The 119,126-nt window shown below is 33.9% G+C and overlaps 6 protein-coding genes and 2 pseudogenes across 8 annotated transcripts; 3 read left to right on the forward strand and 5 right to left on the reverse strand.

Moving 5' to 3' along the window:
* Window positions 1–1,961: 1,961 nt before the first annotated feature.
* On the reverse strand, window positions 1,962–7,708 carry PDE338 (Nucleic acid-binding proteins superfamily). Its single transcript, XM_086439925.1, has 8 exons — window positions 6,631–7,708; window positions 6,272–6,346; window positions 6,120–6,191; window positions 5,270–5,350; window positions 4,906–5,003; window positions 3,775–3,900; window positions 2,660–2,708; window positions 1,962–2,571 (listed from the first exon to the last, which is right to left on the reverse strand). Exons 1-8 carry the CDS (start codon window positions 7,546–7,548, stop codon window positions 2,395–2,397), a joined length of 1,596 nt encoding a protein of 531 aa, XP_086296051.1. The 5' UTR covers window positions 7,549–7,708; the 3' UTR covers window positions 1,962–2,394.
* A 9,399-nt stretch (window positions 7,709–17,107) lies between these two features.
* On the reverse strand, window positions 17,108–18,962 carry LOC147404084 (3-ketoacyl-CoA synthase 11 pseudogene; annotated as a pseudogene).
* An 18,313-nt stretch (window positions 18,963–37,275) lies between these two features.
* Window positions 37,276–39,232, reverse strand: LOC147404085 (3-ketoacyl-CoA synthase 11 pseudogene; annotated as a pseudogene).
* Window positions 39,233–51,334: 12,102 nt separating this feature from the next.
* On the reverse strand, window positions 51,335–65,261 carry LOC147404086 (UDP-Glycosyltransferase superfamily protein). Its single transcript, XM_086439927.1, is given in 16 exon segments — window positions 51,335–51,583; window positions 52,886–53,003; window positions 55,512–55,733; window positions 56,737–56,776; window positions 56,892–56,951; window positions 59,078–59,287; window positions 59,694–59,910; window positions 61,335–61,369; window positions 61,980–62,035; window positions 62,220–62,318; window positions 62,873–62,957; window positions 64,080–64,150; window positions 64,270–64,412; window positions 64,677–64,770; window positions 64,952–65,023; window positions 65,103–65,261. Coding segments are annotated over 15 exon segments (1,545 nt in total). The 5' UTR covers window positions 65,181–65,261; the 3' UTR covers window positions 51,335–51,583; window positions 52,886–52,940.
* A 4,367-nt stretch (window positions 65,262–69,628) lies between these two features.
* On the forward strand, window positions 69,629–74,853 carry LOC147404087 (tryptophan aminotransferase-related protein 3-like). 3 transcript variants are annotated; one of them, XR_015177697.1, is made up of 6 exons: window positions 69,629–70,019; window positions 71,183–71,474; window positions 72,543–72,835; window positions 73,697–73,977; window positions 74,132–74,266; window positions 74,372–74,512. XR_015177697.1 is itself a non-coding variant. In XM_086439929.1 (5 exons), the coding sequence occupies exons 1-5, from the start codon at window positions 69,914–69,916 to the stop codon at window positions 74,581–74,583; spliced, it is 1,191 nt and encodes a 396-aa protein (XP_086296055.1). In that variant the 5' UTR covers window positions 69,630–69,913; the 3' UTR covers window positions 74,584–74,853. The 3 variants fall into 3 exon arrangements, 2 of the variants coding, with proteins under 2 accessions (XP_086296055.1, XP_086296054.1); XM_086439929.1 differs by lacking the exon at window positions 74,132–74,266 and having other exon boundaries at window positions 69,630–70,026; window positions 74,372–74,853; XM_086439928.1 differs by lacking the exon at window positions 74,132–74,266 and having other exon boundaries at window positions 69,630–70,019; window positions 74,372–74,853.
* Window positions 74,854–83,892: 9,039 nt separating this feature from the next.
* Window positions 83,893–91,709, forward strand: LOC147404088 (tryptophan aminotransferase-related protein 3-like). Its single transcript, XM_086439930.1, has 5 exons — window positions 83,893–84,265; window positions 86,474–86,768; window positions 87,734–88,026; window positions 90,296–90,576; window positions 91,261–91,709. The coding sequence occupies exons 1-5, from the start codon at window positions 83,976–83,978 to the stop codon at window positions 91,470–91,472; spliced, it is 1,371 nt and encodes a 456-aa protein (XP_086296056.1). The 5' UTR covers window positions 83,893–83,975; the 3' UTR covers window positions 91,473–91,709.
* Window positions 91,710–103,458: 11,749 nt separating this feature from the next.
* Window positions 103,459–107,605, forward strand: LOC147404089 (tryptophan aminotransferase-related protein 4-like). The gene is made up of 6 exons (XM_086437663.1): window positions 103,459–103,757; window positions 104,375–104,672; window positions 105,542–105,834; window positions 106,318–106,598; window positions 106,927–107,105; window positions 107,333–107,605. The coding sequence occupies exons 1-6, from the start codon at window positions 103,459–103,461 to the stop codon at window positions 107,603–107,605; spliced, it is 1,623 nt and encodes a 540-aa protein (XP_086293789.1).
* Window positions 107,606–107,673: 68 nt separating this feature from the next.
* LOC147404090 (zinc finger A20 and AN1 domain-containing stress-associated protein 6-like) lies at window positions 107,674–110,279 on the reverse strand. The gene is made up of 2 exons (XM_086439931.1): window positions 109,375–110,279; window positions 107,674–108,128 (listed from the first exon to the last, which is right to left on the reverse strand). Exon 1 carries the CDS (start codon window positions 109,886–109,888, stop codon window positions 109,406–109,408), a length of 483 nt encoding a protein of 160 aa, XP_086296057.1. The 5' UTR covers window positions 109,889–110,279; the 3' UTR covers window positions 107,674–108,128; window positions 109,375–109,405.
* Window positions 110,280–119,126: the final 8,847 nt, after the last annotated feature.

Genomic DNA, 119,126 nt, shown 5'->3' on the forward strand with positions numbered 1-119,126 from the left:
GACATGGATGAAGTAGTGTAGAAAAGATGTGCAGTTACATGGGGTTGATGAAAGACGTGACTTTTGATAGAGTTGAATGAAGAGAGAGAATTTGTATTGCCGCTTCCAATAATTGGGATAAGGTTAGATGATGATGTACTTATCTCCTAGTTTGGCCATCATAGTTGTGTTCAATGAACCCTTCTTCTGCAAACCGGTTTTCCATGAATGCAAAGATCGATTATTCCATTATACCCTTTGTAATTTTTTTATTTTTGTTTTTTATAGATGAAGGATTAGTGGTTAACAAATTGAAGTTGGGCTTGGGGTCTGAACCTAGGATGTGGGAACAACACTCCAAACATCTTACCAGCTTAGCTAAGTTGGTGCTTTTTGTAAATTCTTGGCCCTTATGATGATTGATTCTCAAGTTGACCTTCATCGCCCAATGACTTGAACTCCTCCAAAGTAATGTTGTGAAGTCACCCACGACACTCCTTCTGCTTGGTAACTCACAAGATTTGTATCACTGCACTTGTTTTTTCATTGTCATGTCAGAGCTTTATCCTAATATTGTGGGATTGGCAAGAAACATGAATTCTGTTCCTCCATCCTTTCTATCTTTACCCATAACTTTTACTGAAATAATGGGTTTGGATAAATGCAAGGATATGGCAAATCGTACGCATCTTGGATAATCATTTAGTTTCTAATCATTGATGGCCATTTGTATATACCTGTTGCAAAATCAAGTTACATTTCCTCTTACAAATAAATATCCCACATCAAGTTCTATCAAACACTTAACGTTATTGCACCTATTCAAACACTTCACATCATCCAACATCATTCTTCTCTCTCTCTCTCTCTCTCTGTCTCAATCTCTCAACCTATTCAAATTAAATGTCATTGCTGATGACCACTGCACCTATAAACTAAACCTCGGAATTATGACACATTTGTATTTGGTTTTTGTAGAAATGGAATAATCTGTTCCTCCATTAAAATGAGATTCAAGAAGTTTTTCTACTTCAGCTCCAATGTTTGTCTTCAAAGTCGATTACTATCAACAATGGATATACTGTCTCAACATTTGCATCTTCTTGCGAGATAAACAAGATGTCTCAGATGATATTTTGAAAATCTCGGCCAAGTCAACTGGGATTTTGTAGATTTTGATTTAGATAATTAATTTATTTTAGAATTTAAATATTTATTATATAAATAAGATATAATTTTATGACTAAACATCTTTTAAATCTTACTTGTTTTATTAAAAAATTATAACTATTTTAATTTAAATATATGTAAATCAATCGTTATAATCTCAGTCAAATGTTTTGTCTCATCCATGGACGAGATTTCAACCAAGTTTTGAAACCATGATTACTAAATGAGGTTAATGTTTTTATTTTTATTGGAAATAGGGATGCATAAAGTCCGTGTATGATTTTGGTTGAAAAATATTATACAAATTTTACTACAAAACTAATCAATTTTTAATTATTCAGGATTTTCAATAATTTCTTTTATTTAAAATAAATTATAATAATTAAATAGAAATATTCATACTTGAAAGTGTTTACCCATTTCCACTCAACAAATTTTCCTGATATTTAAATTATTGAATATTCCAAGCTGGTATTCTTTTAAGTTCTGAATTCGGAACCCTTAGTGGCAAGAGACTGGTATTCTCAAATCTTGTTCTCTCTCAAATAATGCACTAAAAGGAGATTCTTTCTCCTAATGAGATATCTATGTGGCAAGATTTGAGTCTAAGGAGTGGGATTTGACGAAAGAGTCCAGATCCTGACTCGACGTAAAAAAAAAAACATAGAAATTAATGTCATGTGCCCCTATTGACTACTAGACTCGTTTCAAACATCATTTAGTGATACACTTGGTGCTAATGTGTACCTCGCCTCAATGGCATAGGAGCTGGTATTCATCTCAGTATCAGTTGAAATGTTTACAAATGGAAAGATTAATCTTCCGATAGTAAACAATAATTGATAATTATTCAAGTCAAAGAACAAATAGGGCTGAGGAGAAGGATACAATTATGGATAAATGTTAAAACATTCTTCGCATGCCAATTACATAAATAAATAAAATTAGAAATGGGAATATCAGATTGCTTAGGAGAACAACTGACCAACAGAGGAAACCATGTCAGGGCGTAATTACCCGAAAATTTTGTTTGCTTCCATCAGTTTTCACATAGCTTATCATCTGTACCAGCAATTCATGGTCACCCACGAAATCTGAGGAAGACTAAAAATACTCTTACACAATTATTCGTCATTTTAACAAATGAAGAACCAAGGATATTTTAGTAATTTACAAGTGCTCTTCGAGGGTTCTCCCTTTGGTCCAAGCTAAATACAGCCTCTCATGAAGAATCTACTTTATGGGTCAGTCGAGTTCGGTATCTCGTTCGAATTTGAACCACTCCCAGTTTGCATACATTTTTTCTTCATCATCGAATGGAAGAACATCAGTTGAAACAGGGTCTAACTTACGAGTTGCGGAAAAAGCTGGTAACTTTTGCTTGTACTTTTTTGCCATCTCCTCAGCCTCGGAAAATACTTTCTGCCCATGAAAAAAAAATGAAGATTAGCTTACCAAAGAAATCCTATAAATCAAATTTTCAAGACAACAAAAGGGAAGAATAACTTGCCTCTTTATTTGATATAAACAGGCCAGGCTCACTTTCAAGGTCTGCAATACTGCATGCCACAAAATCTTTTATGTCAAATTCTTTAACATAGTTGAGAGAACATAAAAGAAAATGAAAAAGATAAAGTGACCCATCCTTGCACTGCTGGAGAAGAAACAACACAAGTAAATGTAACTCAGGCACAACTTGAGAGAGAATTCTAATTGTAAACAACTGCCGAAGTTGTTTGAACGTGCTATAATTCTTTGTAATGTTAAGGCAATAACTTGAACCAAACTTTTGTAATGTTCAAATGGCATGTCTTAATCTTTAATTAGGGACTGGTAAGTAATTTAAGAAATTGGGGTGTAAAAAGTAAAAGTTGGGGTGCCAACATAAGCTCTCTTTCTAAATGGTTGGTATAACTCTAAATAAAGCTTCTTAGGCACTTCCTTTCCAAGCAACTCTCAAGAAGTATTAGTTCCAAATTTCAGCACCTGTCCTTGCTTCTTGCAAGTGAAACTCTTAAGATGAAGATTTACAACTTGATTAATTGTTATTTTCCAGTAAATTTGTGGCTGAATATAATTAGCCTTCCCAAGTGTTTCTACAAGCATTAATAGTTCACTAAACCTATGTTACCTGGTTTGTCGGTTCGCTCGGTTCAAATTCAGGTTCATGGTTCACCACTCTAGAATGAAGCTGGTTCGTAAGGGTAGGTAGAGATAATTCGTTTCTTGGTTCGCTCTGGTATCCTATACTGGTTTGCTTGTGCATATATATATATATATACAAGCTATAAGTACAATTATAATGTTAAAAATTTTCTACGTTAAATAGAAATAAAATAATTCAAATTTTAAATATGTTGGTTTGGTTCATCGAACCAATTAAAAAATTATTTGATTCGCCAAACCAAATGGTTGGGTTCGCCAAACCTAAAGTTTTGGTTCACCGAACCCAACCAAAATTTGGTGGATTCGTGCTTTGCTTGATTTTTCGAACCCAACATGAACAGTAACGAGAACTGGTTCGCTTTGTACCGGTTCGTGGTTCGGCTTAGTAGCAACGAATTGGGTAACATAGCATTAAACCATAGAGGCTGAAGTGTGGAAAGTCAGCAATGCCATCCTTACCTAAGTGAGATTTTATCAGGAAACATTGACTTCACCACCAGAACTTTTACTTTCTCATCCACTGTTAACAAGTCGCTAACTGATGAAATTCGAGCACGAGTAATGTTTGAGATATGTAGCAACCCACTGCAAAGCATAGATAATATTTTGAGCATGGAAGAAAGAAGTCTTCATAATGTGGTAGAAGAAAATTAGATATTCAATGATAAATTCATTTACAGGTAATCACACAACATTATTTGGCGCTCAAAGACACAAAAAGTTCTTGGCAACACAGCATTCAAGAACTTAGCAACTTCATTAGAAATTCAACTGATTGATTTCATTAATGGAGTTATAAAAGAAAACAATAATGACTAATTCCTAACATTTTTACACCCCCACCACAAAAAAAAAAAAAAAAAAACAGAAAAGAAGGAAAGAAAGAAAAGAAGGCTAACATGAAGACTAGGACATCAATGAATTTCAATATGGTTCTTTTTTTGTCTTTTCTCACTTTTTATCCCTTCAGTCTTACATAAAAAACATTTGCCGGGTTTATTTTTCAACAGTTCCTTCTCTTCTATTTATCTTTTTGTCCTCATTCTCAAACCCAAATGAAGGACCCAAGTCAAAATCAAGGATCTTTTCCATACTTATCTAGGAAAAATACAATAAAATAATTACTATGATGGACATAGGCATAGGGAGGCCCACTAGGGTGACAAATAAAAAAGCATTCCTTTCAACTATTTTCTTGGTTGGTGCCTTCGTTTTCTCCTTCCAAGAACCTCTTATTACCATTCCCTTCATTTGCTAATTTTTTTTAAAAATTTCAATTGATTGTTCATCAGTTTTTTCTTTGTCCCCATAATGATAATTTATTTATCTTGTTATTATGCTATCTTTTCCACATTGGGCAACTTTTAATATGAAACAAAGTCGAAAATATTGGAATCAAAGGAGCCACACGAAACAATTAGGAGCACTAGATATGCTTTCAAATACCAAAAATATGAGCTATAATCTTACCTTTTTGGGCATCTTTTAACATAAAACAAAGTAGACAATTATTGACATGGAATAAGTCAAACTAAGAAATTAAAAGCCCTGGATAGGTCTTCAAATATCAAATGTAAGCTATAATCTTACCTTCTATTAGTGTCACCTATCCTCACTTGTGCTCCATATGGGAAAATTTTCCGAACGGTTCCTTCAAGAAGTGTTCCTTCTTGAAGGTACATCATCTCCTGTATTATACACAGATGTTAACTTGCTATTTATAGAAAAAACATGGAATTAAAGATACAAGAAAGGGCATGAACCCCCGCACTGTTGATTGAAGGCATGGTTGAACTTTTCATGGTGAACGTTCATGCACTAGGAGAATGCTGACCAATATAAGATCAACCATGATACTGAAGTTCCATGCATGACATTGGAAATTATTCTCTTCTAGAAAATATACACATAATTGAAGCAAACAACCAGGATGAAGATGAAATTGTAAACTGACCCAAGCTTCTCTCTCGCTAAGTATTAAGTCATTAGTAGTTTCATCTATTCTATTTATCCGCACAAAGATCCGGCGTCCAACCTACACAACAGATAATGAAATCAATAAAAAAAAAAAACTTTGAAGTTGAGCAAAGATGGAGATAAATATATATAATAAAACACAACGGTGGGTCCCGCTCTAACTATACGTTTGTGGGGTATAAATGTCCCACTCCAACTACAATAGAGTGGGATCCATACTACCCCACTATTGCCTTTTCTCTTCACCTCCTTCAATTTTATTGTCTATCCTCTCCTCCTAGTCAACCTTCATCTTTTTCAATAATCTATATGATAAACACAACGGTGGACCCCACTCTTTCTGCAATTTTGTCGGTATAAAATTGAGACAAAAGAGTGGGGCCCATGCAACTCTAATTTATTGCATTTCCTCTTCTCTCCCCTTCAACTTTATCGTCTCTTCTCTCTTCCTTTTTCAATAATATCCCTCTAACTTTACTATCTTTCCTCTTTAACCCCAAAGAAGATGCCCATGCCTACTAGTGTAATAACCACAGTGGTTTTTAGTGCCTCAACCACACCTCTTTTAATGCATCACTTTTATCAATAGACCAACACTTGGACGATATCTCCTGCAAGTATCGGATTTAAGAATTTTGCATATCCATGAAGAGGCCATTAATTGATCAGACCCAATTGACGAATTAGCCAGTCACATGCATGGCATGAGGTGAAGGCACCACCACATATCTACCTCTACAAATAATACCTAATTGCATGATAAGACTACGACTAACATAATTCAGAGAACTGTGGATTTAATGATCCAACCATGGATTTCGACTTACATTTTCTTTCAAATCTGTGAAATTGTTGACTTTATTCATCAATTCGGCTTTAGGAATGAATGCTCGCAAACCCTGCAAAGTAAGATTGTCAATAATATATCCAATTGCAAGAAGATATTCTGAATTTGAGAGAGCATCAAATGAAGGCACACCTCAATTCTTGTTAGAAGACCGCCTGTATTCCACTCTGTAATTTTAACCTCAATAGGCTCATTAAGCTGTTTTATCTGCAATTTTTTTAAAAAGTTTTAATAAGAAATTCTAAACAAGTTAAACAGACACGTCTAAAGGGAGCTATAATATCTGTTCTCAATGCTTCGGTACCAACTACGAAGTTAAGAACTTAAGATAATCCCAAAAGGATCTGATTTGGGTGTAACGAATCCTAATTCACATGAGATATTATAATTTTTTGGTTAATTTTCTGGGTGGAGAACCTCTGAATGATAATATATGAAAAACGCAAAAGAATCGAACAAGATACCAATTGACATAAAAGCAAGAATAGAACCTGCCTCACTCGATGCCACGCAACTCGTCTAAAGAGCCGCCTCGTGGACAACAAAGGCCTTCCACTAAGAGTTCGTCCAAGAACCTCAGCAAAAAGCACTGTCCCCGTCTCAACAACAGGTCTTCCTGGCACTGGTTTCCCACTCACCGCATCCTCATCCCGAACAATTCCCATCTTCCCTCGAACCATAAATTCCTCGGCATCCTTTCCCAAATCACATAACAAGTAAGGAAACTCTTGGTCATAAAGAGGAAGCACTTCCTTGGTCAGCATTGAACCAAGAAATTCGGCACCAACATTCACATCAAGCTTGTTCTCATTACCCGAAACAACAACACCTACAACAAAGTCACCTGGTTTGGGCTCATAATACTCGACCCCAACCTTCTTTGATTCCTTTTCTTCCTCCTTAACCTCCACCCCAATGACCTCTGAACCATTCTCTTCTTTCACTTGTTCGAACGAATCCTTATCTTTAAAAAACTTCAAAAAAGGTGCCAATGCCTCATCTTTCTCAGGTTTTTGAGGTTCAGAAACTAATTCGGTAGTAGAACCATTGTTTATAGGCATTGGTGACGGCTTTTCGAGCAATTCAAGCCCTTCCATTTCTTGATATCTATCATTTTCGAGCTTTTCCGAAAGATGGGTACTCGAAAACTGTTCAAACCCATCATTCGAAGAGCAAAAGGAAACATGGGTACTTCTCCAAATTGGAGAATTCTGTAAGAAAACTAGGGTTCTAAGTTCCCCTGTAGTGGAAACAGAGGAAAAGTTTGGGTTTTTTGAAACAAGGCATTTGTGAGAGCTTGAAATTGTTCTGGTTTTAGTGCTTTTGTGAGGAAAAGCGATAATAAATGGTAGAGAGGTGTTTGATAAGCAGAGAGACTTACAGTTACAGAGGTAATGAAGGCTTGGCATCTTATCCTGCGCACCTCATGAGCTCTGCTTGGCTTGAGTTCTCTGTAACCAGTAGGTTTCCCGGTTATTTTATCCAGGATTTGGGATTTGTTGGCTTGGGTCTTGTCTAACATGCGCCAGGGAAACAGTGTGCGTCAGCTCAGCAAACCGGCAGGGGCAGAAAATGGGCTAGATTTTTACTCCAAATTAGGGGTTTTGATTTGAGAGATTCTATTGGCACACCAAGTTTCTACATGCAGTTTAGCTTGTTAAGTTTAAAAATTGGTGTGTTGATGATAGAAGCTATCTTTGATTTTTGACTCTCGAGAATAGTTCCTTAATTAGAAAGGGTGATTACTTCTGGACTATGGAACCTCCATGTTTTGGGATATCCACTTATGTTTTCAAGTAGAGGCCATGCACCTTTTGACCTCCGTCTTCTTTAATAGATTATTGTAAAATGACCTAAATGACCTCATGTTCAACCTTAAGCCCCCAAGACATCGTTTTTCTTTTTAAAATATCATTCAATCTCTTGGGTAAAATTTTTTTTTAGGGACAATGACCTTGAAGGGCTCTCTATTTTGAATATGTATCAAATAGTCCCCTAATAAATAATATGAATCATTTAAGTCTTACTTAATAAAATAATAATCTATTAAAGATCTTTTGAAGATTTTTTTTATAAAAAATACCTGAAATATCCTTTTAACAACTTTACAAAGTGTTTCGATATAGAAATATAACGAGCCAAATAAAATACTTGACCACTTTATTTGGTTATTAATATTTCTGTAAAAAAATAAAAAAATAAAAAATAATTATTTTTATTTATTAAAATTTATTCATAAATTCAATATAATTTTATTTAACTCATTTGAGTCGAATTGCTTATTTTTTAGATGAATAAATTCGATGAACATTCAAGTCGAGTTTTAAAATTATGTTTTAATTATTTATATATTTTAATAAATTTAATATACATGGATCAAATATGTTTCATGATGATGGTGACATCATCATCATCTATGTGAGTTAAAAGATTACTTGTTTTGGGAAGATAAAACAATGATTTTTTTTAGATGTTATTTTCATTAATCTATAGAGATTACTATAGTCAAGGGGAATATCATTAATTTTAAAACATAGGAGTACCTCAAATAAACATGTTTCTTTAAACCTCTAAAATCGTTGAAAGGGTAACTACGGCATTTTTACTTCAAAAATCTTTTTAGACACTATTTGGTAAAGTGAGTACATAGTTTCAAAAACTAGGTTTTTGCAGTCATCGTCCAAAAATTTACCCTTTTCATCAACCTCGTGATTTTATCTCCCTTAAACCTTAAAGCTTAAAGAGAAAGATAGGTTTTTTTTGGGAGAAATACAAAATTTTACCCTATCTGTAATCTTTAGATTCATCTACTTTAACCTTCAAGCCTTAGGACACAATAGTGCTTCTTTCTTTTTTTTTTTAAGAAAAAAATATATATATGATAGAATTTTGAGAAAAGAGATCAAGCATTTTCTACAAAGGGGTTAAGGCAGGGTTGAAAACAATGGATTAAATGAAGTTGAATATATAAAAAATAATTTATTTCAAAATTCCAATTTCAGTAGACTAATCCGGTATATAGTGATTAAAGAGTTTGACGATGGCTGAATTTGGGAAGAGAAATCCAAAGGGCTTTTGGCTGGAGGTTGGAGATGAGGGCATTTAGGTTAAAAAATATAGTCTTTAAAAAAAGACCAAAGTCAAGGGCCATCAGTTTCAAAACATATTGGATTATCTGAAATACTGCAGTGGCTCGAAGGTTTTGACGGGCTGGGGTTTGACCCAACCCATCATGAATCAGGTTTGCATTACTGTAGTAAGCCCATTTAGTTGTTGGACCGGATCGAGATTGGCCTGAATCATTTTTAGGACCGAGCTTGGACTAATTGGTTGGCTTGGGCTTAACAAAGCCTGCCCATTGATAGTCCTACCTAAAATTCCTGGATCAGTTTTTGTATGTAACCATTTCACACGTGCAAAAGACCTGGAGTTGGATAGTTGGAAGTAGGTGTGTCAATGGGTACCCATTTACCCGGAACTGAAACCGAAAATCCCGGTTCCAATTCCCTTTATATTGGAACCGATTAGAGTTAGGTCTAATATGGAACCGAACCGATAGGAACCAGAACCATTAGGTTCTATCCAATGGGTACCCACGGGTACCCAGAACCGATTTATTTTGTCATTTATTTTTATATTATACATAATTCAAGGTAATCTTATATTTTAAAATTAGCATATATGATATAAAAATCTTCAAATTTCATATAAACTAAATATTTGAGCTTAAGATGAGGCATTTCTTTTAAAATTTATTACTTGTAAAGGAAATACATTTTAATATTTGAAGATAAAAGTCATTAAATCATCATTACAGTGGAACAAATTTTTATTAAGTTGATACTTTACAAATAATATGTTATTTTTTAGAAGGAATTTTTTATTATAATGATTTTGAAATAATTTTTCTCATTCGATTCTTGAGAATCGGAACCGACAGGTACCTATGATTTTTAATGGTTCCGGTTCCAATTCCACTTATTTTAAAATTGGAACTGGAATCAACAGGGACCAGAACCGATAAAATATAAGGTTATGCTTCCAAATATCATAAGAACTAAACCCGAACCGACCCATTGACACCCCTAGTTGGAAAAGAATAGAAAACTTGATCAAATTGATTCAAAAGTCTCATCGAGGTGAAGTAGAAACTTGGTGAGTTGTGTCGTATTTAAGCTTTGTTTTCCCCAAAAACACAAAATAAAATGTAACTCGGGTTGGGTCTGTCAAATCAAGTCCCACTAGTGCTAAACTAAAACGATCTGGCCGGGGCTCAGTCATGCCTGCCCATTGACACTCCTACCAGATATTCGTGGTTTTGTGTGTTTGAAAATAATCCCATGTCGCACATACGAAAGAATGAGAGTTGGCTAATTGAAAGACAATAATTAAAAAAATAAAGTTTCTGAGAGAAATTTTTTAGCCCATTGAGCATAACAATGCCTAATCCAACCTGTTACTATACTCTCTTTATATATCATAAAATAATAAGTTTATTCCCTAATTGTTATTTGACTATACTAGATATTAGATGCTTATTTTAATGAAAAGTAACATTAAATGATTTTACTTTGAAAAGTATAAAGATTCAATATTTTTATAAAATTCAGACCAACTTCAACCAAACTAATCTATTAGGATTGGGAAATTTAATATTTTTATAAAATCCAAATCAAGTCAAACCCAACTAAGCCTAATAGGATCGGGTGTGGTCTTACTCAGCCTAAGCTTAATTTAAACTTTTAGTTGACAACCATTTAATCCCAAAAGACCAATTTGTTAGAGAAGAGGAGAAATATGAATAGAAGAGGGTCACAGGACTTAACTGGGGTATGACATACTCGAGAGTAGAGAAAAATATATATTCAATGCTCGCCCTCACTCATAAGGGTAGAAAGATTCGAACCCATGACCAATACGAACCTAGCACTTTAATACCATGTTGATAACCATTTACCTCAAAAGATCGATTTATTGGAGAAGGGGAGAAATATGAATATAAGAGGGTCACGGGACTTAATTGGATCACGACTCAATCGAGTGGAGGAAAATATACACTCAACATTTAGAGTTCATCCAAGTCTGCCCCAAACTTGCCCATTGACAACCTTACTCTATCAAATTGACTTGTAATTCATTGGGGCGAGCCAAAATCTTAGCTAAGTTTGGTCATATTTAATGTTCTTTTTATATTTAGGATAAGATATTTAATAAATTTAGAGTGATTCTATTGCCACACCATCTTTTGCTAACGTCACCTCAATTCTTATGTTGATCACCAAAGAATTAGCCTACTACAATTAGCACGCATCTTACGATCCTCGAATTTGAAATCTGGAGAAACAAGGTCAGAAAGAGAGATTTACCCGGCATACCTTATTGTTGCATTTTAATCACAAAAATTCCCTTGGCGAATTCTCACAACTCCAAGAGAATTTATTACTCACCAAAACTTACTTGATCAAGTTTGTTAATCAATATGGTTGATTGTTACTTAACATACCTTGTGGTAGATCCAAACCACATCAATTTGTGGCATGTCACAAAGTTATAAAGGTAAAACTTCTAAGAACTTTTGAAGAATATATTTTCGAGAAAATAGATTAATTTTCAGTGTTAAATTCTAGTTTTAAATTTGGTAATTCAGTAATCATCCATTTTCAATACCCTGGATCAAGTTCAAAAAATATATAATTTTTTTCTTTTGAATATGAATTTTTCCATAAAATATAGAAGAATGTCATGTTGGATTGCCAATTTGATCATCCATGTGGACTCGAAGACTTTTATTAAGATTTAAAATCTTACTAAGTTGGTCATGCTAGCCTAATTCATAAAGTAAGGTTAATTCAGTAACAAATGCCATAAAGTAAGCGGGTTTTATTAATAAAATTGCAACAGTTAGGTCCTTCCGGTAAATCTCTCCAAATAGATAAGGACGGTAAGGTAGACTTAACTTGAAAAGATATTGTACCTTTCTAAGACAAATCAAAAAATACTACATGCCCATCCATAGAGATACCACTAATAGGTCAAACATCCTGATCGTTCAGTCAAATATTTATAGGGAGATTTACTCGTACACCTAACTGTTGCATTTTTATTACAAAAAAAACTCCCCCGGAATTTTGACAACTCCAAGGGAACCTTACTTTATAAAGTATGTTACCCATAAACCCTCGTTTAATCAAAAGTTTGTTACGGTGCAAACTTAAAGTGAAGATCCACATAATAAAATTCAAATATATGTAGATAATTTGTTTCTTATCAGTTATCATACCTTGGAGGAGATTCTAGCCGAATCAATTTGTGGCATCCAAACACATATTCTGATGTGACAAGGTTATAAAAGAGAATTTTTAGCATTAGAAAACAAAAATTAATTTTCACCATTGAATATTATTTTTAGATTTTGGAGTTGGACAGGTATCAATTTTTAACACTTATGATCAAACCCAAAAAGATTGTTTATTTGAATTTTGTATTTTGAATATGAGTTTTTCCATGACAACTACAAGTTTGTATTGTTGGACTTTTTTATTTGATAATCCATGTGAGACCAATGCGCCTTAATAGGATTTGGATTCTTATTAAGTTAGTCAATGTAGTAATAAAGTTTGTTCAACCAATGAATTTCATAAAGTAAGAGAGTTTTTATAATAAAATTGCAATAAATAGATGTGCTAGAGAAATCTCTCATATTTATATTCTTTAAATGCCGATAAAGATACCCAATACCGTTAATAATTCATAAAATACTTTTAGAATAATGTTGAAGTACCTCATATCGCACTTTCACGTGGAAGTGTAAGGAATCATAAATGTTTTTGGTCGAGATATGAATGAAAATGTTTCTATGGTTCCTACCCACTTTCTATAAGAAAGTGCGATATGAGGTGCAATCTTGAGGTTACTCCAGCATGACTCATACTTGTGTTGTTGGATCTTCTAACTCCAATGTCCTTATACATAAATAGGATCAGGGTGTCAATTGATCGAGTTTGGATTGGATTTTCGGTCCACATGGGACCAATTAGATAAGGTTGGATCTGCCTTGAAACCAATTCGAGAATAATTTGCTCAAATCCTCATTGTATATATTTTCTGACAACCTTAAGTAAGTTTGTCAAATGATCTAATTAAAATATATATATATATATATATATATATATATATCAACACTAAGTAAGTTTGTCAAATGATCTAATTAATATATATGGGGGACGGTTCAGCCGTCCTAAAGTTTGTCAAGTTTGGTGTTAAACATTTTTCAAAATATGGGTTAGAAGCTTTGGAATGAGCTGATTTTTTGTGAGGATGATCTCTATGATGAGGAGATCATCCTCACAAAAAATTAGTATATTCCAAAATTTCTAATCCTATCAAAAGTGATTTACAAAAATTAGACGGTCCATGATTCTTCAACTTGTAAACTAGGGTTAGAAGTTTCAAAATGAGCTGATTTTATGTGAGGATGATCTCTTCACCGTAGAGATCATCCTCACAAAAAATCAGCCTATTTCAAAACTTCTAACCCCATCAAAAGTGATTTATAAAAAAATGTTTGGCACAAAACTTGACAAACTTTAGGGCTGCCGAACCGTTCCCATATATATATATATATATATATATATATATATATATAGGTTTGGAATTCACATTTGCTATAAACTATATTAGGAAATTGGATCCCTTTAGTCAACCCAAAACTTTAGGATAAGACTTTGACGATGACAATGAATAAGACATTTGAGATCTAATAAATATTTTGTCCAATTGTTATTAGATCAATAATGTCTCTAACATGATATTATCCTAACCCAATCCAAGGATAGTCCTAAAATTAATTTATAATTGATATCTAACTACCACCAACATTGTTAGAATTTTTAAATGTTTTTTAAAATTTCTATTAGCTAGATACTTGGGCCATCTTTGGGATAAGACTTTATAATTTTATTTTTTTCAAAGATTTTTATTGACAAATATTTTTTTATTGGAATTCTTGCCTACATTCACTCATCCCAATCACTTTCCACTCCATTTTCCTACTAGTGGACTTCACATCACCTTTTAGATATACTAGTGGCAAATCCAACTCTAGATTGATGCCATACAATTGGATGTCTTAAACACTGATTAGTGAGGTTGTAGTTGGGAAAATTAATTTTAGCATTGACTTATCCAAAATTGAAACTTAGGATATGTTTGATTGCACATGGAAATTTCTATGGAAAATGACATTTTTCATGTGTTTGATTGTACATGTCCATGAAAATTCATTTTCCACTCCAATTAAAAAATCCACCAAATCACGTATTTCACTTTTCCACCCATATAGGTGGGAAATACATCTAAATTTTTCATCTTCAAAATATCTTCTTCATTTTTCTTCCACCACCATCACACTCAATCTCACCGTCGTCATCGTCACCATCGCCATCATCATTGTCGATTACCTTCTCTCTCTCTCTCTATGTATATATATGGCCACCCTCATCCTTCCTCTATCATAACCCTACTCTCTCTTTGCCACCACTAGCACGTCCTCCCCTCTTCTTTCCCACCATCACCACACAATTACAATCGCCACCATCATCATTGTCATAGTCGTCGTCAATGCTATCTACGACCACCCTCATCCTCCCTCTATCCTAACCCTGCTCTCTTTCTTTCCTCTGTTTTTTTCTTAATATTTTTTAAATGCAGTCAAACAATGAAATTTAATGTTTCCACCCTACCTATTTTTTACTTCAATTTTTCCATGGATTTCAAATTCCATGGAAAATGACTTTCCATGCAATCAAACACACCTTTAATAATATATAAAGGGTCTTGTTATCCTGTGCCCTAAGGCACAAGTTAAAGTGCAATAAATACACTTTGAAAATCGGAGTCTGTATCGAAAATGCCCTTAAAAATTATTTTTTTCCAAAATACTCTTATGTTCTAATTTTCAAAGTGTATTTATTGCAATTTAATGTGTTCCCTAACAAAACTCATATATAAAATGGTTTTGTTAACATGTCACATGTTAAGCATCATTAAATACACTTTGGAAATAAGAATTTGAGAGTATATTTGGTTAAAAAAACCCATATACAAAATGACCATCATTTTAACATCTACACCACACAATTTAATTTGGTACCCACCATTGGTTAAAATATTAACGGAGAATGACTATAAAGACCATAATTTTAAAATTATATGGCCTTGGCTCAAGTCTCAAAGTTGTTTTGTAGCGCGCTAGCACGCCTTCCCTCCTTCTCTCACTTCGGAAAGATTTAACAATATTTTCTTATGATGACCTGGTCGAGAGAGTACGATACATCGGTGTAAAAGATTGAGTGGGATCTGTGAGGTTGGTTATAGTAAGGCCTGGCCTGAAGTGCGCGGCTTACGAAAAGGTAAGCGGTTAGGTTTACTTTGCCCCCATTTTTTGCTTTTTCTGAATCTGAATCTAATCCCATTTGGATTCTCCGCGGGATCTCTGTTTCCCAGCCACTAAGGTTCCGTTCGGTCCTCTTCCCCATGGGCATGGTAAGGTCAGGAATCCCGGTCTTTGAATGGACCAGCTAGCAGTAGTTGTAATAGCCACGCCAGTCAGTGAAAAGCATGAAAGCTGCGGTGATCGTACCTTATTAGATGTGGGGCTCCTAGCTCTTAAGAGTAGCAATAGCAAGCGGTAGCCGTCTCAGCCCAGCTTGTAATAGATAAAGGCAGCTGTAGCCCCGGTCAGGTAGTTAGGGAATGAGCAGTAGTCCAAGCGATAAGGTGAGGTAAGAAAGCAGGTCAGACAGTAAGCATATGCAAAGTTCAACCGAAGGATATCCTGCTTCCACCGAAGTTAGGTGATTATGTTACGAGCTTATTCTCTGAGGTGTAAAAAAATCTATTCTTAAAAAAGATGGACTTTTTAGTATCAACTTTGTTAAATGTTAGTCCAACAAGTATTTTTTAAATTAAAGTATTGGAAATAACATTTTAACGAGGTTTGAGGAAATGTGGCTTGAATGTCTATCGAATCAACTCCAAAAATATTGAATCAAATAAAATTAATTAATTATATGAATATTTTAAAATAATAAAATATTTATTTTTATCCTTCATAATGGTCATATATAACCTAATTACTTAACCAAGTTTGTGACCTAATTCTATGCATTTTTTATTAACTTGAGCAAGTTGATTGTATTGAGATTGAGGTCAAGTCACTAGGAAATCCAATCAAACTGATTGCAATATACAAAAATTTATTTATTTTTAGTTGAATCAATTGGATTTGAAGATGGCTTGGCCCAAACTTCTTAAGTTAAGTTGGTGGAACTAACTTCTTAAGTTAAGTTGGTCGAGTAAGATAAAAAAAACACTGAGTTAGGTCAAAATTTTCATCAAATTATTTGATCATTAATATTTCTATGAAAAATTAATATTTTATTTATTAAAAATTATTTTTAAAATATTCATAAAATTAATATAATTTTATTTGACTCATTTGAGTCAATTTGTGAGTTTATGAATCGATCTGATTCGATCATAAACATTGAAGTTGAGTTTTAAAACTCACCAGTACCTCAAATATTCACCAAAATATGAAGGGGTAAAAGTTCTCTAATAAAAATGTTTTTTAAGACATAATTGAAAAAGAGTAATTCTCATATTTTAACTTAAAAAAAAAAAAAATCCTTATTTGACTAATATTCAAGAAAGTTAGCATTAAAGAGTCCCTTCTTCTTCTGCAGAGATAACTTTTTGTTACATAATTTCAAACTTTTGGTTCATGAAGCCATTGTCCCGAATATTAAAGGCATCAAGCGCTTTAGCCTTTTTTTTTTTTTCCCCACTTTACATGGACAACAGCTCATGCAAGCATTCCTCCTACTTTGCCTTCAAAATAAACTTCAAATTATATCTATTAATATCAATAATAAAAATCAAAGTAAAATTACATAAAAACAGGGGGTAAAAATCCCACTTGCCTTCAACACAACTTTCAACTTATATCTACTAACATTAATAAAAATCAAAGTACAGTTCTATAAAAACATATAGAAGAATAAAATAAAGAAAATAAGAAAAATAAACACCAATTGTTGGTGAGATGGCCAAGACCACGCCTCTTGATGCGGAGGTCTTGATGAGTTCGAATCCCACTTAAGGGCTACCTTCCAGGATTTATATCAGACCCGAGGACTGGTATGGCGTGTGTTGTAAGAGCCCCGGATACCTTATTTTTATAAGATTATAATGTTTTTCAAATAAGTTACATTTTATGTGTAGAGAGAGAAAATTTCTCTATACATTATAAAAATTCTCTCTCCCTCTAACTCACCCAACCCTTTTTAGTAACTCACCAAGCTTTTAATGGGTATCTATGGATGCAATCGTTCCAAGGATTATCAGGTTCCTTACGCGAATCTCGAAGAGACTTAAACACAAGACTACATACCTTGAACCCAGTTCCAAACGCCAGCATCCACACCTTATCACCTTTCTTTATTCTCCCTTTAGCTTCAAAATAACTTAACTCGTAGAACACATGACTACTTGACGTGTTACCAAACCGATGCAAACTCATCCGAGCCGGCTCAGTTACCTCATCACCGAGTCGTAAAACCCTTCCCACCTGTTCAATCACAGCTTTTCCACCCGTGTGTATACACATGTGATCAAACGCGGTACCTAAGTCAGGCACAATTGGTTTTGTATCACCTCGAGATAACAAAGATACTAGGATCGAGTACCCGTAAACAACGAGTTGACTCAGTGGGAGAACTTGGGGAGCAAGCAAGGTGATGTGTTCTCTCAAGTAGAAACTCGCGACTCGTATCAAATCCTTAGTGAGTGCAACCCCAACATTACCAAACTCGTCTTCTTCTTGAAAAGCAGCTCGGTACGCCGAATCGTCTGCTCCGTGGTGAGTCCTGAGAGATTTAACGAGTTCCATCTTGGCACATCCGCGTTGACTCGGATCGTTAGTGATCAATGTAGCGGCACAACCGACACGAAAGATACAGTTAGTAACAAGCATGGAACGGTTATTACCGAAATACCAATTCAAGCTGATGCTCTCCGTTACAACAACCAGCGCGTACCGAGTTTTAGTACACCCGCGTAGTACATTAGCAGCTAAATCAATGGACATAACGCCAGAACTGCATCCCATACCACTTAGATTAAATGTTTTGATGTTTGGTTTTAGTTTGTAACGGTTGACTATGAGTGATGAGAGTGAAGGAACGGGTGTAAACATGCCACATGTCACGATCAGGACGTCTATCTGCTGTGGGTCCACTTGGGTTTTTGATAGTAGTGAATCGACGGCTGAAAACATTCCTTCTTCGGCTTCTTGCACGGCGTATTTTAGATTGGCTTCGTAATCATATTGAAAGATGAAGGGTGGTACGTAGGTTTCGTCACCTAAGCCAGATTTTAAGAAGATTCCACGCATGAACTCTCCACTTGTGATCGTGAAGCGTTGACTTCGTCGGACAAAGTATTCGCTCACTTCGTAACTACATTTACGGTCAACGTCAGGCTTGAAGCATGAATAGTCAAGAAGGTAGACTGGGTGTGAGCGGGTTGAGAAATAGAGGTAGAGTGAGATAAGTGCGCACCAGGCGCAGGTTAGCGAGAGGGGGAGGTTATGAGAGAGGAAGTTGAAGAGGATGTGAAAGAAGGGAGTGCCGGATAAGAGGGTGTGAAGGATAAGGGTGAAGGTTAAGAGGGCTGCAACGGAGGCTTGAAGGAGTTGGATACGTGTGAAAGGCTTCATGGTGTGTACTGTGTAGAGATAAATTTAAGTTTCGGGAGATGGGTTTGGTTTGAAAGTACGTGCAACTATGTGTGTATAAATAGACTGTGGAGAGAGAGAGAGTGAGTGGGTGTGTGTAATAAAGAAGGGTTATGGTACAGTTGGGAAGTGAGACATATATAAGTTCGAATTAAACAACACGCTTTAATTCCTCAGTGGACGAAGGAGACGACGAAGGAGACGTTTGTTGATTGGACATTCTTTTAAGGAAAATACTGGAATGACGCAAACCGACACACAAAATGAACAAATAATGTGGTGGCGCACACATAACCGTAGATGATATTTACACGTATGTCGCGAAAAATAATCTACAGTTATTGGCTCGCCACCGCATCATTTTTCTGTCACCTTTGTATCTCCATTTGTATCATCCCAGCACGACTCTTTATCTAACGGTATGGGCAAAAATGACGTACTAAGCTCGTATGATGCTTTGCTTTTAAAGGGTTTATATGGATTCACTTCTGAATAACCTAGTAAGATTTCAAATCATAATAAGGATCACGGTCTCACATTGTTGAATCCGAAAACCTGATTCACACACAACAATGATGAAGAAGATAAAATTTTAAGATGTTTAATTTTTCTTTTACAAAAGTATCTTGCATCGTTGGATTTTAGTTTTAAATTTGGGAGTTCTCGAGTTGTCCTTTTTCAACCGTTTGGATGAACCTTAATATATATATAATTAAGATCATATACACATAAAGTTATTTGTAAAGTTACAATGTGTTTATCTTATATGGGCAAAAATGTTTAGAATGGACTGATTTTTTATGAGGATGATCTCTATGGTGAGGAGATCATCCTTGCCAAAAATCAGCCTATTATGAAATTTCTAATCCCATGTTTATAAGTTAAAATATTTTAGACCGTCTAATTTTTGTAAATCACTTTTGATAGGGTTAGAAGTTTTGAAATGAAATGATTTTTTGCAATGATGATCCCCTCACCACAGAGATCATCCTCACAAAAAATCAACTCATTCTTAACCTTTTTAATCATATAAGACAAAAACGTTGTAACTTTATGAGTAATTTTATGTCTACGAAACCCGACCCATATATATTTATATAGGATCAGGATCTGTATACATATAAAGTTACTCATAAAGCTACAACGTGTTTTGTTTTATATAAGCAAAAAGATTCGGAATGGGCTGATTTTTTGTGAGGATGATCTCTATGTTGAGGAGATCATCATTGCCAAAAATCAGCCCATTCTGAAACTTCTAGCCTTATGTTAGCAAGTTGAAGAATTTTGAACCGTCCATTTTTTGTAATCACATTTGATGGGGTTAGAAGTTTTAGAATGAGCTGATTTTTTGCAAGGGTGATCCTCTTATCATAGAGATCATCCTCACGAAAAATCAGCCCATTCCAAACTTTTTTACCCATATAAGACAAAAACGTTGTAGTTTTATGAGTAGTTGTGATTGAAGTTAATCCAATGATTATTTGGTAACCATGCCCATAAAGTGCTTTATATTGGGTATATAAAAAGGTTGACTAATGATAATTAGACACTCTTTTTTCAGTTATAGAATCATAAATCCTTTTTTTGTGTATCCCAATGCAAAGGATCTATGATTTTGTGTTAGGAAAGGGCGTCTGAAAAAAGAGCGTCAGATTATCGTGACTCAAAAAGGTTTGACAGGGCAGAAGAAAAAGTTATTTTTTATATTAGATTGTGCAATGACATCAGTACCCTTAAAGAATGTGATCAATGAGGTTGTAGACTGACATTGGTGCTTTTGTCATACATGCACATGCACATACACAAATACCCACACGTAACAAAGTTGTTGCCACTGATAGAGAGGTGAGGTTAGTCGTCAAGGATGATGACGATAACGTGGACTTTCTATTAAAAATAAATAATAAAAAGAATCCTAATAATATGACTTGTCAAGTGGATACTCATTCGACTCCCTAATGTGGGAACCTTAGATTTGTATGCCTTGAGATACACAACTCCTTCGAGATACACTTTTTTATGGAGAAGTTCAATTATGTATCTTGTGATGTACAAATCTACAGTTCCGAACTTCTCATGTTAGGGAGTCGATTGAGTATACCACCAGACAAGTCATATTATCACGACTCTAATAAAAAAAAGGAAGATAAGGATTAAGAAAGGATAATTGAGGGACAAAATGGGAAGTTCAACACACTATTGACAAATAGAAGCACTACCGGTAAAAGCAAGAAGCCAGAAGAGGGCATAAGCCACACCTCAACACATGCCACGTAACACCTCCACTATTCTTCTTTTGCCAACTTTTAACATCTCATTCCTACACGAAAGCATGAATTAATAAGATTACAAATTTTATTTTTAGTCCCAAATATGCTTTTGGAAGAGGAGTAGGGTTAAGAAACGTGTTCTGAAACCTATCTTCATCTCTTGGCTTACTTTCGAACTTTCACTCTATAGGAATCCAGAAGAATCACACCACATGATAATTCAAGAAGCTATACCAAACGCTACCTTAGTATTTTAAATTAAGCTAAATTGAAGTATCAAAATACATCATTTTTCGAACTAATATTTGATTTTATATTTTGAAATTTAAATTTACATAATGTTAATAAGGGCAAATCAAGGTCATTGTTTGCAAAATAAGAATAAATAAATGTCATTATTTAAGATTCAAATCTGTTATACCTTTATATAATTCCAAAGGCCCAAGCATTAGGTAGGTCATATCTGCCCTTATCTTAAAAGATAATAACAGTTATAAGCAGTAAAATCCCCCAATGGGATCCCATAAACTGTCAGTAAAAAAGAGACATTGAAGTCTTTATTCTTTGTTCCACTTAGGTGGTGGTCGATGAAAAGTTTTTGCAATGCAAATATGTTACCAGATATAGATGTAAATCAATATTTTTATTTGCCATTTACAAATGTTTTGCAGAATACCAAACTGAGCCATTACCACATTTTAAAACATTTACAGACAGCTAATGCAAGTTGGCAAAACATTTATGCGTTGAGCATGTGCTTTGTATTATGTTGAGGGGTACAACATGGATGCTAAGTACGCTGATTTGTGGGGATGTAAGGGGCAGCACGTCCCTACGCAGAGGTGGAGTCCTTGGGAAAGTTCTTTTAAACTTAATATGTTTCTTAAATATGTAATATATATATAGGGAAAAGATTGCATGGACTGAGGCCCACATTTTGGCCATGGGGATAGCTCCATTGGTTCAAATGACAACTCAGTTCTCTTGTTTGTGGTCTAGATTGGGTTTGAAAAAAACAATCCCCAAAACAAATATTTTTTGAAGTCAAATCTTGAGTTTAAAAATGGATGGCCATGCAACTTCTAGATTTAAAATTTAAATCCAATGGTGATTTTTTTTTTTTTCAATTATACTTTTTTGAAAGTTCATAAAATGTAATGCTCTATATATGTGGTACCCATTGGTCTATTTGGGTGCAATGTTGAAATGTGGCCCATAGAGATAGATGACACCATCTAATTATATATATGTGGGTAGCGTTTGTTGCCAAAGTCCAAGTCAAAGTGTGTTAGGATGATATCTAAGGTGAGGACATCATCCTCGTAAAAAATCAGTCAATTTTGAAACTTCTAACCCTAGTTTATAAGTTGAAGAATCGTGGATCATCATTTTTTACCGTTAAGTTTATAAATCGCATTTGATGGGATTAGAAGTTTTGGAAGAGGCTGATTTTTTGTAAGGATGATCTCCTCACTGTAGAGATCATCTTCACAAAAAGTCGGCTAATTCTAAAGCTTTGAATCCATGTAAGACAAAACTTTGACAATGAGTTTGGTCGTTAAATCGACCTTATATATAGTGTTTTTGAAAATGAGTAAAAGAGAAAACACAATAAAATTTGAGTTATTCTTGAGAAGGGGGAGAAGAGAGAAGACAAAGGAGGATGAACAACCATCCTCGAGATATGTTGTTTGTGAGATATGACTTGATGTTCATTGATACACTTAATTTTTTTTTTTCCTTTTTTAATTCGATTTTCATGCTTTATGAACGCTTACAACACAACTTGGTTTTAATAGATTTGAATTTAACATAAGTACCTGTAGATTCTTGGTTGTATCATTTCTCCTATGAGAATCTTCCCTTGCACGTGTGGTCACCAATTTCCTTCTTTTCACCAACCTCGGACTCTGTCACAGTGTGCACATCGTTCTACCATGGATCCAATTGGTTACTTTTAAAAACATGATATGGGAGTCATCCCGCATCGAATAATGAAGCTTTTGCCCAACACCCAAAGCTTTTCCTCTTTGATTTATTTACCTTCCCTTCCCTTCCCTTCTTTTATACTTTTGTCAAGTGCCGTTGAATCACATTACTGCTATCATTAATGTAATACAATCTTCTTGCTTTAAAATCAAACCTAACTCATTATTATAATTTAATATTAATTGATCTTCCTTGCCACACTACCACACTACCACATCTCGATCACGATAGTGTACAATCCACATGTGCTTGCTACCACACGTTAAGTTCTTACAATTTCCAACCCTTGACCTGAATCAGAACAAGAACAATATGTGTTGGAGGCTATAAATCAATCCAATAACCTACGGTTATCAATGTTAGTTGAGACAAGAATTTCAATAGCTCACAACCTAGACGAAAATCCATGATGTGCCCTTCAGCTTGTACTTCCTCATGGAATAATCTACCATTACCCAATTCTTTTGAAGATACGTGCAATAGTTTTCATCAAGTCAAAACATATCTGAATCTTCCCATTAAAGATTTGCCACAAATTACTAAATCGATCTTGCCCATCTTTGTCTTGTCATCAAAGAATCTAGTTAACAATCCATGATCTATTTCTCGGTGAAGCAAGATCAGATTGAAGAAGGGTTGATCTTGGAACAATTCCCAAATTTTGATTTAGATCATGACCGTAAATCGTGGTTTAACATGATTTTCTCATTCAGATCCCGTAGATGGCGCTAATTGTAAATGTCAATTTTGTGATAAATCAACCTCGGTCTCAATTCCATTATTAAACTTACAAAATAACGAAAAAATATATATAGAAATAATTTTTTACGTGATTCGAGAAATGTGTCTACATCCATAGGCTTGGGGGAGCCATTCCAATATAAATATCCCAGTTACAAGACTTTCTCTCCTCGATCTCCCCCTTTCCTCATCTTCTTTTTTCCCTTTTTACAATGGCTTTTAACTTTTTAAATAGAAAAACATAAGAAAGAAATCATAGTGGTAGTTAAATTATAATTGACCTTTTTACCATTTATTCAAATTAATAATTATCTAAAAGGAAAAGAATCTTCTAAAATTGGTAGTTTTCCCTAATAAGATATAGTTATCTTTAAACGATACCAAGTGCTACCTTGAGATGTGTATTGATGGTGCAAATGAGTGGTCTAGATGAGAGAGAATTTTATCCCTCTATAACGATCTTCTTAATCAATGACCATATGTTACCGGTATTAGTTGGCCAGTCAATATATTGAGTCAAACCCAAATTCGATCTATTTCAATTGACTAAGTTCAAATCTAGATTGAGGATTTGGGTTCCAATAAGGATCATTATTTGACAACTTATTGGATTATTTCTTGACCAACCATGTATCAATCTTATAAAATGCGAGAAGGTATGTAAATTATGTTTTATATATGTGTGTATGTGTGTGTGTGTGATAATCTGAGGGTGTCAAAACGTTTGTTATATGTGGGTTAGAAATTTTGAATTGATCTGATTTTTTGTGAAGATGATCTACATGGTGAGGAGATCATCTTCACAAAAAATAGTCCAATATTAAACTTCTAACCCCATCAAAATTTTTTTAAGTTGTGAACTGTCGATTTTTATCAAAAATTTGTAAACCACTTTTGACGGGGTTAGAAGTTTCAAATTTGGCTGATTTTTTGTGAGGATGATCTTTTCACCATAGAGATCATCCTTGCAAAAAATCAGCTCAATCTGAAACTTTTAAACCACCTATGACAAAAATTTGTGAGCGTTTTGTCATCTTAAGATTGTCTGCCGAATGCCCATATATATATATATATATATATATATATATATATATATATATATAGAGAGAGAGAGAGAGAGAGAGAGAGAGAGAGAGAGAGAGAGAGAGAGAGAGAGAGAGAGAATCTGACTACCCCACGTGGCACACTCAATTGACACTCCTGATATGACAAGTTCTAGAGTTATAGATTTGTATGCCTCAAGATACACGATTCCCTCGGGATACGCTTTTTATGAGGAAGTGCACTTGTGTATCCTAAGGCATACAGATCTATGACAATGAAACTTGTCATGTCAAGAGAGTTGATTGAGTGTGCCATATGGGGCAGTTAGATTAACACAATTAATACATATAGAAAGTATTTAGAGGCCCTAAAGAGAGTTAGACATTTTTTTAAAGTTTCAGAATTAGATATTTTTTGTGAGGATAATCTCCTCATCATAGAGATAATCCTCACAAAAATCAGCCCATTCTGAAAGTTCTAACCCATACATTAAAAAAATGTTTAGTTCTCTTTAAGGCCTCCTAATACTACCCCTTATATATACAAAGCATTTAGAGGCCCTAAAAAGAGCAAGACATTTTTTTAAGTAGGGGTTAGAATTTTCAGAATTAGTTGATTTTTTGTGATGATGGTCTCTTCAACTCCGAAACTTCTTACTTTACAAGTTGAAGAATCGAGGACTATCTAATTTTTATAAATCACTTTTGACTGGGTTAAAAGTTTTGGAATTGGATTTTTTTTTTTTTTTTTTGTGAGGATAATCTCCTCATCATAGAAATAATCCTCACAAAAAATTAGCCCATTCTGAAATTTCTAACCCATACATTGAAAAAAATGTTGGGATCTCTTTTGGGCCTCCAAACGCTACCCCTTAAATAATATATATATATAGCGTTTGGAGGCCCAAAAGAGATCTAAACATCGTGCCAAACATATTTCAAAATAGAGATTCGAAGTTTTGAAATGAGCGGATTTTTTGTGAGGATCCATTATTTAAATATATGAAGTTTTTTTTATATAATTTTTATATAAAATGGCGTTTGACTCAATCCAGACCTGGTCCAATTTATAATGGAATGGAATTAGTTCTTAATATTCAGATCCAATAAAAACCCAATACGACAAGGGTTCAGTTTTGGTTTTGATCCAATCCTTACTGGTTTGGTCCTAGATTGACCCAATCCTATCCAGCCCTGATCCATTGAGAACCCTAACATCACCATTGTACCCCCTAGGAACATTGTTTAATTATTGATACCTTCATTGATCCCATCTTTTGCTATATATACAAAAAAATAACAGCTTAATTGGTATTTTAGCCACTTGTTTTGGACTATTTTTTCAAAGTTGGTCTTATATCAAGCCCATGGATTTCAAATACATGATGGATAATTAACTTAAATCCAACCACTGAAAATAATCAACCTGACAGATTCTTAGTAATCAATTTGAAACAGGCCGCAACTTATAATGATAGTGTATTGGGCTTGGTCAACAAAAGGTCCATGGGAAGCAGGTTTAAAGGCGGAACCAGGATTTTCTTACAAGGGGCAAACTATTGTTAACTAATAAGGTTGAAGAGCTTGAAGATTATTGATTTTGTGGAGTTTTCTTTAATCTATAACGCTGTGTTTGGGTTGAGAGAGATGGAGAGAAGAGAAGGGTAGAGAAGAGAAAATAAATGAGTTTCTCTCCATTTCTCCTATTTGAATTATTAAGTGGGGGAGAGAAGAGAAAAGAATTGGAGAAAAAAAAAATGTGAGTTTTCTTTTTTCCCAAAAGTGGAGAGAAACCCTTTTAAATTATTTTATAATGCCAACTCTGGCCCCTAGATCATTTTTAAGATATTTTAAAATTTCAAAGTAGTCCCAAATTCTCTCCCGTCAATCCAAACATGGTGGAGAGAAATTAAGGGCCTGTTCGTTTGGGCTTTTGGAGCTGGCTTTTCCAGCTTTTTTTTACTTTTAAGCCCAAGAAGCCCGGCGAAAGATGTTCGTTTGGGCTTCTTTCGCTCCGCAGATTTTAAATAAAGCCCGAAAATGACTCTTTATTGAAGTCGCCCTCAGCCCGCTTCTTCAAATGGCTTTTGCGCGAAGCCCATTATCGTAAAACGGTTCGAATGAAATTACCTAAATGCCCTCCATCTTTTGTTGAATTTTCAACGGTTCAGGCTGTTGCAGAAACTCATTTCATCCATAAAAATCAAATCCTCACTCTCTCTTCTTCAACCTCTTCTAATGGTGATGCTCCTCTTCTTCTCTCCTCTACCTTCAACAACATTTCTCTACAAAAATCCTAATTTCATACCATCTCTCCTCTCCAATTTCTCCCCAATTTCAATCTCCATCTCCATCTCCAACAACCCCAACCCTCGTAGGTCCACCTTTCATGTCTCCTCATCCTCCGTTGGATTCCCCATCACCACCGAAACAAATGGCCCATATTCTTCCACAAAAGGTAACCCTCTTGACGTCTCCAAACTCGGGATTTTGGAAGAGATTGTCTCTGCGCTCTCTCGACGAGGAATTACCCAACTCTTCCCCATTCAGGTCTAGACTTCTTCAATTTTTTTTCCACTTGAAGTTTTAATTATTGGTTGTGTGAAATTATAGTGTGTGTTTTGCTGGTTTGAATGATTTTGTTGGAATTTTGGTAGTTTATTAGAATGGATCTTAACCTATGAACTCATGAGTTTGTTGATCCAACTATCAAGTTGCTAAACACAGCTTTGCAATCATAGGATAGACTTCCATCTTATAGATCTACTTAAATATTTGTGTCTGTCATTTTTATGTAAGAAACAAAAAAATTTCTGAACATAACTAAAATATTATATCACTTGGGGTATAGATGTCGAGTATGTTTCCTAATCTGATTTTGTAACTGTAAATCAACTTCATAATGTTTATTGACACCCACAGTTTTATCTAATATTTGGAGTCTTACTTCAAAGCAATGTCACATACTTGCAACTGGATGGCTCTGTTGAATCCGAAAAAGCGTTTTGAAATTGTAAAATCTTTCAATTCAAACTCAAAACATGCATTCGTTATTTTTATAACCTACGAACAAAGTAAAAGTTGCGAAGCCAATAGATCATTTTTTTTATAGCTAGATTGCTATTTTTTGGGTTTAGGAATTTGTATGAGCCTAATCATAATTGTAAACAACTACTGAAATTATTTCAAAGAGTGTTATATGTTTTGTAATGTTGAGATTATAATTTTAGCTAAAGTCTTGTAATGTTGTAAGTGTGTGTTTTAATCTTTAATTGGGGTGTGATAAATAATTTAAGAAAATAATAAGCAAAATATTTGGGGTGCCGATAGCAATTCTCTAACGAAAGATTTTATCTTTTCTACGCTAACATTTTGTTAAGTAGATGAAGTTACCGTTTGTAAAGTTCTAATTTTTTTGTTGTGTGAAACTATAGACAATGTTCTTTGTTGCTTTTATGGTGTTATCTGAATTTTGATATTTTGTTAGTTTGGGTCTTAAAAGATTTTATCTTTTCTATGCTAATATTTCGTCCAATAAATGAAGTTACAATTTGTGAAGTTCTAATGGTTGGTTGTGGGAAGCTAAAGACATTATTCTTTATTGTTTTTGATGATTTTAAGAGAATTTTGATAGTATGTTAGTTTAGATCTTAAGATTGTTTGAAGAAATCTCTAATGTGCATTTGTTCATGACCACTTGAAGGGAAAAGTTATAGTTTTTCCCCGTATAGTATAACTTGTTCTATGACCACATATCGTCCAATCTGATGTAGTGGAAGTTTCTGTTGGGCTTGGTGATTTAAAATCACATCTTTTGTTTCAAAGGGATGATGGGTGTTTCCACAGAAATTAAAAGTAAGTTATAGGTAGTTGTTATAGTTTATAAAAAGGAATTTTTCTTGTAAAAGGGCTGTGTATGCAAGTATTTTCTTTATCAGGAAAATTTCATATGTCCATTTTTAAGAGGAGATGTTGTCGAAATTTCAATAAAATTATAAAATTTATAAATTTATTTAAATTAAAAATAATTATTTTTATAATTTTTAAGATAAATTTATATATATATATATATATATATATATATATATATATATATATATATATATATATATATATATATTTAGTATAACTATATATTTATTAAGGTATTCAGATCATTTTTTGTGCATTATCAACATTAAGGGTATTCTAGTCATTTTATCAGAATCCAGCAATAAAAAGCTGTCAAACGAACATCAATTTCTGGCTTATGTGCTTCTGTAACGAACAAGCTTCTGCTGGATGTGGCTTTTTAGGCTCTGGATTTCTTCTTCTTCCAGAAGCCAGCTTTTGGAGTTGGAGCTGGCTTTTGTAAAGAACAGACCCTCAGTCTCTCTTCTCTCCAAAGGTTGAGATTTATGAGTATTTTTTATAATGCAAATCTCAGAGATACTTATCTCAACCGTTGGATTTGCATTTAAATGGTTGGGATCATGTGTTTTTTTTCACGAGTCATTCTTAGGAGTCAAGGGATCTTGACCCTTTAAAATATAGGGTATATAAATTATTCACTAAAACTCCTACATTTGCTTTTGACCTCAATCTTTTATGATGGGGAAATACAAAATGACCTCAATAATACCTAGTTTTCAATCAGAACACCAAAAACCCCTTGCTTTCTCTTCCGAAAACAAAAAGGATACTCGAATATTCACCAAATAATGTAGAAGGTTTGTTTTAATCTTCCAAAATATTGAGGGGAGGGTGGCAATTAGGCCAAAGTGGGCATATCATCAATTCAATAAAATGTAGAGTGTCGTCTAAATCACCTAAAAAGTTGAAGGGGGGGGGGGGAGTTCTGCCCTGTTCCTCCCTTGTCTATGATACAACTAGCCTCTTTAGAGCTGTGTGGGCTCATCCAAGCCTGACTCGATCATCTTGTTCTTGAGGTTTGATGGTTGAAGGATATAAAATCTTAAAGTTGAAGATGATTGCAAGAAACTTTACCCTTAGATTGAAGATGATTGCTTTTGGAGAGAAACTCTACAAGAGGAAGTCAAGGGCATATAGGTCATTTAATTTGGTTTCACACAAAAGACCTAGGTCAAGGCTCAAGCGAGCATCCATGTCATCACTTGGAAAGTCAACACCAAAGAGTAGAGGGTCATATCTAACCACCAAAGAATAATTCATAAACGGGCATATCTAAACATGCCACGTAGACATCGTTTCTATTCTATAGGAATGGGACACCTGATTCTTTAAGATAGGAGTTGTGATAATCTGATTGAGGCACATGGCATACTCAATCGACTTACCTGACATTACAGACTCGAAAATCGTAGATCTGCTCTTCTTAGAATACAAAACTACTCATTTTTATTGGGAATCGTAGTTTTGTATCCCGAGAAGAGCAAATCTACGATTCACAAGCCTGTTACGTCAAATATGTCGATTGAGTATGCCACGTGCCTAAGTCAGAGAATCAGCACTCATAAGATAACACTCGTACCTACCTAAGTAAAACAAAACAATGAATTAGGTGCGTTTTACAATCAAATATTATTTATTTCTTTAAATGCTAATAAATAATACACCTTATAACCTTTATGATTCATAAAATAGTGTTCTCGTATATGTAGGTAACCATATTCTTACACTCCAATTTTCATAGAGGGCTGATAATCTGACTTAGGCACGAGGCATATTCAATCAACGTACCTGACGTGACAGGCTTGTGAACTGTAGATCTACTCTTCTCGGGATACAGAATTATGGTTCCCCATAAAAAGGTGAAGTTTTGTATTCTGAGCAGAGCAAATCTACGATTCTCGAGTCTGTAACGTTAGGTGAGTTGATTGAGTATGCGACTTGCCTAAGTCAGATTATCACGACTCATTTTCATAAGTAGGGATGGGTAAGGGCTGTCAATAGATTGGGTCTGATTGGATTCATTTAGGACAAATCCAACAAGGATAGATCGATGGACCCAAACTAGAAAGATAATAATTAGATCCGGTTCCTTATTTGATAAATTTTTTTTAGGGACAGTGGCCTTAAAGACCTATTTTTTAAAAATATGTACCAAAAAATCCTTTTTAAAAAAATATGGATTCTTTACTACCCAAATTATTAAATATTATTAGTCTAAAAAGAATTTTTGAAGTGAAAATACCATAATTACCCTTTCAATGATTTTTGAAGTTTAAAGGAATATGTCTATTTGAAAATATTTGAACTACTCCTATGTTTTATAATTAATGACATGCCCCTTAACTATGCTCATCTCTTATACATCAATTTAAAAGAAAAAAAAAAACTTGTTTCACCTACCAGAATTAGTAATCTTTAAATCACATAGATGATGATGATGATGACTACACCAATGAGGATGATGGAGATGAGTATGATCATCATCAAATTAATTTGGTCTATTTATATTAGATTTATTAAAATATATAAATAATTTTAAATAATTAAAACATAATTTTAAAACTCGACTTGAATGTTCATTGAATTGATTCAACTCAAAAATTAGCAAGTCAACACAAATGAGTCAAATATAATTATATTGAATTTAATTTTTAATAAATAAAATTTTTTATTTTTATTTTTAATAGACATATTAATAACTAAATAAATTGGTCAAATTTTTTATTTGACTCCCTATATTTTTAGATCAAATATTTTGTAAAATTGTTAAAAGGGTATTTCAAATATTTTTCTTTAACTTTTTTCAAAAGATCCTTAATAAACTAATATTTTATTAAGTGAGACTTAAATGGTTCGAATTCTTTACTAGTAGATTGTTTCATACATATTCTCAATAAAGAGTCCTTCAGAGTCATTCTCCCTTTTTTTTATTGATTCATAATATTAGGATCTAATCTGATCTAATAATATGATCAAATCGATCAGAATAGGATAAAATCTTATTGATATGGAAAATAAAAATATACTTCATTTATGTAAATCAAAATTGTATTATAATTTACATCCTAACATTATTTTGGATCTGGGACATATCAGATTGGAGCATAGTTTATTTAGAGCTGATCCAATTAATAGGTTATCAAATCAACCATCTGGGATCGAATCCTTATCAAAACCCAAATTTCACAATCAATATCCAATGTTTTTGGATGGGAACAAATCAAAGTTCAAGTCTAATTTGATCCATTAAAAAGCATCTATGGTTCCGTACACACATCCATATCAACAATGTGTGAAACGATGTCAATTTTAATGTCCCAGCATTTTCCATGAATTATTCATTAACTTAAAAAATAAGGACATTATCATCCAAAAAGAAATAGTTTATGGTCTATATGAAAAGACATAGAAGCGGATTCAAAGCAGTTTATCCCTTGTTTGGGGGTGGTGAGTGCCACACACTTCCCAGGAAATCGTGATTGCGCAGTTGGATGTTTGGTATCCATGCCCAGAAAGTGCTTCTAGGAATCTGCAAAGATTTGATTGCCTCCTAAAAAAATAGCTTTTGTATAGTAAATTGCGTATGTACGAAGAATGACATTAATGCTTCTTAGAAAATGCGTGTGGCTGCTAAAATATGAGAGAGAGAGGATGCTAATGCACATAAAATAATGAGTCATGATAATCTGACTACCTGGCATAGCATACTCAATCGACTCTCCTGACATGACAAGTTTGAGAATCGTAGATCTGTATACACTGGGATACGCATTTTTATGAGAAAATGCAGTTTTGTATCTTAGGGTGCATAGATCTACGATTCCCAAACTTGTCAGGTCAAGAGATTCTATTGAATGTGCCACCAGGGGTAATATGATTGTCACGATTCTAAAATAATAGAGGTGTGAGAATATCCATGCCTGAGAAATGATGATATTTTTAGTATTTTAATGGGTTCGAAAATTTTGATCCCAACCCTACCTTAGTTCAAAAAGATCAAGACCCTGACCCTCATTTTTTTTTTCAGATGAGTTAAGCTAGTTCAGCGAGTCAGTGGACCCAATTGACAGCCATAATTTTTTATAGAATATATTTTTCCCTTATTCTTTAGGTTGTAGTGGCATAGATTGGTTGTCCAATTGGAAAAAAAATGATCTTTTTCGTCTATCCAGAAAATAATTAATTGTGATTGAAAGGTATGTAAATTTATTTTTAATTGATGATAATCCATGGATTTATTTACATTAATTAAAAGCCTCTTATTTCTCTAATCTTGAAAATTTTAAAGTAAGCTTTTTATCTTTTAGTAGAATGGGACAAAGACTTCGCTAAATGATTATAAGAAGGATAATAGGAGTACATGTCGATTAAACTCTTCAACATCGGTGATGTACACAGCCATAGTTAAACCTCTAATTAAAGCGACATTTTCATGTATAAGCTCTATAATCTGGAAATTTTTTAAAATAATCTTTTAATAGAAGGTGCAATAAATGAATGATTTTTTGCTCACAACATTGTGAGCAAATTTTCTCTCAGTCCAAAAGTTGTTTGACATGTGGCACAAATGACATCAACAACGTAGAATGAAAAAAAAAAAGAAGAAAACTTTTTGATCTAAAAACATCCAAGCTCAGATTTGAAGACACGACTGGGGAGCATCCCCACATTTGGGTAGAGGTGTGGAGAGTCAGTTCATCATATCCTTATGCTTTGCAAAGTGACATGAGAAATTTCATCGTATTTTTTTAACATTTAAGGTGTTGGATTGCTTTCCTTCATCTATCCAAGTATTATTGAATTCGGTACTATCGAGTGGTTTTCCATCTAAACCTCAAGAAGGCTTCTTTGGAGTCTAAACCCTCTTGTGGTTTATTGGGTGATCTCGTCTTACTGTACTTTCATTTTAATAAATATTTTACCAACATTAATTTATCAAATAATGGTGTGCTGCAAATAAAAGTTGGCATGCCAATAAAATTTCTGATATTTATTTATTTAAAAAATGATATATATTTTTTTTCTTTTAAATATGAGTTTTTTCATGAAATATAGAAGAATGTAACGTTGGATTGCCAATTTGATAATTCATGCAGACTCAAAGACCTTTATTAAGATTTAAAATGTTACTAAGTTGGTCATGCTAGTCTGATTCATAAAGTAAGGGAATTTTATTATTAAAATTGCAACAGTCAGGTCCTTCCGGTAAATCACTCTATATAGAACAAACACATCTGACAAGGACAGTGAGGCAGACTTTACTTGATTAGATATTGTACCTTTCTGCGACAAACGAAAAAAACATCCATAAAGATACGACTAATAGATGAAACATTCTGATCTTACAGTCAAATATTTATACAGACATTTACCGGGTAGACTCAACTGTTATATTTTTATTACAAGAGAACCTTACTTTATGGAGTTTGTTACCTAAGAACCCTCGCTTTATCAAAAGTTTGCTACTTAGCAAATTTGAAGTGAGATCCACGTAATAAAATTCAAATTTATGCCGATAATTTGTTGCTTATCAATTATCATACCTTAAAGGGGATTCTACCCGAATCAATTTGTGGCATCCAAACACATAATCTGATGTGACAGGGTTATAAAAGATAAAATTTTAAGAATTAAAAAATAAAAGTTAATTTTCACTATTAAATTTTATTTTTAATTTTGAAATTTGAAAGCCATCAATTTTTAACACCTATGATCAAGTCAAAAAAAAAAAAAAAAAAAATTTATTTGAATCTTGTATTTTGAATATGAGTTTTTTCATGAAATCTACAAGTTTTTATCATTGGATTTCTGATTTGATAATCCATGTGAGAGCAACGTACCTTAATTAGATTTGGAATCTTATTAAATTAGTTAGGTAGTAATAAGGTTTGTTCTACCAATGAACTTCATAAAGTAAGGGAGTTTTTGTAATAAAATTACAACAAATAGGTGTGCCAGATAAATTTCTCGTATTTATATTCTTTAAATGCCAATAAAGACACCCAATACCCTTAACAATTCATAAAATACTTTTAGAATAATGTTGAAGTACCTCATATCGGACTTTCACGTGGAAGTGTAAGGAATCATAGATGCTTTTTGTCGAGATACGACTGAAAATACTTCTATGGTTCCTACCCACGTTCCACATCAGAAAAGTACTTTTGTTATTGAATCTTCTTACTCCATTGTCCATATAAGTAAGTAGGATCAGATTGTCAATTGATCGAGTTTGTATTGAATTTTCAAGTCCATATGGGACCAATTAGATAAGATCAGATCTGCCTTGGAACTAATTCGAGAATAATTTGCTCAAATCCTCATTGTATATATTTTTGACAACCCTAAGTAAGGTTGCCAAAAGTTCTCATTAAAAAAAAAAAATTCCACTTAGACAGGTTAAGATCCAAATCATAGTTTTGAATCTAACATATTTAGATTTGGAAAGAGGTAATTGAGATGCCAAAAGCAAATGTGAACACAATGCCAAAAACAAGGGGCTATATGAGGAAATTGGATCCCTTTAGTCAACCCAAAATTTTAGGACAAAGCTTTGATCAATAATGTATCCAATATGATATTATCCCAACCCAATCCATGGACAACCCTAAAATCAACTTATAATTGATATCTAACTACCATCCACCTTGTTAGATTTTTTTAATTTAAAAAAAAAAAAATCTATTGAATACTTGGTCATCTTTCGGATAAGATTTTGTTTTTTGTTTTTATTATTATTATTATTTTTTTTTATCAAACATTTTTTTAGTACTTTAGCCATCTTCCTCATAGGCGATTGACTTCACGTCACCTTCTAGATACACAATTGGCGAATCCAACTCTAGATTGATGCTATACAATTGGAGGGCCAATTTGGATGTCTTAAACCCTAATTAGTGAGACTGCAGTTGGGAAAATTAATTTTAGCATTGACTTATCCAAAATTAAAATTTAATATATATAAAGGGTCTAGTTAACGTATGCCTTATGGGCACAGGTTAAAGTGCAATAAAACTTTGAAAAATTGGAGTCTGTAACGAAAATATCCTTAAAAAAATATTTTTTTTATCAAAATACTCTCATATTTTAATTTTTCAAGTGTATTTATGGTACTTTAACGTGTTACCTAACAAAACCCATATACACTTTAGAAATAAGAATTTGAAAGGATATTTGGTTCATAAAAAATTCTTTTGAGGGCATTTTTGGTAAGAAATTCAATTCTCAACATGTATTTAATGTAGTATAATGTGTGCCATTAGGGCACATATATGTTAAAAAAATCATATACACTCTCATTTTAACAGCTACACCACACAATTTAATCTGATACCCACCGTTGGTAAAAATATTAAAGGAGAGAATGATGGTAAATACCATAATTTTAAAAATATATATATCCATTCTTAAAAAATATTTGCTTTTTAATACCAATTTTGTCAAATATTAGTCTATCAAGTATTTTTGCAATTAAAATATTAGAAGTAACATTTTAATGAGTTTGAAGAAATGTGACTTGAATGTCCATCAAATTTAATCCAAAAATCGTGAATCAAATGAAATTAATTAATTTTATGAATATTTTAAAATAATAAAATATTTTTTTTTATACACCATAATTATCATATATAACCTAATTACTCAATCAAGTTTTTGACCTAACTCTATACATTTTTGAGTTAGCTTGAGCAAGTTGAATGCATCGAGATTGAGGTCAAGTCACTACGAATTGCAATTAAATTGATTGCAATATAGAAAAAAAAAAAATTTAAGTTGAATCGATTGGATTTAAAGATGATTTGACCCAAACTTGGTGGAACTAACTTCTTAAGTCAAGTTGGTCGAGTAAGATAAAAAAGAACACTAAATTAGGTCAAAATTTTGACCAAATTATTTGGTCATTAATATTTTTATAAAAAATTAATGTTTTATTTATTAAAAATAATTTTTAAAATATTTATAAATTTAATATAATTTTATTTGACTCATTTGAATCAATTTGTGAAGTTATGAGTTGATCTGATTTCGATCATGAACATTGAAGTTGAGTTTTATAACCCACGACTACCTCAAATATTCACCAAAATGTGACGGGGTAAGTTCTCCACTAAAAATGTTTTTTAAAATATAATTGAAAAAGGGCAATTCTGATATTTTAACTTTTAAAAAAAAAAGTATTTATTTAACTAATATTAGTCAGCATTAAAGAGTCCCTTGTTTTTCTTTTTCAGAGATGACTTTTTGTAACAAAATTTCAAACTTTTGGTATATGCAGTCATTGTCCCAAATATTAAAGGCGTCAGCGCTTTAGCCACTTTTTTTCGTTTTGACACCTTTACATGGAAAACAGCTCAAGCATGCATTCCTCCCTCTTTGCCTTCAAAATAAGCTTCAAATTATATTTATTAATATCAATAATAAAAATCAAAATAAAATTACATAAAAACAAGGGGAAAAAAATCCCACTTGTCTTGAACACAACTTTCAACTTATATCTACTAATATTAATAAACATCAAAGTACATTTCTATAAAAACATAAAGAAAAATAAAATAAAAAAATAAGAAAAATAAACACCAATTGCTGGTGAGATGGCCAAGACCACGACTCTTGATGCTGAGGTCTTGAGTTGGAATCCCACTTAGGGGTTACTCTCAAGGATTAATCTCAGACCCGAGGACCGGTGGGTGTGTGTGTGTGTTGTAAGAGTCCTGGATACCTTATTTTTATATAATTATAATATTTTACAAATAACTTACATTTTATTTAGAGGGAGATAGAAAATTTCTCTATTCATTATAAAAATTCTCTCTCTCTCTCTCTCTCTCTCTCTCATTCACCCAAGCCTTTTTGTAACTCACCAAGCTTTTAATGGGTATCTATGGATGCAATCGTTCCAAGGATTATCAGGTTCCTTAAGCGAATCTCGAAGAGACTTAAACACAAGACTACATACCTTGAACCCAGTTCCAAACGCCAGCATCCATATCTTATCACCTCTCTTTATTCTCCCTTTAGCTTCAAAATAACTTAACTCATAGAACACAAGACTACTTGACGTGTTACCAAACCGATGCAAACTCATCCGAGCCGGCTCAGTTACCTCATCACCGAGTCGTAAAACCCTTCCCACCTGTTCAATCACAGCTTTTCCACCCGTGTGTATACACATGTGATCAAACGCGGTACCAAAGTCAGGCACAATTGGTTTTGTGTCACCTCGAGATAACAAAGATACTAGAATCGAGTACCCGTAAAAAACGAGTTGACTCAGTGGGAGAACTTGGGGAGCAAGCAAGGTGACGTGTTCTCTCAAGTAGACACTCGCGACTCGTATCAAATCCTTAGTGAGTGCAACCCCAACATTACCAAACTCGTCTTCTTCTTGAAAAGCAGCTCGGTACGCCGAATCGTCTGCTCCGTGGTGAGTCCTGAGAGAGTTAACGAGTTCCATCTTGGCACATCCGCGTTGACTCGGATCGTTAGTGATCAATGTAGCGGCACAACCGACACGAAAGATACAGTTAGTAACAAGCATGGAACGGTTATTACCAAAATACCAATTCAAGCTGATGCTTTCCGTTACAACAACCAGCGCGTAACGAGTTTTAGTACACCCGCGTAGTACATTAGCAGCTAAATCAATGGACATAACGCCAGAACTGCATCCCATACCACTTAGATTAAATGTTTTGATGTTTGGTTTTAGTTTGTAACGGTTGACTATGAGTGATGAGAGTGAAGGAACGGGTGTAAACATGCCACATGTCACGATCAGGACGTCTATCTGTTGTGGGTCCACTTGGGTTTTTGATAGTAGTGAATCGACGGCTGAAAACATTCCTTCTTCGGCTTCTTGCACGGCGTATTTTAGATTGGCTTCGTAATCATATTGAAAGATGAAGGGTGGTACGTAGGTTTCGTCACCTAAGCCAGATTTTAAGAAGATTCCACGCATGAACTCTCCACTTTCGACCGTGAAGCGTTGACTTCGTCGGACGAAGTATTCGCTCACCTCGTAACTACATTTACGGTCAAAGTCAGGCTTGAAACATGAATAGTCAAGAAGGTAGACTGGGTGTGAGCGGGCTGAGAAATAGAGGTAGAGTGAGATGAGTGCGCACCAGGCGCAGGTTAGCGAGAGGGGGAGGTTGTGAGAGAGGAAGTTGAAGAGGATGTGAAAGAAGGGAGTGCCGGATAAGAGGGTTTGAAGGATAAGAGTGAAGGTTAAGAGGGCTGCAAAGGAGGCTTGAAGGAGTTGGATACGTGTGAAAGGTTTCATGGTGTGTACTGTGTAGAGATAAATTTAAGTTTTGGGAGATGGGTTTGGTTTGAAAGTACGTGTAACTGTGTGTGTATAAATAGACTGCGGAGAGAGAGAGAGAGAGAGAGACTGAGTGGGTGTGTGTAATAAAGAAGGGTTAGGGTACAGTTGGGAAGTGAGACTTATATGGTTTGAATTAGATAACACGCTTTAATCTCTCATTGGACGAAGGAGACGTATGTTGTTTGGACCTTCTTTTATCTAAAGTCGTCTATCTTGAGAACTAATAATGGTGATGTAGTAGGCTTGTTTGATGCTTTCCTTTTTATATGGATTCACTGAATAACTTAGTTAGATTTCAAATCTTACTAAGGGTCACAATCTCACCTTGTGAATCCAAAAACATGATTCACACGCGACAGAATGATGTAGAAACAAAATTTTAAGATCTTTGATTTTTTCTTTTATAGAGGTATTTTGCGGTTTTAATATTAATTTTAAATTTAGAAGTTCTCTTGAAATCCATTTTTTACCCTTTCCATGAATTTTAAAATAGAATATTTTCTCTACTCAAATCAAATCCAAGACTGACAAGAATATATTCGTACAATATGGATTTTTTTTTTTTAATTTAAAAAAAGTGAGGACATTTTCATTTAAAAATATGTAATCTATCTTATGCCGGAATATATAGGAAAGGTAGGAGCAAAGCTAGTTTGGTTGAAGTTCCTTATTGTGATCCCAATCCGATGGTTATTTGGTAACCATGCCCATAAAGTGCTTCATAGTGGGTATATAAAAAAAGTTAACTAATGATAATCGGACACACTTTTGTCAGCTATAAAATCATAAATCCTTTTCTTGTGTATCCCAAAGAAAAGATCGACGATTCTATGTTGAGAGTGCATAAGGGGTGTCTGAAAAAGATCGATAGATTATTGTTACTCAAAAAGGTTTGATGGTGTAGGCAAAAAAGCACTTTTTGTATATTAGATCGTGCGATGACATCAGTACCCTTGAAGAATGTGATGAATGAGGTTGTGGAATGATATAGGTGCTTCTGTCATACATGCACATGCACAAATACCCACACGTAACAAAGTTGTTGAGGGGTGAGACTAGTCTCCATGGATGATGATGATAACCTTGACTTTTTATTATAAAATAAATAATAAAAAGACTCCTAATAATATTGCTTGTTAAGTGGCATACTCAATTGGCTCCCAAATATGTAAATCATAGATTTGTATGCCTCGAGATACACAACTCTTTCAAGACATATTTTTTTTTATGGAGAATTTAAATCATGTATCCTGTGATGTACAAATCTACGATTCCTGAACTTTTCACGTTAGGGAGTCGATTGAGAATGCCACCTGACAAATCATATTATTACGACTCTAATAAAAAAAAGGAAGGTAAGGATTAAGGAAGGATAATTGAGGGATAAAATGGGAAGTTCAACACACTTTTGACAAATAGAAGCATTACTGGTAAAAAGCAAGAAGCTAGAAGAGGGCATAAGCCACACCTCAACACATGCCACATAACACCTCCACTATTCTTCCTTTGCCCACTTTTGACGCCTCATTCCTACATGAAAGCATGAATTAATAAGATATATAGTGTTTGATAGAAATTTCCAACCCGTTCTTTTTTAGCTCTTGCGACTTTAAAATGCTTTTTGAAAGGTGATTGATGTTTGCGCATCACAAATGAGTTCTTAAATGCAAATATGAAAAGCGGCTAAAGGGTGCTTTTCCTAATTGCATTTGCGGGAGAAGTTAATACCTTAAAAATGGTTGACTTGAAATAACCCTCAATGTTTTCTACAATTACAACTTATATCCTAATTTCATTTAACCCTCTTCTTCGTCAAGAGAACCCCACAGAACCCTTACACTCACATAACCTTTACCTTTAAACAGCCTTAACCTTCAACCCAACAACCATTGTTGTCATTTTCATTGTTGTTAATTGGATGCTCCAATCGACGAAAAACACTAGTACGAACTCAGATCTGCGCCATACACTAACCTGAACTCAAATTTGCTTCATAAGTAAGTAAAATTCATTTTTTTGTTCAATTTCGATGTGAATCATCGTAATCTCCATTTCAATGTGAACTTTGATAAATTTATTGTTTTATGAGGAATTCAATATGAATAACTTGTTTAGATTTTGTACTCAATATATTTGGAAGATAGATTAGCAATTTTTTTCAAATGATTTGAGTAAACCATAATTGTTAGTAGTTTTTATTTTGGATTTTGTGAGTTTACAATTTATAAATGTATTATATATTTATTAGGGTGTTCTAATCATTTTTGATGCATTATTAACATTAAGGGTATTCAGATCATTTTACTAGAATACAGTAGAATCTAACAGTTGTATCAAACAATAATTACCAAATTCCGGTAAACAACACAATGTTTTTACAAGACTCTATCAAACAAACTTTTTAATGTTTCAGTTTTTTACAACCATGTCTAACAACTGTTTTAGTCACAGAATCTGACTACAAAAGTTGACAGCATTATCAAACAGGACCTAAGATTGCAAACTTTATTTTTAGTCACAAATATACTTTTGGGAGAAGCGTAGTGGGCTAAGAAACATGTTCTAAAACCTATCTTCATCTCTTGGCTTACTTTCGAATTTTCACTCTATAGGAATCCAGAAGAATCACACCACATGATAATTTGAGAATCACTTCTAAGGGTTAAGAAATGGGAATTGAACCCCAGAAGCTATAGCAAACGCTACCTTAGTTTTTTAAATTAAGCTAAATCGAATTATCAAAATACATCATTACAAACTAATTATCACAGATCATTAATTTTTGGTGATAATTTAATTTTGAACTAATATTTGATTTTAGATCTTGAAATTTAAATTTAAATAAGGTTAATAAGGGCAAATCAAGGTCATTGTTTTCAAAATAACAAGAAATACATGTCATTTTTTAAGATTCAAATCTGTTATATTTTTATATAATTCCAAAGGCCCGTGCATTAGGTATATCATATCTGCCCTTATCTTAAAAGATAATAACAGCTATAAGCAGTAAAAATCCCCCAATAGGATCCCATAAACTTTCAATAAAAAAGAGGCATTGAAGTTTTCATTCTTTGTTCACTTAGGTGATCCATGAAAAGGTTTTGCAATGCTAATATGTTACCAAATATAGATGTACATGAATATTTCCTTTTTGCCATTTACAAATGTTTTGCAGAATAGCAAACTGGGCCATTACCCCATTTAAAACATTTACAGAGACAGCTAATGCAAGTTGGCAAAATATAGGATATTATTATGTGTTGTGCATGTGCTTTGTATTATGATGGGGGGTACGACATGGATGCCAAGTACACTGAGTTGTGGGGATGTACGGGGCAGCACGTCCCAACCCAGAGGTGGAGTTGTCGGAAAAGTTCTTTTAAACTTTAGTAAAGGAAAAATATGTAATATATATGGGAAATGTTCAACACCATAAGCTTTACCCAACACTTTAACAAACGTGTTTTGTCCTAGATAGGTTAAAAGTTTTGGAATGGGCTGATTTTTGGTGAGGATGATCTCTACGGTTAGTTGATCATTCTCACCAAAAATCAGCCCATTCCAAAAAATTTAGCTCCACGTTTACAAGTTGAAAAATTGTAGACCGTCCATTTTTTGTAAATCATCTTTTATTGGGTTAGAACTTTTGGAATGGGCTGATTTTTTATGAGGATGATCTCCTCACCATAGAGATCATCCTCACCAAAAATCAGCCTATTCCAAAACTTCTAACCCATGTAGGACAAAACACGTTTGATAAAGCATAGGGTAAAGTGTAGGGTGTTGAACATTTCCCTATATATATATATATACCTACATGAGTTAGAAGTTTTGGAATGGGCTGATTTTTGGTGAGAGTGATGATCTCTATGGTTATAAGATCCTCCTCACAAAAAATCAGCCCATTTCGATATTTCTAGTCCCATGTTTACAAGTTGAAAAATCGTGGACCATCCATTTTTTATAAACCATTTTTATGGGGTTAGAAGTTTTGGATGGGCTGATTTTTGGTGAGGATGATCTCCTCATCATAGAAATCATCCTCACAAAAAATCTGCCTATTCCAAAACTTCTAACCTATGTAGGACAAAACACGTAGGGTAAAGTGGAGGGTAAAGCGTAGGGTGTTGAACGGGACCCATATATATATATGGGAAATGTTTAACACCTTACACTTTACCCTACGCTTTACCAAATATGTTTTGTCCTACATGGGTTAAAAGTTTTGGAATGGACTGATTTTTGGTGAGGATGATTTCTACGGTTAGAAGATCCTCCTCATTAAAAATCAGCTCATTCCAAAATTTCTAACCCCATATTTACAAGTTGAAAAATCATAGACCGTCCATTTTTGGTAAATCATTTTTTATGGGGTTAAGAGTTTTGGAATGGACTGATTTTAGAGATCATCCTGTGAGGAGATCATCCTCATCAAAAATCAGTTTATTCCAAAACTTTTAACCCATTTAGGACAAAACACATTTGGTAAAACGTAGGGTAGCGAACGAGGCCATATATATATGAAGGCGGTTCAAGGGCCTTATGTAAAAACATATGAAAAAACAATGGTTTTTCAAAACATGGGTTATAGGTTTTGGGTTGAGCTAATTTTTTTGCCAGGATGGTCACTATGATGAGAAGATCATCATCACAAAAAATCAGCTCAATCAGAAACTTCTAAATCCATCAAAAGTGATTTACAAATTATTGATAAAAATTGACAAAAAATCAATGGTCCACATTCTAAATCACTTTTAATAGGGTTATAAGTTTTAGATTGACTATTTTTTTTTTTTTTTTTGGATAATCTTCCCATCATAGAGATCATCCTCACAAAAAATCAACTCAATCCGAAATTTCTAACCCATATTTTGAAAATTTATAAATGTTATATTGTTTTTATATATGTTTTCTCATATAAACATATGTAAAAACAATGTAATATTTATAAATTTCAAAATATGGGTTAGAAATTTCGGATTGAGCTGATTTTTTGTGAGCATGATCTCTATGATGGGACGATTGTCCGAAAAAAAAAAGTCAGTCCAATCTGAAACTTCTAACCCCATTAAAAGTGATTTAGAATGTGGACTGTTGATTTTTTGTCAATTTTTATAAGTAATTTGCAAATCACTTTAGATGGATTTAGTAGTTTCTGATTGAGCTGATTTTTTGTGAGGATGACCTTCTCATCATAGTGACCATCCTTGCTAAAAATCAACTCAACCCAAAACCTCTAACCCATGTTTTGAAAAATCATATATATATATATATGGTCCTGTTCGCCACCCTTCGTTTTACCAAATGTGTTTTGTCCTACATGGGTTAAAAGTTTTTGAATAGGCTAATTTTTTACGAGGATGATCTCCTCACAAGATGATCTCTATGGTGAGGAGATCATCCTCACCAAAAATCAACCCATTCCAAAACTTCTAACCTCATAAAAAATGGACGATCCACGATTTTTCAACTTGTAAACATGGGGTTAGAAATTTCGGAATGGGCTGATTTTGGTGAGGATGATCTTTTAATAGTAGAGATCATCCTCATCAAAAATCAATCCATTCCAAAACTTCTAACTCATGTAGGATAAAACACGTTTGGTAAAGCGTAGGGTAAAGTGTAGGGTGTTGACCATTTAGCAACAAACATTTTGGCAAAACATTTTTCAAAACATGAGTTAGAGGTTTTGGAATGGGCTGATTTTTGGTGAGGATGATCTCTATGGTGAGGAGATCATCATCACCAAAAATCAGCCCATTCCAAAACTTCTAACTCCATCAAAAATGCTATACAAAAAATGGACGGTCCACAATTTTTCAACTTGTAAACTAGGGCTAGAAGTTTTGGAATGGGCTGATTTTTGGTGAGGATGATCTCCTCACCGTAGAGATCATCCTCACAAAAAATCAGCCCATTCTAAAACCTCTAACCCATGTTTTGAAAAATGTTTTGCTAAAATGTTTGTTGCTAAACGGGACCCTATATATATATGGAAAAGGCAAGGGCGGAGCTAAGATTTTCTTATAATGGGGGCAAATTATGATTAGTTGTATAGTTGAACAACTTGAATGGAGGAAAGTGAGGGTGTGGAGGCAAAAATTGGAGGGAGATAAGGGTGTGGGGGCAAATGCGGAGAGAAGTAAAGGAGTGGGGACAAATGGGGCATGTAATTAATTGAAAATATAACGGTGTCTCAAAGTTCTGTGGGGGCAATTCCCCCCACCAGCTCCTTACTAACTCCGCCCCTAGGAAAAGTTTTCATATTTTTCTTAAATATGTAACAAATAACAACTCAGTCCTCTTGTTTGTGGTCTAGATGGGGTTTGAAAAAAACAATCCCACAAATAAATATTTTTTGAAGTCAAATCATGAATTTAAAAATGGATTGCCATGAAACTCCTAGATTTAAAATTTAAATTCAATGATGAATTTTTTTTAGAATTCATAAAATATAATGCTCTATATATGTGATGATATTTTTGGGTGTAACGTTGACATGTGGTCCATAAGGATAGATAGCCCCATCTAATTATATATATGTGGGCAGCGTTCAGTTGCCAAAGTCCTAGTCAAAGTTCGTTTGTCCTATATGGATTAAAAGTTTCAAAATGGGCTAATTTTTTGTGAGGATGATCTCTATGGTGAGTATATCATCCTCATACAAAATCAATTAATTTTGAAACTTCTAACCTTAGTTTATAAGTTAAAGAATTGTAAATCGTCATTTTTTACAGTTAATTTATAAATCACATTTGACGGGGTTAGAAGTTTCAGAAGTGACTGATTTTTTGTGAGGATGATTTCCTCACCATAAAGATCATTCTCACAAAAAACAGTTCATTCTAAAACTTTGATCCCATATAAGACAAAACTTTCGTTATAAGTTTTGTTGTTAAATTAAACCCTATATATAGTGTTTTTTGAAATGAGTAAAAGATAAAACACAATAAAGTTTGGGTTATTCTTGGGAAGGGGGAGAAGAGAGAAGACAAAGGAAAATGGACAACCATCCTCGAGATATATTATTTATGGGATATAAATCTTGAGATAAAAGGAGTGGAATTTACCATTGTGTTTTATTATATTTATATACTTACCTTTTATCATGACCTCATTACCTAGATGAGATCTCAATGGAAAATAAAATTAGTATGCATCTAAGGCATCCAACAACCCCCAATTTATTTTGATAATTTATTTATTATTCTTTATCCAAAATTTTTTCAATCGCAGGGAAATGACCTTTTACATTAATGATGATCTATATACTAAGCACATAATTTTAATCCAATTCCCACTTATCACTTTTCGGATTCCTCATAGTTTTACTGCATGAGGTTCAATACCATCTAACTTGATGTTCATTGATACACCTAATTTTTTTTCCTTTTTTAATTCGATTTGCATGCTTTATGAACATGACTAGATTTTAATAGATTTGAATTTAACATAAATACCTTTAGATCCTCCTAAGAGAAATCTTCCCATGTACGTGTGGTCACCAATTCCTTCTTTTGCACAAACCTCCGTTCCACCATGGATCATGTTACTTACTTTTAAAAACATAATATGGGAGTTATCACGCATCGAATAATGAAGCTTTTGCCCAACACCCAAAGCTTTTCCTCTCTTATTTATTTACCTTCCCTTCCCTTCCCTTCTTTTATACTAGTGTCAAGTGCCGCTCAACCACATTGTTAGTCGCCTTTAATGTAATACCAATCTTACTCAAAAGCCACACCTAACCCATAGTAGTGGTTTCTTAAATTTTTTGGTAGTCCCATTATTGTAATTAAACATTAACTGTTCTTGCTTTCTACATTACTATAGTGGATTGTACACTATCGAGATAACCCAATCTGTCACTATTGCCCCTACAATTTCTTCGTTTTTTCACTCTTTACTTGTCCTCACACAAAAATTTCTAATCTTGGTAAATCCTGACTCTACCCCTGCTTCGGCTTGTAGTTTCTCATGGAATAATCAACTATTACCCAATTTGTTTGAAAATACGTGCAATAGTTTTCATCAAATCAAAATAGATATGAATCTTCCCAGTAAAGATTTGCCACAAATTACTAAATCGATCTTGCCCCATCTTTGTTTTGTCATCAAAGAATCTGGTCAACAATCCATGATCCATTTCTTGGTGAAGCAAGGTCGGATCAACGAGGGTAAATCTTGGAACAACCCCCAAATTTTTATTTAGACCATGACCATTAATCGTGGTTTAATGTGGTTTTCTCATTTAGGTTCCACGAACGACGCCAATTGTAAATGTTGATTTTGTGATAAATCGACCTCGGTCACAATTCCATTATTAAACTAATAAAATAACAAAAAAATATGTAGAAATTATTTTTTACGTGATTTGACAAATGTGCTTATGTCCACGGGTTCGAGGAGTCATTTGAATTTAAATCTCCCGATTACATGATTTTCTCTCCTCGATTTCTCTCCTTCCTCTTTTTTTTTTCCCTTTTACAATGGCATTTAATACTTTAAATAGAAAAACCTAGGAAAGAAAGCATAGTCATAGTTAAATTATAATTGACCTTTTTAGTCTTTGTCCAAATTAATAATTATCTAAGAAGGAAAAAAATCTTTTAAAATTAAGATTCTTTTCTAATAAGATTGAGTTATCTTTAGATGATACCACGTGCTACCTTGAGATATGTGTTGATGATGCGAATGTGCTGTCCAAATATAAGAGGATTTTATCCCTCTACAACGATCTTGTTAATCAATAACCATATGTTACTGTTATTGGTTGGCCGGTTAATATATTGAGTCAGACCCAAATTCGATCTATTTCAATTGATTAAGTTCAAATCTAGATTGAGGATTTGGGTTCCAATAAGGATCATCATTTGTGTGTGTCTGTGTAGCGTTAGGTTGACAATCTTAGGGTGACAAAACACTGTCAAAACGTTGGTCATATGTGGGTTAAACTTTTTTAATTGAGTACTTATAGTTTTTTTTTTTCTAAATATCATTAAAATAAATTTATTATTTTGAATTTTAGTGTAAATAAAATTAAGATATTTCATCATATGATATTTTATTAATATAAAAAATCTTTGATGACATTTTTGTAAAATTATTTACCGCATTTATTAGACTAGTGATTTAAAAATCAACCAAACCAGCAATTCAATTGGGTTTTAAGAAAATTGGTTCGATTGCGTTCGATCCAGTAGTTCACAAAGAACTATAAATGATCTTTTCTTGAAAGCCCATCAGTTAATTAAATTCCTCAACCACTATAATAATATGGGTTGATACATCATAGTTTTACTTATAAATCGATCTTTTCTTATAGTAGTGTGGGATGAACATTTTGCTAAATGACCCTAAGAAGAATAATAGGAGTATCTATTAAGATGTGGGTTGACACATCTTAGTTAAACCATTAAACAAACCATTCGTATTATAAAAAATCAATGTTTTAAAAACCAAACCAATAATTAGATCAAATATTTGTGATCAAATTGGTCCGACCATGGCCAGACCTTGATTTAAAAAACTTAAAAATATGTATTATTATTTTTTTCTAAAATACTTTTATTTATATTAACAAAAAATATAATACTCATAATGATTCATTTGCCAAATCAATTTTATTAAAAAATTTGATCAGATCATTTGGACCACAAGTTTAACTCGATCAATTCTTATACACTGTCAAAAACAACCTTCAAGCTCAAGTGTGAGCTGACTCAAAAAAGTTTACAGTACACAAATGTTTCTAAAAACCCAATCGATCAACCGAGTATTTGTCAAATTGGTCAGACCATGATTCAATTCGGTTCGACCAATGTATATTTATTAACAAAAACTTTAAATAAATAAATATATACATATATATATATATATATAAACATATATATATATATATATATATATATATATATATATATATATATATATATATATATATATATATTATTTGAAAATTTTACACTCAAGGTATGGGAGCCCACCAGCATATACTACAAGAAAGTTTGGGTCAAAAGTAAATGGGCTTCAATGACCCCAAAGAATGTGATACGTGGCATTTTTTGGGGGGGAACATTCTTTAGGTTTTGTGAGGTTTATTTGTGTAAAATGTGGGAGATGCATGATCGAGTTAGGATTAAGAATTGAAAGCTTTAGACCCCATTCTATTATATTCACACTTCACATGCAGCTTTTGGGAGTAAATGCCACGTAGCAGATTTATGAAGCCTCCTGAGCCCATGGATTTCCCGCCACGGCCTGGTCTACTAATACTCTTTCTTTATAATTTATACTACCACACCAACTATTCCTTAAAATATGTTAATTAATAAAATTATATATAACACACCAAATACTACAAATCTTCATCTTCTAATTTCTTAGAAGAAGATTAAGAAATAGAGAATGGGAAAGAGCATGGAGAATTTTTTTTAATAAGAAGGCTGTGTGTGTGTGTGTGTCTGAGAGAGTGAGAGAGAGAGAGAGAGAGAGGAGGGGGGGGGGGGGGGGGGGTGAGGAGTAATGGGGGGTGCAAATAATCACTCCCAAAAGAAATCCCCAATTGACAATTATTTCATTTTATGATTGATGTGTTCAAATAAAAGATTGGTGCGGCAAAATAAGTTTTTCTCTCCCTTTCATGCACCAACTTTATTTTTATTAAATATAAAAATTAATTTAATTTAATTTAGTATATTTAAAATGATATCAACCCTATTATTCAATTGAATCACTCTTCTTTTTTCTTTTTTCCGAGTATCCCCACTTTTAGTAAGGCTAAGCTACTTAGGCTGCAATCACCATCCAACACCTTGTCACATGTTACGGCATTTAAATAGTCACATTTCTGTGAAGGGACATGTAAAGATTCGAAGACACAACTAAGGGAATATCCCCACATTTGTGTACAAGAGTGGAGAGTCAGTTTATCATATCTTTATGCATATATTGCAAAATGAGATGGAAAATTTTGTCGTATTTTTTTGACATTCGGGGTGTTCAGATTGCTTTCCTTTATCTATCCAAGCATTATTGGATTCGTTACTATCGATAGGTTTTGCAGCTAAACCTCGAAAAGGCTTCTTAGGAGTCTAACCCCTCTTGTGGTTTATTGGGAGATCTTGTCTGACCTTGCTTTCATTTTAATAAATATTTTACCAACATTAATTTATGAGGTAACGGTGTGCTGCAAGTAAAGGTTGGCATGCCAATAGAATCTCTCATATTTATTTATTTGAAGAAGAAAAACGAAAGCGTTAAGTCATATTAAAGAATTGTATGTATTTATTGTATTTATAGAGTCAGGTTTTTAAGGGCACGTCGAAAAATTAAAATTTTATTTTGGGGCACTCCATGTCAAAGGGCACCTCTGGTGTAATCCTTTCACTCCGATCATCCTGTCATTTGAAACAATTCCGATGACTCCATCGAAGAAGATGAAGAAAGAGAATAGAAGCAAAACAACTACAATCCGACATTCATAGAGTTATGTCAGGAGATTCCATCCAACACAAATTATGCCTAAAAATAGCTTATTACCTTGAGAGTGGCCATCAGCCATGCAAGGAGCCATGTCGATACTGTATGTCCAACATGGCCTTTTTTAAGTCCATAATTTATTATTTTAAACGACATCCATCGGGGATGAGAAGTACTACATAACAATGCGTTCATTGCATCAACTAGGGATGAGACATATGTCCTAAACCAAATTTTTTTAAAAAAAATGATTTAAAATTAATTTATTGGATTTACCACTGAGGATTCATAAACATTTTTCATATTTTGAAAATATGGAATTTTCCAGTGAGATTCCGATTATTGGTGTTGTGACATAGATTTTTCTGACGTGTTGGCTCACCGAAGAAGACAATAGAGGAGTAGATGAAAGAAAATGACTGTAGAAAGGGAGTTAAGCTCATGGTGGTGCCCTTAGAAACAAGATTTTTAATTTTTTTCCACCCCACTTTGGCCCACCCTCAGTGGTGTGTCAATAAAACTCACCTTGATGTTATCCTTCATAAAGAAGATTCAAAATAAAAAAAACGCTTAATCTCTACTTGAATGATCAAAGGTTTGATTATTTTGCAAGTAAATTATTCACACATGTCTAGAACTCTGTAAATAAATCAAATTAGATTTATATCCAAATAAATTGGCAATCCTTCGGTGCTTCAGTTCTTAAGACATTGACTTAGGGATAGTTCAGATGATAACCCCTTTAATAAGTAATCAAATTAGATTTATATCCAACCTTACACCAATCAGATATGTTCTAGACTAACCTGGATCAGATCCAATCTATAAACAACCCAACTTCAACTCTCCGTCGTTTTAGCCGTCTGGTGATGATCGCAGTACAAGCTGCAAGAGAAAAACCATTATCATTTACCATTAAACAAAAGCATTTTGAAAAAAGTAGAAATAGCTCTGATAGACAATAAATTAACAAAAAGTCAGTTGAGATGGTTTGTGATGTTCAGCGAAGCCGATTATGACCCCAAATAGAAGAAATATTCAAGAATGTCCTGAAAGAGTGAGAGGAAAACCAAGAAGAACATAAATGAAGATGGTGAAAATCGATAAGGACTCAATCTAAATAACAAAATAATTAAGATTTGGAACGACTCAGGCTTTGTTTTCACTGTTGAGAGTTGAACTGATGCAGCATGGTTCTAAATCAAATTAATAAATAAATTCAAAAAGATAAAAAAACCACAATGATCATCAAACAAGTAAACTCATTATACTTCAAATCTAAAGTGTGAGATGGTGTGCACAAGAGGTTTAAAAAAAAAAACAGAGAAGAAGAATGATGAAAGTTAAGCAGTTTAGACAAATGAATTAAGATGCAACTCTATGTCACAAATCTATTCAATTGGTGACATTATATCAATGAATTGCATTGTTTCGGATGGTAAAATTACAAATGTTCTAGAAAAATGTTCAGATTCTAGAAATTCATAACTAGATCAGTTTTTAAGATTTTAGATGGGGTTATTATTTCACAGGTGCCAACGATGAAATGGCAGGTCCCACATTGTGCGTGTACGCCACATGTTGTACAGAGACAACTGTCTATACACCAAGTTGTTATTATTTTTTTTTCTTTGGTGGGTAAGACGAACTTCGACCCACAACTTCAAAGTTGCATTACAAGCATGGTTTTAAATCTCAGTCTCATTCAGCAACGATACGAATATAAAAAGTGTCTCAACATTCACATCATCTCGCGAGATAAACAAGATGTTTAGGACGATATTTTGAAAATCTCGGCCGAATCAACCATGATTTTTGTAGATTTTCCTTAAAATAATTAATTTTTATTATATAAACAAAACACGATTTTATGACTAAACATCTTCTAATCTACCTTATTTTATTAAAAAATCATAATTATTTTAATTTAACTATAAGTAAATCAATCAGTATTAACTGAGTTAAAAGGTTTGTCTCATCCAAAATGAGTTGACTTGTCCGAGACAACTCGGTCTCGTCCATGGACGAGATGTCAAACCAAGTTTTGAAACCATGATTACAGTATGCATTGCAACCAAGACTCTTGAGCTGAACCCCAACCCACTATTCTATTAGTCGGATTTTATCATGTATGAATATCTACAAAAAATCAAAATAGTATCATCAAAGTGGAGCCAGGGTTGAAACCTTCACTCGAGCCCAAAACTCGAAACTGAATTGTGATTCATAACGATCACAAAGTTCAATATTTGGCTTTACTTGTCATCTCTTCCTTGAGGACCTTCACAGCTTCTCCAACTCCATCCTGACATTTCCAAGAGTTTTAGTAAATAGCAGAATTTTAAAAAGTCGGAAAAAAAAAAGGACAATTCCCACACGAAAACATGCATTAAAAGAAAAATACATTCACTCATGTTATTCACAAAGGATAGGTTGTTATGTTTCCTGAAAAAATGAGAATAATATATTTCTGTCTTATATTGGCGAGACTCCACTGAAAACAAAAACTTCCAAATGAAAACATTTAAACTTTGAATGCTTGTTTGGAACAATAGGTTGGACTTCTACATCTATGGAAGGTACAACCTGTATCCCTCACCTGGCCGCCTATAAATACCCATCCACCATTCAGTTGGTCGCTTTACATCAATGAAAGGCACCACTTGTATCCTTCACCACATACATATAAATACTCATTCAGACCATTCCATTGGTCACTTTACATCTATAAAGGCAACACTTACATTCTTCACAACATAGAGAAGTATTCCAGGACCACCTATAAATACTCATCCAGAGCATTCAACTGGTTGCCCACCACAGCTCCAAACACACATATGTATAGGTTAGCAGTCGGCTGATAACGTTAGGGGTACAACGTTGGCAGACAAAATTTGTCCTATATGACTTAAAAGTTTTGGACTGGGCTGATTTTTTTGAGGAGATCATCCTCACAAAAATTCAGCCCAATCTGAAACTTCTAACCCCATCAAAAGTGATTTACAAATTAACGGAAAAAAATTGACGGTCCACAATTCTAAACCATTTTTTATGGGGTTAGAAGTTTCAGATTGGGCTGATTTTTTGTGAGGATGATATCCAAACCATAGAGATCACCCTCACAAAAAATCAGCTCATTCTGAAACTTCTAACCCATATAGGACAAACATTGTCTCCCAACGTTGTCTGCCAAACGGGACCTATATATATATAAGATGATCCAGCAGTATCAACTACGGCTAAACTTCGGTGGCTAATAAAAGACAGCAGACTGAAGAAAATTGTCCAAATGGTATATCCAAATATGATTCCCTGACGTAAAGGATTTTCGGGCTATTGTGCACCCAAAACCTAATTGAAGAATCCAGATGAATGATAAGTATGCCATGTGCAGAGGATGTGAGGTATGGTAAACATCCTGTGTTAAGCACAGGGACACTCTTAAACAGAACATATTACGGAAACAACATTTTAACTTGAAGCGAAGTATCACTACAGCGAATGTGAAATCATATTTCCCAGAAATGTCAGTCTGAAGTGCCAACTTAACCAAGTGATAAGATGTCTGGAGTGTTGTTCCCATGTCTTAGGTTCAAACCTCCTTGAACCCTACTTCATTTGCTAACCACTTATATAAAAAAATGTCACTGTCTAGAACTGCACCATTCCAAAGTCAGGGAAAAGTGGATCAGCTTTAGATTGCCAAAATAATTCCCCCTAATTTAGAGAACCTCTCCTGAAAACTACACACATAAGGATGAACCCGAAGACTTCTGTGCCCATCACAAACACAAAACGTTCATGTTCTTGATGTTTAATAGTATATGTAGCACAGTAATACACTAATCAGATTCTTCTATCAGTAGCACCACCATCTGCAGGATGGACAGACCATAGCCCAAAAATGTACCACTCAGTTATTTAAAGTATCAACTGATGCAGCAAAATCCTTGAAACAATGAAGTAATAAAACTGGACAGCTAAACAAATAGTGTATCATTAAGAGAGAAAAAAAAAAAGAGCCTATATGTTGAACAGTTAGGTTTGTCTGATTTGTTTCATAACTGGGCAATCACCAATCCAAGAGTTGCCTAACAGTTCAACAATCAGGCCGGACAACTAGGTGCACCACAATACAGAATAAGTGAAAAAATTTCAATATTATCAAATGTGACAGCAAGTTTGGGCATATAATCGCCTATGCCATAGCATACTTATGCATGTGATCGCATACTGCAACATGCAATCGCATATTTGCCCAATGGTCAAAATTTTGACCTATGGAAAAAACCCTTAATGTTTTTTATAAAGGCCTCATTATTATAACCTCCACATTCCTACAATATTCTAATATGTTTTTATTTTCATTTTAATTCAATTATACTCTAATTTTAGCTCCCTTCTAAGTTCTAATTTATTTATTACAATTTCATTGTATTATCTCTGTCTTTTACCCCTTAAATCATCTACATCAAGCTATTGTGAATCACATATGTGCACAGCATATGCTGATTGCATATCATCGCAAAAGCTATTTGAAAACACTGTAATCAATACGTGGATTACTTATCTAAGTTGGGTATTCAAATTTCTATTATAATTAGATGGGATAATTCTGAAGATACGTCTTTAGAATTAAAATCTCTAATTGAAAGAGATCTGAGATGTACCTTAGAAAGATTTAATATAGGATGGGACCCATCAACCTCAACGCTTAAACATCAAAAGTAAAAAAACACGGAAATCTTTATCCTTTATAAACACAGCACACATCACCACAAATGCTTCCAGAGATTTTGTAGAATATGAATACCTCTAGAGATATTTTCTCAGCAATTTCTACTGCACGTGCTTTAATTTGAGGAGATAAAGCTGAACTTATGGCATTTGATAGTGCATGCATAGCTTTCAAAATGCTAGAATCATCATCTTTATCTGGAAGCAAAACATTCTTCTGTAATGGTTCTGGTGCAACTCCAAGCCAGAACATCCTCTCTGCCCAATAGAACTGATCTAGCATAAATGGGCACAATACCTGCAACCCCAAGTTTACAAGTAGTTATCAAATTACTATGGATGCACCAATAAAATTCTCATAGTTCTATTTATAACTGAAATTTAATGTTCAAATACATGAATATGCAGTTCCACTAATTTTTAAATAGAAAATAACACTCACATAAAACATGTGCATCTTGCATATGCATTGGCATTGACCCAGAACAGTTACACATTATCACACATACATTCATGAACCCTGAGAGGATAAATGCCTTCAAATACTAGACCATCCACTTGACAACCATCCATCTTGCACAAGAGTAATAACACACATCCCTACTGAAACAAGCTTAGATGCATGCATCCAAGTGTATACATGCTAATGACCCATGATATCTATTGAGAGGTAAGGTATTTGTCCATCCTCTAATTATATGTACTTTATGCACATACATGCAAATGTATCTGCTTAAGTTTACATATAGGGTTACATCCACGCTTCAACACTAGCACAAAATGAATGTATGTATTAGTGGGAGCTAAGAGTTCCAAGAAGCGTCATTTTAATAGATTAACCGTAGCAGAGATGAGGATGTTGAGTGGATCAGTGAAAACGACTAGGAAATATAAAATTAGAAATGAGCGGATTTGAGAAAGTTAATCGAGACGATTTGGACACGTTCAACAAAGAGTTAAAAGTAATATACTAGTTGAAGGTGCTAACAGAGTGATAGGAAAACACCAACAAACATGAATTGAGATAGTGACATCAGATATTACATTTTCAATAACAAAAGACGTGGCTCTGGACAGAGTTGAATAGAGGAACAAGATTCATTTGGTTGGCCCCAATCTTTGGGATAAGGCTTTGATGATGATGGGAGCTAAGAGTAAAATGGACTCGGGTTGGGTATTGGGATGTCCATGATTCTGAACAGAGTAGCCATGCAAAAAAGTTTCTTAAGTCAAAACTCTCTCCTTTCAAACAAAAATGTGAGATAAATGAATTGAGAACTGGCATGTATCCTATAACCAACCTGGGGGACTCCAGAATGTAGTGCTGCTGCCGTGGATCCACTGATTGCACATCAATACCAAGTAATACAGAAAACTTCATTAGTTCAGTGGTGAGTTTAACATTTTTCTGATAAAAAGGCCAGAATGCTTAGAAGATCATAAGAGAAGAAGTCACCTGCCACCATGGTGAATCACAACCGCACATCTTGGAAAGAGCCAGTTGTATGGTATCGTACTAATTTATGAAGGGAAAGGAGGAAGAATTAGTCACTATAAACAGAAATTGGTGACAAATTGATGCAGAAAAAATTTCACCAACCACAGTGATGCAGTCTCTAATTAATAAAACTACCGATCTGATGCAGATTGGGAAGGCCGATGGTTGAAGAAAAGAGACGATTTGGTGTTCTTAGAATTCTTTTGTAGTTAGTTTTAAAACTAGAGAAGGGTCTTTGTAATCTTGGGTTTCTTTTAGTAGAATGGAAAGTTAGGACTTGATGGGGTGATCCAATCGTTAGGATCCACCAAAGGGTCAGGAATTTAGTATAAATCCTAATGTGTTGGAGATATAAGGAAACTTTTCATCGAGTATATGAGAAGGAGAAGAGAATGCTTGAGAGCTTCTTTTCCATGAAGAAACTGCGCATGAGGTTCCTTCCTAGTGTTGCTTAGTGGGATAAAAGTGCAGCTTCCCACCAACCTCACAAAAAGGTTTGGGTAGAAGAACCACCTCCCAATCTCAATCATGGAGTAGAAAGAGCTTAGAGTTCCAAAGGAGGAAATATAGGTCATGGATTCCTAATCCATCCATCTTGGTTGTCAAAGCCTAATTCCTCGCATTCACAGAGAGGGGTTTCGTGTCTGCACCATCAGATATTAGAGCCTCCATTTAGGTCAAGGCTTCGTAACCTATACATTTTGGCAATCGAAACTTGCTTCCGTCTTGTATTTGCTGATTGGGCCCACCTATTGCATCAAAATCCTTACTGAGCTCGACCTAAGCTAATAGTAGAAGAGAAGTAAATTATCTCGGAGGTAGATTTGAGAGTGATACTGATGTAGATAGGCTTGTTGAAACTTATCTCAATGTCTATGATCAAGTGAAGAAGCATCGAAGAAAGAAATCAACAACATTTATGGAGTCAAATCTGTTTGACCGAGTCAACTCAATCCGATCTTTGACCTGTCCTCAAGACCTAGTCCAACTTCTCTTAGGACCCTTTCTTTTATTGAGTTTTTATTTTTAAGTTGCTTAAGTAGTCCTACTTAGTTTCTATTTCAATTTTAGAAATTTTCTTTTTGTATTTAGTTTCTAATTTATTTTATGTTTCTATTCTTCTCTAAATTCGTTTTTATTATTTAAGTTATAATTAGAAGTGTTTTTAGGTGTCCAAATTGAGTTTTAATAGGATTAAAAGGTTAGTAATATGTTATAAATAGATCAGAAAGTTACTTTTTAGTATTTTAGAAGATTTCTAAGTTGTTATGAGGGAATTATCTATATACGGAGCTCCAATAAACAAATCCAGCAATTAATTTTTTTTTAGATTGATCAATGAAAGAAAAAAACAAAGACTTTTCTTCTCTTTCTTTGTTTTTTTTTTAGCATAAGAGCCCGATATTGGTTCTTAATTTTAGTGTTTGCAATTGATTTCCATCAATTTCAAACCTAGATTGAAATTCTTAGTTCTTGGGATTTCACGCTAAAACCTGTTTTTTAACATTAACTCTAGGTTTGTATGTTCTACCCTAGATTAGATACGGAGGGAAGGGAGTGTTTAAAATTATCTATCATTAGGAGTGTTTAAGTGTCTGTTTAGAGGTCAAATTTGGAACTGTAAAATATTGTGTTTGGCTTTTATGAAATAGAAGGGCTCACAACACTTACTGAATGCCAAAACCAGGTTTGAAGACAGTAGGGTTTTGAGTGGAGTCTCCCTAATTGGCATTTTGGGCCTTAAAACGAGAAAGAAGAGACAGATCACCTAAACTACTAACGTACATACATTAAAGCTATATATTTATTACCATATTAAATCGTTAACAAATCAACTTAATTAGTATACATACAAAATGTCTAAAATTGAGTTAACTTTTGGTTAATATCTAAACCTTTAATCTCACAGTCCAATCTCCAAACTTTTTATCTTCAAAGTCAATGAGTTATAAATGATGGAGAGTTGTTACATCCAATAAAAATGGATTAGACATACCATAAGGTCTGACAGATTTAGTATTTTTCTCTCATTTTTAGTGCTTATGTACTCTTGAGAAACTTGATTAAGATTCCCTAATAATTTCATTTTCTTCAAATTTCTTTACCTCACAAAACCTATCTACCATGAATCAAGAGTTAATTACCCTGAAAAGCAGAAAAGTCGATCACTGAAGAGGACTCCATCTTCTCCGCATTGTTTTTTATCTGAAGAAGATAGCAGACCAGCAAGCATACGGATGGCAGCATCAAAAGGTTCATAACCAGCTGAGAAAAGGATGAATCTGTAATTTGTGTTCTCCATAACTGCTTTGAGTACTTGAAGAAATGCTTGGGGATTCCTCAAAAAACCCATGCTGCATAAAGTAAAGGCCTCTTAGTTCAGGTAAGTAAATGCCATGACAGTTCATGTCCATTATTGATGGCACCAATCATATGGCATATCCAGACGCATGCAGAGTGGGTTTACGGCCCACAAACCCAAAAAAAATAGCAAAATGTCTTCTGGTCCAGGCATTCCAGATGCATAGTGGGCTTTTGGCCTACTTGTCAATCTCCCTACCATGGTTATAAATTTTTCATATGGAAACCTCTTAGTTTCTATAGATTTTTATTTAGTTGCAATTTTGGTCTTTCAGTTTTTATTTTTCTTTTCTTTATTTTTTCGAATAGTAATATCCACACTGTTACAATCTATTTATTTTACTGATAAGTAACACCAAACTGCACTAAAAAACTACTAGAAGAAATACTTAAACTTGCCTTCCAACCGAGCTTAATCCTATGAAGATGGGTATATCAGAAGTAGAAATATTCAGAAAACGATGTAAATCAGCATGAATGAAGCATAGTTCATTCTTTCCATTCAGATGTCCAGAAGAAAATAGAACTGAAATTTCTCTGCATTCAGGACATGAAAATTGCCATTCCATGGGAAGAGACCAAAATCCACACACCCGAACATTTGATGGCCAATAACCTGTTATTGCAACAACGTTAACAGAGAATGGATTTGAAGAAATAGTGATTGACTAAACTAGCAATTTCTTACAATCAAAATGATGAACTAAGTTCGACCATAGAAGGAAGTTACCCCCACATTTGGTTTAAATAAACCAAAAAATACATAAAGAAGGGAAAGAGAATATACAACGAGTTCCATATTTCTTACAAAAATTATAGTATGAAAAGGTAATGCTTTGGTCTTATTAGAAAATTTTGGCCACGGAGAGTAACAGTTATGTGCAGTACCCATTAACATGGTCCAGCATTAGTTGAAATATTATCAAATGAAATGTGCATTAACTTGGTCACAAGGTTTTAGGCACAACCACCATTGGAAATCCGACTTCCAAACAGTCCAATACTTCATCAAAAGATAAATTTAAGTGGTGAGTTGATGAATCACATTCTTATTCATTGTGAGGTGACCTATGGCATTTGGTCCTTCTTTCTCACCTTGTTTGATGTTTTGTGGTGTCTTTCGATTTCGATTCTCTCTTCTTTTTAGTTGGAAGATCCAATCTTTTTCTGGCAGACGGAAGATTCTTTGGAAGTTCACCCCCTTTGCGATTTGTTGGGGCTTGTGGAAAGAGAGGAACTTACACACTTTTGAGGGGAAAGTTAGTACTTTGCAAGAGCTTAATTTTAGTATTCTTGGTTTGTCGTTCTTTTGGTGTAAGCAATTCAGGGAGTTTAAAGGTTTCTTTTTTGAAGACTTTCTGTTTAGATGGGAAAATGTAAGCAAGGAGTGACAGCTTTGTTTTTTACTTCCCTTTGTTATCTCTGAGGACTTCTTGTCCTTCTTTTCAATAAAATTTAGCTTATAAAAAAAGAAGATAAATTTAATAAAAACACAGTTCATAGGGAACTTATAGGTAGATTACGTGAAACATCGCCTAGATAAGTAGTACATTAGAACTACATATATAAGACACAAAAACATGAATGATCAACTAAGTTTTATACTTGAAGCCCACACTCAATTGTGTCTAGTCACCCTTGAGGGAAATTGTTATCAAATATATATAAGATACTACCTATCAACTATACACACACATACCAATCAAAAAATATATATAGACACACAAATAACATACTCTGATCTGTAAAAATCGAGGTGGTTATAAAGCCTGTATTCTATATCCTCTTATGTTTTTTGACAAAAAACTTGAATTTTATGCTATCTCAGTATACAAAAAAGAATATGGGTTTAATCTATTCAAACCATATAGTATAGCTACCAAAAAAAAAATCTATTGAAAGCCCATGCTCATGTGTTCCTTAAGATCTTTGTTGACTTTCCCTTCTTTTAGTGAATCAATCTTTGCAGTAAAAGAAAACAACATTTACTAATACAAAGTTGATGAAGGTATTACATATAAATAAATAAAATCAGAATACCTGGGCATTCCACAACTTCCTTGCTAAATCCGTACCTATAAGATGACAACAGTGAAAACTTAGGAAACCATATTTAAGATTTCAAAAGAACCACAAGCACGGAGATAAAATTGCAGCAAAGATAGTATGCAATCAAAGTTCAATCCTAATTGAAGACATGCCTTGGACTGAACTGAATGGAGGACATAATTCATTTATCCGAACCCTGAATTTTGGATAAGGCCATGACGGTAATCTTTGTTGCAATTGATATATCAGAGATGAAGTTGATCACCATAAAAGGACATAGTGGATTGTTGTACAGGTTTTTTTTTATTATCTTACAGGACACCTTTTATCTCCTCAGGGTGAAATATACTTCCAAACAGATAGGGAAAATGTGAAGAACGTACTGAAACAACTCAATATGGCACTCAAATGATTTGGCATTAACAGATTATTTTATAATCTTCATTTAGAGTTATGGACTTTGTTGGTAGCTAGACCTATAACAAAGTTAGGCACTCTAGACAAGGCAGAGAACATGACTGAGAAGCAAACAATTGTAGCATGGTTCGAAAAGTGTCAAGTAATGAAAAAGCTTTAAGTTTTTCCATTAAAAAAAGTAATGATACAGCCTTATAGAGAGGAGTATTCAAATCTTACAACAGCAGAGGGGAGTGAGTCCAATAGTGCAACATGGGAAGATCTGTTACTGGATCCTGTGTTCAATAGATAAGTAACTTTTGTATTTGAACCAACAACAGCAGCTACGCACTTCTTGAAATTACTGAAGCAAAAATATAAATAATTGTAGTCTACAATCTAAGAACTGCATAAATAATTAAGTAATACCATTTGAATTAAATAAGTTTATTCAATTCCTTGTTGATCAGAGGTACCAACCGTGAAAGGGAAAGGGCTTAGATTCAAATCACTTCTCCATGATCCCCAATCTTCTGTGAAAAGTGGCCACATCCAATGAATCACATCTTTCCAGCAAACCTATTTTGTATAATAAAATGAGAAATTGATTGAATTGAATGTGAATCCTTCTTAGATATATCAAAATTTTGAAAGATGGGTTATAATATAATTAAACATATGACAGTAAAAAAATAAAATAAAAAAATTGAACAAATACATGAAAAATCATCTTCATCATCCATTTTCTATCCCAACTATTGAGGTTGGCAACATGAATCTTGTTTCACTATTCAACTCTCTCTTCACTGAGTTCAGATCCATGTTAAGGAGTCGAGACTAGTTTGTGGCGGTCGTCAACAAAACACAATCCTCTTCCTGGTTGGGACCAACGATGAAAGTCTAATGCTCACATAAGCAAACTTAACATACAGACTGAATTCAACACAACTATATACATACCACAAAAACATCAAAAGCAGAAAAAACTCACTCTAACAAGAATATATTTTCCTTAATTGTTGTGAGTTGTTCCCAATTTTACAACCTTGTTATATGATTCAACACATTTAACAGATGTACCAAATGAATTTGCAGCAGCATTTATCGAGTTTCTAGAAATTGAAAAACATTACTTACCATGTTAGTGGAGCTTCTTGAAGATATTTATACAAGAGGGGGAGCTCCTTCCTGAATTGCCGTTCGAATGATGAAGGTGCACTGTTAAATAAGTTAGACATGTCAAAATTGCATCAAGAAATACATCATCTTTGGGAAGTATCAATGGAATATAGTGCAAATGAAAGAATCATCAACCAATACCAACACTATTAAAAAGAGGTAATTTATCTAGAAAATTTCAACGACCAGTGAAAACCCATTTAGTTTAAATAGGTAAAAAGATGCTCAAAGGATCATTACAAAGAAATGACAACATATTGCAATGGTCCTGGAAGGTGCTACCTGTTATCTCTTCAGAGATATGACAACACTAACGAATGTCTTACCACCAAATGGCAGAGCCACATAATAACAACAATTTTGGGATTTTTTGCATTGTCAAAACATATCAACATGGATTGCCTGTCAAAATGTTCAAACATGTTTTGACCATTACTGCAGTTGTCACCCATTATTTTAATAATCTTCTCTTTTAGTTTCTAAATGGAGACGGTGTCTTCCATCTTCCACACACTACTTTGTTAAATTATGAATCACAACTATAGTTGTCGTATAGTTTTCCCTCTCAAAGCTCTACTCATATCTGTTAAGCATCAGATCGCTCTATGTCTATGGTGTGGTAATATTTTCTTTTAATTTTCATAAATTTCTTTCAATATTTATCGTTAAAAATATTCTCCTTCTGATTCTAAATCAAAATATAATATTACAAAAATATAATACAATTGTACATACATGTATGAGTTTTGAGCTACTTGAAGACACAATATCAATGACCTTGTATCTGTAATGGAAATTGACAAACGTGTTTGTGTCATTGCTGCATAGATAAAATAGTTTAATCTTGTAAACTAGCAGCATTGATGCTCAACTTAACTGTCATTTAGCAATTAAGAAAAGAGATTGGCTGTTCCCAATTTTGTTAATAAATAGAAGCTGCTGTTTCATAAAATAATAAGGACTACCAAATTTCCTGCTCCCTCTAGTCAACATTGGTCAAGATATGTTACATGGGAAAGCCGTATATATTACATGTTTGAGATCTACCACTCAAGCAATATTTAGAAGCTTGTAATTTTTCACTTCAACTATAAGAATCTTAACATGGATGCATGACATATGTTAAACCACTAACATAAAAAAGAAAACAAATTCCAATACCTATAAGGTACAACATATGGAGCAGCAACAACACAGCGGACATGAAACAGTTCTGCAAGGCTCCATCCTTCCTGTACACCATACAAGAGTAAACAATCAAATAATGAGGGTCATTGTTGCATCACTAGACGAAGTCTCTTACAGATTTCAAACAAAATAATTGTGTCTCGAGGTTCTAAGCAACAAATACCAATGCAAAGAAATTTATCACGACAAAATCGCCCTCAATGCTTTGGTCATCTCCAAATATCTTTTCCATTAAAATCAAACATTCCCGTCTGTGTTCTCTTGTAATAATATTCTTCTGTAAAGAAAATGAGAAATCTGCGGAGCCTAATCCGATAAAAGAACACTGTTAGTAATCTAATAAAACCATTTTTACACAATTAAACGACAATGGGTGTCTTCCGATATGAGTTTTTCAACAACATCGCATGGGTACCTAGACACAAACAAATTTAGCTTTAAATTTCCAAACCAGATACCCAAAGACCCAATTAACAACAATTTGATCTAGTCCACTCCAATTCCCCCATCTAAGAAATTCACAAAAATCTCAAAGAAATAAAGATTGATATTTAAATTAATTGTTCCAACCTGAGGTATCATGATCCTGATGAACAGAAAGAACAGGTGGCGTTGAAATCGGATAAAAGGTGACACTTTTTTCCGCCAAATTAGAACTTAAATCCTACAAGATGATCATAATTAAAAAATATCTTAAAATTTTATACAAATTGGGATTTTATTAAATTATAACAACAGAAATGAAAATTAACTACGGAATCGAATTTACGCCTAAATGGAGAATAATTCACAATTGACTAACCAAATTATTTTTAAAATTTAATCTGAAAATTGGGAATTCGAACCTCATGAGCAGAATGAGTGATTAGAACCACTTGGTACTGAGGTTGCTCACACGCAAAAGCTGCAGCAATGGCCTACAAAGAACAAAGATCAAGCTTTGTTTGTGTGTGTGTGTGTGTGTGTGAGAGAGAGAGAGAGAGAGAGAGAGATTACAGTGATGGGATGAACGTCGCCTTTGGTTCCGAAGGCCATGAACACAGCTCTAGGTCTCTTGCTCATCTCCTTCTCCATGGCGCGTTTGTCCCCTCCAAATTCCAAACTCACTTTCAAGTTTCAACTCTTCTTGTTACGGCCATGGCTTGCAACCCGGTTTATCGTCTACAGAGTTGACTCGTCTGAGTCATCTCGAAGTCGACGAATCAAACCATCTAAAATTCTAAATTCGTTTTCAAATCTAGTCGTGATAATCTGAGTATCCCACGTGGCATTCTCAATAGACTACCTGACGTGACAGTTCGGAGTCGTAGATCTGCTCTCCTCGGGATACACGGTTCCCTTTAGATTCACATTTTTATAGGGACATGCAGCCATCTCTCTCGAGGAATGCAGATCTACAGTTATCGAACTTGTGACACCAAGGTAGTTGATTGAGTTTGTTACGTGAGGTAGTCAGATTATCATGATTCTTTAAAATTTGAGTAGAACCCATCAGGTGGCACTCCATTTTATGCCACATGGAAATTTTTTAGTACGCACTCACCATGTGGATGAGTGATCTTGGTGAAGAAAAATAATTTGCTAACTTGAATCCGCTAGATCTATTATCTTGAAAAAGAATTTAAATCCAAAGATTTAGGAATTTTTTTAAGACAATTTTATAATTAATGGATCCACATCACCAAATCAAATTGATCTTTTGTGTGTAGATTCACTAAAGGATCGACCATATATCCATTAGGTCAATGAGTCACCAAAATGCCACGTCACATAAAATGTACATTCTTATTAAAAATAGAGATATTTTTCAAAAAATGTGCACAGCTTTCGCAAAATTTGATTTTGTTCATTTTAATTCCCAAATCATATATTTTTTAGGTAGCAAGTGAAGTGAGTTAGCAAAAACATAGTTTGGAAAATAAAATGAATAATGTACTAGACTCGAAATTTTATCATATTCAGCACCTGTAACAATAGTTTTCCTATTAAAAGACATTAATAAAAAAAATTAGAGAATTGCTATTGGCATCTCAACTTTTACTTATTACGTCACAATTTCTTAAATTACTTATCGTTGCCCAATTAAAGACTAAAGCACACTCTTCAAATAATACAAAGGTTTGGCCAAATTATAATCTCAACATTAGAGAACATTGTAACACTCATTCAAAGAATTTCACTAGTTATTTACAATTATGATTAGGTACATATAAAATCTTAAATCCTAAAGTTAGAAATCTAGCAAAAAAATAAATAATAAATAATAAATTGAGAGAGCTTGTATTGGCACCCCTACTTTTACTTACTATCGATCATTCACTTATTTTCTTTATTTTTAATTGGGATGTAATAAGTAAAAATTGGATTGCCAATAGAAATATTGTTCTCTCTCTTTGTTTAGATTTCTATTTGTTAGATTTAGGATCTTAGATAATCCTGATCCTAATAATAAACAACTAATGAAGTTGTTTGAGTGTTATAATGTTTTGTGATGTCAAGGTAATAACTTGAGCGAAGCTTTTGTATTGTTTGGACGGTGTATTTTAATCTTTAATTAGGGTATTATAAGTAGCTTAAGAAATTGGGTGTAATAAGTAAAAGTTGGGTGTCAATAGCAATCTTTTTCTTGTTAGAAATAAATAGATATTTTATTTAATTTGCTGTAAAAAAAATTGTTATTGCAAATTAGATAAGTATATGCTTAGCTCACAAAAAATCTTATTTTTCATTTATAATAAACATTAATTTGACATTACTTCATATTTAAAATGGGAAATATTAATGAATTGGCCAAATTTTCATTTTAGATTTTCGAAATATTAGAAAAGTCATATCGACTCTCAAACATGGTTTCAAAACTCATCTGAAACTGATTGGGACGTATGGCCCAAGTCGTCTCGATATCAGGCATGGACAAGACGGACGGACAAGTTAATATATCAAAAAAAGTTTTAAAATTTTACGTTTATTTTTTCTCATTTCTGAATGAGATGTCTCAAATGTATTGAAAAACTTGTCTGAGATAATTCGATATCTGACAAGGATAAGATAAGATGCGAAACTAAATTTAAAAATCATGATCTGAATCAACTGAGTGTAAGGGAAGATTCACATTGAAAATCCCACTTGTTTATGTACAACTCTAAGATGCGTGCGGGGGGGCAGAAACATGTTTATAAGGTTTAAATGACCAAAAACACGAGGATGAAGGCATAATAATACATGTCAGACAAGCTGCCTCTATGGTCTCCCACACAAATATATAAAATAAAATTTCTCTTGTGACGAAAATGATTTTACAATCATAGGTAATAGGACCTAATGCTACGTAAAGAATTGACCTCATTAAATATTGAGATATTTACAAAAAAATTATCAACTTTTTACGAATTTATGATTCGGGCTCACTGTTCATTTTAATTACCAAAACGTGAAAGATAACAAATTCAAAAGATTTTTAAGTTATTATTTTACAGGTTTGAAGTGACAATTTCACTTTAACCCTTTGAAATTGTCACTTTGTCATGAATTTTTTTTTTTTAACGAAAATATGATTGCTCATGATTTGGTAATTAAAATGAACATTGAATTAGAATCATTTTTAACTCACAAAATAGTAATTTACTCTTAAATGTTCATAAACACATAGTTTTAAAATTTGAAAACTCGAGTCAACATAAATATTTGAGTTGAGTTAACTTGATGACTAGCAAATGAACTCATGTGATCGAATCCAATGAATATATTGTACTTACTTATATTTAAAAGAAAATAACCGAATACCTTAACCGAGTTTATATGACAGTTTGATGCATTTTCGAGTTGGCTTGGCCACTGGTTCAAACGAGTTTTATGATCAAGCCACCTCAATTTTCTAATTTACAAGGTTTAAAACTAAAATCGCACAATAATCCAAATTATCAAGCCCATTAATCTCTTAGGCGACCCATCATCATCATAATGTCGTTATTTATGTTTTATTCCAAAATTTTGAGATACTTGATTCACAAGTATATTTCTAAACTCTTTTTTTATTCGATGTGTTTTATCAAAAGAGTCAGGATTCAAAGCAGTGTCGCATTCCTATAGAGTAAGAATGGTGTCTAATAGGCAAGATTTGGTTAATGTATAAAACACATCAGATTCATGAACAACCCTTGCATATAGTCCTATCTGTTTTGACTCCAAATAAAATGTGCGACATAGACATTGTTCTGGATCCCAACTCTTGTCAAAATTGCACACAACGTATGTTTTTTGAAATATTTATGAAAATGTCATATATTTGTTTTGGTATTTCATTATTTATACCAAAATGGTATTTGTTGTACTAAGAGCAAATTAAGTTGACCTTTATATATATATTTTATGAGTTAGCAAAGTTGGTAATATCTTTGAGCGAAAATATCATTAATTTAGGTTCGATTCCAATTAGCTTCGAGTTATCGATTTCATTAAAAATAGGCTTTCCAAAAAAAATAAAAAATAATAATATTTTTCAAAAATGTACATTTAGGGTATGTTTGATTGCACATGGAAAATAGGGTGGAAAATCAATTTTCATGGTAAATGACATTTTTCAAGTGTTTGATTGCACATGGAAATGGAAATTCATTTCCACCCATTCAAAAAGTCCACTAAATCATGGATTTCACTTTCCCACCCATATGGGTGGGAAAATGAAATCCACCATATTTTCCATTCTCAATTCTTCCCTACCACCACCACCACCACCATTACACTAACATCGTCGTCGTCGTCATTGCCGTCGTCGTCAATTCCGTCTCCGACCACCTTCTCTCTCTCTCTTCTTCTTCTTCTTCTTCTCCTTCTCCTTCTTCTTCATCCCTTACCTCTTCCGCCACCGCCACCACCACCACCACGTTCTCCCCCCATCTTCCTCGCATATCTACGTCATCGTTGCCACCGTCGCCGCCATCACCTTCGCCACATCCTCCCCCATCCCTCTTCATCGTCATCTTCTTCTTCCTCTCCCCCCTCCTCTCATCTTCTTCCTCTTTCTACTCTTCTTCTTTTTTCTCATAATTTTCCATGATTTTATCCAAGTGAAATCAAACAATGGAATTTGATTTTCCAACCCTACCTATTTTCCACAACTAATTTTCCATGGATTTCAAATTCCATGAAAAGTGACTTTCCATGCAATCAAACATACCCATTAGTTGAATTTTTTACTCAATACATGTATATTAAACTTGTAACTCTTTTTTATGATTTCTTTTCATAATTTTGTAACTCTTTTTTTATTTGAGGTTCACTAGAAGGTTAGACAAAAAAAATTCCCAAATGTGATCATAATAGAATATGAATACCCATTTTGGTTAAAATAAATTACCAAGATGTATATATTTATTTATAACTATTTCAATAAATGTTTTAAAGCCATAGATATATACCCAATACAATTTGTCCTCACACAGTCACACGTGCCTATTTTGGTATCTTATTCATATTAAAAAAAAAGAGTGGTAGGTAGGAATATTAGACCTTATATCATAATGGTTGAATCAGACGAAGAAACGAAAGTGATGTTCTAACTTTTTGAAGGCTCTTTTAATTTCTTATGAGAGAGAGAGAGAGAGAGAGACTAGAAGAGTGGTTGATGACCAAGATTCATGGATTGAAGTATGTTATATGTTTATGTGTCTCTATCTTGCTTAATCTCTTCTTTCTCTCTCATCGTTTTCTTCATCATGAGAGAGAGCTTAGTTGGAGCAAAGGAGCAGCAATTGAGGCTGAAGATGTAGCATCTATTTCCTGTTCAGGCCATGGTAGGGCCTACTTAGATGGCTTACACGTGGAAGGCAAACAACCCATCTGCGAGTGCAATTCTTGCTATCTTGGTCCTGATTGCTCTGATTTCTCTGCTGGATGTCTTGCTGATGCTGATAGGTACACTGTAACACCATCTCATCTCCTCTCTCACACACACACACACGTGTACAAATGACAAAGTCTAGTATCAAACGACGTCGGCTTAATTACTAGGGCTGGGATGGGAGGATTTTCCTAGGGATTTCCCAGTCGACGATCCCTAAGATATCAGTGTTTTTAGTGGATCCAAAATTCCAAATCGTAATTTGGGATTTCAAAAGTCCTTCTAAATTTATTTTTTTATTTTTTCTCTTCTCTTTAAATTAAGAGCGCTGCTATTGGGACCCCAACTTTTACTTATTACACTCCAATTAAAATAAAAAGTCAACGGGTAAGAATATGTAAAAGTTGGGGTGCCAATAGAAAATCTCTCTCTCTCTCTTAGATATCAATTTGTTACCTTTAAGATTTTATATGAGCCTAAACCTAATTGTGAACAACTGTTGAAGTAATTTCAATGTGTTATAATTAATGCTTTGTAATGTTGAGATAATAACTTGAATCTAGCTATTGTAGTGTTTTAATCTTTAAGTAAGGTGTTATAAATAATTTAAGAAATTAGAGTGTAATAAGTAATAAAGTTGGGTGTCAATAGCAGCTCTCTAAATTAATTTGTTTGATGTTCTTATCGAGGTTTAACTAAAGTGGGTCAGTTATGAATTCGGGTGATGCAGACATATGTACCTCCCACATTTGGGTGAATATTAGAGATTGCCCGTGTTTTAAAACTTAGGAGAAACCTCCCTTAATCCACTAATAGAAAAAAATTCCTCCAACATGTAAGCCAAAATCATTGATTTTTCTATTGGGATGCAAACCAATGGAAATACATATAATGTAGATTGTAAAATGCGGAAATTAGAATCAAAATTTTGTCACTATGATCCTGATAATCATTTTTTTAGTTAGAAAAATAATGCCATTACTTATGCAACACACATGATTTCATCATACTTAGAACATCAACCAATTGAGTTATATATCCATAGGCGAATAAATCAGCGAATCGAGGAATTAATCATTAATTTAGGGAATATGGTAAACAAATTTCATTGGTATATTTTCCGAATTAACCAAATTAAGCCCTCATCGATTAAATACCAAATCCAAATTTTGTTACTATTATATCGTCGAGACATTAATACTATTGTGTCGCTTTAAATTTTCTTTTTCCATTGTAGTGGGGATCCAATATTCTTGGAGCCATTTTGGTTGCAACATGCAGCAAGTAGTGCAGTTGTGGTGGCAGGTTGGCATCGCATGAGTTATCAATTTGATGACAATTTCATATCGAAGGAGTTGGAAAGGCACATTCGAGAACTGCATGTTGTTATTGGAAATGCAGTTACAACTGGAAGATTCATCGTCTTCGGTGCAGGATCCATACAACTCCTTAATGCAGCGGTCCATGCCCTTTCTCCTGAGGATTCATCCTCACCTGCAAGTGTTGTGGCATCAGCCCCTTTTTACCCGGTTTGTCTTAAAACTTCGAACTCTTTCTTAATTCTACAAGTGGTAATACATGACGACCATTCATGGTGTCATTCAATGGCTTGTATTCAGTTTGATTTATATTAACATATCATCGAGGCTATCCTCGTCACCTTATTGAATTTTAATAGAGTACTAGTATAATATAGGGTCAGGATCAGTTGACTCCTAAGAATGACTCATGAAAAAAATACATGATCCCAACCCTTTAAAAACAAAATCCAATGATTGAGATTTATGAGTATCTTGATAACACAAATCTCAGATACTTATCCCGAGGATAAATCTCAATCACCACTATGTAAAGCCAAAAATCCAACGGCTGACACTTACCTTGTGCAATATTTTTTAAGGGGTTTTCTATTTTTGGGAGATAGACACATTTTCCACTTCTCCTGGTTTCTTTAAATAGAGGATCTGGGGCTATAAAACTTGAGAGAAAATAGTAATTGTTCTTGATCTGATCTATAGACGTAAGCACACTTCTGAACCAAGTAAATCCTTGTGTTTTATGCAATATTTGTTTTCTACGCTGTTTCGATTTTTTCACAATCCTCGAGGTAAGTGTCAATAAGATATGAGTTATCGAGATACATAAAAAATGTTTGACACTATGATATTACATGTACACTGTCAGGACCATGAGTTATATGATACATAAAGGTGTTTGTGCATAGGGTCGGGATCAGCCAATCAGGTGAAAAAAAAGGAAAAAAAACACATGATCGCAATTGTTATGACACAAAATCCAATAGTTGGGTTTCATTAATGGGATACATATTTATCCCTAAAAGTATTCCTTTCTATTATTCTCCATCATCAACATCATTATAACTTACCTTTGCACATAGTGGAATGGAAGAACAATTAATACTCATTTAGCCGATCGACTCCAAATCTTGGGGGATAAGGCTTTGTTGTTTTATCAACATCTTCTTCGAAACCTTATCCCAAGGATTTGGGAGTATAAACTTTACTAGGGTTCATGTAATTCTATCCTCTCTTTGGCATTCTCTGTCTCAAATTGGTAGATTTATATCTTTGTTACAGGTTTATCAAACCCAAACAGATTTTTTCAAGTCTGTGGACTTCAAATGGCAGGGAGATACATCCCTATGGCATAATATATCAGATTCCTCCAAGAATTTCATTGAATTTGTAACTTCACCAAACAATCCTGATGGTGCATTGAAGAAGTCAGTTCTTCAAGGCCCAACGGTCAACGCAATCTACGATCATGCATACTATTGGCCTCATTTTACGGCTATCCCTGCTCCGGCTAACGAAGATCTTATGATCTTTACATTGTCCAAGATCACTGGTCATGCTGGTAGCAGATTTGGGTAATAATTTAGTTATCGTCCTATTGTTATGTTCTTTCTTAATAGAAGTTTGGATAGCCTACTCTTGGGTTATTGTTGAGTAACATTATCCAACTCCACAATTTTTTTTATTTTTTTTTTTATTAGATGAGAGATGGGTTTGGGCTAGAATTTTGAGGTTCGATTCTAATTGACCCAAATCCATCCTGGCCCATTGGCACCCCAAGCTTCAAGCCAATTAATGGTCAGAATTCATCAATCAGACTGATTTTTGGCATGTAAGTTTATCAAAGAGAGGGCCAAATTCTAGAGGCAAGAGTGATTATGATTTATGACAGAAAAATGTGGAGTTGCATTACCCAACTCCAGGAGTACTATATCCTCGTGTTGTTGTAATTTGTATTGTAGTAGTAATTGTGGTGCTATACTACTATTATTACATCAATCTACTTCTGCACACCAACCACTACTAGGATGGCATGCGACTTTGAAGTCTGAACAAAACTTAATTACAAAGAGGTGTTTGCTTTGGATTTTTAGATTCTGATTCAAGATTCTAGTTTTGGATCGTTAGAATCATATTATAGAAACTAATTTCACAATCCAAAATCTAAGTTTAGCTCACTTTGTCTCCTATTGTTAATCCTTTTTCTATATTTGTAATACGAAATACTGTAACACTAAGTGCAACACACAACACACACAAACACAAACACAAACACAAATCCAAAATCGCAAGAAATGGGTCCGACATCGTTTATGATTTTAGCTAATTTTTATTTAAGGGGAAACCTTTTTTTCATTCAATTGTGAGCACAAGAAATCTGTCTAGTGAAACCCAAATATATGTTCTTTCACATATGTTAATCCTTGTATATATAGGTGGGCATTAATAAAGGACGAGAGTGTGTACCAGAGAATTTTAATGTACATGAAATTGAACACCATAGGTGTTTCTCATGACACCCAATTGAGAGCTCTGAAGTTTTTGAAAGTCGTTTTGAAAAAAGAAGGGAGGGAGCTGTTTGGTTTCGGATACAAGACAATGAGGACACGATGGGACAAACTGAACAAAAGTTTATCCAACTCAAAACGCTTCTCCCTCCAGGAACTCGAACCTCGATATTGCACTTACTTTGAAGATGTGGTCGGACCTTCCCCAGGTGAACATCTTTCAATGCTCAAAGCATAATACACGTCGTAGGGTTTCTCTGAAGTCTGAATGAATCATTAAGTTCCCTCATTTTTATAATGTTTTCGGGAATTTAAACGTACCCTTCTAGGTTTTGGTGAATAATTGTGACAATAGGATTTTAGGCATTGCATATCATCAAAGTTTGCCCACGCCGAAAAGCACGGGCATCCTCTTTTTGGAGTTCAGAGGGTAGAAGAGGAAAGGCAATAAAATTGAAGGGATATTCTTGGAAATGGGAGAAGAGAAAAGATAATAAAGTAAGAGTTCTTCTCGAGATTCATGACTTGATTATATAAATATTATCCAAACATTAAGCTACTAATATGATCTTTGATTAATTTGCTAAATTATCCACATTGCAGCTTATGCATGGTTGAAGTGTGAGAGGGAGGAAGATCAAGATTGTTCCGCAGTATTCAAAACTGCTGGTATCATTGGCCGTGAGGGTAGCATCTTCGGTGCTGAAAGCCGCCATGTTCGTCTTAGCCTCATCAAGAGCCAAGACGACTTTGATTTGCTGCTACAGCGAATTGATGCCATGGTTTCTTTAGAAGGTGGCGTCGAGATTATTTGATAATTATAATCAATCATTGGTTGATTTATAAGACACAAATTAATGTTTAAATGATTGGACTGTTTGTAATGCTCAGGCCTTCTATTGGGAAGGTTGGGTCATGTCTATTGACCTAGTAATTTGTTTAGGTCTATGAATGAAGAGCTTGTGTCATTTCTATTGACCTGATGATTTGTTTAGGGTTGTCAATGGTGGATTTGCACTTAAAAGAAAATAATCTTTATAGAGACTTAATGGACAGACCTATCTGTTCCATTTTTATTACCAAAACTCCCTTACTTTGTTACTCCACAAACCTTGTGTGGCATCCAAGTCTTTTTTTTTTAATGATTAAATACATATAATACCTTTGGTATAATTTAGGCTCTAAAAAATGTGGGCCTATAAAGTTTGTTAAGAAAGAAGAACACTTTCCTAATTAGTAAGGAAATTTTCACGTATCAATTGTTGTCATCCAAAAACATAATCATCGAGGGTTGTACATGACAGAATTCTAAGAACTTTGAAAAAAAATATATTATGTTTTTTTTTTTTTTATCATTAAATTTTAATTTTAAATTTGAGAGTTCGGAGCTGTCCATTTTCAAGACCATGGATCAAGCTAAAAAAAGATTTTTCTTTTGAATCAGAGTGTTTTTTTTGTGAAATCTAGAAAGCTGTGAAGTTGGATTGCTGTTTGATAATCCTTGTGAGTCCAACGGCCCTTACTACGTAAGTCAGGCTGGTATGTTTTTAAAAGGAAAGGTTTTTGTTGAGTGACAAACTTCTTAAAGTAAGGGAATTTTTGTAATAGAATGCAATTGGCCGGCCTGATAAATCTCTCAAAGCATAATTTGTGATTTTTAAGCAATGAATCGGTCCAGTATATTTTCCCCCACTTTTTGAGATTATATTGCCACACAAAATTATTTGTATATCACATACTGATCATAAAATTCAATAATTGTAGGGAATGACATTTTTTTTGTTTACACCCATAATCACCAAATCTGAAGACAGGTTTGAAAAGACAAGGAAAAACTTCGGGAAAAAATGGAAAAGAACCATGAACAAAATGGGTAAAAAAACAATAAACATAAAAAATAAAAAATATATTAAAAAATGTAATACATGTAATACATTTGACATTTATATATTTTTTAGCAAAAAAATATTATTGAATATATATATAGATGATAACATGTTTTCACGCATACTTCTACATTCTATGATGGTAAAATAAGTTTAACCATCAACCGATCTTTTGAGTGGGATAAGACACAATTGAAAAAAAGAATTAAAAAATCATAATGCAAAGCGTCACCATCAAATCTTATATTAAACAAAATTTATGAATCAAATCACAACCTACCATAAGGTTATATAAATAAATTATAGGCATAAAAATGGGATTTTTTTATTTAAAAAGCATGTTTTTCTGAAAAAGATGAGTTTTTTTAATTGTTACAATAGTTGGAAGTTTTAAAAAGTGTTTTAAACGAGACTTTTTTCGACAAAAACAAAAAAAATTATAGAATTTTTTGTCACCATGTTTCCACCACATGCCCCATTGCTTCCCTCTTATCAATTATGATTCTTTGCAACTAGGAGATTGAACGAGGGAGGAGAGTCCAACAAAGATAGAGGGGGATCGCAGAGTGAGGTCATGAGTATTGTTTAAAATGTTGGAGTGCATTGATCGAGACTGATATGGAATACTGAATGTTTCGGGAATGCATTGAAATGTTAAAATATTATGTCGATATAATATCTACTTCTTCGTTAACCAAACATTCAATCGATAAGACATTTTAAACCTTGTTGTGAGAGAGAATGGGAGCAAAAGAGAGAGAGGGACAGGCAAAGAGATGTAAAAACTGTGTGCGTGTGAGAAGGAGAGGAGCAAGGAGAATACCTTGATTTGCGCGTTTGCAACGCTTTTGCTGCATTATAAGTAAATTCAATAACGGACTTTTCTAACTTCAAATCAGATTTTAGGATCTCCATAAAACATTTGGATGAAATGAAAAACGCATATTTTCAAGTAATTAGTGCTAACGTGGCATACTTCTCCATACACCTTTAACATGCCTATACTAGAACAGTAGACTTTTTCCTCAAGATACACAACTACAATCTTCATAAATATATGTAATTGTGTATCCCGATGAAAAAAATATGATTCTGGCACATGTCACATTAGGGGCGGGGCGGGGCGGGGCGGGGCGTATGTCACATGGGATATCTGATTATCATTATTTATACATGAGTCGTGATAATTTGACTATTACATGGCATACTCAATCAATTTTCTTGATGTGACAAATTTAAAACTCATAGACCTGTATGTCTTGTGATAAACAACTACACTACCTCATAAAAAGTGAATCTTGAGGGCACCGTCTATCCCAAGGCATATGAATCTTCGATCCTGAATTTGTCATAAGAGAGTGGATTGAATATGTCATGTGGGATAAATTAAATTATCACGACTCTTTATATATATATATATATATATATATATATATATATATAGGTCCCGTTCAGCACCCTAAGCATTACCACACACTTTAACAAACGTGTTTTGTCTTACATGGGTTAGAAGTTTTGGAATGAGCTGATTTTTGGTGAGGATGATCTCTATGGTGAGGAGATCATCCTCACCAAAAATCAGCTCATTCCAAAACTTCTAACCCCATCAAAAATGATTTACAAAAAATGGACGGTCCACAATTTTTCAACGTGTAAACATGGGGCTAAACATTTCGGAATGGGCTGATTTTTGGGGAGGATGATCTTCTAATCATAGAGATCATCCTCACAAAAAATCAGCCCATTCCAAAACTTCTAACCCATGTAGGACAAAAAACATTTGTTAAAGTGTGTGGTAAAACTTAGGGTGCTGAACATTTCCCATATATATATATATATATATATATATATAGGGTCCCGTTCGGCACCCTAAGTTTTACCACACACTTTAGCAAACGCGTTTTGTCCTACATGGGTTAGAAGTTTCGGAATGGGCTGATTTTTGGTGAGGATGATCTCTATGGTGAGGAGATCATCCTTACCAAAAATCAGCTCATTCCAAAACTTCTAACCCCATCAGAAATGATTTACAAAAAATGAACGGTCCACGATTTTTCAACTTGTAAACATGGGGCTAAACATTTCGGAATGGGCCGATTTTTGGGGAGGATGATCTTCTAATCATAGAGATCATCCTCACCAAAAATCAGCCCATTCCAAAACTTCTAACTCATGTAGGACAAAAAACGTTTGTTAAAGTGTGTGGTAAAACTTAGGGTGCTGAACATTTCCCATATATATATATATATATATATATATATATGGGTCCCTATCCGTGGCCAACAGTTTGGCAAACATTTTGGCAAACACTTTTTCAAAACATGGGTTAGAGGTCTTGGAATGGGCTGATTTTTGGTGAGGATGATCTCTACGGTGAGGAGATCATCCTCACCAAAAATCAGCTCATTCCAAAACTTCTAGCCCCATTTTACAAGTTGAAAAATCGTGAACCGTCCATTTTTTGTGAACCATTTTTGATGAGGTTAGAAGTTTTGGAATGGGCTGATTTTTGGTGATGATGATCTCCTCACCATAGAGATCATCCTCACCAAAAATCAGCCCATTCCAAGACCTCTAACCCATGTTTTGAAAAATGTGTTTGCCAAAATGTTTGCCAAACTGTTGGCCATTGAACGCTACTCTATATATATATATATATATATATAGGGTCCCTTTCAGCAACAAACATTTTGACAAACATTTTGGCAAAACATTTTTCAAAACATGGGTTATAGGTTTTGGAATGGGCTGATTTTTGGTGAGGATGATCTCTACGGTGAGGAGATCATCCTCATCAAAAATCAGCCCATTCCAAAACTTCTAGCCCCATGTTAACAGGTTGAAAAATTGTGAACCGTCCATTTTTTGTAAACCATTTTTGATGGGTTAGAAGTTTTGGAATGGGCTGATTTTTGGTGATGATGATCTATTCCCTGTAGAGATCATCCTCACCAAAAATCAGCCCATTCCAAAACCTGTAACCCATATTTTCAAAAATGTTTTGCCAAAATGTTTGTCAAAATGTTTGTTGCTGAACATTTCCCATATATATATATATAGACAGAGTTGGGCTAGGGTGATATAGGTGATTTTTACTCGTATAAGGAGGAAACTCGTATAAGGAGGAAACGCGTCTATGATTATGTGCCACATCAGACTTGTGAGAATTGGAGTAAATTCTTTTTGTCAGTTCAGCATTTACCATATATTAAGTTTTATCTTAAAAGTGATTTTTTTTTCCCACCAACTTTTTAATACATGACACGTCAGCAGAATAAGGGTAGTTTTGTGAATTAAGAATGCATTCAATACACACAAGTTCATGTGATTGGTGGATCTAGATGTCCGCGAGCGTTGGGAGAAAAAATGAAAAAAACACATGTTGAATTGACATTGTTGGAAACTGCGTTGATGTGACAGTGCAGAGTCATATATTCCATTTTTACCTGTACAACAAGGAAAAAGGTTTATAATATCTGTACACTACCACGTCAGCACAGTATTTAACAAAGTGAGTGTTGTACAACTTGAATTTTTTTTTTGATAAATACTCTTAGAAAGAGATATTTTCTCACAAACTTCGGTGTGTGCCACGTCAGGTATTATAAGACCAGTTTTGTAATTAATAAGGATAGTTTAGTAACTTAGGGATGCCATTCAATACACGCTAGTTGATGTGATTGGTGGATCCCAGATTTCTGTCAGATTTATGAGTAATAAAAGCAGCCCTCTATAGACTACCGCACAAATAATGAGTCGCCAGGTGACCTATTCAAATGACTCTATAAGTTCGAGTAACGTAGATCTAAACGCTTGGAGATACATGATCGTATTTCCCTATAAAATATTTTCTATATATATATATACACGTGGGGGACGTTCAATGGCCAATTTTTTGGCAAAACATTTTTCAAAACATGAGTTAGAGATTTTGGAATGGGCTGATTTTTGGTGAGGATGATCTCTACGGTGAGGAGATCATCCTCACCAAAAATCAGCCCATTCCAAAACTTCTAACCCTATCAAAAATAGTTTACAAAAAATGGACGGTCCACGATTTTTCAACTTGTAAATATGGGTTAGAAATTTTGGAATGAGCTGATTTTTGGTGAGGATGATCTCCTCACCATAGAGATCATCCTCACAAAAAATCAACCCATTCCAAAACCTCTAACCTATGTTTTGCTAAAAAATTTGCTAAAAAGTTTGTCCTTGAACGCTACCCTATATCTATATATATATATATATATGGGAAATGTTCAGCACCCTAAGTTTTACCACACACTTTAGCAAACGTTTTTTGTCCTATATGGGTTAGAAGTTTTAGAATGTGCTGATTTTTGGTGAGGATGACCTCTATGATTAGAAGATCATCCTCCCCAAAAATCAGCCCATTCCGAAATGTTTAGCCCCATGTTTACAAGTTGAAAAATCGTGGACCGTCCATTTTTTGTAAACCATTTTTTATGGGGTTAGAAGTTTTGGAATAAGCTGATTTTTGGTGAGGATGATCTCCTCACCATAGAGATCATCCTCACCAAAAATCAGCTCATTCCAAAACTTCTAACCCATGTAGGACAAAACACGTTTGTTAAAGTGTGTGGTAAAGCTTAGGGTGCTGAAAGGGACCCTATATATATATATATATATATATATATAGGGTCCCTTTCAGCAACAAACATTTTGGCAAAACATTTTTCAAAACATGGGTTAGAGGTTTTGGAATGGGCTGATTTTTTATGAGCATGATCTCTATGGTGAGGAGATCATCCTCATCAAAAATCAGCCCATTCCAAAACTTCTAACCCCATGTTTACAAGTTGGGAAATCGTGGACCGTCCATTTTTTGTAAGCCATTTTTGATGGGTAAGAGGTTTTGGAATGGGCAAATTTTTGGTGATGATGATCTCCTCACCGTAGAGATCATCCTCACCAAAAATCAGCCCATTCCAAAACCTCTAACCCATATTTTGAAAAATGTTTTGCCAAAATGTTTGTCAAAATGTTTGTTGCTGAACATTTCCCATATATATATATATATATATATATATATATATATAGGGTCCCGTTCGGCACCCTAAGTTTTACCACATACTTTAACAAACGCGTTTTGTCCTACATGGGTTAGAAGTTTCGGAATGGGCTGATTTTTGGTGAGGATGATCTCTATGGTGAGGAGATCATCCTCACCAAAAATCAACTCATTCCAAAACTTCTAACCTCATCAAAAATGATTTACAAAAAATGGACGGTCCATGATTTTTCAACTTGTAAACATGGGGCTAAACATTTCGGAATGGGCTGATTTTTGAGGAGGATGATCTTCTAATTATAGAGATCATCTTCACCAAAAATCAGCCCATTCCAAAACTTCTAACCCATGTAGGACAAAAAACGTTTGTTAAAGTGTGTGGTAAAACTTAGGGTGTTGAACATTTCCCATATATATATATATATATATATGGGTCCCGTTCGGCACCCTAAGTTTTACCACACACTTTAACAAACGCGTTTTGTCTTACATGGGTTAGAAGTTTCGGAATGAGCTGATTTTTGGTGAGGATGATCTCTATGGTGAGGAGATCATCCTCACAAAAAATCAGCTCATTCCAAAACTTCTAACCCCATCAAAATTGATTTACAAAAAATGGACGGTCCACAATTTTTCAACGTGTAAACATGGGGCTAAACATTATATATATATGGGAAATGTTCAACACCCTAAGTTTTACCACACACTTTAACAAACGTTTTTTGTCCTACATGGGTTAGAAGTTTTGGAATGGGCTGATTTTTGGTGAGGATGATCTCTATGATTAGAAGATCATCCTCCCCAAAAATCAGCCCATTCCGAAATGTTTAGCCCCATGTTTACACGTCGAAAAATCGTGGACCGTCCAATTTTTGGAAACCATTTTTGATAGGGTTAGAAGTTTTGGAATGAGCTTATTTTTGGTGAGGATGATCTCCTCACCATAGAGATCATCCTCACTAAAAATCAGCCCATTCCAAAATTTCTAACCCATGTAAGACAAAATACGTTTGTTAAAGTGTGTGGTAAAGCTTAGGGTGCTGAACGGGACCCTATATATATATATATATATCAGATATCGTTTTCATTGTGACGAAAATGATTAAGAGAGAGAGGTGATGGGACCTAACTTTTGCATAAAAATTTGACCTCGTCAAATGTTTATAATCAGATAGTTTTTAAACTTGAAAACTCGACTCAACTCATGAGTCGAGTTAACATGATGACTTGCTGATGAACTCGGGAGAGCGAAACCAATGAATATCTTGCATTTACTAATATTTAAAAGAAAATATGAATTATAATTGCATACCCCTTGTCGAGTTTCTATGACTTCGATCCACCTCGAAATCCCCTGATTTAACTCTACCGATTTTCTAATTGACCAATTTTAAAACTACTATCACAATAATCCAAATAATCAAGCACATTAGTTTCGTAAGTGAGCCATTCTCATTATGTCATCACTTACGTTTTATTCCTAAAATTTGAGATAATTGACTGACACCTCTTAATTTTTTATAGGATGTGTTTTGTCCAAATTAAACATCATGTATGCTTTTAAAATATTGATGAAAGAGTCCTATGTCATTTTGGAATTTAATTATTTATATTGTGTTGATATTATGATTTTCAATATTAAACTAAGTTTATTTTTATTTGATTCGTGATTTTCTGACTCAAAAATTTTCAATTAATCTGTACTCAAAGTGATGTGATAAGAGCACATAACCATGAATCTTTTTCTTCGGGATACACAAGGAAAAGATAAATAGTTTTGTGCCCTTATCACATTGATCGAGTGAAAATTTTTGAGGCAGAAAATCATTAGTATTTTTATGTATTTTATTTTATTTAAAAAATAAATTTTACAAATGAACTAATTTTTCATAGGTGTCAATTAGTTAAGAGCATGTCCAATGGCAACGCTATATTTACCTTTTTCAATTGTATTTTTGAAATAATAAAATAAAATAAAAAATATCATATTTGACACATGTTTTTTCAATATTTCATCTCAAAAAATTATTATTGGTATATGCTTTGGATGACAATTTGATAATTCAAAATAATTTTTTTTTATGCTTCGAGAAGTAATTTATTAAAAAAGAATAATCCAAAATACTGTTTTTTCGACATAAATGTCACTTTAATAAAATTTGCAATATTATAAAAGTAATATCAAAATTTGCATTATGGTAAATTAACCTTTGGGTGAAGGTAACATTGATCTAGTTTGATACTTACCTTACGGAGTCTTTGATTTCATTAAAAATATGAAAATATTAATATTTTCAAAACACTATTGATCTTTTGATTGGAAAATTTTCACTAGTTTGTACTCAACTGGCACAGCAAGGGCACAAAATTGTTGATTTTTTTTTTTTTTTTTCTGTATCCTAAAGAAAAATATCTATGATTGCATGCCCTTGCCATGTCAACCGAGTACACATCGAGTGAAAATTTTTGAGTTAGAAAATCAAGATTCTTGTAAAAAAGGTAGCATTTAGTTGAATTAACTCCTATATTTGAAATAATCTTTTATTAGAATTATGAATTTTTTTCATAATGTTATAAGAATAAAATATGCTCTTTCTTATTTGAGGTTCACAAGAAAGATAGAAACAATCACAAATATGATTGTACTTACGTCATAAGAGAGAAATTTCTCTCTCCTACCCGCATATCCATTGTTCAAAAATCTTTATTTTTAGATTTTAAATCTTAAAAAAATATTGTGGGATTTACATGAATTATCATATTGACAATCGAACACTACATCCTTCTAAATTTCATGAAAAAACTCATGATAAAAAAATAAAATAAAAAATAGTAATATTTTTCGAGCTTGATTAATGGTGTTGAAAATGGTCGACTATCGAACATCTAAATTTAAAAATAAAATTCATTGATGAAAGATAATTATTTTTAATATTAAAAAAATTAAAGTTGTTATAATTTTTGCCTCTACAATCCTATTGCATCCTATCGGATCATGATTTTAATGTCGAAAGGTGACCAGATCCGAAAATTTTATTTTTTTCACTATGGTCATCACTGATGTCATTCGCCCCACATGTCAAAACGGATGTTGGAAAAGTTAGAAAAAAATTCACTCAATACTTTGGTCCTCATTCCTGCCATTTTGGTACTATCCCCACTTTATGTTTTTAAAATGAGTGGTGGATAGGAATATTGGACTTTGGCTGAACCAAATTAAAGAAACAAAAAGTGAAAAGCTCCTTTAATTTTTCATGAGAGAGAGAGAGAGAGTCTGGAAGAGTAATCGATGGCTAAGATTCATGGATTGAAGTATTTTATATGTTTATGTTTCTCTATCCTTCTTAATCTCTTCTTTCTCTCTCATCGTTTTCTTCATCAAGAGAGAGAGCTTAGTTGGAGCAAAATAGCAGCAATTGAGGCTGAAGATGTAGCATCTATTTCCTGTTCAGGTCATGGTAGGGCCTACTTAGATGGCTTACACGTGGAAGGCAAACAACCCATCTGCGAGTGCAATTCTTGCTATGGTGGCCCTGATTGCTCTGATTTCTCAGCTGGATGTCTTGCAGACGCTGATAGGTAACACTGTAACACCATCCCTCTGTGTATGTGTGTGTGTGTGCCGGCTTAATACAAGTTGAGGCGTAAGGCAAAACTTCAAAATGGGGTCTTTTTCGATGTTTAATATATCAATATGAATAATAATAATTATTTAAAATTTATTTAGATGTAAAATTGTTAATTAAGTTTTTATATTCAAGTTTTCCTCTTTTTTCTCGATTTTTTTAAAATTGTTTTATATTTTTATTTTTTAATAATTTTTCTTACTTTTATTTTTTTTAATCTTAACGAGTTAGTTCCATCGTTTTGGGAGGGGATGAGCTTTAAGAAATTGTTTATTTATTTTTAATTTTTTGAAATTAACACTTTTGAGGTCTTGAGAGATATTGTCAATTACCTTTTATTATTTTTAAACCTCCTAATTCCACTCTGCTCTTCGGGATACACGACTCCCTCTAGATACACTTTTTATGGGGATGTGCAGGGAGCGCAGATCTTCAGTTCCAAACTTGCCACGTCGGGATAGTCGATTTAATTTGGCACATGGGGTAGTCAGAGTATCAAGATTCTTATTATTATTACTGGAAGAATCTCCATCTTGTACTATGGTCCATGGGTATCATTTATTGAATTCTTTTTCTTGTGGGTTCCACAAGTTGGAAGGATTTTTGTTTCAGAAGTTTTAGTGGATTTGAGATGTTTTCTTTATTTTTTATATTTCTTAGGTAGTTTCAACCACTAGGAGGGGATAATTTTAAAAAGTTTCTTTTTTTTTAAGAGTTAACAATTTCCAAAGTATTGGGATATCTTATTATTTTTGTTTTCTTTCAAAAAACCTCCTAATTTCAACTTCTGAGGGGGATTTAATAAATTATTTGAAAGAAATTCCCATCTTATAAGTTTTATAAGTCTTATTTTATTTTTATTTTCATGAGGATTTATTATTATTATTTGGTTTTCACACATTGAAAGGGTTTTGTAAAATGACTCTCCCACGTGGCACCTCCACCCATTGACATGAACCGTAGATGTATAATCATTGAGATACACAATTTCACATCACCATAAAAATGCAATTGTGTATCCCAAGGAGTACTGATCTACAATTCTATCACATGTCACGTCAGGGGGAGTCAATTGAGTATGCTACATGGGGGAATCATTTTATCACGATTCGTATGGAATGGATGGGAGGATATTCCAAAGAAAAAAAAAAAAAAAACAGTGTTTTTCCTAGAATCCAAATTGTTCATGAAATCGAGAATAGAAAAGTCCTAAATTTGTCGTTTTTCACTTTCCTCCCAACCCAACTTTTACTTATTACACCCAAACTTCTTTAATTATTAATCATATCCTAATTAAAGATTAAAACAAACAATAAAAACATTACAAAGTTTGGTTTAAGTTATTAACTCAACATAACAAAGAATTATGACACATTCAAACAACTTAGCAGATGTTTAAGATTAGGCTCATATAAAATCATAAATCTAAACAAACAAATAGAACTCTAGAGAGAGTGTGCGTGTGAGTTTCTATTGGCACCCAACTTTTAATTATTCTTAGTCATTAAATTTTTTTTTTTTTTCCACTATGGAATTTAATTTTAAATTTGTGAATTAGGTGGAAGTTCGGTAGCCGTCCAATTTCAAAACCTTGGATCATGCCCAAAAGGAACTATTTTTTTAAATCTGAGTTATTCCATGAAATCAATTTTGAAGCAGCAGCCATTTTAGGGGTGTCCAAATATTTGACACAAATTACTGAATCAGTAATTTTTCAATATTTACAAAAGAATAATGCTGAAGTAACCTCAGGCTGGAACCTCACATCACACCTCTTGACGTGAAAATGTATGGGAACCATAGATGCTTTTCATTAAGATACGAGTGAAAAAGCATCTATGGTTCCTATCCACTTTCACGCCAAGAAGTGCAATATGAGGTTCCAGCCTGAGGTCACTCCAGCACGACTCTTTACAAAAACACTTAACTACCCCTTGTGCAAACCAACTACATTCAACTCAATGGCTTTAAAGTAAATTCATCAAATTGGCTGTAAAATTGCAGTCATCCAAATAACCATTTTTTCTTAATTAGTATATAATGTCATTACTTAAGCAACACATTTGATATCTATCATACTTGAAACATCAACCAATTATGAGTTATATCTTCAAGACCTTAATAATATTAATTGTTACATTAATTTTTTCTATTATTGTAGTGGTAATCCATTATTCTTGGAGCCATTTTGGTTGCAACATGCAGCAAGTAGTGCAGTTGTGGTGGCGGGTTGGCATCGAATGAGTTATGGATTTTATAACAACTCTGCCTTATCAAAGGAGCTAGAAAGGCACATCCGAGAACTGCATGCAATCATTGGAAATGCAGTTACAACTGGAAGATTCATCGTCTTCGGTGCTGGATCCACACAACTCCTTAATGCAGCGGTTCATGCCCTTTCTCCCGAGGATTCATCTTCACCTGCAAGCGTTGTAGCGTCGATTCCTTTTTACCCGGTTTGTTTTAGAGCTCTTTCTTAATTCTATGGGTGGTAAATGCATGATGTCATTCAGTGGCTTTCGTTCAGTTTGATTTATTGGCACTAATCGTCGATGCTATCACCAACTTATTGGATTTTAATAGAGTATTATATATATAATTTATCATAATAAAGTGTGTATACGTATTGATAGAACAAATCATCATCAATGCACGAGATTATTCCATTGACCCAAGTAATATGACTCAAGAAATAACACACAATCACCACTGTGTAAGCACAAAATCCAATGATACCCATTATCCAGATATGTATAAAATCTTGACAGTTGGATGTTGAGTCTACATGGTTGGGATCATGTGTTATATAATATACTAGAGTTGTCTAGTGCCTATCGGCACAGGAGGCAAGGGCGCATCCTCTTTTGGGTTAAGGTTGTAGATGAAGGAAAACAATAAAATTGAAATGGTATTATTGAAAAAAAAAAATATATATATATATAGGGAGAAAAAAGATAAGGCCGTATTATTTGATAGGGTAGAAGAGGAAAGATGATAAAGTTGAAGGAGTTATTTGGGAAATGGGAGGCAAAAAAATTATGTTATCAAGAGATACATGTGAAATTGACTTTGAACCCTTCCTTACGTGGATATAAACATTGGGAAGATAATCGTTATGTTTTATTATATAGATATAAAATTTTGTGTGCATATGGTCGGGATCAGCCGATCAAGTCACACAAGGAAAAACATTTGATCCCGGCTGTTATATCACAGAATCCAATGGTTGGGTTTCATTAATGGGACACAGCCAAACTCTAAATCTTTGGGATAAGGCTTGTCGTTGTATTGTCATCGAATTTTTTGAAATCTTATCCCAAGGATTTGGGGATATAAATTTACCATAATAGGGTTCATGTAATTCAATTCTTCTCTTTAGCATTCTCTGTCTCAAATTGGTAGATTTATATCTTTGTTACAGGTTTATCAAACCCAAACAGATTTTTTCGAGTCTGTGGACTTCAAATGGCAGGGAGATACATCCCTATGGAATAATATGTCAGATTCCTCCAAGAATTTCATTGAATTTGTTACTTCACCAAACAATCCTGATGGTGCATTGAAGGAGTCAGTTCTTCGAGGCCCAAAGGTCAATGTAATCTACGACCATGCCTACTATTGGCCTCATTTTACGGCTATCCCTGCTCCAGCTAACAAAGAGCTTATGATCTTTACATTGTCCAAGATCACTGGTCATGCTGGTAGCAGATTTGGGTAATAATCTAGCTATCACCGTATTGTTATGTTCTTTCTTAATAGAAGCTTGGATAACCTACTCTTGGATTATTTTTGAGTAACATTATCCAACTCTATATATATATAGGGAAGCGTTCGGAAGCCCTAAAGAGAGCCAAACATTGTTCCAAACATTTTTCAAAATAGGGGTTACAAGTTTTTCTAACCCTAGTTTATAAGTTGAAGAATCGTGAACCGTTCGATTTTTGTAAACCACTTTTGATAGGGTTAGAAGTTTCAGAATGGCTTGAATTTTGGTGAGGGTGATCTTCTCTTCATAGAGATCATCCTCACCAAAAATCAGCCCATTCTGAAACTCCTAACCCATACATTGAAAAAATGTTTGGCACAAAGTTTGATTCTCTTTAGGGCCACCAAATACCACCCATATATATATATATATATATATGGGTCCCGTTCGATGGCTAACTTTTTGGCAAACATTTTGGCAAAACATTTTTCAAAACATGAGTTAGAAGTTTTGGAATGGGCTGATTTTTGGTGAGGATGATCTCTACGGTGAGGAGATCATCATCACCAAAAATCAGCCCATTCCAAAACTTCTAACCCCATCAAAAATAGTTTACAAAAAATGGACGGTCCACGATTTTTCAACTTGTTGAGGAGATCATCCTCACCAAAAATCAGCCCATTCCAAAACTTCTAACTCATTTTTTGAAAAATGTTTTGCCAAAAAGTTAGCCATTGAACGTTACCCTATATATATATATATGGGTTACGTTCAATGGCAAACTTTTTGGCAAAACATTTTTCAAAACATGAGTTAGAAGTTTTGGAATAGGCTGATTTTTGGTGAGGATGATCTCTACGGTGAGGAGATCATCATCACCAAAAATCAGCCCATTCCAAAACTTCTAACCCCATCAAAAACAGTTTACAAAAAATGTACGGTCCACGATTTTTCAACTTGTAAACATGGGTTAGAAGTTTTGGAATGGGCTGATTTTTGGTGAGGATGATCTCCTCATCGTAGAGATCATCCTCACCAAAAATCAGCCCATTCCAAAACTTCTAACTCATGTTTTGAAAAATGTTTTGCCAAAAAGTTGGCCATTGAACGCTACCCTATATATATATATATATATATATATATATATATATATATATATATATATATATATATATATATATATATATATATATGGGAAATGTTCGGTACCAAACATTTTTCAAAACATGGGTTAGAAGTTTTGGAATGGGTTGATTTTTGGTGATGATGATCTCCAGAACTTCCAATCCCATAAAAAATGGTTTACAAAAAATGGACGGTCCACGATTTTTCAACTTGTAAACATGGGGCTAGAAGTTTTGGAAGGGGCTGATTTTTGGTGAGAATGATCTCCTCACCGTAGAGATCATCCTCACCAAAAATCAGCCCATTCCAAAACTTCTAACCCATGTAGGACAAAAATGGTTGGCTAAAATGTTGGCCCAAATGTTTGGTGCTGAACGGGACCCTATATATATATATGGGTCCCGTTCACCACCCTACGCTTTACCAAACGTGTTTTGTCCTACATGGGTTAGAAGTTTTGAAATTGGCTGATTTTTGGTGAGGATGATCTCTATGGTGATGAGATCATCCTTACCAAAAATCAGCCCATTCCAAAACTTCTAACCCCATAAAAAATGGTTTACAAAAAATGGACGGTCCATGATTTTTCAACTTGTAAACATGGGGCTAGAAGTTTCGGAATGGGCTGATTTTTTGTGAGGAGGATCTTATAATTGTAGAGATCATCCTCACCAAAAATCAGCCCATTCCAAAACTTCTAACCCATGTAGGACAAAATACGTTTGGTAAAGCGTAGGGTAAAGTGTAGGGTGTTGAACATTTCCCTATATATATATATATGACTTACAAGGGGCAGTTTGATTTGGATTGTTAGATTATGATTCTAGATTCTAGTTTTGGATCCTAAGAATCATATTATAGATACTAATTTCACAATCCATAATTGAATTTTAGCACACATTATCTCCTATTGTTAATCCTGTTTCTATATTTGTAATACGAAATACTATATGACTAAGTGCAAAAAAAAAAAACAGACACACACACACACGAATCCAAAATCACAAGAAATGGGTCTGACATCGTTTATGATTTTAGCTAATCTTTATTTATTGGAGAATCACTTTTATTTCAATTGTGAGCATAAGAAATCTGTCCAGTCCAACCCAAATATATATATTCTTTCTCTCAAATATGTTAGTTCTTGTATAGGTGGGCATTAATAAAGGACGAGAGTGTGTACCAGAGAATGTCAACCTATATGAGCTTGAACACCATGGGTGTTTCTCATGACACCCAACTGAGAGCTCTGAAGCTTTTGAAAGTTGCCTTGAAAGAAGAAGGGAGGGAGTTCTTTGGATTTGGATACAACACGATGAGGAACCGATGGAAAAAACTGAACAAAAGTTTATCCAAGTCGAAACGCTTCTCTCTTCAGAAACTTGAACCTCGATACTGCACTTACTTTAAAGACGACGTTGGACCTTCTCCAGGTGAACATCTTTAAATGCTCAAAGCACAATACATGTATTGGGCTTAAGTTCCCTCATTTTTATTTTATACTGTTTTTGATAATATAGACATATCCCTCTAGATTTTGCTGAATAATCAAGACAGTAGGATTTTAGGCATTGTGTATGACTAGAGTTGTCCCATGCTGGTAGGCACAGGCATCCTGTTTCATTATATAAATTAGAATTCACCAGTTCTCGAGATATGTGATCTGATTAAATCTCAATTAGTCTTTAGGGGGGGGTGGGGGGGGGGGATAAGTATTGTGAAGACAATCTTTAAGTAGGTAAAAGAGAAAGAATGATAAAGTTGGAAAGGTATTATTAAGGAAGGGAGATGAAGAAAGAAATACGGTGGGTTAAAAGAGTTAAGAGGAAAGATAGTAAAGTTAGCGGAGTATTGTTAAAAAAGGGGTAAAAGAGGAAAGATAGTAAAATTGGAGGGATATTATATAATAAAAAAATGAAAGGGAGGAGGAGAGGAAAGACAAGGAAGTTGAGGGGGTAAACATAAAAGGCAATAAAGTGGTTAATGTGGATCTCACATAAATGAGGGATGGGAGCAAAGGTGGGACCTACAATTGTATTTGATTATATAGATATTATCCAGATATTAAGTTAGTAGTATGATCTTGATTAATTTACTAAGTTATATCCACATTGCAGCTTATGCATGGTTGAAGTGTGAGAGGGAGGAAGACCAAGATTGTACTGCGGTACTCAAAACTGCTGGTATCATTGGTCGCAAGGGTAGTATCTTCGGTGCTGAAAGCCGCTATGTTCGCCTTAGCCTCATCAAGAGCCAAGATGACTTCGATTTGCTTCAACAACGAATTGATACTATGGTTTCTTTAGAAGGTGGCGTCAAGATTATTTGATAATTATAATCGATCATTGTTTGTTTATAAGACACAAATTAATATGTTTAATTAATGGAACTGTTTGTAATGCTAAGAACTTTTATTAGGAAGGCTGGGTCTTGTCTATAGACCTAGTGATTTGTATAGCTTTATGAAATAAAGTTGTGGGTCATGTCTATTGACCTGATGGGTTGTTTAGGGTTGTCAATGGTGATTTTTAAGCAATTAATGGAGTGGTTGAGTGTTTTTCCCCCATTTTTTTAGATTATATTGCCACGCAAAATTATTTGTATCACACACTGATGATAAAGTTGAATAATGGTTGGAAATGACATTTTTTTTTCCACCACAAGCCCCATTGTTTCCCTCTTAGGATTCTTTGCAACTAGAAATCGAACGAGGGAGGAGAGTGCAACTAAGATAAAGGAGGATCACAGAGTTAGGGCATGAGCATTGTTTAAAATGTTGGAATACTGTATGGGCTGAGATTGATATGAAAGAATATTGAATGTTTTGAGAATGTATTGGGATATCGGAATATGAGTCTGATGCAATATCTATTTTTTCATGGACCGAAATATTCATTCAATATGACATTTTGAATCTTGGTTGAGAGAAAGAGAACTGGCCCAAAGAGAAAGAGAAGAATAAGGAAAATACATTGATGATTTGTGTGCATGTAAAATCTTTTGATGCATTATACATAAATTCGGTAATGAACTTTTCTAACCTCAAATGAGGGTTGAGGTTCTCCATAAAACATTTAGTTAAGATGAGATGGAAAACAAAAAAAAGGATTTTCTAGACATTATTACTAATTTCTTACGAATCTATGCATTTATCTTATTAGGATCCAAGAGCCTCAAGCTTCTTTTTTAGCTTATGTTTCCTTTCAATAATTAGTGTCTTATGATAGAAAGTTGTGGACGGATCTCATCATTGGATTTGTAATTCATGAGTCGACATATCTTGTATATAAAATTTATTAATATATCTTGATTGAGAGTGAAATAGAAAAAAATAATAATTTTAAGACTCTTATGGGACTACTCCAGTATTTAAGCACTGTAATTTGATGATCCATTTAATAATTTTGTTTTCTTCCTTTTAAATCCTTTTCAATTAGTGAGATCTATCATTCAAATTATCAAGATTGACAATTAAAATCATTGAGATAAACCTTTGGTTCAATTGTCGAGATCGATCTTTTACAACCATTGTGATTAATGATTGTAAATCCTCAATCTTGTTGTTTGAACAAGAATCATTGAAGTCAACAATTCGAATGGTTGATATCAATGATTTGAAAAATCAATCTCGATGATTTGAGTTTGACGTTTTTTGTGTTAAGGGGTGTTAAGAAAGAAAGATTTTACTAATGGGTTGTTTAGATACCCCCCTTGAAGTCAATGTGCATTTAGAAAGATGTCCCTAATTCAAGTAAGAGTTGTCCGGTCAGGTTGAGGAAAAGGTATTATGAAAATTTACCCATGTAGACATGAGATATTTATCATAGAATCTCAATGCTATGTTGTTTGGAGTCGTCACCATTCTTTTTTGAAAATGGGTGTAAATGGGTATCCAAATTAATTGTTTAGGAAAACTATTTTTATGGCATTATAGCGACTCTCGATCATGAAAAAATGTATGGTCTACCGAAGATTTAGGTAGGGAGGTTCGGCTAGAGGATGGGGAAGATATTAAGCATCTCATTCTCTCTATCAAAAGTTATTACCTTAAAACTTGACCAATCTTTTGAAAACTTAATAATATAAAAAATACATGTTTAGGGGTGGTGTGTGCAATATTTGAAAATGTTCCCTTAGAAAAGGGTTTTAATATCAATGTAATATTGGGAACATCTTATAAAAAAGGATGACTCATCTTAATCTTTATTATTTTTCATGAGTACTAATGTTAGTTTAGGCTTTTTAGAGAGATTCCATGATGGAGTTCCCTTAATACCATAACTTTAATGTATGTATGCAATGGTAGAAACTTCGTGTTTCAACCTCAACAAGAGGGTAACACATTTCTTCATCATTACCAAGTATATGTGAGTGAGTGTATGGTATACAATATGATGCATGAGATATATTATAAGAAAAAGAACGTTCCAACCCTCATATTTTCGGTTAAATAAAAATCCAACCTATTGGAGATGAGAGAGGGTATGCATTACATCATAAATTTTTTCTAAAACATAAAATAAATTAAAGGTTAGAAGTAGAAAATGCAATTGCTTGAAAATAAAAACTTAATCTACACCCACCTTGTCCCTTAATGTTCTTAAATGAACTTAAGTCTGAAGAAAAGTAACTTGAGGGTTGAGAGCTTTAGTTAAAAGTAGATGGTTAGAGAGGATGAGGGTTGTTGGTTAAAGGTTGAGAAATGGATAAAAGTTTTTGAGTTGATAATAAGATTGAGGGAGGATTAAAGAGGTAGAATAAAGATTTTTGTAGAGTTTTATATTGAGAAATGGGGGTTTGAGAGCATGAATTGCTCATAAAAATGAGACTATTTATAAAGTTTTTGTAGAACTTTTGAGAATAAAGTGGTTCAACCCTAAAAATATGACATGAGGCTTTGACTATTTCTTTTTGGATTTTTCATTTTTATAAGGGTGAAGGTGAAATTTGTGAGAAGAAACCCTAAAAACATTTTTTGATTTTTAATTTTATAATAAATATAGGTGAGAGAACAAAAGTATTTTTGGAAAGGTAAGTAGATGAGTGACTTGTGTAAAGGTGGGGTGATAAGTAAAAAGTAGACATTGGTCCATTTGTAAATAACTCAAAAAGAAATGGTGGATGTATATTTTTGAAATTGACTAATAGGAGAGTCATATGTATGTACTTAAAGATTTTTACCTTTTAAGGATAGGATTGCAACTTCTCACAACTTTACTGATTTTTATCAAATACCAAAGTACCTTTTTAGTTTGACCTTACTTTTTAAGGACATTCTTGGGTTTTCTCAAAGGAGTTGGCTCTCCAATTAGGTTGGAGTATTGGGTGTTGGGACTTATGAGAGATCACTATGTCTCCTTTTTTGGGGAAGGTGTAAAGACCATGATCTTAGAATGGATTTGGATTAGATTTTGGTTTAGGACTTGATTAATAGGCTTAGGATGGTTTAGGTTTAAATATTTGGACTAGACTTGAAAATAGGCTTGGTATTGGGTTTGGGTATGGATAATGTATTAGTTAATAGAGAATGAGTTTGAATCAGGGAGCGGGTGTGAAATTGGATTAGATTAGGGACAAGGTTTGGGCATGTAAAATAATATGAGATGATGTATGTGTGCATGTATGCATGGAGAAATGTGTCCAATGGCAATTATTATGCAATGTGAGCCCATTGATAAACTTTAAACTCTTAATTGAAATCAACTCGAAATTTTGAAAATCGAACTTTTCTAATGGGTTTGTGCAAGTTGGGGTCTCTACATATCCAACACAAACCCGACCCATGTAATAATTGTGTGAAAAACATAAAACCGAACCTAACATATTTATGAAATAGGTAACCTAGCCCGACTCGGGTAATCGGTTCAATAAAATAAATCTTAAATGGAAAAAATAAGTTCCATTTTCACCACCCAAAAAATTTGACATTGTTAAAAAAAATTCCTCTACATCCATGTGGCATCCGATCATATTTTTGGATGCTACAAGATAATTCAATTAAGAAACTTTCCTTAGTAAGAAAAGTATTTTTCTTTCCCAAACTAAAAAATTTAACCCTTAATTATTTGAAAATATCTTAAAACACCCCTATATATTATAAAATTTATAATTTGAATAAAAAATCTATGAAATTCTAATATAAAAAATGGATAATTTAAAGGCCTTTAAATAATTATATATTTATATTTGAGATACCTCCTTTGTTTCATGATTTAAAAAGACACGTGAACAATGTAATAATTAAATGTGTCAAAACGGGTTAATGTTCCTAACCTAGAAATGACCCGTTTAATAATCATGTTAGACGGATTGACACTATTATGACACAAACCCAATTAGACTTGACCCAAACCCATAAATTATGTGTCCTTTTTGAGTAGTGGTCACAGGTCATGCTAAGATTGCCAACCTTAAGTTCAAGGTTTATTAAGTAATTTTTCCCAAATGAATATGACGTGGAATGTGGGAAGAGAGTACAAGCTAATCGAGAAATCAGTTTCACTTATTACAAAGAAAAAAACTGATTCTTCCAACCCGAGTAAGACTACTGACAACTGGTTGAACTACTTGTAATTATTTTATAAAAATTATTTTTAAGATATGATGTAGATATACGCCATATCTTACCTGATTATCTATTTATCCAAGTTTAAAATAGTAATTCACAATAAAATTTTATATATTTTAAGAAAAATGAAAAACTGCATTTTTATACTATTGGATTTAAATTTTAAATTTGGGAGTTCAGTGGCTATCTATTTTTAAAGTCAAGTTCTGATCCAGAAGAAAGATTGGAATTTTTTTCAAACTCAATCTCGACCATGACATCTAGAGAACTGAGGTGTCATTGAACAAATGCAACGGTCCACATTACCCAAATAAGGATCTCAAGCCATGCAACATTTCTATATACAGAGCATGTAGGGTGTCAATGGGTCGGTTTTGGTTCTATTTCTAAAATAAATGACATCGGAACAAGAACCACCAAGAAACACAAGTACCCATTAGTACCGACTCTCAAGAATTGAATGAGAATTTTTTTTTCAAATAATTAAAAAAACTTTTTTTCCCCTTCAAAATTATCAAACCATGACTACCACTCGCTCCCGTACTTTTAGCCTTGGTAGGCTTTGGGGTCTGTTCCTTCGGTTGTGGGTGGCCCTTTTTCTTTTCCCCATCCGTCAGGGTAAAGTCGATCAATCGCTTAGTTGTGGTGGTCCTAACAGAACGAGACATATAGAAAACTCAACAAACAAGAAAGAGAGAATTTTTTAAGCAAAGCCCTTCTTAGGCCAGCTCATGGTCATGTGTTGCCTTTCATGTTCAAAATCGCAACGAACAAAACAAAGGCGTACTGACGGCTGGTCATGAACTACAAGCCCCTGAATGATGCTCGTTGGTGTATCCATACCCAATTCCAAGAAACTGACAGGAACTCGTCACAAAGGTAGGCTAAAGCAGAATTTTTAGCAAATTCGACATGAAATCTTGTTTTTGGCAAATCCAAGTAGCTAAAAAGGATTGCTTTCAGGCAGCTTGGACGGCTCTTATGGGACAATATGAATGGAACATCATGCCATTTGGACTAAAAAATTGTCCATTTAAATTGAAAAAAGTAATTGACAAAATCATGGGACCACTCGCAAACTTGGCAGGTCTCTACATTGATGATGTCCTCATCTTCAGCCCGACCAATAAGTAATTATTTGTTCTACTAAAATTATAGGTTAAACATTTATTTTCAAAAATTAAAATTTATCTTCTTGACAAGTAATAAATTTTTAGAAGAGATGATCAATTTTAAGCTCCAATGCATAGTTTATATGAAAAATTGATGAGCTTTATTTAACACAAATTAATTTTAAAATAAAAGAGAACCTTAAATCATCTATAATATAAAAACAAATGACAAAATAATTCGGTTTTGGTACCTGTGGGCACCCATCGAATAGAACTTTACGATTTTGGTTCTTATCATTCCATTTTAGATCCGATTCTAATCAATTCCAATAAAAAGGAAATCGGAACTGGGGTTTTCGATCCCAATTCCGATTAAATGGATATCCATTGACACCCCAAACAGAGTTGGATGCGGATGGATGCTTCACCCGACCTGTTGCCAGCCCCAATTCCTTCATTCTCTGGTTTTTCAATACACATGGCAAACTACTGGTGATCATGGATGCTTTTGTGTTCACCTTTGTGGCATAATATAGTTATTTCCTAAGTCAAGAAGAGTCTACGTGTCGGTTACTTAAATATGACCTACTTCTGAGTCAAACAGATTCAACATGTGGGTCTTATAAAAATAACTGACACGTGGACATTTCTGTCTTAGTAATTGGTAAACGTAGACCTGGGTTCTTGGAATCCCTAATACAACTGAATCTATATAAAAGCAATGTAGAAGAAAAGACCATCTTCATCACCTTCAAATCATCAGCTTATATATATATATATATATATAGCTAAGATCCATAGGTTTATCAAATATGCTGTATGTTTGTGTATCTCAATCTTTCTAAATCTCTACTTCCTCTCTCAATTTTTACTTCATCAAGAGGGTAAGCTCAGTTGGAGCAAAAAAGCAGCAGTAGAGGCTATGTAGTATCTATTTCATGTTCTGTACATAGTAAGGCCTACTTAGTTGGGTTACACGTGGAAGGCAAACAACCCATCTGGGAGTGCAACTCTTGCTATAGCTAACACCGTAACATCTCTTTACGATGTATTATAATAAAGTTAGAGGTGTCAATGGGTACTTATTTACCCATAATCGGAATCAAAAACCCCGGTTCCAACTCCCTTTTTATTGGAACCGATTAGAGTCGAGTCTAATATGAAATCAAACCAATAAGAACCGGAACCATTAGGTACTATCTGATTGGTACTCGTGGGTACCCATGACCGATTTATTTTATCATTTATTTTTACATTATACGATTCAAGGTAATTCTATATTTTAAAATTAGCATATACGATATAAAGTTCTTCAAATTTCTTATAAACTAAATATTTGAACTTAAGATGAGTCATTTCTTTTTAAATTTATTACTTGTAAAGGAAATACATTTTAATATTTGAAGATAAAAGTCATAAAATCATCAACATCATTGTGGAACAAATTTTTATTAAGTTGATACTTTACAAATAATATATTATTATTTAAAAGGAATTTTTTATTATAATGATTTTGAAATAAGTTTTCTCATTCGATTCTTGAGAATCAGAACCGATGAGTACTGTGATTTTTAATTCTTCTGGTTCCGATTCCACTTATTTTAAAATCGGAATCGGAACTGTCAAGAATCGGAATCAATAAAATATAAAGGTTATGATTTCAAATATCATAAGAACCGAACCAGAACCGACCCATTAAGACCCCTAAATAAAGTGTACTGTGAGTGATAACAATATCATTTCTAGTGTCATACATTTGTAATTACAAAAGATTTGGAGTGATTGTTTGCTCACAGCCGAACACCAATTTGACATATGGCACTGATGACATAGATAATAAAAGAGAAATTTTTCTCTCCTGCCCGCACATCCACTACCTAAAAATCTTAATTTTCAGATTTCCAATTTTAAAAAGAATTATGGGATCCACATGGATTATCATATTGCTAATCAAACACCACAGCTTTCTAGATCTTATGGAAAAAAGTCATGGTAAAAAAGATAAAGAAAAAAAACTTTTTTTGAACATGATCAATGGTGTTGAAAATGGAAGGCTACAGAACACCCAAATTTAAAATTAAAATAAGACAGTAAAAAATAATGTTTAACCGTTTTTTGTTTTGAAATTCATAGAATTTCATCCACTACAACACTGTTGAATTGGGAAATTTCATTTTTTTAATGACTAATGATTTTGTAGCTCAACTTAACAGTTTGACTCAAAAACTAATTGATGTGTCATATGCAAAGAATCGTAGATTCTTTCGGATACACAATTGCAGATGGCAAGTCAGTCAGGTTGGTTACGTATCCCAAGGGGAAGAATCTACAATTTTTTTGCTCATGCCACGTCATGGGTTTTTGAGTCACCCTGTCAGGTTGAGTTAAAAAATCAGAAAGAGAGAAAAATTCTTCTATTGTAGTTTATGTCAACAGTGCCACATGTCAAAATGGTGTTGGGCTGTGAGCAAACAATCACTTGGATGATTTGTATCATTTTTTACTATTTAACGTGAAGTTGCTTCGGTTCTTGTACGAGGATTGTTATATTAGACCTCCAATATACTATAACTAAATGCCACTGTAAAGAAAAACTTCGATTTTAGGAGAAAATAAATAAATAAAACACACTTGGGGTCTACGATCAAGGGATGTCAGTGAATAGGATCTGGATCGGATCAGTCCATCTGGACCAATCATATAAGTAGGGGTGGATTTACAGTGGTGGTAGATTTCAACAAATAACCACGACAGATAAAAAAAATGAATAATTTACCAAAACGGTAGAGTTTTTGAAATTATTTACCAAAACAGTACACTATTCAAAATATTTCCGAAAACGGTAATTTTACAGTTTTCGGAATTAATTTTTTTTACCAAAACGGTAAAAACAGTAAAATATATATTTTTTTTACCGAAAATACCCTTTTTTTGTTTTACATATGTATTTATAATTTTAACATTAAAAAAATGAAAATCCAACTAAAAAGATTCACTCTCTTTCGGAAATCCAATAATCATATGTATTTACAATTTTTTTTTACCGAAATCAATTTTATTTTCGTAATTTTAGTCAAAAAATAAAAAGGGTATTTTCGGTATAAAAAAATACATTTTACTGTTTTTACTGTTTTGGTAAAAAAAATTAATTCCAAAAACGGTAAAATTACCATTTTAGGAAATATTTTGAATAGTGTACCGTTTTGGTAAATAAACGAAAAGTTGTGCATGTTTTGGTAAATCTGCCTTAAAAAATCCACTGCTATTGCCCCCAACAATTTTTTTTATTATTTTTTTTTCACTCTTAATTGCCCCATAAAAAAAATCATCACTTTCAGAATAATACATCTGATCTTGCTACTAAATATCAAACGATATTTACCTTGAAAAGTCATGATATAAATATCAATGAGATCGTCACTTTTCATAATTAGCGAGATCGTCACAATAAATACCATTGATCTCGCTACCTTATGTTTTAATTTTTATTAGTGAGATTGTCACTTTAAAATTACAATAATGGTAAATTCCCATTTTGTGCACAGAATATGAAAAACTTTCAATTCCGGTTGACTAGTCATTTTAATTCCCAAAACATCAAGAGCGAGATCACAATTTCAAAGCAACAATTTTGCTTGTTTATAAAAGTGACAATCTCGCTAAAAAGTAGCAAACCTGCAAAATTGCAACTTTTCAAATAAATTTTAGCGATACCGTTAATGTATATCAGTGAGATCGGCACTCTGAAATACTTGGGCTCTTCATGTTTTGCAAATAAAAATAAACAGTGAACCGGAATGGAAATTTCATCAAAAGTTAATTACATATTATGAAATTTCTCTTAAAATTAATACCTGTGATCTTGCTAACTCATTTCATGCATGTTTTGGGAATTAAAATTAACAGTGTATTAAAATGGGACTTTTAACTTTGGGAATTTGGTCTTAAAATAACTTGGTGGAAAGTCGAATCTTATATTTTTTCATATATTCCTTAATGTCTACCCTCAAAGCTGATACCAATTTTGGACCCGCCAAAAACTTGCTCATAACGCCAAAAACTTGCTCATAACCTGAGTCATAGGATCCGGGGCCCACCTTGTCTCCCCTACCCCTCTGATGGTTGTGCCATTACCAATCGCGGGTAACCCCCGGGCCGGCCGCCCCTGACCTAATAAGAACGATTATCCTTATGACCAAACAAGGACCAGCCAACGGACCACGGTCCCGACCAGAAGGATTGCTCGAGGACGGATAATTTGCCCCATGTGTTGAGGGCATCCCTAGTTTAGAGCTGCACGTGTCTCACAGTGGAACCTGTGAATGCTGTGGAAAAAGTTTGAGCAAAAAATTTCTCCTTAAATATTAATAGAATAATGATTTTCTAATTAGAAAGTCTTCGCTACTCGGTCAATACTCGACTGACGTATTATGGACTTGAAACCATATATCTTGTAGATGCACGAAATGGCTCTACACTTTCCTTCTCTTTAAGCTCGGGGGACCTGCAAAACAGCCCACTCCGATGATCAAGTTAGCCAAATTGATCAATGTAGTGTGTTTAGAGAAGGAGCATTCAAACCTCTTTTACTCATAGTGTTCTTCCTTATATAGGCGTTCATCTTGATCGTTTTCTGTGCCACCCTTTGAGGTGACCTAGGGCAGTTAGCTTACTCCCTGACATGTCAGTTGCAAGAGTTGTTGCAACTGCCCTATCACTTCTGAGAAAGTCAGAGTTGGCCTGACACGACGTGGGTTGTTAGGACTGGCTGTCTATCGCTGGCACATCTGTCAGATCTGCTCTACCGACCTATCAGCTGATGGCTCGGTTCCGAGCTTTGAGTACATGCATTCGTCGGGGTAAATAAACCGAACAAGAGTCGTGGTTCGTCCGACCTCAAATTCGTTGACCTTGGCCCTTAATTCGAGCCACGTGTCCGTGCTCAAGAATTTTCCCCCACATATATGTTTCCTCAGGATACACAAATGTAAATCCCCATAAAAATGTGCATTTATGTATCTCACGGAAACAGATCTATGGTTCCATGTCCGTAACAAGTCAGCCAAGTGAAGACTTTCTAATTGGAATATGAGCATTCATATTAATAAGATATAACCTTTTACTAATCTAAATTTGACCTAATCTTCATGGGAAATTATTTCAATGATTTGTGTTCACACTAGAGTGGTGATCCGGTGACAGTTGGGATTTGTTGAGATTCTCACATTTCTGACTTGAGGTGCGTACATAATCATAGATGTGTTTTCCCAAGATATGAGTAAAAAGCATTTATAGTTATGTGTGCACCTCCACGTCCGAAATGTGAGAATAACAGTAAAGCCCAATGTCACCCCAGCTTTAGTGTTCTATTAATATTAGGAAAATGCTGGAAGGACACAAACAGAGACACAAAGGTGACACAGATGATGTGGTGACGCGCACATAACCGTAGATGCTTTTTACTCGTATCTCGTAGAAAAGCATCTTCAATTATGTGCATGCTACCGCATCATTGTGTCTCCGTTCGTGTCACCCCAGCACGACTCTTAAAACTATACACTTGTTCCATGCAGTATTAATAAATTTTGGAAAATGCTCAAGTGATTAAAATTCACTATAGATCCACACATTGCTGACGTGTATGTGTGTGGAACCATAAATACTTTCCATTAAGGTAGGAGTGAAAAGCATCTATGGATCTGTGCGCACCTCCTCGTTAGCAATGTGTGAAACAATGTCAATTTTAATGTCACTCCAGCACAATTCATAAATATTTGTTTCTTTTTTGTAGTGGGGATCCATTGTGGATGCAACATGCTGCGAGTAGTGCCATTATGGTGTCAGCATGGCATCAAATGAGTTATCAGATACGATGATTATGCCAAGTCAAAGGAGTTAGAGAGGCACATCCGAGAATTACAAGGAGTCATCTGACATGCAATTAGGACTGTCTTTAGTTTTTGGATGCCACACAACTCCTTAATGCAGCAATCCATGCACTTTCACCAGAGGATTCACCCTCACCTGCAAGAGTACATAGGATCGTCAACCCTTTATTACTCAAGTTCTTTCTTGATTCTATGGGTGATGTTGCATGACCATTTCTTTGAATCATAGTTTTAAAACTTGTGAATCAATTTGACTCAATTGGATTTTGAGTTGACTTGGCTCCAAAACTCAATGCAACCAACTTGTCGAGTCAATTTGGTAAACCTTGGGGTCAACTAAAAAATGCACCGAGTCAGGTAGGAAAGTCGATCTAGTTATTTGGCTGAAATATTCTTTTGTAAAGAAGATTATTTAAGACATCCTAAGAAACATATGCCATATTACAAGTAATTGTTAAAAAATATGACCCATTTGGTCTAAGTCAACAAAATTCTACGCGTCAGGTAATTAAAAAACATTTACTTCTAACTTCTAAACTTAACATGTGGCGGGTCACATAAAAAATGATCAATACGTAATTACGTAGATTTTTCTGCTTTTGTTTTTTTAATATGTAGTTAGAGATGCATTTACACTTGGAATCCCTACAGTTTAATCTATATATAAAGCAAAATGATCTTCATCACCACCTTCAACTTCAAATCACTTTATATATTTAGAGAAGAGAGAGAGAGAGAGAGAGATTGATGGCTATCCATTGGTTCTTCAAATATGCTATTTGTTTGTGTGTATCTATCCTTGTTAATCTCTTCTTCATCGTCAATCATTTTCTTCATAATAAGGAGGGTCATCATGAGCTCAGTTGGAGCAAAGAAGCAGCAATAGAGGCTGAGATTGTAGCATCCATTTCATGTTCTGGACATGGTAGGGCCTACTTAGATGGGTTAGACATGGAAGGTGGCAAACCCATTTGCGAGTGCAACTCTTGCTATCATGGTCCCGATTGCTCCAAATTCTCGTCCGACTGTCTCGCGGATGCTGAGAGGTAACTCTCCCCCAAACTCAAATAATGGACGTCATAGATATAAGTTATGGATGATAGAGATAAGATATATGCATTATGGAAAATGCTGGAATGACACGAATGGACACACAAAGGTGACAAAAATGATGTGGTGGTGTGCACATACCCGTAGATGCTTTTTACTCGTATCTCGTAGAAAAGCATCTACGGTAATGTGCGCGACACCATGTCATTTTGTCACCTTTGTGTCTCCATTTGTGTCACCCCAACATGACTCATGCATTATAATAAGGGAGAATTTTCAAAAAGGTAAATTATTGTTTTCAGAATTAAAATATTTTCGGTAAAGGGAAAAATGAATTCCTATTAATTCTATAAAACAGTTAAAAAGAAGTTCAGTTTTATAAAACAATGAATTTTTCCCACTTAATGGAAATATTTTGATTTCGAAATTGAAATCAAAATGAATAGTGCGCCATTTTGATAATTTTTCAATTTTCAGCATATGCTTTGATAAATCAGCCTTCTCCTAATGTTATTAGGACAAGCAAAAATAAAATACTATGGTTCTCAACATTTGGATTATTTGTATATCTTAATCTAAAACTAAAATGCACATTTTTTTTTTCTTTTTCTAGTGGGGATCCATTATTCTTGGAGCCATTTTGGATGCAACATGCGGCGAGTAGTGCTGTTGTGGTGTCAGGGTGGCATCGGATGAGTTATCAAATTGAAGATGACTATGCCATGTCAAAAGAGCTGGAGAGGCACATTCGAGAACTACATAGAGTCGTCGGAAATGCAGTTACAAGTGAAAGATTCATCGTTTTTGGTGCTGGATCCACACATCTCCTGAATGCAGTAATCCATGCCCTCTCACAAGATGATCCTTCACCCTGGCCTGCAAGGGTTGTAGCGTCAGCCCCTTATTACCCGGTTAGTCTTTAAATCCTGAGCTCTTTCTAGATTCTATAGGGGTGTTGTATGGCCCTTTTTCTAATAGCCTTCAAAGACATACGTACACTCTGAATTATACTTTTAAAATTTGTCAAGTTAACTCGTAACTTGGCCAAGCCAATTTAACTTAATATAATTTTTTAGGGTGACCTGGCTTCAAAACTCGTTAGAACTAACTCATTGAGTCAATTCAATAAATCATGGAGTCAACTAAAAAAAGGAAAGGAGTCGAGTTAAAAACTCGGCCGTGTTATCCCATCATGTATAGCATCCTCTTTGGGGTTAGAGTTAAATGGGTAAACGAGAAAAGATGGTAAAGTTAAAAGGGTATTATTGAAAAGAATAATGACAATATGACTCACTTTTTGGTATGCTCTCTGACCTGGCAGTTCACAGAATCATAAATTTTTTTCCTTGTTTATTTCAAAGCAAATGATTTACGATTCTATGAAGGAAACGTGCAAAGAACATCTAAAAAAAAAGAGTCGGATTATCACAATTCTATTGAAAAGAGAGTAAGAAAGAAAAGAAAGTAAAATTGAAAGCATATTATTAAAAAATAGAGGGAAAAGAGGAAAGACAATAAAGTTGGAAGGGATTAAAAGGAAAGACAATAAAATGGCGTAGAATGGACTCACTTCAATGCAGTTGGCGTGGGACTTTTATTATATAAATTTAACAAAACAAATTGGAAGGTTTATTATAAAACTTTTGTAAAGAACAAAAATAAACATTTACTTTAATGTATCTTAAAAATTAATAAATTTAATAAATCTTTACTTAATGCCTTAATTAATGGATTTAACATTTCTTTATCTGAAATTAGCTGATATCTCTCTTTATTACAGGTTTATAAAACCCAAACAGAGTTTTTCAAGTCTGAGGACTACAAATGGCAGGGAGAAGCATCCCTTGGGAAGAACATATCAGATTCCACCATGAATTTAATTGAAATTGTAACTTCACCAAACAATCCTGATGGTAGATTAAAGAAGTCAGTTCTTCAAGGCCCATCGGGCAACACGATCTACGATCATGCCTACTACTGGCCTCATTTTTCAGCGATCCCAACTCCATCAAACGAAGACATCATGATCTTCACATTGTCCAAGTTTACTGGTCATGCTGGGAGCAGATTTGGGTAAAAACTTGATCAATCTTTTTTTTGATCGATAAAACTTGATCAATCTTATTGTCACTCTCTTTCTTTTTATTGTCTTTTTTTTTTTTTTTTTCTTAGTACAAAGCATCCATTTTTAAAGAGAAAATTAATAGAAGGGTCACATATTATGATCCCAAAATTACATGTCTAGACCTTTTTTATAAAATATTAATCAAAAAGGGCAGTTATATTAGTTATTTTTGTTAAAATGGAACCTTGTATGATCAACTGAATTTACCAAAATGGCTATGAATATCTTTTTGATAAATATTTAAAAACCAATATTTTTTTCCAAAAGGGGTGTTAATTGAGATTGCAACCGCCCGCCCCCCAAAAATAATAATAATAATAATAATAATAAAAATAATAATAAATAAATAAAACATAATAATCCATGACTTCATTAGAAGAAGAAGAAAAATTAAAGCATATTTTTAAATAATCTAAGCATGTCATGTACAGGTGGGCATTGATAAAGGACGAGAGAGTGTATCAGAGAATTTTGGAGTATATGGACTTGACCACGATTGGTGTTTCTCGCGACACCCAGTTGAGAGTTCTCAAGCTTCTGAAAGTAGTCCTGAAAGAAGAAGGAAGAAAGCTATTCGAATTCGCTCACAACACGATGGCAACCAGATGGGAAAAACTTAACAAAATTATATCAAAATCGAAACGTTTATCCCTCCAGAAACTCCAACCACAGTACTGCACTTATTTTCTAGGCTTCACTAGACCTTCGCCAGGTAGAGACATATTTTATGGCTCATAATTCATAACATGCTTTCTTGAAGTTACTATAATTTCTTGGTTGATTTAGAGATACCCTCCGTGTTTTGGGGAATATTTGAGATACCCCTATGTTTTCAAACTGATGACATACACTTCACACAAGACTAAAGACTTGGGTGTTTCCGTCATTTTGTTTCTCCCATAAAAGAATGAGGTCAAGGGTATCTCACATATTCAGTTAAATCTGTGGGGGTATGACTAAATTACACCTTAACTTTTTTTATATATGGTATGATTTGATGCCAACATTTATCAAGTAATACCTTGTTATCCACATTACAGCTTATGCATGGTTGAAGTGTGAGAGAGAGGAAGACAGAGATTGTACAGAGGTTCTCAAAACTGCTGGTATCATCGGGCGTCAAGGTAGTGCCTTTGGCGCTGAAAGCCGCTATGTTCGTCTAAGCCTCATAAAGAGTCAAGATGACTTTGATCTGCTGTTACAACGAATTGGTGCCATGGTTTTCACCGAGGGAGAATCAACATTATTTGACAATTTAAATCAATCATCTGTTGATTATAAGACACAAATAAATGTCTAAACCAAGGAATTGTTTGTATTGTTAACTGGGAAGGGTGGGTCATGTCTATTGGCATGAATGACTTATAAAGAAAGAAAAGAAATTATAGAATGAAAGTAGTTCTCAATGTTAATCTTTATTTTCTCAACTTATGAGATAAGGATTAGCTACAATCCAATCTGAATGGTGGAAGACGTGGCATGTTCAGCACTTTCGATTTTACGGTGGTGGTTTTGAAGATTCAGCAGCCCAAGAGGCAGTTCAGAAAGATTCAGCTCTTCTTAATGGATAGTGCCATGGGTGACACTGCTGCCGAGTGCCAAGGCTGCCCAACTATGTTCTATTCTAATGTAATTAAGCATTGTTGGGGTGCTTGTGGAAAGAAGAGGGAAAAAAATTACACTGAAGATGACTTTAATACTCAAGAGATCAGTGCCTGATAATAATCGTAAAGATGCAAGTTAACAAAATAGTTACGTATTATATCACGTGTTCACTGCTACGGAAATACATGCAATCAAAGACATGTTAACAATGAACCTATGTAATACTTTGAGACATTGTCACAAGCAGATTGAGAGGCCTAAGTCTGTCACTAGTCCTTAAATCACTCAAATTTCAAAACAACACAACTACTTGTCACCCAGAAACTCATAGGGCTGCCCTAAAATCTCCCCTTTACACAACCATCTATATCATAACACACAGCGTGGACAACATTCGCAAGCAGCAACTTTTTATCCCTACTTTCTCACTCTCTTAACTCCATAAGTCACCCTCAATCCCAAGGAGTTGATTATAAAAACTCATAGCATTGACACTGCATCATGTAGTCCTACATGACTGAACACACAAAGGACCATACTACAAACTTCAGTATGTTATCCACATCAGATCGTCCAGTTTTGGTTTGTCTGTTGTAGTTGCCATTAAAGCACATCATAGTCTGAATTTTCATTCCATCTGCAAATATTGTAAAAGAAATTAATAATACTCAACAAGGAAGTAAACCTATTGAGTTTAGCAAGGTATATTAACGGTGACTATACTATGCCATCATGTCTTATGATAATTCCGAGGAAGTTCCTGCTCAATGTAGACTTGAACCCGATCAATTCTTTATATCAATGGGAATCCCATGGCCATGTTCATCACTTTCAACTGTGATGAGTTGGTGAGAAGACCATAGCTGATCATACTTTTTTCAACCCGTGACTACCCTATCCAAAAAAAGTGTGGGTGGGCTGAACAAATCTTGTATTGTTCACTACTTCTCAAAATGACAAGAGTTGAGGCAACCATCAAAGGAATAGGGGTAAAGAGAAGGTCGACGCGAAGAAATGGCATCTTAACATAGCAAGGATGGAGGCGCTCAGTTGAAGACAGAAATAAAGAGTCTAAAGGCTAAAGTGAATAAAAACAAAAATTCCCTCAGAAGGCAAACGATAACATCTCTAGGCTCAAAAACATCATAGTTCAAACTCAGGAAGAGGAGAAAATCCAGTAAGTCCATCGATCTATTTGAAGCTACATATGAAATCACATCAATTGTGTCCAATGTGAGAAATTGGAATGACCATGCATAGAAGAAGAGATCATAACGGTTAGATAAAGCCCCGGACTGATTCATTTTGGCTTTCTATAAGACGGGAGATCATCTAAGAAGATTATACGAGTGTGATGGTGGAATTCCAGGAACAAACATAATCAACACATGTTTTAGACCCATTAACTTAATAAGGGAGGAAGATGAAAGGCGTTGGAAACGAAAGCAAAAACTCAAGTGCTTTCTGTGTCTAAACAACAGGAAATCGATTATTCAATTCTTCTTTCACTTCTCGATTTGCAAGGTTCTTTTTTAAGTACGTATTTTGGGAGGAAAGGGTACACAACCCAATTGTAGCAGAAAATGCAAATCCATGGTATCATAATTGAAATATAACCTCAAAAGTTATAGACAGAATTTAAAACCATAAACTACAAACGCAAAGTTAAAAAACAAAACATAAACAAAAATTTAGAACTTAATAAGACATTGAAAGGAGAAGCATAATAATTGAAATATAACCGTAAAGTTTCACTTCAAGTAGCATTTAAATCACAAACTCACAGCACATAAGAGAACCATACTGTACAAAGCAGACACAAATAGACAATCATAATAAGAACAATTTATTTTCCAAAAGAAACAGAGCAGTTCTTAGGGTACCATCCTTCACATAGCAAAAGCTCCCTCTTTTTCAGATCTTCTCAATCTTCTCCGCCTTCACAACAGGATTCTCTTTCGCAATCGCTTCTTGGCCACTCGTCTTGTAATCAAACAAGCAATTATGCTTGTCTGAGTAGCGATGAACAGAGCAAAATGTCTGATCACATCTGCACTTGAAGCCCGTCAATCCAACACGCTTCTTACAGAAGCTGCAACGGTTCGCAGATCGCTTCGTTGGATCTTCAGAAGTTGTTCCATCCTCCTTAAGAGGAGAAACAGCTTCTAGACCAGTAATCTCCGTAACAGCATCGTCAACCTTCTTCTCTGCAACAATAGTAACAGAAGACGCCTTGGATTGCTTCAAAAACTGATCCTTATAGCATTTTGAGCAGAAATTGTTGGTTGCAACAGATCCAAAGAAGCCACAGTTGTTCACACAGTAGATCGGAGCATGAGAGATTTGGTTTTGCGAACCAGTATCTTCGATTTCCCTCTTTTGAATCTCTTTCTCCATATCGAAGAAAAATTCCTTTCAAATCACAGAAAAGTCAAGATTTTTTTTCAGAAATTTAAACTTAAGTTCCACACCTAGAAATCTCCAGGAAGCGAGATCCAAACATATTTCAATTCAGATCTAATCACACATCCTAGCAGAAGATCAGAACCGATTGAAGATGAACCCTAAGTATCCAAATCGAGGTTCAAAATCGAATAAATTCTGATCACGAGAACCAACAATTAGACAGGATCATCACTTGAATTTACCCTAATCAATACTGAGAAACAAAAACCCTAACCGATTCAACATCAAACCCTCTCGTTAAAAAATTAAAAAAAAAACCCTAATTGATGCAAAACCCTAGCATCCAGAGATGACGATAGGGATTTGCTCTCACAAATGTGGAGATAGAGCAAATCTTCATTTTTATTTCAGGAACCTAAGAGAATTGATTGTATACTCTCGGATTTATCGTATTAACTTACTACCAGAGTCTCTCAGAGAGGCAAATGAGGTGTGCAGTACAACTGTGATACTTTTACTGGTTGTCAGGTCATGCGCACGTGGGACCACGTGTCCATGAGAGGAAAAAAAGCGGCTTTGAAGTACTTACGTGGCACAAAAAGTTTGATGTCACCTCATTGAAAATGCCTTCTAGAGTGGATGATTTGGACATTTGCTCCCTTGATGTTTTGGTGAATATTTAAGAGACCCCTGTATTTCTAAACTGATGAGAGATGCTCCTTGACCCTAGTCTTCTTTTACAGACTCAATAAAAGGACCTAATGCCCTCGTCTTCAACCTCATACCAAAAATCCATCATTGTTTACTCTAAAATTTTAATGGTAAATTATTGTTGATCTACTCAACTTTATCTTCAATTAAAATTCACCTTAACCCTTGATTCTTCTATCATCTCATACTAGGCGGAGTTACTAAGGAGTTAGTGAGGGCAATTACCCCCACAAAACTTTGAGATATCCCTGTATTTTTCACTGATTAGATGTCCTATTTACCCCAACTCCCCCGCCTCCTTCTAATATTTACCCCCCACATAATTGTTGAGATATCCCTGTTTTTTTAACTAATTACATGTCCCATTTGTCCTTATCTCCTCAACTCCCTTAGAAGATGACATTGCATCTTGACAGGGACTCCTCTCTCATATTAATTGGAAAAAATCTAAATATCATTTTCAACTTCTAACAAAAAAAATCTAAGTAGTTTGCCCTCATTACAAGAAATTTTTGATTCCAACCCCAATCTCATACCATCTAAATATCTTATTTCATCATGAGGTTTGAATTTTGAAATCACTTGTATCTTAGATTGATGATGGTAATTGAAAAATTACTTAAAGAATCCTAGTGAATGAGTATTTTTGTAAATAGTCCTTAAATTTTAGGTGGCGTCTTAATACTTCATTTAACGAACTTTTATTTTCTTAACAATCCCTAAGCCTAAGCCTTATCTCATGTATAGTGTTTTCGAACTATCTAAACTATCATTTTTCTCATCTTTTTCACATACTTGAGATTTCCAAAGGAGATGGATATCAATTTTGATATATATATATATAAAAAATTGCAAATGATGAATGGGGAATGAGTACTTCTAATTTAGAATATTTAAATGTACTTTTTCAATTTATTTCAATGATTTATAACTTAAAAAATATATATATGAATAATGAAGTTGAGATTCTAAATTTTTTAAAGATTTCATGGTAACTTTTGATCCAAGTGTTCACTTCAATACTATAATATATGCATTTTAAGTATTTCAAGAAGATCTATCTAATATCACAGTCGAAAAAATGAAAAAAAAATTAAATAAAAAAAATCGAATCATATTTACAATGCTGAGCTCATCACTTGCATTATCAAATTTAACATTTTTTATTATCGAGCTCTCCACTTTGTGTCAAGTTCGTCGCTTAGTGTCGAGTTCACCACTTTATATTATTGAGTTTAATGTTTTACTTTATTGTTGAGTTCACTATTTGTTTTTTTTGTTGAATTCAACATTTTAATTTATTGTCGAGTTCACCACTAGTGACGAGTTCAACTCTTTTTTCATAATTTAAAATGTTGAACTCAACACTAAGTAGTGAGTTCGACACTGTAAATGTGATCCGATTTTTTTGTTTTCGTTTTTACTACATAGATCTTCTAGAAATACTTAAAATGGATATATCATAGTTGTGAACTGAATACTCATATCAAAAGTTATAATGAAATCTTTAAAAAAAATTAGAATCTCAACTTCGTTTTTCATTTTTCTTTTTCTTTTTTGTTATAAATCGGTGAAATAAAAAAATGTACATTTAAATATTTAAAATTAAAAGTATTATTTCTCCATTCATCATTCAAAGAGAGAACAAAAAAAAAATTTGTCAAAATTGATCTCAATCCCCATTGGAGAATTCAAATATGTGAAGAAGATGAGAAAATGATGGTTCAGGTATTTCAAAAATATTATAACAAGAGATGAGACTCAAGACTACTAAGAAAAGATAAGTTTACTAAATGGACTGTTAAGACACCGTCCAAAATTTAGGGAATATTTAGAAAGAAGACCCTCCAGCAGGGTTCCCTAAAATTTTTAATTAAGAAACTAAACATTTTAGATATTTTACTCATTTTAGGTAAAAAAATCAAAGGCTTTTAAAGAGAGGTTGAACATAAAAATATTTTATTACTATTTGAGATGAACCCTGTGTACCTCTTGACCGCAGTATACATTGAGAGACTTATGAAAAATGATTTAAAATACCCCCATCTTCAACTAATCAGATACCCTTGATTTTTTTACCTCAAATCAAGTCTACAAGAGTAATTTTGGGAAGACCTTTTGCACTACACTACATATTAAATATTATCCTTTTTTTTTTCAAAATAAAAAAATAGAAAAATATAATATAATTTTTCAAGGGTCAAGTTTGATCCAGATTGGATAAAAGGTCAAGTTTGCTAACTTGCTTAAAGTCAATGAATGTTGATATTACGATTTGGATTCATAACCCGCATTTACCTACTAATTATTGACCTACAAAAAAGAAAAATCTTCTACTTCGATAAAATGTGAGAAATAATGTAAAATATGTTATATTTTGCTTAAATATACGAAATTTAAGTATATTTTGTACATGAATTCAGATTTAATACAATCTGGACCCAATCTAATTCTTATCCATGTTGGATCCGATCCAATCCTTATCAAATTGGTCCAAGATAGATCCCAATTCGGACCCGATCCATCTACAACCCTAGTGTACACCCAGAATCAACTTCATTAGCTATATTTAGTTGATAGATACAAGCATTTTTCACGGGTATTTATAAATCACACATGTCTTACTTTTGGTGTGTAATTCCATCAAAGAGTGTGCAAGACTTTCATAGGATAAATAGGCCCAAATTGTAATAATTCGGGCCCACTTCCTTCCATCTGTTGGGCCATCTGGAATATATCACTAAATGGTATTTAAAGGGCTTGGGTTAGGACAGAAGCTTTTCAATCAAACACCAGCCCAAGCCCAAGCCAATAGTAGGAAAGTGAATATCGAACAGACTTACTGGATTTTGGATTTTTGCGGCTTATACCACATGACACACCTTATAATTGAGTGCCACACCAACTTTTACTATAATACACCAATTTGTATATTTCCACACCAACTTTTTCCATGTATCACACCAACTCTCTCTCCCCTTAATTCCTTGAGAGGAAATATATACAAATTGGAGTATTATAGTAAAAGTTGGTGTGGCACTCAATTATGTGGGCTTCTTGGGATCCACCTTTGATGAGATGTGAAACTCTCATTATATGCAAGATCTCCTTATGTCCCACTAGTCCTCAATTTGTGTCCTAAGGGGCGTCTCGGGAACATGTCACATCTCGATTCAATAACTGTTAGGTGGTGGTGGTCGATCAGCCGTACCAACTCCTTAAGTGAAGGAGACGATTATAACTTTAGGAGAACGACCCATGAGTTTGTATGGATTTATTGTTAAGAAATTTATGTGCTAAGCTGATAAATCAATGGCATGACATCACACGTATTGAAAAAACAAACATGATTGGTCGGTGGAGAGAAAATTTACGAGCGATTGAGATTTCAGATTTCAGATTTTAAGTGCTTTTTAAATACACTTGGCAACATCTTATTGGTTTATTAGCTTAGCCCATAAATTTCTTAACAGCAATTTCATACTCTTGAGTCTAGACCCATATGTTATGTTGATTTTCTCTGTTGTATTTATAGTTATTGGTCTACTAATGCATCCTCGATTGCAAGTTTCTTGTGCAAAATAATAATAATTATGGGAATTGAGTATAGACAAATACGTCGTAGTCGTAGAGATGCCAATTTATGTTTTTATTTCTATGAACCAAGGTAATTTATGGGGTGTGGTCTTGGCCATTTCACCAAACCTCAAAGATGATTAAGATGCCAATTTAATTTGTGGTCCCATCAACATAAAATATTCCTTAAAAATGTTTAGTGAAACATTAAAGTGGGCTGATATCCATGCCTATTTCGTTAGACTTGTAAAAAATTTCCAATTTGATTAATGAACTATGGATATTAGAATTTGGAACCCCAAAAATACCAAATCAATAACTAGGAATCAATCGTACCATACATAACTATAAGGAACCAATCAAGTTAATATTTATAGATGATGCAAATTAAATGGGTCCACATGTGTGTCATGTAGTGGGCTGATCATAAGTGAGGTGGAAAAACAAAGTCAATGGGAGAAGGACAATTAAATCATTTCACCTCCTCTTTTTTTTCTATAAATAAGACATAAGTGGAATAAATAAGGGACTTCACTTTTCTATCTCTTGCTTTACGTAATTCAAATTTCGAACGTACCTCATAAACAAATCTGGTATATCTCTTCTTTTTTATTATATTAATATAATTCATACCAATGTAATACCAATATTAAATGACCATGAAACATGATTTAGACGGTGGTGGGAGTGCTTTGAGTATCACTTAGCATATGACTAATGTAAAGACTTTATCCTCCGTGTACTTGATTTCGATAGATAACAATCATTAACTTTAAACATGTATTGTACAAGCACAATCTGAAAAAAGCCCAAATTTGATGGTTCTGGGCCATCGAATTTCATAAAATTCGACAGACCAAGAGGTCGAATTGGCGTCGAATTTTTCATTGTCAATTTTTTTTTTTTTCATGGGTTGAAATTGTCAAATTAATGAAGGATGGGAGAAATTCAACAGCTCTAAATTGTCAAATCTGAGAACATCAAGAATTTCGACGGTCCTAGACCATCAAAATTCAGTTTCTAAAATTCTTTGACCTTGGCCCATCAATTTTTTCTGTTGAATTTTCTAGTTTTCACGTAGTGAAGTGGGGGCGTGTAAGGGCACATGTTAAGATGCATTAAATACACCTTCAAAACAATTATTTGAAGGTATTTTTTTTATAGGAAAAAAAAAATTGAGAGCATTTTTTATAGGAAAATCAAGTTTCAAGGTGTATTTAATGCATCTTAGTATATGCCCTTAGAGCACATGTTTAACAAAACCCTCTTTTTATTATTATTATTAGATTTATACATGCAAGTGGGAAGTAGAGCTATCAATGGATCAGTTTGGATCAGATTGATACCCATTTCATAAGAAATTTAAGTAGATCTGGATCCTATCTATCTGTCATTTAAATCTGCCGTCTATTTGAAATAATATATATTGGGAGCATAATCCAGCTAGCTCAATTCGATTTAATGAAAGAATATATAGAATATAATATATATGTTAAAAGATCAAAATAAAATATAATTGTACAATATTTATATAATGGAAGCACATTATCATATAAGGAGATAGTTGATCCAAAATCGATCTGATTAATGAACAAACTTGATTTTTATCTGATCCTATCTCAAGCTCTGGTAGACAAGTCTTGGACTAATCCAAACAAGTCCTAACAGTTTTTAGTCTGAGATGGAAGTGTTGCACCCTAGCAAACTTGGTTCTATTCGAGCCCAAGACAAAAGAAATCAAACCCTATTAAATTTTGGTTGTATGGATAATATATGATATCGATCTCTTCAAGGAACATCAAGTTAATGATCAGACCTTTTCTCAAAGATTTAGGATTGGTCCGATGAATTTGATACATTCAATTCTGACTAAAGTCATGTCTTCTGCATCTTAACATGAAAATTAATGATCTAGATTCATGTTAAGAGATGGTAAATTTTTGAGAAATATTACTTAAGGACCTTGGCGGAGAGATTTCTTTATAATTGGCTCATAAGTTTTATAACTTCTCTTATGAGTCCATTTAGTGAAACTTTCATTTTAAACAGGCTTGAACCCCAATCCACACATCTCTCACGATTGAAGTGACGACATTGCCGAGCTCATCATTTTCATTCAAATAAATTTGATTCTCTGCATCGTAGTCAAGTTTCGGAGATTCCATTCTGCTGGGAAGAATTTAAAAAGGAAGAAGAAACCATTTTCAAGTATTTTGAAGATGTATGTAAAAAATGTATGATTTTTTCAAATTTTTCGTTTTGCTTTTGGATGAAAATCGATCAAGGATGGTTCTTTCGGTTTGAAATCATCTACACATGCAAGTCACTATGTCCAGTTTTAAATCGATCTTTCCATGTATTTGAAAGGCTCGAAAAATGAAAACAGTGGGTTTTACCAACGTCGAGCTCACCACTTTTTATTGTCAAATTCAATATTTTATCGTCGAGTTCGATATTTTTTTAAAAATTGTCGAACTCAACATTAAAAATTGGTAAACTCAACAATAAAAATGTTGAACTGAACAATTAATAATAATAATAAATTACATCTAAATGTTGAAAATTAGATATTTCCATTCATCATTCACAATATAAAAATAAAAAAAAAATTCATCGAAAATTATTAGAATCGCTATTAGGAAACCCAAGTATGTGAAGAAGATGAAAAAAATGATAGTTTGTGTATTTCAAAAATATTATAACTTGAGATGAGGTTGAGGGACCATTCAGAATTAAAAACTTTACTAGATGGACTATCTAGCAACCGTGCAAAACTCAGGGACTAATTACAAAAAAATCCCTCTGCCATGATCCTTTAAGTAATTTTTCCTATAAAAATTTTGCACTGGTTGTCAATATGATGTAGCCCCCCACCTTCTTCGAGCTAGAGTCATCAATGGAGGAAGCGGATCCTCTGTAGCACAAGGTTCCAGTAGCATACTTTTAATAGTTGAAAGAGCGCCACATCAACGTTGCAATTAAATCCCAAACTTTAAATATTAAGAGTTTAGTAGCCATTCAGTTGTCCTAGTATACTAGAATAGGCTTGTCAATGGATAGCCAAAATTCGAATTCGAAAAATCAGATATTATCCGAAATTTTCGAATACTGAATTTGGATTCAGATAGTTTTAAGTATTCGATAGCGTTTCGGATACGAATTCGGATATCGATGAATTCGATTTGATAATAACTGATTCGAAAATGATAATATATGAATATTATTATAATTTAATTTTAAAATAAATGAATTTGTGTTTTTCCTTTAGGGTTAGAACTTAGAAGTTCTATTGAACCGATTACAGACCTCAGCCCGACAGCCCCTCATCGTCTTCAACAATCTCAACGGCTCAGATCCTCATCGCGACATTGCAGATTCACTGTTCGGTACTCATCTTTTTAGCTAGTTAGGGGCAAAGCTGAAACTTTGGTTTGAGAAGAACTCAACAAACCCTCATTTTTCTTCTTCTCCGATCTCTCTCCTGTCAACAACTTTTTCGGCGTCTCCACCAACAGCTAGAGTTTCTCCATCTCGTTATCGTTTCATTGGCAATTTGGCCGGAAAATCTCACTGGAAGTTGCAGAGCTCTAGAACTTAGGGTTTTGGGAGATTTTGATTAATTTTTTTTTCAATGTTCGAGGTGTTTTTAGTGGAAATCTGTTATGAGGTTTTTTGAATCTAAGTGAACTGAGTTGAGGAGATTCAAGTTTTGAGCATTTAAGTATGTGATTGAGATTCAAGTAGAAAAAAGCTTCTTTGAGCTTCAAAAGAACAAAATCTGGTTGAGATCCAATCATTTTTGTTTTTTTTTTCGTAAAATGATCCGATAGAAGCTTCTCTAAATCCTTTTTCGGTGAGTCTGACGGAAAATTTACCGGAAACTTGCACCATGAAGACACTCTCAAACGGATCAATGCCAACGGTGACAACAAAAAATTCAGATAATTTTCGAATAGTAAATAAGTTTCAGATAAATTTCGGATGGCTTTTGAATTCGATTTTCAATTGGATTCGAATTGAATAATATCAGATATCCGATAATTTATTTGGATACGAATTCGAATATTGATTAATGATATCCAATCGGATTCAAATTTAAATTTGGATATCACTAAAAAAAAATTAGATTCAAATTTAAATATAGCACTATCCGATCTTATATCTATCCGTTGACAGCTCTATATTGGAAGAGTCCCTTGTCCCATTACTTCGAGAATAATAAAAAAATACCCACTTGAAGTAATAATACATCTCTAAGAACTTGTGTTAATTTACATTTTATTATCTTAAGATCATAAAAATAAATAAATAAATAAAACCTATAAACAAACCACAAAAAATAATTATATTTCTTATCTGTTCATGCCATGGCTCTGATGCATATCGCAACTTGCTCATCAATCTCCAAGCAAAGACCTTGTCGTTTCATATTTTGATACTTAATATTTTAAAAACTCGAGGTAACTTTTTTTTACCTTAAAAAAATAATAATAATTCTTTATTGACAGTAGCTGAAAATATCTTAGATATTTAAACCAACATTATAAAATTCAGAATCAACCTGAGCTTGTTGTAGATGTTGAGCTTGTTGAGTTCAACCCAATCTTTGATCACGACCATTCATTAATGGGCCACCTCTTTTATCATTTACATCCCGAACATCAAGTTGATCGGACGATGGAGCTTGTTTGGTACAACATTGACTTATAGATAGCTAACCAATTTGAATTAGAGCATCGTCACTGTCATCAAATCCTTATACCAGAGATTTGGGGTAAACTAATCAAATCTTGCTCGTCTATTTTATTCTATTGAGCATCGTTGAATAAGAGATTTTTTGCTCATAAGAAAGTCAATCCAAAATTTTACAAAATTCTAATTGACCAATGTGTGTAATTTTATAAATTGGTGATATCCTCAATAATTATGAGAAATCCTAGAT

This window comes from Akebia trifoliata, chromosome 4 (genome assembly GCF_017979445.1).
Source record: "Akebia trifoliata isolate Shusen 1 chromosome 4, ASM1797944v1, whole genome shotgun sequence".
Taxonomy (NCBI): domain Eukaryota; kingdom Viridiplantae; phylum Streptophyta; class Magnoliopsida; order Ranunculales; family Lardizabalaceae; genus Akebia; species Akebia trifoliata.

Coding starts and splice junctions, on each gene's coding strand:
- PDE338 (XM_086439925.1), bottom strand. CDS start 7,548: ATGCCAAGCCTTCATTACCTCTGTAACTGTAAGTCTCTCTGCTTATCA. Junction 5,004..5,269: donor TTAGCGAGAGAGAAGCTTGG/GTCAGTTTACAA, acceptor TGTATAATACAG/GAGATGATGTACCTTCAAGA. Junction 2,572..2,659: donor TGTTTATATCAAATAAAGAG/GCAAGTTATTCT, acceptor TTTCATGGGCAG/AAAGTATTTTCCGAGGCTGA.
- LOC147404087 (XM_086439928.1), top strand. CDS start 69,691: ATGAGAGAGAGAGAGAGAGAGAGACTAGAAGAGTGGTTGATGACCAAG. Junction 71,475..72,542: donor CATCAGCCCCTTTTTACCCG/GTTTGTCTTAAA, acceptor TCTTTGTTACAG/GTTTATCAAACCCAAACAGA. Junction 73,978..74,371: donor TGTGGTCGGACCTTCCCCAG/GTGAACATCTTT, acceptor TCCACATTGCAG/CTTATGCATGGTTGAAGTGT.
- LOC147404088 (XM_086439930.1), top strand. CDS start 83,976: ATGGCTAAGATTCATGGATTGAAGTATTTTATATGTTTATGTTTCTCT. Junction 88,027..90,295: donor CATGCTGGTAGCAGATTTGG/GTAATAATCTAG, acceptor GTTCTTGTATAG/GTGGGCATTAATAAAGGACG. Junction 90,577..91,260: donor CGACGTTGGACCTTCTCCAG/GTGAACATCTTT, acceptor TCCACATTGCAG/CTTATGCATGGTTGAAGTGT.
- LOC147404089 (XM_086437663.1), top strand. CDS start 103,459: ATGGCTATCCATTGGTTCTTCAAATATGCTATTTGTTTGTGTGTATCT. Junction 105,835..106,317: donor CATGCTGGGAGCAGATTTGG/GTAAAAACTTGA, acceptor TGTCATGTACAG/GTGGGCATTGATAAAGGACG. Junction 106,599..106,926: donor CTTCACTAGACCTTCGCCAG/GTAGAGACATAT, acceptor TCCACATTACAG/CTTATGCATGGTTGAAGTGT.
- LOC147404090 (XM_086439931.1), bottom strand. CDS start 109,888: ATGGAGAAAGAGATTCAAAAGAGGGAAATCGAAGATACTGGTTCGCAA.